Source organism: Alosa alosa, chromosome 15, assembly GCF_017589495.1.
Source record: "Alosa alosa isolate M-15738 ecotype Scorff River chromosome 15, AALO_Geno_1.1, whole genome shotgun sequence".
NCBI lineage: Eukaryota > Metazoa > Chordata > Actinopteri > Clupeiformes > Clupeidae > Alosa > Alosa alosa.
This window is the reverse complement of record NC_063203.1, coordinates 19,891,810-20,035,988: the sequence shown is the minus strand read 5'-3', so window position 1 is coordinate 20,035,988 and position 144,179 is coordinate 19,891,810. Positions and strand designations below refer to the sequence as shown.

Sequence of the window (144,179 nt, the reverse complement as noted above, 5' to 3'; positions counted from 1 at the left end):
CATTTGCAGTCTCAGAGCACAGGAAGGCCTTCACTCGCAGGGGAGTTCTGTCAACAGTGAATAGCGTCTTTGATCCTTTAGGCATGGTCGCACCTGTGACCATTGAAGGCAAAAGTCTGTTGAGGGAACTCAGTGTTGACACATGTGACTGGGATGCACCTCTTCCAGAACAAAAGCTGAAGCAATGGGAAGCGTGGCGAGAGTCACTGCACGACTTAAGCAAGCTGCACATCCCACGTGCATACACAGCAACGTCACTTTCCAATGCAGAACACACAGAGTTATGTGTATTCTCTGATGCATCCACAAAGGCCATTGGAGCTGTGGCATATCTCAGAACCATTCAAGCTGAGGGACAAGTCGAAGTAGGATTCATCTTAGGGAAGGCTAAGCTGGCCCCACAGTCCGAACCTACCATCCCTCGGTTGGAATTGTGTGCCGCAGTATTAGCCGTGGAGGTTGCTGAACTCATCCAAGATGAACTGGACACGAAGCTTGATGCAATCAAATTCTTTTGTGATAGCAAGGTCGTGCTCGGGTACATTCACAATCAGACCAAACGCTTCTATGTTTATGTCCATAATCGAGTCCGACGAATTCGTCAGTCCACAAGACCCGACCAATGGTTCTACGTCAACACAGAGGACAACCCGGCTGACCACGCATCCAGGTCAGTTCCTGCGTCTCAGCTGACAAAGACAACATGGTTCACTGGACCAGCTTTTTTTGCACAAACAAAGACTACCTGAGGAAGACACAAGTCAGCCATTTGGACTTGTAAACCCAGAATCAGATTCGGACATACGACCTGAAGTGAGTAGTTTCCTAACTCAGACTCAAACCCAAGGCCTTAGCGCTGGACGTTTCAAGCGGTTCTCTTCCATGCGGCTCCCCACAAGGGCTATTATTGCTACTAATTCACATAGCCAGAACCTACAGACACAGCACGTCCAGTGACTGTAAAGGATGGCATCACTGCAGCCTTCCACGTACTCCGGATGAGTTGGATCAGGCAAGACACATCATCATCAGAGCCGCTCAAGAAGATGTCTTCACAAAAGAGCTCACAGCTCTGGAGCTCGGACAGGCTGTAACCAAAGACTGTTTCATTCAGAAGCTCAGACCTATTCTTGAGGGTGACCTCATTCGTGTGGGTGGAAGATTGAAACACGCTGACTTTGAGCACTCGGGAAAAAGAACCCCATCATCTTGCCCAAGAACAGTCATGTTTCTCTGCTACTGGTTCGACAGTATCATGAAGATGTCAAACATCAAGGCCGTCACTTCACAGAAGGGGCCCTGAGAGCAGCGGGCTTCTGGGTCATAGGCGGAAAAAGGTTAATTGCCTCAGTCCTGCACAAATGTGTAGTGTGCCGAAAGTTACGCCGAAGAACAGAGGTACAACTCATGGCCGACTTACCACAAGAACGCCTGCACACATGCCCACCCTTCACCTATGTAGGAGTGGATGTGTTTGGACCATGGCAAGTCATCTCCAGGCGCACACGGGGTGGACAGGCCCAAAGCAAGAGATGGGCGATGCTCTTTTGCTGCATGAGTTCCCGAGCCGTGCATATCGAGATCATCGTCTCCATGGACACGTCCAGTTGCATTAATGCATTGAGGCGTTTCTTTGCCATAATGAGGACCTCGCGAAGCAGATAAGATCGGACTCTTGGAACAAACTTTATAGCCGCAGCAAAGGAACTAGGAATGAACCAACAACAACCTGACAGCACAGTTAAGAACTTCTTTGAGTCAGCAAGGGTGTTCATGGGTGTTCAATCCTCCTCATCGTCCCATATGGGAGGATCATGGGAGCGTATGATAGGCCTGTCAAGGCGGATCTTGGACGCTATCCTACTTCAAGAGAACATTCAACTTACCCATGACGTCCTGTGCACACTCATGATGGAAGTGTCTGCAATAATCAATGCCAGACCTCTCGTTCCAGTGTCCACTGACCCAGAGTCACCCTTCATATTATCTCCGCAATGATACTTACCCAGAAGGTTGGGGTTACCCCACCGCACGGAGACTTCACAGACAAGGATCTTCTTAGCAGGCAGTGGAGACAAGTCCAAGCCCTGCGCTGACAGATTCTGGCGTGCCGCTGGCGTCAGGAGTTCCTCCCACTCTCTGCAAACCCGCGAGGAAATGGAGAGATTCCCACGGGACCTGAAAGAAGGGGACATTGTGCTCCTGAAAGACAATCAAGCTGCATAGCAACGCGTGTGGCCTATGGCGGTGATCAAAGCTGTCTTCCCAGGAGAGACAGCAAAGTAAGGAAGGTGGAGCTCAGGACATCGGATCAAGGTTCTCCGAAGGTGTTCCTGAGACCAGTGTCAGAAGTAGTTCTTCTTCTGCCAAAAGACTGAAGTTAAGGGACAGAAACATTTAAAAGTTCATAGTGACCTTTAAGGTCAGGCGGGAGTGTTCTGCCCTTCAGGCATTTCATTTGAAGTTAATGCTTTTAATTTTGTACAAATTCAGTTCATCCAGACTTTTATTTTTGATGTTTGTATTTTTGGGCTGTACAGGAAGTAGGCAGGAAAATAGTTTAGATCCGTTAGAATTTTGTGTGAAAAAAAGCTAGAAACGGCAGGTTGATTAAAAGTGCAGACTGTCATTACCCCAGAGAAACTTCTTCTTACGTGTTCATTCCCCAGCAGAGGCATCACTTGTATGCATCACATCTTTGTTGTAACTAAGTTAGCTCATTAGTATGTTAATTTCATGATGTAAAAAATGGAGTTATAAGGCTAAAAACGAAGTGGAAATGTTAAAAACTATGGATGCTAGTTTCAACATGTGGATGCCTTCAGGATAATGTTAGCTCTAGGAAATGTTAATAGTTAACTTTACATGTGATTTCTATACTTAAGGTATTGTTCATGGAAACTAGGTGACTTGACTAATTGCAATACTTTGCTGTTTGTTTTCTAGTTTCACTCTCTTTCGTTATTTGATCTTTTGATCTTATCAATGTGGATTCAGTACAATGTGAAGAGTGAAAATAAATCTGCAAACAAGAATTTAAGGCATTCTTCATGTTCATGAATAGAAGAGAGTTTAGCTCACTGTCTAGTTGGAGTTAGCACACCTCACCGAGGACAGTACAGGAGTTGTTGGGAATTCTGGGAGTTGTTGGCTTTCATCCACATGAGCCAAAAATACATTTATGGCTTTTTCTCAGTCAAGAAGCCACTGACTTCAATGATGACTTCACATTTCTACTACATAAATGACCCAAATTAAATACACATTCATCTTTCCAGCGGTGAAATGCTCCTTTAAAGGGACACCAGGCAAGCCTGATGCTTTTTCCCTACGAAACTCCTCCTAGTGTCTGCGTGTCGATACGTGTGCGAGCCCTCGCTCGGTCTGAAGCTCTTTTCCTTTTCTTTGCATCTTCCGTCAAGGGTTTTCGCTGCTTCTTCGCCGGCTTTGCCATTATACACAAGTTTGCAACAATCGCTAGTGTTTCGTTAGCCTGCCTCTGTGCTGTGGATGCAGGATGTAAACTGATCCTGCTTCTCGTGATGTCTGAGACTTTGTGAGACTGAAGGTCGGCGGGTACGATACACTGAACTTGCAAGCGGGATATTCTTCCTACAGACAGTAGGGGCGGGCGAGAGAGTCTTCATTCGCCCTGTAATGAGTCATTTAACCATATACCGACTTACGAAGATGATTAATTAACACGAAAACGAAAAATTATTTATTCTACATTTATAACAAGATACTACAACACAACAACAACAACATGTTACATAGCGCTTTTTCTCAACACTCAAAGCACTTCACAGGGAAGGGGGGACCTCACTACCACCAATGTGTAGCACCCACCTGGGTGATGCACGGCAGCCATTATGCGCCAGAACGCTCACCATACACCAGCTTGAGGTGGAGGCGTGAGGGAATGAGCCAATTACAGTGGGGGATGATTAGGGGGCCAAATTGAATGAGCCAGGTTGCCAGGTATACTAATAAAGTTGTTTATCTTATTCTGGGAGTAGATGTGCCAGTCATACATGGATATTGTGTGAAGCAACAGGGTCATTCCACGTCAATTCAACCAGGGCCCACGCACTTAGGTCTCAAAAAATTCTGAAAAAATTACCAGGTGTACCTATGTTACCCAGGAGACACACTGGAAAATGTATTTTATGTAAGATCAATACTTTCCAAGATACAGCCAGTTTTACGGGGGAGGGGGGTGTCGATTTTTTACCCTGTAATTGGGTAAATAGCATAGGCCTGTATACCATTAGAAATGTTTTTAACATCATTAACACTGGCCAGTTGCACAGGCAAGTATTGGCTGCTGAATTTTGACTGCCTAATGGCAGCCATTTTGTTGACTGAGCCAAATTGAACTTTTGGAGATGTGAGCAAATATATTCACATTTTTAGCTTATTAAAATGACAGTTGCAGCATCCCCTTTTGATAAAATATCACAAAATTTGGGATAACGCCAGAAGAACATCCTGAAGAACATCACAAGTGAAGTGCTAGATTTGTGCGCTGAACATTACTGATTAGGTCAGGAGTCGAGAACCTATGTTTGCGGGCCAGATATGGCCCTTTTGTTAATTGCATGTGGCTCAAGGGGAAATTTGTCACAGGGTAGTATTTTACAAAGAATTCAGTCCAACAATTATAATAATGGAAGTGTTGGCCAAACATTAAAAGTAGACACATCAAATGAACTATTTTATGGCACTTCTTGATATTTGTGGCTCTCCCGGTTAAAAAGGTTCCCGACCCCTGGAAGCCACTCCACAAATTAATCATGATAAATTATCAACAAGCTTGCAGTGTGGCAGAGTGAGGTAGAGAAAGCATGACATTTCAAATCATAAGATTAATTTCACAATTTTGTCTGTGACCTAACCACCACCACCACTAAAATAGTCTAAATTAGACAGATTTTGCAACCATGGCTGGTGTACTTGTACAAATATGTCAGTCAGTGTTAAACATCTCTACCCAAAAGCAACTATTTTCAGCCACATCATCCCAGTGCACATTACACATTACTACAATTACTTACAATTAGTTCCTAAAGACAAGCTGTCTAATTGTTTCCACTGGATCTACCTAGTGAAGCCAGTTGTGCAAAGAGACGAAAAAATACACAGAAGAAAGCAAGCGATTTGCAGGCAGGCAGTGATAACTGATGAGCATGCGCCTGCGAAGTACCGCTGTGCTCCTCATCTGCCACGACAGTTCACCAGAAGCATGCACATGCTATAAGAAATGTGTATTGAAGTCAGATATACCTCAGCAGACCCAGTGTAACAACATCTATTTCAGCATGTAGGTGGTTGAGATTTCCTAACGCAATATATGACTAATGCAAGCAAAATGTCATCACAGCCGGCCCCCTCGAAAAGCATGCGGTATGTGTTTGGTTCTACTGTCGATATCAGATTTAGGGCCCAGTTATATTTGCTGCTAACGACACATACGCGTACGCATCATGGCTACCATGCGTATTCTGCGTTTGTTTAGTGCACTGGTCGCGCACGTCGACGCGAGGTAACGTGACGCGTGCGCTAGATGCAAAGACATGCAGTATCATGAGTTTTGGCCTCGTTTCATGCAGCAAGTACTGTATGTTGACAGGACCGTGCAGGTCGCATACATGTACGCTTGGTCTAACAGCAAGTAGGCTATTTGTCACCACTGCTAGAGTTGTCATGATGGATACCTGTCTGTCACATTGGCCTTGGCTTCTTAAAATAATATAATAATCAACTAGTAACTGATTAGGACAAACGTGTAGCCTATATTAAAATATTGACGTCTGCAGCTCATCTTGGGCAATGCACAAAGTCCCTTGGCTAGCCTATATGACATGAGCCTTTTACATCAGAATAAGATAAACTGTGTAGTGGTGTTCTGGAAAGAAAATAATATTTTACAATATAGTCTAATAATAGTAATAGTAAACAAAACTGTCACGTCCATAACGCCAAACACAATGCCACGCCATGGTATGGTATGATGATGTGAATGATGATTACTTGAAATTTGAGCATTCAGTCTTTGTAGAACTTACATGAAAAACTTTTCACATAATCATTCACATCCAGTGTTGTGTGTAACGTGACACGAGTTAAGCTTTTATTAAGTTGGCAAACGTTTGAACTAGCCAACTAGCTCCGCTGGTGGGAAACGCATGGGACTCATAGCGCTGCCGCTGTCCTATTGCGTGCAGAGGGAATTTGAAAGACAACTGATTATCCCGCCCCTCGGACTGAGCACTGCGAACGGTGAGTGCCCAGACCCTACATTTTAATGTGGGTCTGGCCTTGTCAGGCTCCTTGGCTACACACCTGCCTTTAAAACTCATGCAGTGTACTTTCACTCAATTATGTCAATGTTAGTGTTTGGTCTGGACGGTTACATCTATGTTGTCCTCACCTCTGTGTCAAACAAATTCATTTGAAATTAAATGCATGCATCATTATCAATCATAAAACATATGTTAGAACTTGCCATTGTCTTAAAATGGTGACTGTTTACATGCAAAGTAGGTCAACACAGAAACAAATGAAATATTCCAAAACAGGTTTCAATTTCAGAATTGTATATTGGTGTCCTATAAATAATTAGGAACAATAAGCCCATTTTATGAAGAATAAAGAACAGGACAGATATGTCTGTTATTCGCAGCTCAAGATGCTGGTGTCATGTGCAGAAATAGGCTTATTTTTTAATAAGGCATAAATGTTATGCATTAACTGTACTGGGGACATGTTTATGTGTAACACGGGAAGTGCTTTATTAACCAAGTAACACACTGGACATGCTGGCCTCCGCATGAGTTCGTTCATAGTAATAACACATGGTGTCAGAAGTTAAGAAGAGTTTGTGTAATCTTCAAAGACAAAGATTTTAACACCGGAGCCTTGCTTCAGAATAGAGGAAGATAAATCAGTAACAGGACTTACCTTCACGAACGTGAACGTCATTCAGGCTGGCGTGTTCATAACTAGCCATACCAAGGCTGGCTAGCATCAGAGCCCGTCTACGGAGAGCCTTGCCACTCCGTATTAAGTCCCATTGTACCGAATTGTGGATGCAGTTCCACCAGAGTTCCACTGGGGGCGATCGCCATGAGTGCAGAATGAATGGGAGTCAATGGAGCTAGACGGCTAAATTTGTCTCTTTCACCTGATTGTCGTTGACAAATCTCAGATTTGATTGTAGTTTGTATAACTTCAACATGGGTTATAGGTCAAAAGTTGAATGAACGAGTACTTATGTCCTTTTGATTTCTTACAGGTTGGGTCGTTGTTGCACATAACACGCTAGCATTGTGCTAATGAATGACGTTATTGACACATTTGAAAGGCTTTTTTTAGAACAATTAAGTGACTTTAAAAAATATAATACTCAACCAAGTGTATTTTCTCTGCCTCCCTCTCAAATTACTTGAAAAAAAAAATATATCCCGAGAAAAGTGGATTTTAAGGGGGGGGTACAGCTCCATAGACCTCCATGCATTCTGCACTCGTGGCGAGCGCCCTCATGTGGAACCACAAAAGGAACTGCAACCAGTTTAGAAACCGGAAGTTTTCCGAGAGTGGCAGTTCTCCCCTTATTAGACATTCTCTGCTAGCATCCTGTGAACATCGGCAGAGCCCGTTTACGGAGAGCCGGATCACTCCCTATTAACTCCATTATACCTGCAATCTGTTGCAGTTCCGCTAGGGGCGATCACGAATAAGTGCAAAAACAATGGGGGTCTATGGAGCTAGACGGCTAAATTTGTCTCTTTCACCTGGTTGTTATTGAAAAATCGAAGATTTGATTGTGGTTTCTGCAAGCTCACTATGGATTATAGGTCAAAAGTTGAATGAACGAGTACTTACGTCCTTTCGATTTCTTCAGGTTGGGTCGTTGTTGCCCACAACACACTAGCTGAAGTGTTACACACTAATGAATGATGTCATTGACACATTTGAAAGGCTTTTTAGAACAAATAAGTGACTCAAAAAATATAATACTCAGCGGTGTGTATTTTCTCTGTCCCCTCTCGCGTGCAACATTCAAATTTCTGGGCAAAAAATTATATCCCGAGAAAAGTGGATTTGAGGGGTACAGCTCCATAGACCTCCATTAATTCTGCACTTATTCGTGAGTGCCCTCATGTGGAACCAGAAATGGAACTGCAACCAGTTCAGAAACCGGAAGTTTCCCGAGAGTGGCGGTTCTCCCCTTATTAGACATTCTCTGACATCGGTTAGGAAGGAGAAAGATTGGACTCATTTCTCGAAGCTGCGCAGAGTGTGAGTAGAGGAGAGAGATCAAATAATCCATCAAGCACCAGTAAAAGGAATGGACATTCCATAAACATCTAGTAGTAGCGATCTAGCTCCAGTCCAGGGCATGCTAAATAGACGTGAAAGAGACACGGAAAGTGAAAGTTTATCGGAGGATTCGCTCACGCTAGAGCATACATGGGCAACATACGGCCCGCGGGCCACATCCGGCCCGTGGGCTTTCCCTGACCGGCCCGCGTAAGGTCCGTGAAAGAACAATAGTCAAGAGCCTAGCATAGAGATAATGCACGCTAATCAATATCGTTGCTTTTATTTTGAAAGCGACTGCTATTTGTAGGCCCATACATTTGTGCGTGGATGCATACGAAGTAAACACCCTCACTGATGTGCTGGTGAATAGAATTTATGCTTCTGTGTCGACACAATGCAGTTGCCTTTAAGTCAGCGTAAACCTTTCAAAGTTTTGTGTCTCTTATGTCTGCGTCGCTCACCACCGCAAAGGCTGTCAGAACGAACTCCTGCTGTTTGTTGGCGATACGAAGTGTTAATTTCAAAAGTTTACTGGCAGATAGATAGTTTACATTCGGATAACCCCGTCATTGTAACCAAAATATGTCTGAGTTTATTTGCAAAGCTTATGTTAGAGAACTAGTATGATGCTACTACCCAGGTTGCTTGAAGCAGCCGGCTCAACACATAGGGCGAGTTGACCAATCACAGTTTTGTGCATAAAGTTAAAGCAAAAACATAGCCTACATTTATAAAATAGTTTTCTTTGTGCATGTTGATTAGGCCTAACTAATGACAGCCTACTATTGTCTGCTCCACATTTTCATAGTCTAATTCTGCATAGAGTTAATTTATTGATGGTAATGATTTAATGATGAAATATTGCTGAGAGTTGATGAAATGGTGGCTCAGGCCTATGGTTGTACTGACTCCTTCACATTTTCATGGCCTAGCCTTATTATATAGATATTGTGGTACTTTTTCAGTCTTTGAAAACTGAAAAAAAAAATGTCAATGTCAAAAAATAATTTTCGAGAATGAGGATTAAATACTGGACATAGATTAAATAGCCTATTGCTGTTTTTCCTTTGTCTCCCTCACATTTTCATCTGTTCTAACGAGTAAACAAAACCATATGATTTACTTAATGTTATACAAGAACAGAATAGAATTGGACAGAATTAAGTTCAGACTTGAGTTCGGTATTTTGGGTCCGGCCCAGGGGAGCAGGGAGAAAGTGTCGAATCCTTTATAACATCAGTACACACTCTAGCTGAGAACTGCCAGTTTGGCGCACTCAGAGAAGAACTAATAAGAGACAAGATAGTTGTAGGGATCCTGGACAGAAAGTTATCTGAACGCTTGCAGCTAGACCCAAATTTAGATCTGGCCAAAGCAATCGCATGCGCACGTCAAAATGAGACTGTGAAGAAACAGCAGTCTGTGCTGCATGCCGAAAACACAGAACACAATGTGGACAGTATCAGGTACAAAGGAAAGGGGCCGAGACCTCAAGGAAGCAAGGGAAATTTTTCCAAAAGAGAGAAGCCACCTCTGTACAAGCGGGACAGCCCCTGTGAGAGAGAGTGCAAGTGGTGTGGCGGAACACAGCACCACCAATGGAAGGACTGTCCAGCAAAGGACGCAAGCTGCAGGAAATGTGAAAAAAAGGGCCACTACGCTGCGGTTTGCCGGTCCGCGAGAGCAGTCCACACCGTCACACAGCAGAGATGGCAGGAAGAAAACGAGGAGGAGTATGAGTTCCTCGGGTCAGTGACAGTCAGCACGCGCTCATTGACAGAGTGGACAGAAACACTGTCCTTTAACGGAGAACCTGTCACATTCAAACTGGACACTGGCGTGGCAATGACCGCCATTCCAACAGAGGTATTCAAGATGGAGCGCGACGGACCTCTCACAAAACCCAGCAAAGTCCTCTATGGTCCGGGAAACAACATTCTGGAGGTCCAGGGCTTCTTTAAGAGCAAGCTGTCAGCAAAAGGTCACAGTGCAACACAGGAGGTGTTTGTGATGACAGGACTTTCAAAACCTTTACTTGGCTTACCTGCTATCAAAGCCCTGAACCTGATACAAAGAATCGAGGAAGTGAGAGACGCCCAAGAGGACTTTAAGGCTGCATACCCGACAGTCTTCAGCGGATTGGGACGTCTCAAGGAGAACTACACAATTAAGCTGGAGAGGAACGGCACTCCATATGCCCTCTCTACGCCTCGACGAGTTCCAATCCCTTTACGAGGTGAGGTCCGCAAAGGAGCTTGACCGCATGGAAGCGATGGGAGTCATCTCAAAAGTCACACAGCCTACAGACTGGTGTGCGGGAATGGTCGTTGTTCCGAAAGCAAACGGGAAAATACGGATCTGTGTTGATCTCACCCACCTCAACAAATGGGTGAAACGAGAGCGACACATTCTACTGTCCGTCGATTTGACTCTGGCACAACTGTCTGGAGCAAAGGTCTTTTCAAAGCTTGACGCACGATCCGGGTTCTGGCAGATACCTCTGGCCAGGGAGTCAGCGCTATTGACAGCCTTCATAACTCCCTACGGCAGGTACTGTTTTAACAGGCTTCCTTTCGGAATCTCGTCGGCTCCCGAGCATTTACAGCGCCGGATGTCTCAGATATTGAAGTCACATGACGGCGTGCTCTGCCATGCTGACGACATCCTGGTTTTTGGAAGAAACAAAGAAGAACACAACACACGCTTACATCAGGTACTACAAAAACTCAGGAGGAAGGGCTGACACTCAACGAGAAGTGCGAGTTTGGCCGGGGCAGCATGATCTTCGTCGGCCACACGGTCACAGCTACAGGCATCGAGCCGGACCCTGGAAAAGTAAAAGCCATTATGGAAATGCCTGAGCCCCAGAACGTAGCTGATGTGCGCAGGCTGCTCGGGATGGCTAACTACTTGACGAAATTCATTCCCCAACTCGCAACAATCACCACACCACTAAAAGAACTTCCCAGCGACAGAAATGACAGCGACAGGCATTGGGGAACAAGTCAAGTCAAGGCATTCAAAAATTTGAAGCTGGCTTTGAGCTCTCCACAAGTCTTGGCACAGTACTCGCCAACAGCAGAGACGAGAGTTGAAGCCGATGCATCTGCTTACGGCATCGGAGCCGTTCTCACACAGAAACAAGCAGACGAGAAATGGAGACCCATTACATACATCTCCAGGAGCTTAACTGAAACCGAAAAACGTTATGCTCAAATAGAAAAGGAGGCCTTAGCCACCACATGGGCTTGTGAGCGCCTCTACTCTTACCTCCTTGGGTTACAGTTCACACTCATAACTGACCACAAACCCTTACTACCGCTGCTTGGTTCCAGAGGCCTTGATGACCTTCCACCGCGGATACTACGGTTCCGCCTGAGGCTGCTAAGATTCACCTACTCCTGCACGTCCCTGGGAAGTCTCTTATTACGGCCGACACACTTTCCTGAGCACCCATTAATGACACACCTACAGCCACAGAACGTCAGCTTGAGAAGGATGTTTAGGTCTTTGTGGACACCGTGTGCGCTGCGCTACCGGCATCAGAGCCATGTCTACAGCAGATCAGCGAAGCCCAGCGTGCAGACAAAGCTTGTAGACGCGTGGCCCGGTACTGTCTTCAGGGCTGGCCAGAGAAAAGTGAGCTGGATCCGGAGGCTAAACCCCTCTGGTCAGAGAGAGGAAACCTTCACCTGGTCGGCAACCTGCTGCTGAAAGACCACAGGTTAGTGATGCCTCCAGCCCTTCAGCAAGAAACCCTGCAGCAGCTCCACCAAGGTCACCAGGGCATCACTAAATGCCACGCACGCGCCCAGCAGGCAGTGTGGTGGCCAGGATTGTCAAGCCAAATCAAACACCTGATCAAGAACTGTAAGTCTTGTCAAATCCACCAGGCCCCCCACAGTGAGCCTATGCGGTCTACCCCCACTTCAGATCGTCCATGGCAGAGAGTGAGAACAGATCTGTTCACCTGGAACACCTACCTGTTAATTGTGGACTACTTTTCTCGATACATCGAGGTAGCTAGTCTCACAGTCACATCCTCAGCTGCTGTCATTGCCGGACTGAAAGACGTCTTCTCTAGGCATGGCATCCCCGACATCTTGGTATCCGACAATGGGCCCCAATACTCTTCAGAGGTCTTCAAAGAGTTTACCACCGCCTACCAGTTCCAGCACATTAAAAGCAGTCCCCGCTATCCTCAAGCTAATGGGGAAGCTGAACGCGCAGTAGGCACAGTGAAAAGCCTCTGGAAGAAAGGGACTGATCAAACCGAAGCACTTCTTGCTTACCGAGCAACACCCTTGGAACATGGGTACTCTCCAGCCCAGCTGTTGATGGGGAGGCACCTCCGAAGAACTGTTCCACAACCAGAGACATCACTCACACCACGATGGTCTAACCTTGAAGAGTTTAAGAAGGCAGACAGGCAGGGACGTCTTAAGCAGGAGACACATTTTTAACCGCCTTCACCTGGCACGCCCACTGCCAGAGCTGACACAAGGACAGAAAGTCTGGATCACAACGGAACAGATTCCTGGTGCTGTTGTCAGGCAAGATCGTGCCTAGATCGTTCCTTGTTCAGACAGACCGGGATCTGTTCAGGCGAAACCGCATTCACCTGCGTGCAGTGGGGCATCCCCCAGAGACACCTGTGCCATGCCCGTGCCCACAACAGACAGACACCCAACATGTCACTGCCACCCGCTCAGGGAGAGTGTCAAGATCTCCAGATAGACTGGACATAGAAGAGGGGTGGATAGGTTTTGAAGGACTGTAGAATGTTCATCTACTCTGCTGCATTAGATTAGAGCAGCTCATGTTCTGAAAAAAAAGGAAAGTATGTTGTTGACAAAATGTTTATTCCAGTAATGTGGTAGGATTATTTCAGTTTATTAACTTAGTTGTTAAAGACTTTCAGTAAGTCTCAGCAGAAGAATTGATTTACTTTTATTTAGGATGTACTTGCTTTCTAAAAGGAAGAGGTGTACTGGGGACATGTGTGTAACACGGGAAGTGCTTTATTCAAGAAGTAACACACTGGATATGCTGGCCTCCGCATGAGTTTGTTCATAGTAATAACACATTAACAATGGACACTGGACAGTTAATGGACAGATATTGAAAGCCTCTGTATAGTAAGCTCAGCTGAAGTAAGGCTCTGTGAAGTGCATGATGTTTGAGCAGTCACAGACCCTTTGGTTTTCAATCCAAGAACATATCCTGAGGAATCTGGTTCCATGGTAACAGACAGTGGATCGACATGAGACTAAAATTCATGAAAACTCCACTTCAATCCATTGTCTGTTTTTCTAGTGGATGCCTTTGGTTAATAAAACAAAACTGAGCCAGTGAGTCACTTTCCCACAATGCATTTCTTAGATAGCTTTGGATGAGGTAATACAGGCAGACGTTCAACGACAGAAATGTGGTGATGGCCCTCAAAGCCATTCCTGTCTGTTTTATAGGTAATGTTGATTCATCGTGATCTTCCAGCCGGACACAATGAAAAGCATGGTAGTGATGTAAAGTGAAGTGCATCGCCAAACTGCCAAAGTGTGTTACAGCACAAATACCAATAGACAGTGAGTGCAGTCTTGCTGACATGGTGCTGTTGACTCATTGCGAATAGCAGCCATCATTCAAACACGATTTGTATTGGGTGTCATGCTCTCTTTGCACTGACTAAACTTTTGATTCCAACTGAAACCTAGTCTTGGCAAAAGCCGATCTCTCGACCTCAGTCATCGACAGTTTGCGGTTGGCAACATATTTTAACACTTACGTGTGTTGGTGTGTCTGTGTGTAGCCTGCAAGTGTGGATATGGGCCTGCAAGTTTGTGTGAATGTATATCTGCATGTGTGTCTTTGTGAGTATTTGGGTATTTTCTTGGGATTTAATTGTGTGTGAGTGAGTGTGAGACGTAGAGACGAATGAAACAGACATTGTGAACACCCTTGCCTTCCTGTCCAAGTGTCTCAGTTTTTCGGCCTTGGGGCAAACACACTGTAGGCATTTCACTATAGAGCAGCCTTTGCTCATCTTGGCTGGCTGGCTGTTGCTGCCAGCAACCACCGCTGATTACAGAATCAAATAGGATATGATCCTAACTTGGGAATTATCCTTGTTTATGCATGAGAACACTCTATGGAGCCATATAATTTCAGCGAAGTGACGTGTCCAATGGCAGAGAGCAAGCACAGATACATGCCTGCAACTGATTAGGAATATGTTGAGACACTCCACTGAGACTTCACTTGTGTTTGTGTAGTTGTCGTGTACTTAACGTGGCTGATTTAAAGAGGTTCAGTGAGCAAGTAAGAAGTACAACTGTGATATTTAACCTCATGACAATGCGCCATATTAGAGGTACTTTGGAACAATGTTGTTTACGCAAGACTATGACTTATTTCCTTCAAATATGTAACAGGGAACGGTGTGTTCCATTGTAAAATGGCTACTCCCTACTCCTCCACTGAACATCCCCACAAGGGAGGTTCACCTGACCTAAGTGCCTTTTTGGGCACACTGGCGTTTTTGTCATGCATGATTCTTAAGTGTGATACATCGTTTGCATCCTTCGCAGTGAAAGAGTATCCACTCCCCACATGTTAAAATTTCCTCATTGTGAACTTCAGTCCAAATATGAGGTACAAACCTCCACACTAGGTCTACTCATTTGTGTGTCTGTCACCTGATTTTTTCCCCTCACCTAATTGAATTCAGACCATTCAGTTGTGTTCCAAATGCGGAGCAAACATTGCCATATTTTAGAGCCAGTTCTTTGTAGCACTCGCCCGGGGAACAATGTGCAAGCCATCTCCAATTGTTTGAAACACAGTGACCTAATAGCACTAGGAGAGAGGAAACCCTGGAACCAGCCTCGCATCTGGAACAGATATCATGATGTATGTCAGTCAGGTACAAAGACAGAGTGAACAATGAAATCAAACAAAAACTCGCAGCTCTGAATCAACTTTGGAAGGATAGAGGCACAGTATTCCCTTAATTAGAAAATACTACTTCATCCAGTTATAGCTGAAATATATCCTTAGAAATTCACTTAGGATTGTAGTCACCAGTTCTGGAATTCATTTTCAAATAGCCCTAGCACTCAGAACGCTTGGCAAAGGGAGATGATTTAAACCCCTTTGCACACCGAAAAATGATGGATTGTCCATAATTCCTTCCTTGTGAAATATGGAGTCGTTTCTTTAAACACATACATAAACAACATTACTAAACATTCTGACCCAAGGAAAATGAATACGTCGTTAGATAGGTGTCTGCTGTAGTATCCGTAAGTCTTGAATCAAAGGATCTTTATCATAGCTCTGGTCATTGGATAAACACACATGTTCCAACTGCCCCAAGCTGGGTGATACAAGATGTCAGACTGTTTATAAAAATGGACTGAAGTTTTGTGATCATTTGGCAGATGGTGAGAATGTAACTCTCTCTTTGACTCTCACCATTTGTGGTGGTCTAGTGTACATGACATTCAATTCAATATATGTTAAAAAATGAAAGGAAGAAACATACTGGATAGTGCTCAATACAAATAAACACACAGACAAATTGCACAATGAAATTTTGATGTAAACAAATGTCCCCATTTATGTCTTTATCTTGTAATAAATGTTATAAATTCACTGGCTTCTAGTGATGTACAGTATGAAACAATTTTTGCAACAGATTTGATCTTATGAATAGCATATCCGTTTCTAATTAGGCTTTAAAAAAATAACATAGGGCTGAAAAATGTGACAACTGCCTATTTTCTCAGGACCTTTTACCATATAAAGTATCCATCAATGTTTAATAGACGGTTATGCTGCTCTTGGACAAAGTTCTTTTCTGCCATTAGTCATATTTGTTTTTTTGGAGGATATTAAGTATTTATCAATTGAATTAATGAGGACTTAAGAAAAACAAGCACATATTTACTTAATACAGCAGTCTTACACCTGGGTCAGAAATGAGCCGGCACCCATTATGCAATAAAACTGCATATTTAATCCCTGACCATTGATTTGGTACTGACTTGCTTAAGTAGTCTGTGCATATTTGCCTAAGTATGTCTTGCATATATATCTTGCATATTTATCTTGCATCTTGCATATCTTGACATATGCAGTAATGTATGGTTGCATATTTGCCTAAGTATGTCTTGCTCTTTAATTTTTAAATTTCTGTGAGTGAGATTTATATGTAGGCTATGTGAAATACATGTGTGTTTGTTGTGTTATGGTTGTATAAGCTACTTATGCCTAAAAATTTCTTCCGGGATGAATAAAGTATTTATCTATCTATCTATCTATCTATCTATCTATCTATCTATCTATCTATCTGTCTATTTGTCTGTCTTCGCCATTATGTATTGAAAACAAACAGCATTAAACTGGGGAATTAAACCATTCAAAACAAAAATTGAACATGAACTCTACCATAATCATTATCCCAACATAAGCTCTGCAGGTATTGTGATGTTACTCATCTCTTTTCAATCTATAAAGTAAAGTAAAATGGCTGGTGTATAGCAAAGATTTTCATCCAAAGCGACACACACGCACAACTGCGGGTGGGGAATCAAACTCAGGCCGACCGATCGTCAGGCAGCAACGCTACCGCTCCTGTAACACTTAATGAGTTTACTCTAAACATATTTAGAGGTGGGAGGAATTATAGCATATGGGAGGAATTCTCTGTACCTGTCACACGTCAAATTGTGTCTCATAAATCTAACATGTGACATGAAATGTGTGACACATATGTAGCGTCACTGAGTTTTTTATTTATGCGTCGGTTCGGCCCTTGCAGCTCAGTGAAACATCTTCCACCACATGGCTTTACTCATCAGCCAAACAGACCAAACAATGCTCCATCATCCGACAGCTTCGCGCCAGGGCCAACATTTCTCTGTAGCGGCAGAAAACATTTTTGAAACAATACATCCTCCTCAGCCAGCCTCCCTATTACATTCTTGGAAATATCAGTGACGTGTATCTAGTCTGAAATTAAAACGTGCATCCAATGCACTGAGGGATGAAATCATGACAGGTAACTGCTTTCATTCATAACTCTCACCTCGCATACCTGTCAGTGGGAACGGCCATTGAACTGCAGTCTTGCAGACAAACCAGTGATCAGTTCAGGCGAACCTGCCAAGGGCTAGGTCAGTTCGAGCATGGAAATAATTTACAGCTGTGTATCTGCATTAAGTAGACCAAAGTACATGGGCCCAACCTTGTATAATTGAGATGCTGTGCCTGGCATGCTCCATGCCATGAATTACATCAGTCCTTCTTTGTTTTAAATCAGTTGTCAGTATTAGGCCCATGTTTAGAACATCAAAGTGATCCACTGTCCTAACTAAGAGAGCTCGGACATGAGGCAATGAGATACCATGCGAGACAGGCACGACGAGACCTTATACTAATGAAGTCTATCATGTTATCATCTCCTCTCAGTAAATTAAATTTAATTGTGTGTGGGTGTGCGTGCGTGTTTGTGCATGTGTGTGTGTGTGTGTGTGTGTGTGTGCACACGTGTATGTGTGTGCGTGCTTGTTTGTGTATCTATGTGTGTGTGTGTGCACGTGTTTGTTTTGTGTGTGTGTGTGTGTGTGTGTGTGTGTGTGTGTGTGTGTGTGCATAACAGAAAAGTTTCCATGGGTCCATGCATTACACCATCCTCAGGTCCTTTAGTGGTTCCTGTGGTGCGAGAGTCCAACGATCTCTCAGTTGTCGCAAATAAACTCTAATTTACTGGAAGTTGGACCTCATAAGGTGTATTAACAACATCTCCAAGCAGAGGTGCAGGCACTACAGCACTAATTGGCTGCCATACTCCGGGTGATTTAGCACAACCCTGCTCGCCATTAACTGGAACCCCCAAATGTAATGGTAATGTCTGACCGGATAGTAAAACTGAGTGAGAACATTGATAGCCACAGTACTCCAAGGCCCCATGTTGTGAGTTGGTTAGAGAGGACAAACTGCCTTGTCACATGCAGACAGATATATAGCTAAGAAAAATTGGGCATTTGCTTCTCATTTTCAGTTTGGAAAATCCACGTTTATGATGCTCCTTGCTCAACGATTTTTTCGCAACTGTACTGTAACTCATATCTCAAAATGCAGGGGAAAGTTGACTGATAACACTCCCTCCTACAGAGACTGATTTCAACGCATTTGACATGATTGCTCCTACCTATACCATTGCATCAATTTACCATTTATATCGAGCCACTAGAACAACTTAAGGTAAAGAAATTAGGTTACAATAAAGAACTTACATGTCATACACACTTCAGAATTTTTATATTCATATTGTTGCTAAGGGAGAGACTGCCACCCACCCAAATATTTTGATGATGATCGATTTACAACACAAGCATACTGGAGGGATACCTACTATTTTATAGTTTAGGAAATAGCCTTTTAAATTGTATTCTCATGAAGTCTGTCTTAGAAAGCACTAAAATTATTGGATGTGGTGCATTTAGAAATTCCATCAATGAATAATCTCCGTATGTACACTCACTTTTTCCATTGTCTGTTTCTGTTTTCAATACCGGTGATTCTTTTTTTTCTGACACATCAGCTAAAACTTCACTGTTTGATTGTACTCTGATATAAACCATATTTCCCTCATATGTAGGTATGTGCTTTTGGTGCATATACAACAGGCTGTTTTTTTCCAGTGCAGAGCACCCCTTTTTGGCCTTTCTATGCCAGAAGAGCTAAAGATCTATCTCCTGTTTGCCAGCAGCTGTTTGACTAATAAAAAAACAGAGACATAAAAATCAGTGTCGTCCTCTAGCAGATGACAACAAATTGCTCCCCAAAGAGGTGGATGGCAATGGACTCCTTATAACTCTGGAGCCTGTGGTAAAAGATGAGGGAGAATAACATCTACATTCAGAATTCCTCATTTCTGGTTTAGATTGAGAGACGCCACATGTGCTCAGCGAGGCATAAGTTAAAAGTGAGATGTCTGACCGCAAGTTTGACTGGCGGTTTATATCATGCGTGGCATCTGTCACGATCAGCCTATATCTCCACCCAAGTGCTTGTGAATGCCCCATTAATTCTGTAATAACCTTTAGATAAGTTTCAGAATGAATCGGTGTGAAAGCTGAAACTGCCAGAGCATGTGTTTAGCAACCCAAAGGCCTCTGGGTCATTGCCCAAGGAGCCTATGCCTTATAAAAAATACTGTGATTGCATGACAGTATACTTTAAAATGCAATGTGTAAGATAGCATTAAACAGTATGTCATGCTCACATAGATGTTTCATTGCACCCTCTATATCTAACCCAGCTATAGTACTATTTTACCTGCAATTCACACCCTGTAACCTACCTTTGAGTTGCTGTTTGATGGCTTGGAGTAGCCATATACTTTCAACTATAAGTGCACAGTTGATCGCGCTAGTCAACCCCTCTGATTTATAAAATATGAACAAAAAAAAAATCCTTGAAGCCGTGCATATAGGTTTATTTGGAGGCATGGTGGTATGTGGAGCGTGGTGTATCTGTAAAGTTCATCAACTGCACTGCTTCTTGGACAAGTACTGTAACTGGGCCAGGATTTCCCCTTTACTACTATCTAGGGACTTGGATCTGTGTCAAGAAGTCATTACTTCAGCGTAGGATGCATAAAGATGATAAATATCATAAAACCAGATTGAGGAGCACATGGCTGCCATGGTGTCCATTCTCTTCTGATCTCTCACGATAAGGTCAAAATACTTGATGTAGGCCTACTCTGAGAGCAAATTAGCAATTAATACATAATGTTCAGCAGTTCATGCGTATCACACACTCAGACAAACACACACACTTATACACACACACTCACACGCAACCTTCCTGGAAGTTCTAGATTACAATAAGTGAAGGTATTCTCTGTTATGACTCAAATATTTACTGAGATATCCTGTTCCATTCAAACACACAGAACCTGTACTGTACATTTTTATGAGCTTGAGGAAATGTCAGCCAGGGAACATGCAACGTAGCTGTAGCTCGAGTCAGGTAAAGTCTTGGCAGTGCCAGAACCCCGGAGAGTGACAGTCTGGGTTCAGGAAGAGGTTGTTATGCTGAGAGAGCGTTCACACAGTCAAAAGAATCAAAAGTTCTCCTCAGATATAAAGTTCTAAGCCTCCAAGACACTAACCTAATGACATGACTTACTGCTGAAAACACCAACTGACAACAACTGCCTGTACAGTAAATCAGAGAGAAGAACTCAAGGGACTAGTGCACCGACGGAAACCCACAGAGTTAGGTGCCTGCTGTGTTGGCAGGGGGAGAGCCTGTTGCTTTCAACACAGTGCAGTTCCAGAAGGCCAGTAGTCCACACACTTACATCGAGCAGACAGTGATGCTGCTCATTGCTTTTGTTTTGTTCTTTCCTTCTTTTGTGTTGTTTTATCAAAGGATGGGATCATATTCCAAACAATCAGCCATGACAGTTCATGGTGTGTAACATGGGTAACTAAAAAAAACTAAGCTTGTATGTGGTTAGCAAATTATTTTGGGCTTCTTAGCTGTTGTTACAATTAATCAATTTGAGTTTTCTGGGAAAAAGCAAGGATGCCTGTTTATGCTCAGGTGTATATGTCAGTCTAAACAGTGGCCATAATATTTATCTTTGGTAGAACAAATTCACTATTGTTTTTGTCTGAGTGTAGAAGCACAGAACCACACGCAAATGCGGTAAAGGAATAGCCCAGTGAGATGCCAGCGTTTCCCAAAATCCTAGTTGCTAACTAAGTTAGTAACTTTGTTGGTTGCAATGCAATTTCCCATAGCCAACCAACTAAGTTGCTAACAGGTTAGCAACTGTGGTTTTAGGAAACGCACCCCGGCACGTTATCTGTTCAGAGCAGTGGCCACAGGGGAAGGTGAGGGTGGTGATGATTGGTCTCCTCTATGACCAGCATACTGTTTTTAAACCAATTACCCTCTTTCGGATGGGCAACCAGAGGGGTTGTTTCAGAAAAGCAAGGACAACATTAGCGCACAGTCTTGTTAAGTCTTTGGGTTCATTTGTAAACACTTAGCGAATTGTTTTCGTTCCTCTGTGCAGACATCCTTCTTGGGATGATTACAAGCGATCGGGGTGAATCACCCCGCTAAAACTCCGAAAGCTGCAATATCGGCAACAGCTCTCTCTGGTCATGAGGAAATTTATCAACTTACAAACAAACTGGGCTCCCAACACCGTGGCATGACAACCTTGAAATGCTGAAAAACAAGGAAAACATGGAAAAATGGAAATTCAATTTGCTGCTTCCCCATTACGTCTGATGTGTGTTTTAGTCTTGAGCGTGTGCCACATGGCTTGTTTTTATGTTTTCATTTAGCACGATGGAGGGGAAACAGATGTTCTGTGACACGTGAGAGAGAGAGCAAGAGAGAGCACCGCCATTTCTTCAATTGATGTAGATATTGAGATCAAACAATGGTTGTGGCTTTGGTGTGTCTGCGTCTGGTTGCCTGGCTCTCCAGTCGTCTGGGGAGAGAAACAGCAATAGTGTAACAGAGCCAATGATAAGTACACCAGACCAGTTGCCAAAAACATGATCTTGAAACAAGCCTTACAGAGTGTGAATGAATGTGAGGGCAAATAAACCAATGATGATCAGCTGTTGTGAAATGTTCAAAAACAGACGGTAAATGGTGTCATAGTGATGTCCAGGGACATTAAGAAGGTAGTAACTGCATGCAGACAGATCCACATTCAGGACAGTCCGACTCACCCAGACCCATGAAAAACCTATTACTTTCATCTGCAACCAATTCAGATTGTGTAAAACATTCCCCTTATTACATCTCACATCCCTTTGGTCTTTAACTGATAATTCAGACTAGGAAGCCACAGCACTTAAGCCTGAAGCAAACTTTTTATGCCAAATACTTTGTCTATCACTAGAAATACCACCTACATTTTTGCAGAGATGAGATGCAGTCTGACACAGTGAAAGACGATCCCAAAATAGTAATGCAACCATGACATTTCCTCTTATCTTAGATGGTGTTTCCTTTAGAGCTGATAACTGTCTGGATGAGGAGTTGTCAGCCAAAGAAAGCAGTGTGTGTAGGCCAGATCAAGACGGACAAGCATGAGGCCAGCGGGGAGGTATGTTGTCTGTGGAGGATCTGCGCAAATGTCTTCAGGAAATAACCGACACTTTTAAAAAACAGCCTCATGTTCAGCGTCTCTAATAAATGACCATCTTGTTTTTTACCTCTTGGACTTTGGAGGAATCACCAAAGCAGCTGTTTTCACAGCTGTTCTTGAGGTAAAGTCTGGAGCACTCTGTGAGCTGTAAATATGAAAAATGAAAATAATTTCATACAAGTTTCTTTGCTAATGAACAACACCAACATTTAAGTGCTGTTTAGGTTGCCTTATGTTCCCACCCATAACTAAAACTTTGCCTTTACAGTGTGGGTTTGTACAGTATTTGTACATTAGAACTACATTAGACACTTCAAACCCAGTATTAAAATGACCTAATTTAGTTTCACGAAATTTAGGTTAAATTTGATTAATTCCATATCTCTGCATAATTACAGCAATTTGCCTTGTCATGTCACATCACTAACTACAAACACCCATGAGTGTGAAGTGTGAACTCTGTCTTTAATGTTTGTTTTAACAGATGCGACAGATGAAAGGCCTTTTAAGAAGCCTGTCACTGTTTTAAGAAGCCTGTTCTCAAATGTGCTTTGAAAATCCATCATATTACAAAAATGTTTGCATGTCTGTTCCACACATTTTCCACACTTCTTCTGAAATACGAAATGGGTAATGACACAGGTGCCTTGTTAAATGAGGACAGCAGCAAATGTTCATTTGCTTACGCTATTAAATAGGTGTGTTTTCCATCCATTAAAATGGAATAATATAGATATAATCCTACCATGATTATTTGTACTTCTAATGAGGCACTGTCATGTTACTCTGCTTCTTAATAATGCCAGTGTTGTTTGAGCTAATGATCAGACTTCAGCAGGCCTATCACCTTTGGTGATGCAGACTAATGAATTACAAGTGAAATATATCCATTTTATATTTCCACTGTAATTATGGTATTAGAGTTCATGTACGTATCATAAACTGTAACTGTGTTGAAGTGGATCATGGTTAAACATGAAGAGGGTGCCAATAAGAAAAACAGTGTCTTTATCCAAGCCCTTTTTTCATTTTGAGAGAATGCTGCTGGCACGCAAGGACTCCAGACGATTGGAATTTTTACCATTTTGGTTTTCTGTGTGAGCGTGTGTGTGTATGTGTGTGCGCGCGTGCGTGTGTGTGTGTGTGTGTGTGTGTGAGCGTAAGCGCGCGTGTGTGTGTGTGAGAGAGAGAGTGCCAGATAGAATCTGATGAGATTGTACATGACTCTCCATAGCGTTCCCAGGCGTGCCTGCCCAACCCACATGAGCACAGTGTTGAAATTAATTTCATGCAACCACAGACACATTTCACAGGATTATCTTTAAAAGCTCTGAGTGATGCAGCCAGCAGTGGTTCCAAACTGTAGGCTCTGGCCTGGGACCTCAAATTCCAGTCGAGGGTCGGATAAGGACAAGCATCTCGAGGAACAGTCATCTATCTATAGGGCTTAAGGTGTTAGGGAAATGACTTTGTTATGGTTTAAAAAAACATCCACATACCTATCAGCAGGGCACCTATAAAATGAACATTAAGAACACCTGCACCCTCTGTTTTCCCTTGATAACATGTGCAACATGAACACACCTATGAGGTCAGTGGCTCCCAACCCCATGCTTAACAGAACAGGAATGCCTGGGGTAGAAAATGTTGAGCTGGGCATCACTTGTCATTCACCATTTTCAACATCTGCTTGCCTTACTATAAGTGTGGCAAACTAGCGGTGGAGAGTTCAATTGGGTTTGAGTCTTACGCAGCCCAATAGGAATCCAAGCCAAATAAGTCACTAAGTCCGGTTTTTATCCAGCTGTCAGTTAGGAGTTCTGGGACGGGATAGCCATTCATTTGAGCCAGTTAGCTAAAGACCCAAATAGCCTCTAGAAAGACAGACATATTTTACCTCAATGGAATCTCCGAAGACCCCCCTTTGAAGCATGTCATGATGGTGCATAAAAAAGGGATTACATTAAATCCCTCCACAGTCCAATGCCACATTCCAGAGGTAAAGAGCATGTGTCTCAAGTCAAACATACAACATGTCAATTTTTTTTGGTTGTTCATCTCTTCTTCCCTCTTTGGTTCCTTGCACATGATGAACCAATCTCACTTTGTCCATCTCCTGCATCCGCACCCTATTCATTGGCAATCAGTGTAGGCGCACCAGAGGAGAGTAAGCTGCTGCTAAACACAATCTGACAGCGAGTGATGAGGAGAAGAAACACACAAGATGAAAAGGCCTCTCTGACACCAGCTAACGATCACATTGGCTATACGTCAGCAGCAAAGCATTGTCGCAGACAATGGCTGAAGCTGCGGTATATGTTTCGTTGCGGAAAGCCACTTCTGTCATGTCATCCAGTGATACCTTAACCTGACTCTCGCCAGATGAATTTCGTTCCGCCTAGCTCCACTCAGGCGGAACGAAATTCATCTGGCGAGAGTGAGGTTAGTGATACCTTAGGCTACTGCAAAAGTATTTCCATTAATATGCACAATTTTACAAACATTGCTTATCCACAATTACAGTTTGTGTGTCAAACAAAAGACACATAATTCCGTCAGGCTGTTACATGGGTGTGCTACAGCTGCACACGGACCAGCGCTGGCTCATATTGGATCCCAGATCTCCTGAGGTTTGGGAGTATTTAAGCCAAAGTGTTGTGGTTTGCCGGTTGAACTCACTGACAGAGTGACAGAAATTCATTTAATTATTCATTAAAACATTCTTTCATCAAGTTGGTTTACACAAGCAGACCCAGATTCTTCTCTTTTATTCACAGCCAAGCTTACAGTTTTAATTGTGGCTAGACAACAGACAAACAGAACTAAGGTAATAAAAGAAATGTGCTATGTCAGGGACTCTATATACTGTATTTGCTATGGTGGATACACCATATAAACAGCAAAATCGCAGATTGCTCCAATCAGTTGAATGAATGACAGTTGAGGTTTGCTTTATACACTGTATATATCAAAGACTAGCTATGACACAATCATGAAATACATTGAGCTAGATCTAACCTGGATGTGTATTCTCTTTTGGGAAAGAATCATTAAGAACCAAAGCTTTGTAAATTGATTCAGTGATTAGTGATTAAGGTTAAATGGGTCTATTAGACAAAATAAATGTTTAGACAAAATATACTGCTCAAAAAAATTAAGGGAACACTTACAGTTTTCCACAATTGTTAAAACACATTTTTTGAAACCTTCCACCCTTTTCTCCATTCTCAAACTACATTCACAGAATGTCTGACAGTTCTTGCAAAATAAAACATTCGCCTCAAAAGTTTTACTTGTGCGCAGAACCAAACAGTGTCAGAGTACCGATCCAGTGTATGATTAAAGTGTTCCCTTAATTTTTTTGAGCAGTATAGATTTGACCTATTAGGTATTTTTGTGGGCTGTATCTTGACCTAAATGTGCTGATGCCCATTGGGTGCTGGGTGCATTCAAATATTAATATAAATTTTGATGGTGTGTAGCGAAGGGAGAGAGCAGTGACCCCACCCGGTCATGAACCCGGGTCTCCGAGGCACTAATCCTGCAGCTTGACCACAATGCCAAAGAGCCAGGCCCGTTGGTATGGCAGTCAGAGCGCATACTCAACTGTAGTGATGGTACTCCGTCATGGTGATTTACTAGCAATAATTTGTCGACCTTTGTAATAACTGCAATACATTTATAATTGTAATGTAATGCTATAGTATAATAATCTGGTCTATTAATGTTGTCACGACAGTATAGTTTAGCACCTTTATATAAAGTCAGTCTTTAAAAGCCAGTTTGGCTCCTTGTAATCTAACTTTCTATTCCAGCAGCGATATACCTTTGTGAAGCAATATCTTTAATTGCAGAAACTTTGGAGTATGTTTCAGATTCATAGCATTATCTGACATCAGCTCACATAGTTTGGGTCATATAACATCCTGAGCCTGGCCTGTAACTTTCTGTGATATAATCTAAATCTGTAAATAAAACTGCCATTGCACTTGATGAAGCTGATCTGGCAGAAAGAAGAAAAAAAAAATGTCAAAAAAATCATCCTACAGGTCTTCAAACACAGCCACATGGGGGCAGTGAAACCCTGTAACAAATAGTGTGGCATTTCAGTGAAGTCAACTTGCCAACTATGAACTGGACAGAACCGGATCATCAAGTTCATTTAAGGATGCCATAGCATGAGAGGTTTGGAGCTTTATGGGTGCAGTTTGATTTGATTTCATATTGTTTTGGTGCAATTTCATCTTTGAGGGAGTGTTTTTCTTTAAGTGTTTTGAATTCTTGCAATGGTCCTCATTGCGGCATGGTGCGCAAAGCCTGTCTAATACACAACTCACAGGCTGTGGGTTTGTGATCTTTTTTCTTCCTCTTTTCTCCTGGGGATGATAAAGATGTTTAATGTCAGTTAAACCTCAGAGCGTATAACGGGCTGGGTGGAGCCTGTGCGATTCATGCAACATGGATGATTCTGTCCGTCTGGATTCCAACTCGTTTGTGTCTGTGTGTGATGAGCACACCACACAGCTTACCCAGGGAGCTCGTTCCACTTTCAAAAGGGGGTAAATTGTTCCCAGGCTGAGGCCTGCATGTTTCTGAAGTCTCAATAGGCCCACATGCCCAGCTGCAAGCTGTGTTCGGCCTATGCCAGGGCCATGATTGAGGTCTCGGACGCCCCTTGCCAAGAATCACAACTGCTGGAATGCCTGGATGCAGGCTCCCCCCTTTTCACTTAATTCCTCACTGAGTGACCATAAAAGGCCGAGAGACGTGTTCAAAAGACCCATGACATATGGGAAAGGTCCAGGACCATTTCCAGTCATTTAGAGGTAACAGGAACATCAGCTGCCTGGACATGCATTCCTGATAAATGTCACATTTATGTTAAACAGTCACTTTTAACAAGAGTGTGGAGTCAGCAAAACAGATCACCATAACTCTTTTTGCCAACACTGAATTACATGCCATTGATTTCAGTAAAGAACTATAACACAGAGAACTATTATATTTTAAAATAAATTACATTTAAATAATTACAGGCAGAGGAAAAGTTTCAGGATCATGTTGGTGTTGGTGAAGTGAAAAATTCCCTCTGTGTTCAAAGTTGGTTGAACAGGTATTTATTTCATCAGGATGTGGCAAACAAGTGTGTGTGTGCCACCATGAGGAGTAACTATGTAACTGCATGTACTTTCATTTGCATTGGCAACACACTTAATTTACCCTACTGGTAATGTAAAATATTTGGTTAATAACATCTCATATATAGCCTATTGGAAATACTTGTAATTCCAACTAAAAACATTAAAAAAAAAGCCAAAAATGTAGGTTATCAGAGGAAAGATTGTTCAAAAGAAACGCATGAGCATTCACCAAGAATGCAGCCTGTCCATTTTACAGTAACCCCTTAAACACACTCTTCACTCCAAAAACGGGTATTTGCTACGTGAATGTTGAAAAATAAAATTTATTGCATGATGTGCTAAAGATGTCATCATGAAATATCAACTTGCACCGTTTGATGGAACAGATTTTTGAGTTTGTGACCGAAAAGCTGCTTTGTACTGCCATCTTGCGGCAGGAATTTTTGGCAATAAGTAGCCTAGATCTACCCTAGAAAATCAAGAGTTCACCCTGGCAATGAGTAATGATGCACGTTACTTTTGCCATAGATATTAGGAAGCTATACCGGATTGGACTTCAGAACGTACGCAGAGTGCGAACTACCCCACCATAATTGGGGGGTACTGCTCCTTCACTTCTATGAGCATCATGGTCCACTACCATATCAATCCCCATCGTGATCGCCAAGTGCAACATGTGTTGTGCAACACACATACAAGGTCTAAACATGCGACAAACTGATAATCAGTAGACTACAGAATATCTCATTTTTATATCCAAAAGAGAACTGTTTTGATCAACTCTCAAAAGTTAGAAGTTAAGTCCACTGAAATACCATTCTAATTACTAGTAAAAGTAATACCTTTACAAGAAGCCTATTGCCTATTTCATGAAATATTGATTTGGTTTGTTTTTAGATTTCATGAGACCTGGAGGTAAGACCCAACCTTCTCATATACTGTATTCAGAAACCAATTTTCCATTATAGTCTATGGTAGTCAGTGTCAAATCAACATAATTGCTTAGAGATATGAGAAACCTGAGCAATCTTTAATGTGATTAAGGAGCATACTATGAAAAACCATACTACCACAGAAGAACTACAGAGCGGTAGGCCTGGGTATCAAGCTGGGTATCATCAACACTACAGTATCCTACTGTACAAATGAGTCACATTTACACATACACTTTTCCTTTTCCTCATAGTGTCTCTGCGAATAAAATAAATCCTAGTTTCATTAAGATAGTATCAGGGTTCTCAGATGAAACTACATTTATTGAACTAAAAATATGAAATAATAGAATATAAAAACAATACTAACCAATTAAAAACAAATTCAAATACTAGCATGTGGTATTCAGCCTAGGCTACTTGGCTCTTTTTATGTTTCCACAGGTTTCACTGATAGGCTTAGCTACATCAGACCCTCTTGTGCATAATATACTGCTCAAAAAAATGAAGGGAACACTTACAGTTTTCCACAATTGTTAAAACACATTTTTTGAAACCTTCCACCCTTTTCTCCATTCTCAAACTACATTCACAGAATGTCTGACAGTTCTTGCATAATAAAACACTCGCCTCTAAAGTTTTACTTGTGCTCAGAACCAAACAGTGTCAGAGAACCGATCCAGTGAATGAAGTGTTCCCTTAATTTTTTTGAGCAGTATATAAAAACAACACAGGATCTGTACCAAACTAATTTCAAAAGGGCACAATAATGTATTCAAGATAAAATTAGAATGGACACCTAGGCTATGGACTGGAGTTCATCTCCTTGGAAATGACAATCGATTTTACCTCACCACAATGTAAAATAATAATAATAAATGATTTAAATAGAGAATTATCTTGCTATCTAACCAAGGTCCACTTTACTAGCCTCAGTGGGTAAGTAGCAGGTAATTAAATGTATGAAGACGTGACATGAGCTATGAAAGAACAAAAAACGTTAATACATGAAGGTTGTAAAATACCACATTTTCAAGAAGCTAGACGTCTGCTAGCAACTTACATTTACCCATGCACATCAGCAGCAAAACGAATTTAGGCTACTGGAGGAATCTACCTAGCGTTTTGTCATTCAACGTTGACACTTGCTTGAGAAGTTGAAGTCGTTCTCTATCTCCGTTGCTTCTAGCGCCACGGTGGTTAAAAATGGTACAGTCCATAATAGGGGTGTCTGAAATCGCTTTACCTTACATTTTTTCTAGTGAAAATAGGAGTTGACTTGTATTGTAGCCTACTGTAATGATATTTTTTCACAAAATCAGAAAAATTATCTGACCCCCCCAAAACTGATATTTCTGTCTCTTTGGGGGGTACTGGGTCTTCATTGGGAGGTATAGTAGCCTACCCCCCAGTACCCCCTGTAATTCGAACTATGAACGTACGTAAATAGCAACGACATCTTGGTGGGGACAACAATCACTGGAGGCCAATGGAGGAGCATGTGACTCTGACTGGAAATCAGACAGGTTTCTCTGATTGCCAGTGTTACATGGCAACTGGCTCCCATGTTAACTGGCTGCGTTGATGACGTTTCATGACGAGTCTTTGACAGATGTGGCCGCTTGCAGATTTGTCTCTTTCTGATATACTAGAGACGCACACAAATATGCATGACATGTTTAAAAGTCAAAATTGTATGTAGTACTACATGCACTGGACCATGAATATGCCACCCAAAAAAACCTAAATAGCATAAATACACTCCGTGCGGGTATCGATCCACCGAATAAATTGACCTGTTTGCTTGGTAATCAGGCGCCTATCCACTTGCTTAATTTAACCAGCTGGACGGCACTTGCAGAAATTTACTTCAGTTGTATGATTAAAAGAAGTCAGCTAACGTTATTATAATTGTAACAAGTTAACATAGCTGTTCATGTTATCTGGCTACCATGTTATCATGCTACCGTTGCCCAAGCCATTTAGTAGGCCTTCAAAGTATCATGGTTAAGTTTTACAAACGTTTCACTGAGGTTAGGCTGTGGTCGCCCCTACCTGAAGTGTCTGTAGAGGCACATGAACATGAACGTCAGCAAATAAATCAAATAAAAATGTGTTGCCTAATTGTGTATCCTTTTGTCCAGCCTATTCTTTTAAGAAGTCAGTTCATGAAACACAGGCATTGAAACGCACACAGCAATGGGCAGGAGAAGTCTATAACGTGTCCATATTTTACACAAAATTTGAGCACAGGGAGAGTCAAAACTCTTTAAGCTTATTATGACCGCCCGGCCTTGGCCATTGGCGGGCGGTCATATAGGTTTCTTGTGGCCGGTCATATGGGTTTAGTCAGATTTTTAATTTTTTTTTCCTTTTTCGCATGTCCAAATTTCCGTCAAGGATTCCCGGGACACTGTAAGACCGGGGTACACGAAACTTGGTGGGCATGTAACCCCATATGGATAGCATGGAACCTCCTGTTTTCGTTTTGATCTGTAGCCCCCGCTGGACTGGACCCCCGAAAGGAGGGTAGGGCAGACACAGTTTTCTGTGAATATCTCGAGAACCGTAGGGTTTAGGAGGGTTTTTAGGAGGATTTTTTTTGTATGTTGATCTCAAAGGGCCATGTCAACCCATTCCATAACCACTCATTTCATGTACAGTATAGCGCCACCTAGTTAAACACAAAAAAGTAAAAATGAGGTGTTGTAATCGCAGGTATCTATGACCTAACATAGTCAAAACTGCACGAAATTGGAAGTGTAGGATCATTATGACACCCTCTGAATGCACGCCAAGTTTCGTGGAATTCCATTCATGGGGGGGCCACACAATAAATTAATTTATGTTACTATACACCAACTGGCCTGTAGGTGGCCGGAGACAGTTTTCTGTAAATATCTTGAGAACCGTAGGGCCTAGGAGGTCCACCTTTTTTTTGTATGTTGGTCTTAAGGGGGCATGTCAACCTATCCCATTACCACTTATTTCATGTATAGCGCCACCTAGTTAAAAATTAAAAAGCAAAACATTAGGTGTTTTCATCACAATATCTCTGGCTGACATGGTCAAAACTGCACGAAATTGAAAGTGTAGGATCATTATGACATCCTCCGAATGCATGCCAAGTTTCGTGGACTTTCGTTCATGGGGGGCCTTACAATAAAATAATGTATGTGTACATTTGGTGACCGTACACCAACCAAGGATTCCCGGGACACTGAAAGACCGGGGTACAAGAAACTTGGTGGGCATGTAACCCCACATGGATAGCATGGAACCATCGCTTTTCGTTTTGATCTGTAGCCCCCCTGCTGGACTGGACCACCCGAAAGGAGGGTAGGGCAGACACATTTTTCTGTGAATATCTTAAGAACCGTAGGGCCTAGGATGACCAATTTTTTGCGTATGTTTGCCTCCAGGGGTCATGTAAACCCATTCCATATGCACACATGTGCATAAACAGATACACACGCACACACATACATTCACAGTAATCCTACAATACGTATGACACATACTCACACAGTAGACATAAATACGCATGCATGCACATGCACACACACACAGGCACATAAACAGGCAAACACAAACATGCACGCACACCCACCCACCCACACACCCACACACACATAAACATAAACATGTACACACACACATGCACACAATTCAAGAATTTCTCAGAATTATGAACAGGCAAGATGGGGGTGGGGTTGTATAAAATGTATATTACATGTGAAATCTATGAACTAATCATGTTTTGGTACTTGTTGTCTAGCAGATACCAGTGAGAATTGAGTGTGCATAATGCAATTCAGTGAGACAGTTAGAATCATATATGCCTTTCAGCGTGACTTATTTTTGTGATAAACATGTGCTGGACTGGGCGGCGGTCATATTTTGTACCACTCTGCGGTACATCTAGTTAACATTAATGTTGCTGACACGTAAACATGGGTTTGATGGTGTTTTTGATACTTTACTTCCTAATTCTTAAGTTGGTGCTTCTCCTGTGGCGCAACAGGTTCATGTTCATCAGTTGCCATGTAACACCCGGCAAGTGTTGCCCATAGACAATAAAGTTGTTGCCCAATATGGCGGCTGCGTTCATGAAACCACCTAATAGAACTCGACGGCCAATGCGGTATCTAGCTTTCTAGCGGTATCTATAACTTTTGCCACAAGTATCACGGGGAGCCAATCACATTAGCTTATTTGATATAGGCGGGCCAGAGGCGAGCTAAACAGATGACAGTCGTAGTGTTATCCAATTGCGTCGAAGTCCGGAATCAGTCAGTAAACATTGGTCGTATTGTGTTATCCAATTGCGTGCCTGGTGTGAGATTTTCAAATGCACGCTTGGTGCTGCCTTCGAGTTGGGCCATTTATTCGTGGCCAGATTAGGGTCTGGAATCTCCAGGCTAGCCTAGATCTTCATCAGCATACAAAAAGTAAAGCCATATCCTAATCACACAGACCAGATTCGAAAATAAACGTAAATTAATTAACTTAGCAGACATTTGCTCAGTTTAGAATTTAACTTTTATGTACACTAAATCAATAAATCCTAAAACATGGGATATAGGCCTACTGTAGCCTATGCCTCATAGTATGAACATTGCAGAATGTCTTTGCAAACATGCATAACGTGAGTTCACTGTGTGTGCACGGAAAACTCCTGCAATATTTTTTTTATATAATAAGTTAAGTGCTGGGAATCACATGTTAGGCTACATCAGAGATCTTGGGACTTTAATTTAAGTCATTTAAACGCCCCCGCCCCCCTAAGAGAAACTACGGCAAAATATACGGAACCTTGCTTGTACTGGGTTAAATTTGAAACACCAATGTGAACTATGCTAATATGCATTCATTATGTTAGCAGGCTTTATGTCAATGTGAGAATGTTAAAGGATAGGCTGGGCCTATGTCAGGCTACTTTCGCAACATGAGTCGGGTGCAGACAAGCCAACAGCCAGGGCAACGAAATCCTTCCTGTAGTCTATGTGGTTTACAAAACCACATGTGCTCTTTCGTTACTCACCAATATGGTAGGCGTTCCTCTCAGTGATCCGTCCTTTGCGCACCAGACAGTTCAAACAGTGTGCAATCGAAGGAGGGTCGGAAAGACGCCAAAGCATATGATTTTGTTGTATTATGCTGCGGCTTTCTCTTATTGAATGACAATGCGGAAAGGTTTTGTTTGTTTAGATACTTTGTTGGTTTTATTGTTTCAGTGTTCACAAATAAGTGCGTTTAATTTGGACATGGTCAATCCTTTAGAGTACTCTGGCCCAGTTGACAGCTACTTTGGCTATTCCGTGGATTTCTTCTCACCGGATAACCAGTAAGTTAGGTTATCTCTGTGTTTTTGAAGGTAGGCCTATCGTGGCTTTCTATTTACATGTTTACAGATTTTACAGTGTTCTCAGAGCATTCATAGCTAAGCTTATGTAGGCTATTTTAACCCAACATAGGTCACACATGCTACATCATTATCACTGTTAAGTATACCTACTTATTCTGCAGGTTGAACCTCCTTATTGGAGCCCCCAAATCTAACTCGTCTTCATCAGCTACAGTGGTGGAGCGTGGAGCCGTGTACAGCTGCCCTTGGCAAGATGTAAGAAAGTGCCAACAGATTGTATTTGACAACACAGGTGAGTGCTGTAACGGTGTAGTGGTGACCCAGATTTTTTCCCCCGTGAAATATGGAACGTTGCCATGACGCGTGGTTAATTTCTGTGAAACACTTTCCTGTGCCAATGTGTAAATGTGAGAGTTTGTCTCTCCGTTTGTGTGTGTGGTGTATTCAAAATGAATAAACGGATCAACACACAATAACATTGGTTGTGTTGAGGAACGGTACTGTTAAGGCGTGCAACCCATTAGACACTTTCGTGTTACAACTTGACCTGGAATGTAGGGCAATGACCAAAAAAAGACAACGCGGAAGGAGAGTACTCATCTTTTCTGTGAAAATGAGGCAACGTTACAGGCCCTTCTCTTGAAGACTTTCAAAAGTGTCCCTAAATGCAGAAGTTCACAAGAAATGCATGGCTCAGTGACTAGGCTATCACATTTCCTATCACATTTCATCACCTGAAAATTATTATAATTAGAGCTGCTTTCTGCTAGTGAAGGACCTGTCCAATGTAATGCACATATTTATCCCATGTCGAAGTGAGCCAAAGGTCAAGCATTTAGTTTGTCAAGGCTCTTATAATGCCGTAAATTCACAGCAGTTCTCTAGAGGTGGCAGTGTGTTCCTGAAGAGTCCTTTACTCTAAACACTGTCCTTTATTTCATCACTATTGGCCAATATTGTGTGTCTGAGTTGTTTGAAACGTCTATCCAAAACTTCTCAGTCCCATTATGCTTTCTAATGCATTGTCATCCTGTGTCAAACAGGGTGTTTGCTAAAGATGAGTTATGGCGAGCCAGTCTTAGCATGTGTCGGAGCAGAATTATGAGGCAATTATGAGGCAATTCAAGTGCAGATGAATCTGCTTTAATCACCGAGGACCAGTCAGCTACAGTTCATGTCTTATCATGCCTTGCTGTGACATCACAGTGCAGATTCGATCACAATAATATTTCTGATCCTGTAAACTTTAGGTAAAGGTGCAGGTGATGACCTGTTCTATATCACAGAATAATGTTTTGCTTTGTTTCATAAAGAAGGGAGTTATTGTGTCATTGGATTCTGTAACTTGTGAGGACACATTTTGTGACAGTATGACAGGGAACTAGTGCATGCCCGTCCTGTCCAAGTACATTTCAAAGATGGATAGATGGATATATCCATCCTCAGAATGTCCATCTCTGCACATGTACTTGGACTAAATGCCCCTGGTATTTTCACAAAGCTCTGAAAACATTCTGGATGGCAGTAATAAATTTACCCTTCCCCTGCAGGTGATCGCAGCACTGCTTCGGGGAAAGAGTTCAAGTCCCATCAGTGGTTCGGTGCCACTGTACGTTCGGATGGAGAACACATACTGGTGAGCATTCCGGAGCTCTAAACAACAAGAGAGCACCCTTTATTAGCCTTTATTCAGGTGCAGCAGCCAATGCGTGGTCATTTTAATTCTCCCTGTGTCTTCCTAGGCCTGTGCACCTCTCTATCAGTGGTCCACCCCCAAGTTCTCGGACCGCGAACCTGTAGGAACCTGTTATCTCAAGAAAGGGTTAAAGATTGTGGAATACTCGCCTTGTCGGACCAGTATGTATATCATTGACTTTCTCACAAAGATTAATAAAGGAATAAATGGGAAAATAATCATTCATTTGGTGACATGCAATTTTCTGCTAAAGCCACTTTTCACCTATTCTAGGTCCTGACATTTTGTAATTGTAACAAGAATACTTACTGTTTGTGACTCTACAAAATGGCCTCCACAACGTCACTCAGCATATAACATTTAGTAACATTAGTACCAATGGACAGTGTGCAAGAGCACTCTCGATGTTCTATCACACAGTAAGTTACAGTGTTGATAGTCATTGTGTTGACCATCTGATAGATATATTCAGACACAACTTTTCAAATAGCTTTTGCCAGTCTTGAAAATGTGTTGCAGCAACAAATGAGGAAAGAAAGCAATAATACTTCTGAATGTCCATTTACAACAAAATAGAAAGCATTGAATGGTCAGTGTTCATAGTCGTTAGGTCAGATGAATCACATAAACTGAGACAGAAAAACTAAGGAAATGGTTAAGTTCTACTTCTGTATTTGACCGTTGGAGTCTGAATATGGCATTGTGCTAGAGGACTTTTAAATTGAATTAGAGGGTCAGTTGAAACTGATTAGGCTGAATTATTTAAACCAGCTAGGAGTAATGGACCTTGGATCTAGCAAAACTGTTCTAAAAGTACCAGTGTCTGCCTTTCATACTGCAGTTTTAACACTTTTACATCCATATGCTCATGAATATGTTTGCATTGTTTGCATGTTCTTGCAGATTCTCTTTCTCCTGTTGGTCAAGGATTCTGTCAGGCTGGCTTCAGTGCAGACTTTGTGAAAGTATGCTTTGACCCTACTGCTCACACTGGCTTATCATATTTCAGAGTACAGTATATTAAAAACAACATCCATTCCGGGTTAGTGCAGAAGCACACATTTAATATGACCACAGAGATAACTTCTTATTTAGTCCATTAGATCGTAAACTGAGAACAAGACAACTTAAACTGAGCTTAAACTGAACTAAAAGAAGTATTCTGTGTTCTGTGGACAACAGTTGCAGGATAACACTGTGTAATCCATGACAACTGAATTTGCATAGTTGTATTAAAGCTATGCAATTGTACTGAATATAGTCTTTCTCAAGCAGTTGTGGTTTTGCAGTTAGTGAATGTCTTTAATTGTCTTGCAGAATGATAAGAGCAGATTGGTGATTGGAGGACCAGGTAGCTTCTACTGGCAAGGTACGTTTCCAGATGTGTTTAGAAGGCTATTAAAGCTAGTTGTGTGTGATGTGTAATTAATAAGTTCAAAGCTACTACTTACCATTACGTTTAACTATTGAGCGCCCTAATTTAAATTTGGTGGGCAAAGTCTAAAGTCTAACTAATGGCGTTTTACAAACGGAAGTTCGGGAGGAGCGTGACGAAATTTGCCACGCCTCCTTCTTCAATCAGTCAGGTTATTTATTCGCAGTCTACCTGCCGAAGTTGCAGCTTCGGTGTTAATAATGAGGAAAACTCTATTTTCCAATTTAATAACATGAGCAAAATCCTAATTTGTGGGTCATTTAAATAAGGGCCCAGAGTCAATTTTCACAAGACTGTTTAAACATCTCTGTATACCTGTAATTTCCAGACTATTGACTGAGATTTATACATTGCAAAATCTCTACAGCTATGAGGTTAATACGGTACATGGTTTTGTGTTTTTTCATTTGCATAAAACATTGTCCTGTGGTTTATAGACAATGTGGCCAATACACAGGAAATTACTGTATTCATGTGGTATTATCTTAGTATAATCGGATAATAATTGACATTTCAGAGAATGTAAATACTGTTTAAAATTACAACCATTTCTGTTTACAGGGCAGCTGATCTCTGATGACATTGCAGAAGTCCTTAGCAGGGTCACCAACCAGTTTATCACACCATATGGGAATCAGCTCTCCACAGCATCGTCTAATCCAAACTATGATGACAGTTATCTTGGTAAGAGCACACTCTATGGTGCAATGATGCGATAAAAATTACTTTTTTATAGTCTGTCTCTGTGGTCATTTACAGCAGCACTAAAGAACATTTGCTCTTGGGGTCCCCCTGCAGTTGAAAAGCACAATAACAGACAAGCTAAATATCTGTCTTTTGCTACAAAGTATGAACACAACTCTATACAATATAGAGGGAATGCACCGACAGCAGTCTGTAGAAGGAGATCTCCAAATTCCTGCAGTATAGCAGCTCTTTTCCAATTTGATTTCGAGGGGGTATGTGCATTGATACCAGAAACATCTCTTCACTTTCTCTTTTGAATGGAAACGCTTCTAATACGCTTGTGCGTGTTGCATAAAAAATTGGCATCAGTTCTATTTCTAGCATGCACGCGTTTTCGGTGCGGCTCGACAAACGGGCATGCCACGCAGGCAGTCTGCAAGAGCCCTTAGGGCTGTTTCACATCGGGTGCGTGAGCGCGAACGTTGCGTGCCTCTGGTGAGGCGGCTGGGTGGCATTTTCTATGTCTTTGCTTACCAAAAACGTGTCTGACGCGGCGCTGTGGCGGCCTCTTTGCCACTGTTTTGAAAACTGTTTTGAAAACTGTTTGGAGACACTTCCAACACGCCTGCGTGTCGCGTGAAAAATAGGCGTCGGTCCTATTTCTAGCATGCATGCGTTTTTGGCTCGGTTCGAACAGCGCCTGAGACGTGCGTCTCGCGCAGGCAGTGTGCAAGCCACGCCACGCAGCTGACACGCTTAAGCCACGCGACCCAGTCTAAATCAGCCCTTAGGGCCTAATTACACTGCAGGCATGGCGACTGCATGTCAGCTGCATTACCGGTCTGTTTTCATTTCAGTGTCCATGTTAACAGGTTAGAGCATGCACACTGCCTGTGTGACACCCACGTCTCAGGTGCGGCTCGAGCTGCGCTGAAACAGAATGCATGCTAGAAATAGGACTGGCGGCTATTTTTCGAGCGACATGAGAGCGTATTGGAAGTGTTTCCATTCAAAAGAGAAAGTGAAGAGATGCTTTAATAAGCAGACTGGCACAGCAGCAGCGCCATCAGAGATGCTTCTGGTATGAATGCACATAAAACGTGACACAGCAGTCACGGAACAGACGAAATACACACGCCACACCGGCGGTGTGATTAAGCCTTTACAAGCAATAAGTCCTGCTCAGAGTGAGGCAGAAGTGTCGTTGGCCCTATTAAGAGTTCATGTGCCATGAAAATGATTTTGGAAACGTTATTTTAAGGTAAAAAACTCTTTAGGGGGCCTTTAAAATGTCTTGCAGAACCTTCTTGAGAGAGTAAACTTGTGGTCTTTTTCAGGATATTCTCTTGCAGTTGGTGATTTCGATAATGATGGACACGATGGTATGAAATAATGTCATACCCACACTTTCACACTCACACATGAGTTTATTTGACCACACAGAGTAGCCTGTCACTTTCAAAGATGTCTTCTCCATTTTCTTTTTAGACTACCTCACGGGGGTTCCCAGAGGAGAAAAAGTTGTTGGCTATGTAAGTAATATATTGCATATGGATTTTGTTAACTGAAAACCTTACTGTAATTATTTGCCGGAAGTTGAAACTGAAACTCTTTGAAAATCTGAAAGCTTTTTTTACCATTATAGGTCACCATATTTAACGGGAAAACTATGGAGTCCGAGGCAAACTTCACTGGAACACAGGTAAGGGGTTTTTACATGTCACATGTAACATACTGTACTAAATGTCACAGGTATGAAGTCAGTGTGAACTGGAAATGTTTGTCTTGGTAGATGGCAGCCTATTTTGGCCATGCTGTGGCAGCGGCTGATGTTAATAATGATGGGTGAGTAGTACTAACATTAGTAAGTAATAACATTAGCCATATTAGCAGCGTTATTTTAGTGTACTTGTTCCATGATGAACTTGCCTTACTTTTATGATGGTAGCTGTTTATTTGCTTAAATGTTTTTCTGTTTACTTATTCTTCTCTTGTGTGACCATTCCTCTTCACGCTGTCTTCCTCTCAATCTTCCCCACTTTTCAGACACTTGGACGTCTTTGCAGGTGCTCCTCTCTTTATGAGCCGCGGCTCTGATGGTAAATTCAGAGAGCTTGGACAGGTGTCTGTATATCTGGGCCTCGCCGGGTTTTCTTTCCGGGATCCAGTCCTCCTAACTGGCACTCAAGTGTATGGCCGCTTTGGCAGCGCCATTGCCTCACTTGGTGATCTTGATCAGGATGGCTACAATGGTGGGTCACGTCTACAGTATGTGTGCTGCACATCTGTTGTAGAGACAGACAAAGAAACTGAATGTTACATTTGCCTAGCTGTGTTCATTTACACTATTAAAAAAAATAGTAAAAGAGTCATGAGACATCCTCTTCTCTACGTCTCAGACATAGCCATCTCTGTGCCATACGGCGGTACTGAAGGGAAGGGGTTGGTGTATGTGTATAACGGACGAGACAGTGGCATCGGTCGAGTGGCCTCTCAAGTTCTGCACGGCCAATGGGCTTCCACATCCTCCTTGTCGCCAAGTTTCGGCTACTCACTGAAAGGAGCAACTGACATTGACAAAAATGGCTACCCAGGTGCTGTCACCTTCCATTTACTAGTGTACTTAAAAAGAATCGATCTGATTTAATGTATGCCATCTTTGTGTCACTCTAGTATCAGCAGATGGTAATTCTAAGCAGATGTTCTAATTAGGGCTTGTTTTGTATTGCAAATTGAGTAGTTACAGTAGTTGTTGCGGCTTTGTTTCCTAGTGTTGATGACCATAATAAGGCCATTTCTCCACCCTCGCCTTCATAATCAACTGCATGGATCTCTCTATAATGAACATGCTGTATATAAAAATGTATGATATGAATATATTCCTTGGAAACTGAAAGTGATTTAACTTTCTATTATCTGCTCTCATAGATTTGATAGTAGGAGCCTTTGGAGCTGATAAAGCCATTTTATACAGGTAGAAGAGACATTTTTCTTTCTTTGTCAAACATTGATGAAACATACTTGTTATTTTTAATACATGTCTGAAACAAGATGTCAAATGTACTCTGTGCCTTTGTCTACTCAGAGCTCGCCCTGTCGTTATCACAAACATAACTTTGGACATCATTCCTCAAACCCTAAACTTAGAGGACAAGAAATGCAAAATTCCTGGTACAACTACATCTACCACCTGGTATGATTACACCCACAACTATAGAGAGATGGGATGTGTATATGATTGGGTGTCCCACATCTCCCGATGACAACATTAGGTTGCATTAAGTGTACTGTGATGCTAAAAATCCCATTCTGTGTAAAATTGTGCTTTCCAAGTCTCTAACTTGTGTAACCAGTGTGCAACCGACCAACTGTGTAATACTAAAGAAGCCAGAGGAATATAATTACTTTAGTGGATTTGGATGGATACAGATATTTATCCTGTCATTATTTGAGCTTTACCCCTCCTGTTGTGTTCTGGTCAAATTTGACAGATTATTTGCATGTTTTTCCCCTCAAAAATGCATGTTTTTTATTGTTATTATTTTTTTAGTTTCAAGGTCAAGTACTGTCTTCAGGCTAATGGCAAGGGTATAAAGCTGCCTTCTTCATTCAGTAGGTCACCCTCATATACACATTAACACACATTTGTGTTTTTAAAATGTTCCATATCTACAGTAAAAATTCTGCAATATTAATTCTGTAAATATGTTAATCATGTATAGCCTGATGTCTGAAGGAGGAAGGGATGTGTAATAACTTCAATAATCTTGTCACCAATTATTTTTATTGACATTTAAAGGTTGAGGTTATATATTTGCAGAAGTTTAATAAGAAATCTTGAAATTATTAAAACAAACCAGAAGCATAGTATTATGATGTGTTTACCATGTATCTTTCGTGTCTCTAGAGGTGCAGGTTGATCTGCAGCTTGATCGGCTCAAACACAGCGGGGGAAAGAGAGCCATGTTTGTCCTCAACAAAGCCTCGCAACGAATAGTCAACATTACTGTGCCCAACACCAACCAGCCTACCTGTCAGGAACTGGATGCCTTTGTCATTGTGAGTGACTAAACTCTTCTTTCATCAATGAAGAATTATATCAAACCGGAAACTCAAGCAACACACTCAGACTGACTAATCTTCTCAGGATGATTTCATAACCTCAACCAATCCCAAACGGTCTATGTTTCAGGATGATTCAGAGTTCCGGGATAAAATCACGCCCATCTCAGTCTTCCTGGATTACCAGCTGGATTACGGCACGGCGGCAGACTTGACAGGTCTTCAGCCTGTTCTTAACCAGCTCAGCCCAGGGAATGCATCCAGACAGGTGTGAACCTCTGTACATGTCCTGACACCTCACTGACCATCATGCATGAGTGTGAAGCTATGTGGTGACCAGCTATGTGGTGATTCACGAACATGCCACTGTTAGGATTAGGTTTGTGATGAGTGTCGTTTTGTGCTTGCCAGGCTCATTTTCTACTGGACTGTGGACCTGATAACATTTGTAAACCAGACCTACAGCTCATTGTGAAAAGGTAAATGTCTAAAGAGTAAAAAGAGAAAACCACACCGATTGGTTATGGTTGGAGACATGTTGTTTTTTTTAATAGCAAAGGCAACTGTGATTATACGGAGAATCGAGTTGCACAACACATCTTACCACTTACCACATCTCAACACATCTTGCCACATCTCTCTCTCTCTCCCTCTTTCTTTCTCTCTCTCACTGTCTTTCTCTCTCTCTTTTCCTGTCCCTCTTTGTCTCCCTCCTCTGTGCTTATTCCTTTGTCCCTTAGTGACCAGGAGCAGATGTATATAGGTGATGAGAGCCCTCTTACTCTTGATGTCACAGCACAGAACAATGGGGAGGGAGCGTATGAAACAGAGCTTTATGTCTACATGCCCCCGCATGCAGACTTTATTGGCGCAGACAAAAAGGAGGTACGAGCAGACTGTTAATTAACTTTGAATTGTGTATAGTTTATATCAATGCAGTCTGCAACTGACAACTACAACATCTACGGTTTCAGGCAGTTTCAGGCTGGTACTGAATTAGGTAATACAGTTGTCCTGGCCAACACAGGATGTTTCGTATGAATGTTCCTGTGTAGACAAGCAGCTGCTAAGGCTGTTTAAGTTAACAGTAGCAATGTAGCAGAACTTTCATTCACAAACATCAAAGCATACTAGCTAACATTAAAATGATGAAATTGTAGTGGTATATGCTAATGGATTGCATATATTCATCTATTGAATCAGTAATTCTGAAATTTGTGTGACAAAAGTTTATGCAATTAAATACCGAAAAATATTGGATTCAAAATGGATGAATTCCATAACTTTAATCTAAAGAATTGGTTTAAGTGACAAATATCACTGATTTATCTGTGAAAACATGTACAACGTTCAGGGGGGAAACATATTTTTAAGTTTCCAACTCAATTTGCACCAACTTGGTAGAATGGCCCATGAAACAACAACAGTCAGCTCTATACTGTAGAAATAGAAAGGATATGGTTTGATGAATGTTTGGCTGTACACTAACATAGCTCCATTAGTACTGTATTTGCACTGTTACAATAACCATGACATTCAGAACACTGGAAAACCCTTGGTTCTGGCTTGCCTTTATCGGGTTAGGGCCAGCCTCGTCTGTCGTGTGCCTACAGACGTGAGAACCAGACCAGGGAGGTAGTGTGTGACCTCGGCAACCCCATGAAAGCAGGAACTTCTGTGAGTAGAGGTTTTACTACATTTGGGTAAACTCATTCAACAGGAATCCCCTGAGCTCTGTGTACATTTCACATGTACCGGTAACAATGATATTGTCTTTTTGCGGCAGCTGTCAACTAGCCTGAGATTTAGTGTCCACCAGCTTTCTGATGAGGACACTGAAGTAAAGTTTGACCTGCAGATCCACAGGTACTCTGTCACAGATAACAAATCAAATATGAACAACACTTATCCAACACTTATCCAAGTATCCATGAGTTATTCTGGCATTGCATTTCTGCTCACTGCATCTGATTTTACGGTATTGACTTTGTTGCCTCAGCTCCAATAAGTTCAATGGCAGCAGTGCCTTGGTTTCCAGTATCACCAAGCTGGCTGTGTTGGCTAGGATGGAGATGCACAGGTAATGCAAGTACCAACACCAGTTTAAAACACTTTGTCTTTGTGTGAACCTTTTACATACTATAATACATTTGTATTGTATTGTTGTATTTAGTGCATCGGCACCCAATCAAATCCTTCTTCCCATTGCAAACTGGGAGCCTAAAGACCCACCAGTAACAGAAGATGACATTGGTCCAGGGGTACAACTCATATATGAGGTTTGTACAGTACGATTCTAAACACAACACAGACAGACAACATGGAAAAATGACACGTAAACAGCAAGATATTGCATAGCGGTTACAAACAACTGATCAATTTGCAGTGCAAGAACACACTTCGTTTTACTTATGTTGTTTATGAGGGCAGCCATGGCCTACTGGTTAGCGCTTCGGACTTGTAACCGGAGGGTTGCCGGTTCGAACCCCGACCAGTAGGCCATGGCTGAAGTGCCCTTGAGCAAGGCACCTAACCCCTCACTGCTCCCCGAGCGCCGCTGTTGTTGCAGGCAGCTCACTGCGCCGGAATTAGTGTGTGCTTCACCTCACTGTGTGTTCACTGTGTGCAGTGTGTTTCACTAATTCACGGATTGGGATAAATGCAGAGACCAAATTTCCCTCACAGGATCAAAAGAGTATATACTTATATATATACTATATATTGTGAATTCTAAATATCCTCACTGGCTTCTTGTTTCCCCCCTGTTCCAGCTGCGGAACAATGGCCCAAGTGTGATCAGTAAGGCTACGATGGATGTCCTTTGGCCCTCTACATTTAACAATGACAGCTTGCTCTACATCACAACGTACGAACACGAAGGGCCCATACAGTGCCGCACAGACACCCCAGTCAACTCTCTGAACCTCACAGTGAGTGCATGCATGTGGTAATGTAGAATTCGCCTTATTCACCCGGGGGCCAGAACGAGGCTTAAGGGTACACTTGCCATTACACCTAAGTCCAGCAGATGGTGGTGGTAATGCACTCCATTTGCAAACTGCCAAAAAAAGCTCACTGAAGAAGAAGAACAGGCCAGTGGACCCTTTAGCCTCGTTCTGGCCCCCGGGTGAATAAGGCGAATACAGACACAGACTCTGAAATCTGTTAACTCTTAATTGTCTTCTGTACGTTGTTGTCTTGGTGTTAATGTCATCTGCATCTTGTAGAGTCCTGTTGTGCAGACTAACTACACAGACCTAGAGAGTGGAGACAGCAGGGTAGAGACACGGACGCGGACTCGCCGTGATGTCGGAGACAAATCAGATCTGACCAAAGCAGAAGCCGACCGGGTGACTTTGGTGAGCACATGCAATCATTACCAAATTCTTTTTAGTCTTACAATGTGTGTGCATTCACTGAAATGCGCGCGCGCGCGCGCACACACACACACACACACACACACACACACACACACACACACACACACCTACTATGTACATAGCAGAGATTGATGTTGCAATTACCCTCTAAAGTTTACATGCACAGGATGCCATTTGCCAGGCTTAATTGCATGTATTTGTAATGTACTTTATTTTTGTACAGTTCTGTCAAGGTTGTGGAAAGACTTGGAGTATGTCATGATTAAAAAATAAACAATATATGCATTCTTATTTTAGGATTGTAACAGAGCAACGTGTTCACTAATAAAATGTGAAGTGGGTCGTCTGGAGAGAGGGAAGAGTGTCATTGTGTTCATTAAATCACGACTCGCTGTGACCACCTTCCTCAAGGTACATACACTTCCCGATTGAAGAACAGATCTAAGAACAACCTAGAGTCTATTTTTGGATGATAATGAGTGTAAACTTTCGTTGGGAACCAAAAAGACATTAATCAGAGCAATTTTGAGTAAGACTAGAATATGCATGATAGCCCTAGGGGCCAGTTTGCTACGTCAAAGTAAATCACTACTTTAAGCCACTGTCAAGGCTCAAAATATCATTACAGAGAGGACAACAGATAAATGGAAGACATTTTAACCTTGTAAGTGTACAGAAAAAGCATAAAAGGGACGGCCACGGTATTGCCTAAATTCTTCTTCTGGCTGCTGCTCCAAAAATAGACCCTGCAGGGTTCCCATGGGTCATGGAATTTCTGGAATATCATGGAATTTTGGAAAGTCTATTCCAGACATGGAAAGTCAGGGAATCTTATCATTTTGGAGGCAAAGTCATGGAATATCAGGGAATTTTGTCGTAGCACTTTAAAATTGACTTGCCAAAATACATTAATACAAATATATCTCCAATCAGAATTAATCTGGTTATTAGCTTTATTAATTGCTTGAGTAGTTGTGGTTAGCCCAACTTTGTTCATTCAATACCCATTTTCCTTAGCCTGACTAGCCAGACCCACATCAAGAATTACTTTTGCTGCCGCTAGGATGCATCTAGATTTCTAGGCTACATTTTTTCATCTCCCACTCTAAAAAGAAGTAAAAGATTCTTGAAAGCTATGCGACTGTTCTGAAATATTTGGTCGGTATATGTACCCATCATTATAAAGTAGGTCATGGAAATTCAGTTTTTTTGTCAGGGAAAGTCAGGGAAAAGTCATGGAATTTTACACTTAGAGTTCACTTAGAGTGGGAACCCTGACCCTAGATGGTTCGTACACTATATGATTAATGTTTTAGAATCAAGGGTAAGAATCACTTTTGAGACACTGATACTTCAAAATTGTTTGTCATATCTCAAAAAATATTTAACACTGTTGACAGATGTTGATGTTTACTAAAGAATCTGTGGTCTGTGTTCTCTCAGACAGAAAATCAAAATCGGTCGTACACTATTATTTCTTCTGCCTCCTTCAATGTCACAGAGATGCCATATAAAAATCTGGTGGCTAAGCTACCACACAACTCAACCACTGTAAGTATTGATGCTACTGCAAAACACAAAGGAAAGACACACACACACACACACACATACAAACACACACACACACACAATACACACACACACACAATACACAATACACACAGGGCTCGATAAGAAAGAAGTGATACCTGTTTCAGATGTAATGTGCGCCTGAAAACATGACATCATATTTTACGAACAGATCGCCCATGGATGAAAGCGCAGAAAGGCAAACCATGCTTTCCTTACTCGTGCATATGTATTTGCGGGAAGGACTAGGGAAAAGTGGGAGTATTGCGTAAAAACATACACATTCTAATGTCTGTCTGAGCAGATAAGCACTCTTGTGGATTCAGCGACAACTGGTACGCAACTGCCTGTACCCACATGGATAATCGCAGTGGCTGTCCTGGCAGGACTTCTCCTCCTGGTTCTTCTCATCTTAATCATGTACAAGGTGAGTCTCACCAGAGAATAAAAAAGCGAGGGATTTGAAGGCAGCAGTTCACAACAGATTTGTTCAAGAGGGAGTTTGTCCATCATTTTGCAAGGTTATTTTCCCACTGGATCCTGAGAGACATACTATTCCTCTGAACATCTGTTTTAATGATAGCAATCAGAATCAGTAAAGGCAACTAGCTTATGTATTCTAAAATACAGCCCTCCACGGCCGTCTTAACCAAGTAGCCCATATATGGCGCATAAGAAGCTTGAAGCCTGGCTAATCCTGCTAATCACTCTCTCCTGTGTGTTGACGCTACGCAGCTCTCCTCTGTTTGTCTGACCTCTCCGTCATTCTTTCAGTGTGGATTCTTCAAACGAAGTCGCCCCCCGCAGGAGGACAATGAGAAAGAGCAACTCCAACCAGAGGCAGAGGCCAGTCCCGAGGCCTGAGTAGTGTGTGTGGCATAGCAGCAGAGTGTTTGTGTTTTTGTCTTGAAGTAACACCTGGTGACCAGTAGGGTGACTTACGAGCACAGCTTATACTACTGTTACTGTAACATCTGGTACTTCAAATTTAAAGTTGCTGTTGAAATGTAAATATAAGCGTCATTTGTTTTTAAAACTCCTACGACTGAGGAGTTACCATTTCAGCCTCTGATACTGAAGAAAATCAACTTGATACTCTGTAAAATCTTTTCCAAATGAATGGTTATGTGTTTTTATGCATTTCTCACCATCATTACATCAGGTTTAAAAATGTAAGTTCATAATAGATTGTATTTTTTTGATAAAGAAATGTCCTTTTGTTTCACATTTGAAGCACATTGGAAGCCAAAGTTGGAACATTATTGTATTGCAAGTACAAGCTTAAGCACTAGTTTTAAGCAGCTTAAGCACTAGTTTTAATGGAGTTTCACAGAGTTTACCATGCCATTATCATGGAATCATACAGCACATACACGTAGGGCTTAAAGCAGTGGTTCTCACACTTTTTCTGTCATTTCTCACTTTGGAGGTGAGGAATTTTCAAGCCTCACTTCGGTCCGCTGGATCAGATGCTATTTCAATTCATATGTTGGCCTGTTTATGACTCCTATGTTTGTGTGTGTGGCTATTTTGTTTTGAATCTATAATCTTCCTTGTCAAAAAAGAAAGGCATTATTAATCTCTATTTAATAAATAATTCCCCATCTATTTCCCACTAGTGGGGCCCGCCCCACACTTTGAGAACCACTGGCTTAAAGCAGGGAACATTTCTGTGCCTGACGTAATCATAACCATCAAAGCCGTAATATATACATTTTCAAATCCTAAATGGTCTGGCCTATGCATGAATTCAGACACAGTGCCTGAGAATGTAAAGACCTACATACATACAGCACCTTGTAACTTTATTTTTTCACTATAGGGCATGTCATTCTTTCCACTGTAGATTTGCATTATTTCTGCTTTCCAGATGTGTTATTTGTTTTTTGTTGTGTGTGAACCCATTTTTTCATGGGGAGCATTTTCAGATGTGCACCTTACTATTTAGGCCTATCCAAACAGTTCAGATGAAGCTTCTTAACATTCCCATGTTTTGCTTTCCAAAACAATACAGCTATTTACACGTCATAGATTGAGGCTGTCATATATGTCTGGAATCAGCAAGTGCATACTACTGAAACTGAAACACTGTAACACAAACTGTGCAATATTATTTATGCATTTATAACCACTGTAGAAAATAGAAACTTAGATCAACATCTTTTTTTTATTTTTTATTTGAGTTGGGGTTGGGGTTACCATTGTCAAGGCCCTGCATGCCTACTGTAGGGCATCAATGTTTTACTGGGGGATTTAGACATGAAACCTTTACTAAATGTGTTTTTACATTAACACAACCCTGAGTAGATTACCCTACCTCATCAGTCACATAATTTAGATAGTTACTGCACACTTCTTTCTTCAGGGTCATTCTTCTTTCTATTTTTCCCCCTCATGACCAATGTTTTTTTTTTTTTACTTAATGCTGAGCTGTGTTGGCATTTAGCACATGTGTGTTGTTAGGCCTACATGCTATTTTGCAGATATGTTCATGTTGTAGCCTAGCATGAAATATTTTTTTCAATAAACTGAACTGGGATGACAAAGTTGACATAGACTGTGTTACTGCTTTGTTGGTGGACTAAAACTTAATACTTTTAAGGGTAATGAATATTGGACCTAGTAGGCAACAATGTGATAGTTGAGTGGAGTTCAAGTTTTAAGTCACTTCCGAGCAAAGATTCTAGAGCCGCTCCACTCATGATTTAGTGTTTGGTGTCGTTACTATGGAAACATGTCGCGTTTTGTTGTGGAGAACGAAAGGCAACAGGTGAGTCTGATCAAACATTGTAACATGCGAACTAGACTGTTTCCTTCTGTGTCTGCTTTAATCTCTGACGATGTTTTTTTACTTAGGAACTGTTTGTCTGCTCAAACTTCTTTAGACAAGTTTGATGTTTTGAAATTCCACAGCAGATCCGTAGGCTAACGTTACAGAGTGTCATGTTCTCAAATCATTGCAGCAGTAGGATAATTAGCCTAGATGCAACCTGAGTTTTGATCAGACAACTTGGTGACCTGTGAAAGGGACTGAGCGGACCGTGCATTTTCTGTTACATTAGTTAACATTGTATAGTCAACAACGATATCATGTTGTAAATAAATGTAATTATGTACAATATATATCCATGTAGGCTAGGCTACTTTTTCTATGTTCAAGTCTGTGGTATAGCCTAATGTAATGTGTTATGTTTTGTAATATAATTGCACACAATTATCTGCCCATTCCCCACAGGGATGAAAAGTAGGCTACAAATGCAGTCCGTCTTAAAGAACAGCCTGTTATTTTCCCTGAGAAATCTTTCCCCTGGAATTTCAACCTGATAAAAATGAAACGCCCTGAGCACTGAAAATGCCCTCTCCAAAAAGAGACAGGGATGACAGAACAACGCTTCCAGGATGCACTGCAGAGGCTATCAACAGTAATAAAATGGACAAGACACAAGTTACCATGTCTGTTCCAGACGCCCCCTCCAAACTCCCAAAGCTGACGACAGAGTATCGGACAGGCCTTGTCCCCTTACCAGGCTCTTGGTCCAACTTGCCCCTAATTGGTACTCTAGACAAACCAGACCTGGCACCTCATTCACCACCCGTGTCCATGGTGGAGCTTCCACGGATGGTTTCCACAGTGGGCTCTGAGTTGGCCTCTGGTGAGTCACTATGGATGGAGGGCCCTTTGGTGATGCCGTCAGTGTTAGGAGCAGACATTCCTATTAAGGTTGAGCGGTCATCTTGTGAGAATTCAGCAGTAGACAGGTGAGTGAGATACGGACGTGAGACTTCTTCTAGATCTGTATATTGAGGTCTGTCTCTGCTTCAAGTAATATTACTGTGTAGGCCTACAACCTGTTCAAAGGTCTGAATTTGATTACAATATGTTTTAATTAATAGCAATAAGACCAAAATAGCCATCAGATCAGACCATACGACATGTTAAAACAGACCATGCTACTCTTTACAGTTTCGCAAATGAAGGAGCTGACAAGCCTAAGTGCACTGATCAAGGCAATAAGACGATAGCAGTAAAAGAGAGCAAGTCCAAAGCTAAACCACTCACTGGTGTTGAAGCTGTAGAAATCCTGGCAAAAAAGCGGCACCTCGGAGAGTTGCAGTTCTATCACTTCCACAAGGTGGAGAGTGTGCATTTTAGGTAGGTCAAGACTTTTACATGCTTTTTTATCCGAAACACTTTTCCCCTGTTACCATTAAGTTAAAATGGTGTGATTTGTTGTGTTATTCCTAAATTAGTATTTGAAATACACCATCGATGCCCTACTACTCAGTGCATAAATACTCTATAACTATGCATATGTTTTTGTGTTTGTTTTGCAGGCCATATGATTTGCAGATGGTTCCCAGTAATAAGGCTGGAACAGATTACTACATCTTTTCACCGTACACTGTGATGCATGTGCAGGATGGCTGCAACACAACAGTCCTATCTCTGGCCGAGTGGTACAGAGAGGCTGTGCTCTGGCGGAGTCTCAGAGACATTCCATTTTTCCGAGACTATTTACTACGCAAGGCTTTTACCTGGTAACCCATGTCTCGTTGAAACATCATCTCTGAGTCAATGGTAGAATTGTGAGCACAGGCTAGTTTATTGGCATGGCATGCTATTCTTTCTGAATTGTAATAATTTCTATTTTTCTTAATTTGTAAATTAACCCAGTGCATAGACTGTAGGTTATATTAAGACCAATGGACTGTGCCACCTGAGGTGATTAAAAAAGGTTTTGGTAACATGGTTTAAAGTTTAAGTGCTTGTTTACATGTATAACTTACGGTAGTTCTCTCCCTGTCGGAGCAGGTGGCAGAGGAATGTGCGACGAGTGACATTCCAACGCAGGGCCAACCTGCTGCAGGAGCAGCTCCCCATAGCTGTGCCGCACTTCAGGGATGCTCTCCTCCAAATGTCAAGGTGGATTTATCTGTGAAGTAAAATGCCATTTATTTGACAAAATGCAATTCTTGACATGTCCAAAGAGCAGCACTGCAATTTGGTTAACAAATACATTAAATTTGGTATGTTCTTTGGACAAAATTGTCCATTCAGCCTTTTAAAATTAATGAGTAGTTTTCTCTCTTGTCTCCTTGTTCTTATATTGAAGATTAATTGAAGAGTTGAAAGAGGTTCACTGGCTGCCGCAGGATGTCTCCAAGATGTACACACTTGTTGACTTCCAGATGACTCTCAATGAAAAGAACCAAGAGTCTCAAGTGTTTCTGGAGAAATTCCTTTTGTATCGCTCAATGATATTGAGCATGGTATGTCTTTTCACAGTTCGCATGCATAGAGAGTATAAATGCAACATTTCAGAAGTACAAAAAGTGTACTATGAATAAAAAAGTGTACTATGACATAAAAAAGACTATGTTTAGAAGACTATATTTTTCTATTTTCTGCAGTTGACATGCAGTGAGTTCAATCAACCTTGACTGGTCCCAGTCATTGGTGTAATTTCCAAAGAGGCTAGCTTTCACTTAATGGCTAAAGCCATTTTCTCAATGTTTCTCTTCATATAATTAGCTTTCCAACATAATTAAATTTGTTTTGAAACAGTTTAACTCATTGTCCTCAAAATTAGACCGGCTATTCAATTTTCTATGCTGGGAAACCCCTTTATAACCCCTTGAGTATGCTGATTTGATGCCGTTGGGGCACTGAATGTTTGGTCAACCCCCATCAGTGTTCATTTGTGTGGTATTTCTTGTACTGCATTGATACCATTGTTTCCCTTTGCACCAAGGAAAACAATTCTACATTGTGTGTTGAATAGAATATTGCAAAATATATATAAAAAAAAAAGCATTGCTATGGTGTAATTTCTTACTATATTCTCTATCTTCTCCCTGCCATTCAGGTACATGAAGACAGTTATGCGGCCCACCAGGAGCTGCAGCTCCATATTAAGCAGTGCCAGACCAGCCAGCGCAGCCAACCTCTGCACCAGCTGCTGGAGCACCAGAGTGGCCTTCAGAGGGACCTTGCCCATGCTGAGGCCATCTTGCAGCGGCTCGGTAACATGGCCTCTCTGGTGGACTGCATGATTGTGCAAAGTTTGGTTACCATAATTCATCGTGAAGTCACGTCTTTCCTCCATGTAGTTTTGAAGGTGATACATTTTTACACTTTTCTGCTGTTAGTAGTCTTTTGGCTTGTGTGACCCCTGATGCAGGATTTTGTCAGATGACTGTGAATCTAAGCTAATGATTTGGTTGATATCATACACAGTAATTGAGAATTTCTGTGCAAACACTGTTGCACAAATTGTTCATATTTGATGAGCAGTGTTTTCTACTGTATTTTGGGTCATCCATAAAGAATATTCTCAACTGAGAAACACTAGTGGTTAAAAGTGAACATAAACTGTGCAACCTGTTAATCGACTCAGTCTTATACTATCTTCAGATTTCATCTTCAAGATTGTTTGATCACTTGATGGAACTGCAAAGCAAATTCAAATTCGCTCACAGATTTGTCTAGGTTCACTCAGGCTAGCTACCTGTGATTTTGGTGATAAAAATTGGTTGTTGAGAAATAAAATTCTTTGTTTTATTTTCCAGAGAGAGAGACCCGAGCAGGTCAGTCTGTTTCAAGGAGAGCTCATCTTTGGGGCAGAGGACAAGTTGACAATGTTCCCACCACTTCACCTGTTTAAGGATGTTTTACATGGCGCAGTGTCATCAGTTGCAGACTTGATTATGCAGGTGAAATCCAATGTTATCACTGAGCTACAGTTTAATCTCAGAACACATTTATGTTTGTGAACTCGCTGGTCTTTTTTCTGATTGACTGTTGCTTTATGTTAGACATTTGATTCCTGTAGCCGTCTGGCTGACGGAGTATCGACCAGCAGTTCCTTGACTACTGTGAAGGCTGGCTTTACTCCAGACATCAGTCTGAATCACAGTGCAGGGGAGACCATGACCTCAGGTTAGATTCTGTGATACAACACTTTGCTAATGTTCATGGTTAATCATTATATTGATTTAAGGTCAGTCGATTTGTTCTACAGTACTTTTTACTTTAAGGTTATATTTTATAGTGGTTTTCATAGGTTTGTTATAAACATACTGTACCTATGTATTTATGATTAACATTCAAAAGATCTCTGTCCATTTACTGTGGCAATTACGTCTTCAGGTTTACAAAATTGTTTCTTGTCATATCCTCAGTTCTGGAGCCTAAGGGCGGTGTGCTAACAGGTGTGAGCAACACAGACTCCAAGCGTGACACATGTGTACTGGGCAGCAGTCTAGTGCTGCCCCACCAGCCTCCCCTGATGCTGCATGGTCAGAGGTTGCGGGGGCATTACTTCCCCCTCTCCCAAAAACAGCTGGAGTGGTACCTGGGACTCAGTGCCACAGTGGAGGAGGTAGTGAGAGAACAGGCCAAGATCATGCAGGTAGTACTACAGCATAAGAAAATGGTTATGGTTATGTTTTGTTAACAGACACTTTTTGTACAATAACAATAAACATTATAATAAAAAATGTGTAATAGTGTAATAGTGTAGCCTATATAAAAATCTCATTCCATTAGTAATGTTTAGTATATATTACCATTATATAATAATAATAATAGTAATAATAATAATAATAATAATAATAATAATAAATATGTTAGATTGAGAACTGAACCAACTGCATTAAAACCAACACTACTCATGGGTATGACATCCTGTCTGTGTCACTGGCATTATTGTCCCCCTCTCCCAGGATGCTCAGGCAGAAGTACATAAGCTTGGTAAGAGTTTCTCCTGGTTGGTGGACATTCATTTGTTCACTAGCCATTGGAGTGCAACCTCCCTGAATGCCATGAGGGGTTGGACCTTTGTGCAATATGAGGAGTGCATTCAGAAGATTCGCCTTTGGGCAGATCAATTGCGCACCCTGCCACCTTTTTTCACAACATCTAATAAGCTTTTCACTGTGAACTGCATCCAAATCCAGAACAAAATAGGTGAGTGTGATTTTTATTTTATATAGCTTAGGGCTTTAGCCGACACTTTTGTTCAATGCTTGCTATATGTAAATAATAGATAAACAAATGTCCATATTGGTTGCAAAGACAAATGCAGCTGACACAAGGACCAGAGTTATGTTGTCAAAGTGTTGGAGATGATATCTGAGGATGGAAAAAGCTGCTTGAATAGGTCTCTCATGCAAATGGCATGATTACACATGCGTTGTCTTATTGAGAAGTTATGTTTTTGTAGGACCATTATTGAACTCTATTGAAGAGGATTTCCTCTCCCTGATAACAGAGGAGATTCAGCTGCGCTCTGAGAATCTGATCTCGGAGCTCAAGAGTGTTGTGGATGGCCTGCAAGCTCAGCCTGCTGACTTCAATGACTTTACTCATTTTGCCAGCATGGTACAGCTTTTATTGTATAGACTTTTTACTTGTATAAAATCGGTCTGTGCCACTCATACAAACATTACAATCAAATGAAAGCTAATGCAAATAGAGGATGCATAATATGGAGTTCAAGTGGTGTTTTTCTTCTTGCTGTGTGTTATTATGCAGGTGGAACGCTGTAAGAAGATGTCAGAAGAGGGACAGCCACAGCTAGAGTACATCCATTCCCTCCAGGAGACCCTCAGCAGAAACTTCAGACGCATCACTCCTGAGGAGGTGGCACTGGAGGAACAGGTGGGAAGGCTGTGTTGAGGCTGCTGTACACCAGATACGACATAAAATAACAAAAATGTTCACAAACCTGTAAGATACATGGCAGACACAAAGAACAGCATGTACTGTGTGTAAGGTCATGCATCACTTTTACACTCCTAGACAATCACAGCTGGTGAGCTAGGCTGCTATGCTTAGTTATGCTGGAAGAACGTTAATAAGTACACGTGCAGCACTTGTGTCTTTCTCAGTGCCTACATACATAGATGCGAAAGCTAGTGAGATAGCATGATTTAGCAATGCCTTCTAGTAGTCAGTTGCTGCCTAAACTCAATTTAGCAATTAAATTGTCTCATTATAGGTGTAATTATAGTGGATGGAATCCACTATCTTGAAATCTCCTGGCTTCTTCTTATTAGAGTGCATGAAAAATGCACTCTAATGTTATTCGATTTCTTCTTATTACAGTGCATGAAAATGCACTGTTCTGTTATCCGAAGTCTTCTTCCAGCTGCTAAACTAGGCCTCATCAAAAAGCCAGTTAAGCTGATTGCACCTATATCAACTGCTTTCTGCTCAACTAGGCCAACTCTCTCTGTGTATCTCCATTCTACAAAAAAGGATAAGGATATAAGGCACATTCCATCCAACTTTCTATCCATTCATCCTCTTTAAACCATTCACTCATCCACCCATTAAACTATCCCATCAACATCCATTAAACAATCTGCCTATCAACATCTATTCAACTTTCTGTCTATCAACATCCATCTACATTTAACTTTTAAACTATATAGGCCTACTCTGTCTCAGGCTTTAAGCATAGTAGCATACTGTACAATCTGGCTCTCTTAAGACTACAGATCCTGTCATTTCAACTGTCAGTTGTAATCAACTATGACTCCTGCCAACTGTTTCCAAATAAAAGTTTGTTTTGCATTGTATGTTAATATACAGTATATTTATATTTTCATGCACTGGTAATTTCCTCGAAATTACATTTTCTAGTTATTATTCCGCTGACACTTTTTGTGCGTTTAATGCGGCTTCAACCGTTTAACATAGACACTTAGTTCAAACTGCGTTGCGTAGGTCTTACTTAGGTGACTTCAGCTATGTATTTTTCAACTTTGTAACTTTTATACTTTTTAAACTATTAATTAAAAACTACTAAAATTTCCCCACAGACTTAACATTGGATTATGACATCACAATAGAGCAACTAGAGAATGTAATTCCAGGGAATTACGAGTGCATGAAAATGAAGCTAGGACAGACATAGCATAGCTTAATAAAAAGTTGATAGTTTAGACGTAGACAGTTTAAAAGTTGAATGTAGATAGTTTAACAGTTGTTAATAGACAGATAGTTTAATAGACAGATAGTTTAATGAATGTTGAAAGTTTAAAAGTTATATGTAGATAGTTTAAAAATTGTTGACAGACTGATAGTTTAATGTGTGTTGATAGACAAATAGTTTAAAGGCTCTATATAGGTAGATAGTTGACGATAACTGACAGTTGGAATGGCTCTAATGTTTGACCAAGTTACTTAGTTAACTTAGCTCATGTTTTCTAGCAGTTTTGGAAAAAATGCTAACAGTGCTAACATGCTAGCTATGGTAACCATGTGACTTAGCTAACTTAGATAATTATTTTAGCAGTTATGAGGTAGATGACGTTTTAAAAGGTTAAATTATTTGCTAGATAGATGAGGTTTAATATAGTTGGAATGACTGAACAGTTAAATAGGTGGATAGTTTAAAAGGTTAAATTATTTACTAGGTAGATGAGGTTTAATATAGTTGGAATGACTGAACTAGGTAGATGAGGTTTAATATAGTTGGAATGACTGAACAGTTAAATAGGTGGATGGTTTAAAAGGTTAAATTATTTGCTAGGTAGATGATGTTTAATATAGTTGGAATGACTGAACTAGGTAGATGAGGTTTAATATAGTTGGAATGACTGAACAGTTAAATAGGTGGATGGTTTAAAAGGTTTAATTATTTGCTAGGTAGATGATGTTTAATATAGTTGGAATGACTGAACAGTTAAATAGGTGGATGGTTTAAAAGGTTAAATTATTTACTAGGTAGATGAGGTTTAATGTAGTTGGAATGACTGAACTAGGTAGACGAGGTTTAATATATTTGGAATGACTGAACAGTTAAATAGGTGGATGGTTTAAAAGGTTAAATTATTTGCTAGGTAGATGATAACTAGGTAGATGAGGTTTAATATAGTTGGAATGACTGAACAGTTAAATAGGTGGATAGTTTAATTGGTTAAATTATTTGCTAGGTAGATGAGTTTTAATATAGTTGGAATGACTGAACTAGGTAGACAAGGTTTAATATAGTTGGAATGACTGAACAGTTAAATAGGTGGATGGTTTAAAAGGTTAAATTATTTACTAGGTAGATGAGGTTTAATGTAGTTGGAATGACTGAACTAGGTAGACGAGGTTTAATATATTTGGAATGACTGAACAGTTAAATAGGTGGATGGTTTAAAAGGTTAAATTATTTGCTAGGTAGATGATGTTTAATATAGTTGGAATGACTGAACTAGGTAGATGATGTTTAATATAGTTGGAATGACTGAACTTGGTAGATGATGTTTAATATTGTTGGAATGACTGAACAGTTAAATAGGTGGATGGTTTAAAAGGTTAAATTATTTGCTAGGTAGATGATAACTAGGTAGATGAGGTTTAATATAGTTGGAATGACTGAACAGTTAAATAGGTGGATAGTTTAATTGGTTAAATTATTTGCTAGGTAGATGAGTTTTAATATAGTTGGAATGACTGAACTAGGTAGACAAGGTTTAATATAGTTGGAATGACTGAACAGTTAAATAGGTGGATGGTTTAAAAGGTTAAATTATTTGCTAGGTAGATGAGTTTTAATATAGTTGGAATGACTGAACTAGGTAGACAAGGTTTAATATAGTTGGAATGACTGAACAGTTAAATAGGTGGATGGTTTAAAAGGTTAAATTATTTGCTAGGTAGATGATGTTTAATATAGTTGGAATGACTGAACTAGGTAGACGAGGTTTAATATAGTTGGAATGACTGAACAGTTAAATAGGTGGATGGTTTAAAAGGTTAAATTATTTGCTAGGTAGATTATGTTTAATATAGTTGGAATGACTGAACTAGGTAGATGAGGTTTAATATAGTTGGAATGACAACAGTTAAATAGGTGGATAGTTTAAAAGGTTAAACTATTTGCTAGATAGATGAGGTTTAATATATGAATATGACTGAACAGTTTCTCAGGCTTATAGCATAGAATGAGACTGTATGCTTAAAGCCTGAGAAACTGACAGTTGATGCAGGTGGCCTGGCCACCTGGCACAATATTCTAATTGCTATGATGTCATAAAGCCTGAGAAACTCTCAGTTGATCCAGGTGGCCTGGCCAGAGCCATATATGGTGATCCAGGTGGCCTGAACACCTGGCAAAGGATTCTAATTGCTATTGTGATGTCATAATCTAATGTTAAGTCAATGGGGAAATTTTAGTAGTTTTTAATTAATAGTTTAAAAAGTATTAAAGTTACAAAGTTGAAAAATACATAGCTGATGTCACATAAGTAAGACCTACGCAACGCAGTTTGAATGAAGTTTCTACGTTAAACAGTTGAAGCTGTATTAAACGCACAAAAAGCGTTAGAAGAAGAATAAGAAGAAGAATTCGGATAACAGTAGAGTGCATTTTCATGCACTCTAATTAGAATCCTATGCCAAGTGTTCCGGCCACCTCCAGCAACTGTCTGTCTCAGGCTTTAAGCATGCAATCTGGCTCTCTTAAGACTACAGATCCTGTTCAACTGTTTCCTCTGTCCACAACTTTTTCAAAATAAAAGTCCCCACTACAATAATTCCCTATTAAATAATTTAACCAACTATTTAACTGTTCAACCATTCCAACTGTCAGTGGTCATCAACTATGACTCCCGCCATCTGTTTACTCTGCCCACAACTGTTTCAAAATAAAAGTCCTCACTACAATTATTCCCTATTAAATAATTTAACCATTTAAACTACTCAACTATTTAACTGTTTAGCTATTCCAACCGTCATCAACTATGTCTCCCGCCAACTGTTTCCTCTGCCTACAACTGTTTCAAAATAAAAGTCCTCACTACAATAATTCCCTATTAAATAATTTAACAATTTAAACTATCTAACAATTTAACTGTTCAGCCATTTTAACTGCCAGTTGTCATCAACTACAACTCCCGCCAACTGTTTCCTCTGTCCTCAACTTCAACTTTCAAAATAAGTCCTCAATACAATAATTCGCTATAAAATAATTTAACTATTTAAACTACTCAACTATTTAACTGTTCATCCATTCCAACTGTCAGTTGTCATCAACTATGACTCCCCACCAAACTTTTTTCTCTATCTGACCTCCATCTTTTTACTTGGATTATATTTTTAAAAATATTCAACAATATTTCATTTAGCAGCCATTTTTGCGTTTTCATGCACTCGTAATTCCCTGGAATTACATTCTCTAGTTATTATTATAACCTTTTCTTTTTACCTTTTCAAGAATGAATGCGACTCTAACCGCTTGACGTACAGACATGTTGAAATAACCGTTGTGTAGGTCTGGAGTTGGACAAGAGAGTTATTTTTCAGATTTTCTTAAAAGTTTATACTTTTTGAGAAATAGGGGATTAAACATGTTTAAAAGCTAATTTTACCCCCATAGACTTGAATGGCTGTGATGTCATAATGGCCTAAAGCCAGCTGCGCTTGTTAAGCTCCCAGAGTTAGTGATGGGCAAATTAAGCTTTGGTGAACCACTGAACCACAGCAGTGTGAACCTAGCGACACTAGCTGAAAAGCAAAAAGATGGCCGCCACACATACATTTTTCAACATAAAAGTCCTTAGCAAACCAATATTTTTGGTTACATATACTGGTTTGGGTAAGGACTTTTATGTTGAAAAATCTACATGTGGCAACCATATTGGAGTTTTTCATTAGTGTTGCTAGCTTCACACTGCTGTGGTTTAGTGGTTCACCAAAGCTTAATTTGCCCATCACTACCCAGAGTAGTTCCCGGGCTAATCAGAACACAGGTGTCACCAGTGAATCAAACTGTCTCAGCTTCTAATGCATACAATCTGGTGCTCCCTAAAACTACACATCCTGTTTAAGTGCTTCCCGTGTGTCAAAATAAAAGTCACAGCCATACCTCATGCTTTGCGCATTATATCTCCAGAACGGCTTGACGCATATGCTTCAAATTTGGTACCAGTGTTTGTATGGACTCAAGGATGAAGTGAGTTGATGTGGAGATCAGAGGTCAAATGTCAAGGTCAAAAACACCTTGAGTGTTATATCTCAAGAACGCCTTGACACACAAGGTCTTTTGGTACAAGGATTTGTATGAACTCAAAGATTAAGTGATTCAGTGTTTTTTTTTCAGGAATCTCCCCACCAAAATTAAGCCAGCAGCTTTCCATCCACTATTGTAATTCCTCTGGCATTACATTTCTAGTTTGTTTAAATATGCAGAGTAAAATGTTTGTATGAATACAGTCTCCCTCTCTCTCTCTCGTTGCAGATTAATACCATCCCTACCCATTCATAAAGTCTCTGGCTTTGAAATTGTTGTGATAAGATAATAATACGCAATTTGGGTTTGTGTGCCCTATGTGCAGATGCTCGATTTGTGGGACCAGTTTGTATTCCACCTCAAACAGGCAGAGGAGACAGTCAGCCAGTGCCTTCCCTCAATGGCAAAAACCCTTAATAAGAGCTTCCAGTCCCTTAAGCAGGAACTAGAGGACATGGTGGCAGGTGTAACCATGGCTGACTACCTGGATCCCAACCAGAATGCTGCCCAGGTGGTCTCTAAACTCAAGGTTATGTGCAGACAGCTAAATGTTAGCTCTGCACGTTTGAGGGAGCTAAGCCGAACTAGTAGAACCCTGGGAAGTAAGTTACTATTATAATTTTTGAATGTTTAGATACTGAAAGTCCATGTTATGTTTTACTCATCAGCTCACACTCATCACACACTTTTTACACAATTAACCTTTTAGAGGAGCCACTGGATTTGACCTTTGTGGATGAAGCCTTGCGGAAGATTGAGACCCGAAAGGAACTTTGGGAGCTCATGACAGTCTGCAAATCACAAATCCAAGAATGGATGCAACTACTCTTCAGTAAGGTGAATATGAAGTACAACACTTTAGTTGTCACACTAAGTATACATTAGTGACAATTCCACATGGTTTATATTGGACTGTGTGTTTGGCAGTTTGTGGTGGGAAAAGCTCAGGAGAAGGTAGAGGAATGGCAGCAACACGCGTCAGTTTTATCAAGAGTCATCCCATCTGATGATGCTGTGCTGCAAGGGGCTCTGCGTATCATGGAGGACTTTAGTCAACAGCTACCCATGTTGGCTGAACTTAGCAGTCCGACACTGAAGCACAAGCACTGGAAAAACATTTTTAAAGGTTGGTTGAAATGCTGCATGTTGAATCAAGGTATAGTAAACAATCGGGCATTTTAATAATTGTTATAAGTATAAGTATATATACTCTTTTGATCCCGTGAGGGAAATTTGGTCTCTGCATTTATCCCAATCCGTGAATTAGTGAAACACACTGCACACAGTGAACACACAGTGAGGTGAAGCACACACTAATTAATTATATGTGTATCCACCACTGAAGCTATGGGACTGCTATATGCCCCTCAATGGAATCTTACCGTGGCAGATCTCATGTCAAAAAAGCTACTGGAGCATCAAAAGGCAATCAAAAAGGTCAGTACAGACTATAAATGTCTTAGTGTTAATTATATAGCATCTTTTGTTGGCCATGGTGTAGCTTAATACCCATAGACATGTACTGTAGACATTTTCAAGTATGTAATCTTGAATATCAAGTATGTAGTCACCTGTTTACTAATAAATCAATCATGCAAAGGCAGTCATTGATGTAACATCTCTACACAATGTACTTATGTTTTAAAGCTATCAAGCTAATTTAATCAAGCTCATTACCAGGACAGTGATTTAAGCTTTTGGTCACTGTAGATCTGCAGAGATGCTAAAGCAGAGGCAGATATGGAGCAAGTTTTCCGGAAGATTCAGCGGAACTGGGAAGGGGCTCACTTCCAGCTTGCAAAGTTCATAATCACCGTGTGGGATGAAGACAAATCACAGATGGGGAATACCCGAAAGAAGAAGTCCGTTATCACACAGCAGTCTTGTGACAGTGGCACATTTACCATAATTGGTTGGTTAAACATTTTTATTTAAAAATACTCAGTACTCTTAGCAGCTACTAGAGTTGTACAAAAAGACTATAGCGTTATAATAATGATGTTAACAGTTTTCTTTATCCTTGCTTTATAATTGACACTCTGATGTTTGATTGTCTAAATCATTCAGGACTGGACACACTCCTTTCTGAATCAGAGGACAGTGTAATGACCCTGTCAAACATGCTGGTCTCCCCTCATGTGGCGGATTTCAGATACGACATTGAAAATTGGGTGCATCTATTACAAGAGCTTGGTAATATTCTTATAGAGCTATGATCCCATTAAATTGGTTGTTCCCTGCCATGTATATATTTATTCATGTAAGGCTTATATTTCTCTTATGTTTTCTTGGTGTACGACCTTTGCAGAGGAGCTGCTTCACTATTGTGAAATGTACCAAGAAAAGTGGGTCTTTCTAAGTAAAATGTTTTGTGAGACATCAGTAAAAAATCAAAGCTCTGAACTGGTAAGTAGAGATACTATTATTGAATTATTGTCCTTCGATTTTTTTCCATTTTGACCCCTACAGGTCCCTTAATCTCTCAAACTTTTTGACTTGTCACTTGTCACAAAAAATTGAATCTCAGCTATAGGTTTTAATCATACACACATAGTTTTGAAATATCTGGATGTGGGTGGCACATTTAGCGTTGTATGACTATCAAGACGAATCAAGATCAAGTATGTATATCATTATCATGTGGTTAGTCTCACAGAAATTATGGGCTTTATCACACATTCATTTATTTCCTCTTGCAGTTGGAGAAATTCCAACCGGTGGACAAGATATTCCGAAAGATGATTCAGATAATACTGAATGACCCACAAGTACTGAACATTGTGCATGATAATAAGGATGTACAATCAGCTCACTCCTTCCAGGGAAACAGTTTGCGTGAGCTCATCACTGATGGACTGTTGACTATGGATAAGATTTCCAGTGAACTGACCTATCACCTGGATGCTCCACGGAGGGCATTTCCCAGGCTATGCTTTCTCAGCGATGGTGAGGTGATCAAACTGCTATCACTGCATCCAACACCCATGACTCTGCTGCCAGTGGTGCGCAAGTGTTTCCCAGGAGTACGCTGGCTTGAAGTCGACAGCAAGACAGACATACCCACCGGACAAAATGCTGTTAATCCTAGCAGTGGGATAGATCTGTCAGGGAGCCAGATTTGGGTAAATGGTGTGTATGGTACTCTTAGAGAATATGTGCCATTTCCCAGTCCTTTGGAACCAAATCTTAACCCCTTTGCTTGGTTTGTTCTGCTGGAACAACAACTGAAACAAGCTATGGTTCAGCAGATGATGAAATGTGCCATTGCTCATCAGATGTCTGTATTAACAGAACAAGATGGAGAATGCCATAGAAAAATGAGTGAGACTCTACTTTACCCATCTTCACTTAGAATCTCAGCAGACTTTGCAAGAAATGAGGGACAAACTGAAATGAACAACTCTAGTATCATGGCCACTCTAACTGACTTGCTGTCTCAGTTCCCTCTACAATGCCTTTTGGTGTCAGAGGAAGCCAGGTGGTGCAGTGATGTCCAGAAAACCTTTCAGAACACAAGCAGGGTCAAATGGGAGCGCATCAAAAGCAGGTCCACACTCAAACTTCAGATCCTCTGCCGGGCTATCCAGGATGGGATTATGGACTCCTGTGAAAGAACACACAAGTACCGTCACAAAATGGCATCTTTACGAGCTCTGATTTTACTTAACATGAAACACTTCAGACAGTTGTCCCAGCTGATGCAAGTGAAAGGTGAATTTGAATCGTCTTTTGTGTGGCACAGGCTAATGAAATATCACCTTGATTTACATGCTAATCAAAATGACAGAGAGCCACCGTTAGGCACCCAAGAGAGTCACTGCAATGCTACAAAGTCATGCTATGTTGAGATTTTGGGAAACAAACTCACCTATGGTTATGAATATGTAGGACCTGAGAACTGGATGATAGTAAGCAGTCCTAGCACGGAACGAGCTGTCTTGGGAATCCTACTTGCCCTCACCAACTATAGGTGTGGGTTAGTCAGTGGGCCTTGCATGTCTGGAAAGAGAAAGACTGTGGTTAACTTAGGACAAGCTTTAGGACAGCATGTGGTGACATTAAAATGTCACACCAATACACATCCATCTGTTGTTGGCCAGATGTTGTTGGGAGCTCTGAAAACTGGATCATGGCTTGTGCTGGAATCAGTTGACTCTTTGACTCAGGGAGCTCTGTCGACATTGGGACAGCAATTATCAGACATACATCAGTCCTTTTTGTCATTGCTTGGCAACACCCAGTCAAACAAAGACACAGGACACTGGTCAAATTACAGGTTTGAGGAAACTGTTGGAGACATTTTCAACAAACCTGATATGATGGAGGGCCGGATGGTTTTCACAGGGAAATCCATTTTAGCAAAGCTCAGTTATGGCTGTGTTGCCATCTCATCAAACAGCTACTCAGTTAAGATGCCAGAGAATTTAAGATTTGCGACTCGGCCTATCTCATTAACTGTACCTGACTATACCATCATTATGGAGGTATTGCTCACCTCCCAAGGATTCACAGATGCCCCTGCAATTAGCCAAAGGTTAATGTCTCTCTTTAGCATGGCAAAAGACTCCGTCTGTCTACCTGACATAATCAGTGGTAGCCAAACATCCTGGCTTGCTCTTATCAATAGTATCATAGCTACCTCCAGTTCCCACTTACACAAGTCTAAAGTAGAAGAATTCCGTAGAGACAGCATGGTCACAGAGGATGTCCAACGAGTTGTCAAGCCATCGGAAGAACTTAGCATTGTAAAAGGTCAGACCTCCAGATTCAACAAGACTGCGGCAATTTTGAATTCTTTGGCTGAAGAACAGGCGGTTGTCAAGGGAATTCTTTCAGTAGTAATACCTGCCATTTCAGACCACCAGAAATCCTGTCAATTTCGCAGAATTTTTGAGGAGCTCTTTCCAACCTTTCGGTCCTTACCAGTCCTTCATCACTTCAATGAAGAAAGGGACCAGTTCAATCTCAAAAATGCTCTGGCTGAAGAGCTTCAAAAAACAGGTCTTCATGCTGACAGTGGGGTGATTTCCAGTGCCCTGACCCTATTTCAGTCCCTGAAGTTCTCTCAAGCCGTTCTAATGGTTGGTCCAGCTGGTAGTGGTAAGACTACATGTTATCAAGCTTTAGCAGGTGCACTCCGCAAACTTGCTTCCAGGATAGTGGAAGTTGATGAGGAAAATTTCAATGAAGGACAAACCTCAAACTCAGAACTTCAGGTCCCGGCCTCCACTAGTTGGTATTGGGTTTACACTGTGGTCTTGTTCCCCAATGCAATGTCACATGAGGAAATCTTTGGTGGCTGCTCAGAAAAACAATGCACATGGCGGGATGGGGCTTTCACAAAAGTGCTTAGAGAGTCAGAGCGACATGACCTGTCAGCCAACCCTTTCTACAAGGTGGGAAAAAGAAGAGTCCTGGTACGAAAAATGAAATGGTTAGTTCTAGATGGTGACCCATTGGCAACACCTGGTTGGTTGGACAAATTAAGCACACTTGGAACATCACAACCCTTTCTTTCTTTATCATCTGGAGAGAAAGTGTGGCCTTCAAGAGAAGATATGAGGGTATTGGCTGAAGTAACTGACATTAGTGGTGCTTCACCATCTGCAGTGACACAATGCTGTTTAGTGTATTTCTCCGGGAAAGACTTGTGGAAGTCTGTTTGGAAGGCTGAGATGGATGTCCTCTACAGGGAGCACACACTAGAGCACAAGACCCTCAAAATGTGGAAGAGCATGGCAGCAGACTTGTTTGCTAGGACACTGACATTCATCAAGCTAAACGCCCTTACTTCGGTGTTGCTGGGTGATGAAAATTCAGTGAGAAAATCTAGTCATGGTGTCATAGATGGACTGCAGGAAGTTATGTCTTTCATCAGAATCCTCCATGCTCAGTTAGAACACTGGCGGAAAGGACATGGTATGAAAGCTTCACCAAAAGAAATTGAAAAACAAGGTAAATGTTTGTTCTTTCTTGGTTTGTTTAGGCTAAGCCCTTTCAGAATTCCAATTGATAGAAAATAACAGTAATATAGAAGTAGTCTTATATTTGTTTAATTTGTAGAGGGCTCTCAACCTTTTTTCAGATTCACTGAATGCTTCCACTTCCACTGAGATCTATGTCAGAAATATGTTTGTGGTGGCCTACATCTGGGGCTTTGGTGGGCATCTACACCCAAGGTGAGTGGAGTGCAGATATAAAATGCAGAACATCACAGCTTATGGTGTTTGACATCAGGTTAATCATTTTTATATCTCTGTCATTTCAGACACTGGCCACAGTTTAGCCATTTTGCTCGTCAGTCACTGTATGAGAGTCGATACAAAGTGGAGTTTCCCAAAGAGGGCTCGGTCTTTGATCACTGTTTCACTCTCAGTGAAGGTAACCAAAGAGAAACTAGTAACACTCTAAGCTGCTCTATTGGCAAAAGTCTGCAACTCCATGCAAATATACCCCAGGTTAGTGCAATATTTAAAATTTATGTAAATGAAATTATATGCACCGGTATAGGTCATTTTCCAGAAAAGGTGCTGATATTTGGGGAAATACTATGGTTTATTGTTGTCTTTTGCTGAAAATATATAGATATATAAGATGCTGAAGTTTAAGTCACTGAAATTGGCTGGCATTACCAGTAACCAGTACCAGAACCAGTACCTGTTTCCAAAAATGGTGGGACACTGTTAAAAATAAAAAAAACAAAATGTGATAATCTAGAAATTTAGTTGTGTAAAGGACAGACAACATGTCAATGTTGCTGTGGAACGTGGAAACTGACCATTATATGAAAATGGTCCAGTGAAAACCTGTGTAGGCAATTAATGGAGCAATGTAAGAACAATGCTCTTCAACCTGAAGTTGTTAATAATTTGGGGATTCCATCATCTGTAGTACATACAGTACTATCATTTAAATGTTCAGACAATCCAGAAAAATCTTTGCAAACACAAAGCAGACGAAGGTATCACCTGAAGCCCAACTCGTGCTTATACATACCTGTTCTATTGAAACACCCTTCCATGCCACTCAAGAGGAAGCCAAGCTCCTTGTGGAGTGGACTTTTAAGCGTTCGGCTGAGGTTTTGTACACTAGAGTGATGGTCTTGACCAACCAGTTGGAGAGCCTTTGTTTCGATAACACACAGCCGACTGACTGCCTGGAGGCGTGGAGCACGCTCATTGGGCAGAGTTTGTGTAACCACATCTCTTCCTGCTGAACGTCAGGACAAAAAGCAGGTAGCTCGCTGATGCTAATCATAATGGCTGAGGTCAGCACTTTGAGTTGGTTGAAGTGATTTGGATGAGGAACAATATTAATAATCTGCAGGGAAGTGCATGCAAGCTGGGCTCCCTCATAGGGACATCAGGTCAATCACTCACTTGACCGATGTGCAGATGGCTGCCAGGTAAACTTTGAGGGTGGAGGAGGAACGTCCCAGCTCAAATAGATGTTGTAGGAATGTAAGCACTGGTTCGATGGGACACGGCTGTGGGTCACAATCATTGTTAGTGCAATGTAACTCTTCTCGACTTGGTTAAATTTAATTCCCACCATTTAAATGAGAAAACCATGTTAACAAATGACTTACGATGGACCTTACACCTACTGTAGGGAGAGGGAAGTCTAAAATTTAAGTCATTACTTAGTGTTACAAATTTAAAAAATGGTGTTATAAATTTTAGTAGCTCGTAAACTCCAGCGTAGTGGCAGTTTACATTAGAACTAAGCTAAAATGGAACTTAGGCCTACCTATGTTCAACTGGTGCAACCGGCTGCGGCTCTCAGCAGTCTTGCATATTCAGGGGCCAGGTGCCCAGGCCCCAGCTCTAGGGCTCCGGGTGCCATACCGCTCCCTGCCCTTGTGTCAGAAGCTGCCAAAGCTGGTCGTGCAGCTTCGGCCTGAGATTGGCCTGCCACCCATGCCTGGTTTGGCCACTGGGGGGCAGTAAGGATAACCGCGTAGCCAGCGCGCACTCCAATAGGGTGCGTACAGGAGGGTTTGCGGCCATGTGTGCGCACATTCAGCCAAATGTTTGTCGCAAACCTGCGGGTGAAGGTGCCACCCTGATTAATGTGGGCGGCCCATAGAGAGCAGATCTACTCCAGTGTTCTGCGCACCAGGCATGTAGTGATCACAGATTCTGAATGGCCCATGTATTTTTATTTTGTAAATATTTGTTGTCATTTTTTGTGTTGTTTTCATGGTGATAAATGCTGCTATTTTTGAATCAGCCTATAATTTGTGTATTTACTTGGAGCATTTAAAATATTCTGATTCCTTGTAGTATGAGAGGCATGCCTATCTGCTGGAACTACTGGTGGATGCCAATCAGCCAGCAATTCTGGTTGGGGAGACGGGGTCAGGGAAGACCACACTCTGCCAGTCTGTTCTCAATAAAGGCAGACAGCTCATTCGAGTGCCTGCAACCCCTCTTCTTCACATCCCTGACCTGAGGAAAGCTCTAGAAAGCATGAGATTCCAACATTCCAGAGCGAAGAGAATGGGGAAGAGCATGAATCAGTCTGGAATGTTACTGTTTATTGATGACCTCCATGATGCCCCCCTTGGTAAGTGTATGACTCATTATGTTTACATTACGCCGCTCATGCTCGCACACTGTCCCGTCCAGCATCTTTTGTGTTTGTTAACTTTTAAATGCATTTGTCATGTCTTGATGTCGCGGGAATTCTGGCGACTTTGTTGCTCCGTTCGGCCATCTTTTGTCTTTTTGTTATGTGTCTTGTATTTAGAGACACTTTGGGTTGCACACTGTGCATGTTAAATGCACTATAAAAATAAAACTGACTTAACTTGACTTGACTTTAAACAATCTGATTGTCAGCATTTATTAAAGGTTTCACTTCAACACTCTCTCTAGATGCGTCAGGAAAGGAATCGATGGCACTGGAAATGCTGAGACAATGCATTACAAGGAGAGGATTTATGACCAATGATGGTTATCATTTCAAGTTGTTCAGGTCTGGAGCAGTATGTTATTTGGGCACCTGTAGTATACCAGGAAAAGGAAGAAACAGCGGTAACAGAATATCCCAACGCCTAACCAGACAATTTTCTATTCTCCCACTACCAAGTTTGGAAGTTGATATTCTGTTTTCATTTCACTCATCACACTTGCAGAGGTGGCTTAATAGCTTCGCCTGTAAGCCACCAGATATGGCAAGATGCATTATATCAGCAACGCTCAATTTGTACCAGGCAATGTGCAAGAATTTCTGTCCACAAACAAACAGATCCCTGATTTTCTTTTCAGTACATGACCTTCAAAAGGTATTTCAGGGGATGTTTCTCTGGAGTCTACGTGCAACTACACAACAGGTTACCCAGAAAATGTGTTCTCTCCCAGCTGTTTTACCACCCTCCGCACTGCCTTTATTTCCTCCGGCAGTTTTGGGTCCAACGGCCAATGTGCTCAATATTGCTCGCCTCTGGATGCATGAGTGCTTACGAACCTTCAGGGATCGCTTAGGCTCTGAAGAGGACATCCAAACATTCATCAAGCTTTTAGCAGAAGTGTCGGAAGGACACTTTGGTAAAAGATTAGCTGTTGAGCCTCTGACAGACAAACAGGACACATCTAGATCTGCATGTCCATCACCACATGCAGGGTCTGTTAGGGCTAACTCAACAGACTTAAAGCAGAAACAGACAGTAGATGGGAACACACTAATAAAGGCCTTGAATAAATCTCAGTTGTCCGAAAAAGTACACTGCAAGGAGAAATCACTCTTCAGTAGCTCAGACTCAAGTAGTGGAAGTGACGAGGACATATGTGGTGAAACGCCTATGAAAAGTAATACAAAGATAACCCCCAAAAGAAGAAGATACGTGGAAAGAGGCAATAAGACAGATGATTTAGAAGGTGTTCAGCTGAACACTAAATTTGGAGCGGTGGTGACAATATTGAAAAGCCCGATGTTGAAGAAGCTTCATAAAAAAAGTCAACAGGCCAAAGAGCAGGTCTATTACAGTCCTTGGGCAACGGCTGTTGATTCTGTTCCTCCTCTCCAGTTCCTTAAAGACATGGGAGCCACCATACCTAGCGCAGTGTTCTGCCCAGAACTCTCAGAGCCCCTCAACTCCGTTTCACAGCAGAATAACTTCAAACGCAACTCAGTGTACCAGGAAAGAGACTTGGACCTATTAGCGCAACAGCTAGCGCTCACTGTAAAGGGCAGAGAACAGGAGGAGGAGACAGAGGGCAATGACCAGTGGAAATGCACTGCCAGTTATGCAGTATACAAAGCAAGGGTGCGGCAGCTCAGTCACATCCTGCGTGTCTTGCTAATACCTGGTGGACATGGGGCTCTCTTTTGCACTGCCAAGGGCACAGGACGCAAAACCACGGTGCGTCTAGCAGCCCTTCTGTCTGGGTACAAGCTGATGGAGGTCCATGAGAGGAATGAGGACAAGTTTAGGGAAATGCTCAGGGATGCAGGAAGCCTCACTGGCATGCTGGGTATTAAGATTATATTGCTTGTCCATGAGAATATTAATCAGGCCATCAGGGATGAGCTTCTCATGGTAATGGCAAGTGGAACTGTGCCAGACCTTTACTCAGAAGAAGATCAGAAAGAATTGATTCAGAGGATCATTACCTCCGGGAACAGTTCACGAAATCGGCTAAGTGATGATCAGGCACTTGATAAGTAAGGGTCAATAACAATCTGATAATAAACTGTTAACTAGAAGAATGGTATATTTATGAATATCAACAATTATTAAGAATAAAATAACATAATCCTTTTTGTTTTATAGATACTTCAGAAATATTCAAAGGAACCTTCATGTATTCTTGCTCCTGCCCTTAATTAAAGATGGTGCTGACAGATTTGTCAAGTGCGCAGTACTTTCAGCACATATTAAAAAAGCGCTGCGTCTTTGCCACTGTGTAGAAATCTACTCACCTTGGACAGGTCAGGATTTGGTTGAGATTGCCCGTCACCAATTTAAAGACCACCCCCTAAATGCTGACATTGAAGGTAAATGTGTTGCCATTGAAGATGCATACGCCCAAATCACCAGTTTTCCCTGATGACTGATTCTGTTGTACTTTTTTGTTGTTTCAAATCACGTTTTACCTGGTATGTGTTGCTAATCCCAGTGTCTTCCCTGTTCTCAGTCGATAGAGACACTTTAACAGCGAGCATATCTTGGGCTACGGCCTGTATTCATCAATCAGCTGTGAGATACGCTGACAACTATCTTCCAGGCCAACAACCATTTACCTCTCAGAAATATGTGGAACTGATAGCAAACTACCTCCAACTCTGTAGCCATATGCGTAGCCATGGTCAAAGCCATGCCAATAGGTGAGACTGGGGGTAAGGGGAATGACCAACACAGAAATTAAAATAAAGAAGTGGAGTTGACTTGATAAACACCAATGCCTCCACTCTTTTGTCAGGATGGTTATGATTCTTTCACGTGTGAGCGATATTGCAGACATAGCTCAACAAAGCAGACAGCAAGTCATCACTCTGAAGGATAAATTGAAAACTATGCACAAGGTAGTTATTAGAATTTACAAAAATGTTTGTACAGTGTATAAATGGTGTATAATGGACATGGAACAATGGACCCAATATAAATCATTTGAATCTTTTTAAGGACCATGCTCTGTTGCTACGAGCTAAGGAAACAGAACGCACAGTGTGTGCCCGGACACATTGGCACTATATCATGGAGAAAAACAGCCTTGCACAGCTAGAGGAGCAGGCTTACGAAGCCAACAAGCAGGTCGAAGATGCTTTAAAGCAGGTTAGTTACTGATGATAAAACAGGGGAGGTTCTGCACATTGTAGCTCCAGAAAATATTTATCTCTTCAAAAAGCAATTTTTCAATCCCCCTGGATCTTTTTCAATCCCGTAGGATCGAAACATTGTCTTTTGCGGAGATAATAAAATAAATATGTTGTGGAGCTATACTGTGCAGACCTTCTCTAAATCATGAACTGATGACTTTATGCCTTTTGCCGACTTTGCCCATGCTTTCTTGTATAGGTAACCCAACTGTACAAGAAATCTGTGAATGCTCTGAAATGTTTAAGTCAAGTTGACCTGGAAGAGGTCAGGCGATACCGTTGCCCACCTGAAGGAGTGGTGTTGGTCATGGATGCAATATGCATGCTCTTTGACTGCCCCAGGAATTGGGAAAGTAGCAAAAAGCTCCTGGGGCAACCTAATTTCTTTCAGGTATGAGACCAGCATAAAGTGATGCATTTTTAATTAACCAACAAAAACATTCACTCATTAGTTTAGATGAAATAAGAAACATTAATGCAACATTATGGATGAACTATTTTATACATGTCTGAATTTAAATATTAAAATATTTACAATATTATTTTTTTTTTTTTCGGTTATTCACCCACCCTTTATTTAAATTGTCCTTGTATTATGTCTGCTGCATCTAGGAATTGGAATTTTATGACCGCAGTAGCATTAATGACAAACTTTACAAGAAGCTCTCCAGTATCGTGCACATGACAGAGTTCCAGCCAGGTGTGGTGCGCTTCAAGAGCCACGCCTGCGAGTCCCTCTGCAACTGGGTGCGGGCGCTGTACGAGCACGCCAGCGTGCTGCGCACCATAGCTCCGCAGCAGGCCCAGAAGAAAATTATGGATGCCAGCGTGGAGGAGAGCCGCAAGCACATGCAGGAGGTCTGCATGCAGGAGGAGTTGTCAAGAGAGCGCTACCAGGAAGTAAAGGGCAGGATTGAGGTCAATCGCCAGGGCATGGAGGACGTGTCGATGCAGGTGCGGTTGAAGGACGTGCAGGAGCGGGAGGCGACCAACACCCTGAAGCAGATTGAGTACCACATAGCTAAATGGAAAGCTAGAAAAAAGGTACCAAGATTCAGCACATACAGTACGATAGTGCAATTTTAATAACTTTGCTAACTTCAAATACATTACTGGCTATAATTGGTTTAGCTGAAAATCTTCCAAGCTTGGTTAATTCTCACAGGAGGGTTTTCAGGTTTAGCCTTTGTAGACTCATATCGCTAGACATTTTGCAAAAGGTATTGTTGAACATATTGTGTATAAAGTCCAGGTTTTTGTGTTAGAGACTAATGCCAAATTGTCCTATGGATAAAAACAATGTCTCAGTCCACTCTAAATGCTACTTTGAATATTGAATACATTTGTTCTGCATTTTGCTGCCCATAGGAAATAGAGATGAACATTCAAACAATTCCTGGTGATGCCCTTATCTTGGTGGCTGTTATCACTTACTTTGGTCCATTTGGATCCGATGTCCAAATGGAGCTCCTTGATAAGTGGCGTGAGCTGTGTCTTCATGGTCAGACCAAGTCCAACCTTAGAGATCCTAGAGCATCGTTAGTAACTGACTCTTTGGTGAGCTCTTTGGATATCCCCCCAGCCTTCGCCATTCCCATGGACAAGCATCTGCAGAGGGCTTTAGCAAGGACCATAGGAGATGAGCAGTGCGTGGATCCGTGTGTATCTCCAGGCTCTGTCATAAAGTTGCTTTTATGGTTCTATAGAAGTGCTTGGGTCTCACGTTGGCCTTTACTGGCCGACATACAGCAACATGAAGAATTCCGTTCACAGTGCATGGGTGAGCATGTAGTACCTGGAATTGTGCATTACACAAATACATTGATACTTTCTTGAGACGTACATTGTTGTTTCTTTTCCAGGAATTAAAGGTAAAGTTAATGTGGAGAATGAGTACGGGCTGGTTGTCAGTGCTGATGACCCAGATCTTCTGGACAAACTGAGTCATGGAGCAGAGAAAGGTTTGGATACTATGTAATGAAAAACTGACAAGAGACAGATGTTCGACAATGAGTTTTCTTTTAGTACTGTCCATGTGGGTCTGTTATGCAGATGTGGTTTGTATTAGGTGCTGAACTAGAGCTATAACCAAATTTGCAAACAATTAATACTGAATAGTTAATCAAAATTGTTGTGTTGGGACAGAAATTAATATGTTGATTGGTGTGATTTTACGATGAACTCACAATCAAAATCTGCCAGCCAACAATCTAGCATACTCCTGGAAGACACATAAAGATGTTGGCCAATTATGTAATTATGTCATTAATTTTTATATCAGAATAAAAATACAGGCACAAAGTCAGCCTCTTTTTTCCTTCAGTGTTTTCAGGGCATGCTTGAACATCATGAGAGAGACAAGCCAAGACATTTTTTCAATAAAAAAACCTTGCAGATGTTACATCTCAGACAATGCTATAAAATAATTGAAAAGTGTGTGGCATGACTCCTTTACGTAAAAAACGTCTTAACTTGCCTCACTATCCCCTATATTGTTTGTTTGTGACTACAGGACTAAAGGTCATGGTGACTCACCTTGAGCGTCTTATGCCCAGCCCAGAATTTCTGAAGTTCCTGGTTCATCCATCTGGTAGCCGAACTCCTGGTTTCATATGTCCTGTTCGGTCCTCCCATCCCGATTTCTGCTTGTTCTTCAGCACCCCACTATCAATGAGGGCTGTGCTAAGGGGTCAGACATATTTCTACATAGTTCTCATACTTCTCTAGATGCCTGGTTAACCTCCTGTACCTTTTATGACTTACCAGTGGATCAAATGCAAAATGAGAGCAACACTGACACCAGTTTTATTGTTATATTTATTTAGCTCTAAGCTTAGCTTTTGTTTGTGTCCTTGTCTAATGATTGTAGAGATTCATCCTGCGATATTGAAGGAGGTTCAGGTCATTGATCTGTCTCTGAGCTCTGCTGAGCTGAAAGAGCTCATGATGAGTGAGATTCTACAGTCGGAAAATCCAGACCTGTGGACACAGCACTTCCAGATCAGAAGTAACAAACAGTCACTGGAAAACAAGTTACACCACGAGGAGGTCAGGGAGAAACAAGTGCTTTTGAAGAATTGTAATGTAATGGAAGACAGGAAAAGGGGTGTTGTTCAGGAAAAGATATGGAAATGAAACTTCCTTTTGGGTTGATGTAAAAATTGTTTCATAAAAGTGTATGTATGTATGTATGTATGTAGATAGATAGATAGATACTTTATTGATCCCCAGGGGAAATTCAAGATATCTATGTATGTATTTATTTATTTATTTAACCAAATGTGAGTAAAATATGAAGTGTACTTTGATGAGCAAGGCATTCAAGCATTAGCTGTAAACTGTCTTAAGTAGTAAGTCAATTCTAGGCAAATGTTTACAAGAAAGTATGTATATCACAGAGTGAACTGTTGGTCTGGAGAGAATAGTGTGTGCCTGTTTGTCACCTCCCAATGCAGATGTCGCTCATGGAGTACGTCCTCCAGTCCTATACCCCTCTTCAGCAGGACCTTGCCTTCCTCCCGCGTGTCGCAGCCTGTCACAAGGCCAGTCAGAAGCGGCAGGGCGACATTGAACAGTGCTGCCAAGAGCTTGAGTGCCACAGGCCGCTGCTGTTTCACTACCGCTTCATCACGGACCTGGCCGTGGCCTTCTACCAGGCCCTGCAGCAGGTGGCCGTCCTGTCCCCCCTCTACCTGTTCACCCTGCACAACTTCCTGACCGCCTTACGCCACGCTCTTCTGTCCAAGGGGCAGCCGAACGTGTCGTGCAACAGCGAGGGCTCTGCGATGGCCAAGGTGACCAAGCGGATCGTGCTGCAGCTGATGGCCCACTATCGGCCCTGCGTGTTCCAGAGCCACTTCACCTTGCTCCGGCTGCTGGTGTCTGTGGCCTTGTTTGGGCACAGCGAAGACTACACCAAAAAGGAGCTAGAGGCCTTCCTCTATGGCCTGAGCGGCCCCCTGCAGGTTTCACTAGATAGTGCGCCATGCCTCGAACTCCCAAGTTGGATCCCTTCCAGCGTCCACGCAGAGCTCATGCAGCTTGAGAAAATCCCACCCTTCCGCGGGCTCATCAAGTCGTTGGCAGCCAATGCCGACCAGTGGCAAGAGTACCTGAGTTTCCCCTCCTCCACTGTGATTGGTCCCATCCCCTGCCAATCACATGCCCATCTGTCCACCATGCAGCGGGCCCTCCTTTGGAGGACGCTCTTCCCCAGCTGGCTGGCGGCCGTTGCCGAAGACCTCGCCGCCTGCCAGCTGGGTCAACCGGTTCACTCGGCCCCACAGGTGGGCTCGACTCGGGCCCCGCACACAGGCTGCCCGGAGGCTCTCGCCCGCTACCTGAACAAGAACGATGGACCGGTGATCATACAGCTGCCTCACCCAAGCCAGGGGGTGTCAGCAAGCGCCCACCCGATCCACTGGCTCACCCAGATCGGCCAGATCCCCGGTGACACGAGAGTGGTGAGTTAAATTATTCTACTAAATGATGTTTCCACATGAGTGTGTAAAAAAATTGTTTGTTATTGTGACTGATGCCACAGAATTCACACCATTATGTGTCGCAAACAGTAGAATACTATCCAATTACAAAGAAAATGTCATGTCAAATTAGGTTAAAATAGTGACTACAACCTTGCACTAAAGCACTGTTTTTGAATGTGGTCAAAGGTCAAGATGATCTCTTTGGGGACAAATAGTGAGAAAGACTTGATCCTCAGAGAGCTTGAACAAGGTGCTGAGAGAGGCCATTGGGTGGTCCTGAACAACTGCCATCTTGTGAAAGAATGGGATGAGGAGGTAGTCCGCAAACTCACTCATATATTATCCCTAGCAGCTAAAGGTGAGTATCACGTGGAGACTTGCTTACATTTTATGAGGGATATGCAGTTGCAACATGAGCTTAGAGAAGATATATGAATTCGGAGCTAAATACATTTTAACCATTTTTGCCATATTCTCTCACATGTAATGATGGCCACTGCATGTTTGAATATGGTTCACTACAATGAACATAAGTAAAGCCCCTCTGCAGCACCAAGACGGATGTGCCTACAGTGAATTGTATACATTGTATACCTTTTTCACTCCAGGACCCAAAGTGGAGGTAGACGAGACATCCCCTTTTCCTAAGGATCATGTCCATCCTCTGTTCAAGGTTTGGTTCATAACTCAGGGGGAAAACCCACGTTCGGTGCCAGGTACTCATCTTTTTGTATTATTATTTTCACTTTGTAAATGACTATTTATTAGTTGACTTTTTTATTTTAACCAAATGTAAATGTAACCTCTCGTTGCAGCTGTTGTGAGAGTATGTGCCCTTCGTCTGGTGTGCGACTCTCCCTGGGACCTGAAGGAGCAGCTGTGCTCGTCCCTGTACTGCGTTGCGTCTCACCTCGCCTCCAGCCCACCCCCCCACAACTCCAGCTCCAGCTCCATGGAGGCCATTCTCCGCTGTGCCACTCTGCACTCTGTGCTGCTTCAACGACAAGCCTTCCAGTACTTGGGTCAGGGCAGCCTCTACAACTGGTGAGACATTTGCCCACCTCTCACAGCAAATTAAACTGAATGAATACTCAACTCTGTGTACATCAAATGTTGTTCTTCCATGCATGACATGTAGGTATAGTAACAAATAAATTCTGATTAGAAACGTAAAATCTGTAGCTGAAGTAGTTGGCTAGTACATGCAGGCTTTTAGTGGGTGCTTTTGTGTGGAATTTGTTGTTTTACAGGACACAGGAAGACCTTGTGACTCTGATAGAAGCTCATATCCAGTTAAGCAAACACTGCAATGACACAACTGAGGCATTGGAGTATATTGCAGGTAAAGGCTCTCTTGGCCATGTTGAGAATTAAGGTAGATCTCTAGCCATCATTGTTGAAGGATTTTCTGATATGAAAATGTCATTTAACTTAAAGATGAGGGAAAAAATGTACTGTTGCACTGATGTTGTTTTGTCCCAGCGTATCTGGTGTATGGTGGTCATGTGTCTGACTCTGCTGATCTGGAGGCTGTGGTGGGGGTGACCAGGGCCTGCCTACGGTCTCCCTCAGCCTCGTGGGGCAGCGGTCCACACACTCTGGCACACATCATCAGCACTTCTGGCCACTTAGGTAAGCACATGTGTGTGTAGATCTCCTCCAGCTGTCAGGAGTGCAGCACTAATGGTCCTTTGGCCTTCTAATATATCTGGAAGTGAATTAGTCTGTAGAGGTTTCAGAAGTCACAGTCCAAATTGCTATATTTTGCTGCAATTGTGTGACTTTCTATTTCAAGTAATACACAACAATGCACAAGAAGTCTGTCAGTCGTCACTCATTACCAAGTTTTGATTTGTGAGTTTCTTTTAATATTATCCATATCCACAGTCCCAAACTCAATCCCTTTTCTCTGCAATCCTGTATTGCGTTTTCAGGCTTCCAGGGTCTTGACCACCATGTTCAAAACCTCCGCGACACCAACAACCCTCTCCTGCTGGGCTTCAGCTCTGGGCTGGCCGTGGAACAGGTCAAACTGCACAGCCACTGTCTGTGCACCCTGCTGCACCTGTCACAGAGCCTGCTCAGTGGCCCCCGAGCTCTGACCAGCACGTGGAGGCATCACACCTTACCTGACTACAAGGAGACCCGGGCAAAGCTGTTGGCCATTCAGACCTCTCTGCAGCACACGATAGATGGTAAAGGGGTGGGAAGTGGACCCATGCGTGACTTCCTGCTCATGGAAAGGGACAGGTTGGTAGAGCACGTGGCTTCCCTACTAGCCAGCCTCACCTCACCAAGCCGCAAGACGCCATCCTCTTGGACCGAGTGTACAGTCCAGGCTTTCGGTAAACTGGAGAAGAGAGCCAGTCTGCTGCAAGACTACCTGGGGGAGGACTTGTCCAGCTCGACGTTCTTCGCCTGTTGCCTGTCTGTGTTCCAGAATCCACAAGGCTTCCTTGCTGCTCTCATCAGACAGACTGCTCAAGACAAGCAGAGGGACGTCAGCCAAGTGTACCTCCAATATCAGGTACCATACTTCATACTTTCCCTAAAAAAAAAACATGTACCAATAAATAATTCAGATATTTCTTTTTACAACTAGGATTATCCCAGAATTTTGCAGGTAACATCTGTTGTACAATTGGTTAACATCCTTCTTCTCCATGTACGTCTCCCACTCCAGGTGCAAAACATTTCCGCGTCTCCTTCATCCCTTCCCCTCAACCATGTCTACTTGGGAGGGCTGGAGCTGCATGGTGCCGTGTGGGTTTCCAAGTATGGGGCTATACAGGACACCCTCTCCCACAAGCCATGCCCCTTACCACTGGTACTGGTCTGGGGGCTCGACAGAGCCGACGAGCGGACTCGAGAGAGCCTCTCCCCTTGCAGTCCCCAGAGTAGTACCTCGGCCTTCCCCGTGTACAGCTGTCCCCTCTACCTGGACCCACAGCTCACGGACGGAAAATGGGGCCTCTCGGAGAAAAACATCATAACACATATTCCTCTGGTGTCTAAGATTGACCCAGTGCTTTGTGCTCAGAGGCGAGTGAGGTTGATCTGCACCCTGTAAAACAAGCTCGAAATCATAGTTTGACCATTATGTGTTGATTTGTTATAGATTTTGTATAGAAGAAACTGAAAATTCAGTATCTGATTTTTGTATGGCCACTCACTGAAATCCATCTCACAAAATAAAGTTTATTAAGTAAGTACGTAATTAAAAACAGTTTTGCAACAGTAATTTCCTATGTAGTACTTTTATCACTGTATAGAATTGAAAATCAGTAAGTAGGCAACATATTTTTTTACCTTATCAGATGAGAGATAAGCAGCAATAACTCATGCTTCCGGTTTCCTTTAAACGTGGTAGTATCTTACACAAGTTTCCTGTGAAATGTGGAAGTATGACAGGCTTTCACATGCAGCATCCCATTAGATCTATTTATATGTAGCTTATGTAAGCTGCATTGTGTTGAACCTGCGCGATTCAGCCCCGCAAACAGCAGCACCACGGATCGGGAGGCGAGCGCGCTAACAATTGAGCCAATAGCCCAGGCTACTGGCTCGCATGCCAGCAGCACTCTTGTGGCGTCGGGGAGTGAGGTTTACCAACGTTCCACAAGCACAGCTAAGCTAGCTGGCATCCGTTACACTTACACTACATAACCAATAAAATCGTGATTTGTCAGTTGGTGAATATTGAAATAGACTGATTGTAATTGTATTACAATGAAATAACTGTGCAACTAGACCAAATGTCATTAGTAGAATAAATGTCTGAAAACATTGTTTTGTTTTGTTATATTGCAAAAATGTGTCACCATAGAGGTTTTAACTATTCTTTGACTAATGTATGCTTTTATGGTTAAGAAAAGTTCTGCCTTCACATCTATATGGTACATAGTAGCAAAGTCAAGGTCAAGGATGTCAAAGGAGGCACACAGGAGAAAACATAGCGTCATTGTGTTGATGGTGAGGATATAAGAGCTCTTAAAGTTCATTAACTGAGCCACTCAGTTAATGAACTCTCTACTCTTTTTACTCAATCCAATTAGCATTTAAGTGAAAAGGGGATTGTCCTAATATACATCTATTCTTAGGTCATCACAGGAATGTAGAGAATTGTTTTTACTTTGTGTTTACAAGGTTAGGTCGGTCATACATAGTATGTGGTTGACATCTGCCGCCTGTTTCTTTATATGCCACCTGTCTCTCAGGCAGTGTGAGGGGACTGCTCATCAGAGGCCAGTCTGGGTACTGCTCCTATGCCAGATCAGTGGCTACCGGTCTTTTTAGGAGTGGCGAAGAAGTTGAAAACTGGGTAATTGTTAGGGCTTGCTGCAAATTCTACACCCAAAACTACACATTCCTCTGAACATTTCTGAGAGATAAACTGTAGATGGGGGACAAACTAACTGTAGTAGACATGAGATAAATGAACCCAGCAAACTTAACAGGATGCCATAATCTGATTTAATGGTAATGATTTGAGGAAGGAGCCGCCCAACGCCCCATCATGATAGACAAACTAGAAAAGACCTGAGGGTGCTGTGAAGAAAGACACTATCATATCATGAAATGAATCATGAAGTTGTCACTTTCATACCAGATAAACTCAAGGTAAACTAAATCCATAGAACATTAGAACATATAAGTACTATAGTAGCCTATGTATGATTATTCTCCAAATATTACTTTTGTAATATTACAGATAATGAAATTGATAGATCATTATATATTTTACATGTTTTAAATATAACACAAAAGCACCAGAAACATCAACACATTAATGTAAATAAAAAAAAACATTACGTTCTTATACATAAGAAAAAAAACTCAATGCAGTGACATTTCTATACTCAAAATTATATGAGGATTGAGATACTTAAGTCCAGGTTAACTGTTGAATCCCTTGATTTGATTTTGCCAGGAAATAATTCTGGTGCTGTCCATAGTCTTGCCTCTTCCTCATTGTGTATTGAATTGCAGACTACACAGGTGTATTACAACCTTAGCAATTCACTTTCAACTATAACACCACATGTACAAAAATAAGAACTGCTGCTGGTCAACATATCTACAGCAGATTTCTTTATCCTTCTTATGTTTCTTCTCCTGGTCCTGAGTGGCTTTCCCCAAGTTTCTTATCGTTTTTTGTACACACATGGTCTCAGTGTCAGTCCTGCCTTCTTGGTATTCTCAGGAGGATTAGCAACTTTAATAAACTCAAATAGGTAGAAATAGTTGTTGTTTGTGTCCTGTGGGGGAGGGGGTTTGAGGGGAAAAAAAGATCAATTATGCAATGGTAATATGATTAAAAAAAAACAACTTAATGCAACTCAAACAGTGTACTTTTGATGGTAGCCTCACCTTTGATGTTAACTTAAATCCAAGACTTGATAATGCACCTACGAAGCCACGCACATTCTCAAACCGACTTGCCACCTCAGCAATCTTGAGCACTCCACTGAAAATTGGAAAATAAATAAATAAAATGGAATACAATGCTGGTTGGCTGATAAAAGATGCTATTCAAAACAAGTTAGGGCCATATTCTCCGATTTGCGATTAAGTCTTTTTTACACGCTTCCAGTTACGCACTTTTGAGTTATGATCATTCTCCCATCCACACTTCTGTCACACCCACAATACTCAAGTTCAGAATCAATGTAGGCTTATGAAAGAGGGAACCATGGAAGCATGCTCAAGGCGCTTATGACTAGGGATGTACATATTAACTGCTTTCACACATAAGTTCTGCTCATATCAAATTTGGAACTCCAAACTTATGCGATTCTAACACTAGTCGCCACCAAGTATTTTTAACGGACATTAGGCATATGAGCTCAGATCTGAACGAAGTGACAAAAATAAGGTTAGGGTCTGTATTTAAGTTTATATTACCCCTCACTCAACCACACAGAGATTCTGTTTATACACTATATTGCCAGAAGTTTGGGTCATCACCTCGCAGTCAAGGCAGGTGACCCAATACTTTTGGCATTATAGTGTATGTGAACAAGAACCGCGCACATGATGTCCGCATGCGAATCATGTTTCAATCACCTGAAGGGTCGGACATCTGTTTGACAAAGATTTGAATATAGTACAGAGGTCATGTCTGAAAGCAGTTATAGTGACATGCTTAACAGATATCAATGTTTGAAGTGACAATTTGGCCGATAACCGCTACAATTAATAATAATCATTATATATATTTAAAAAATCAAAATGTTCAAGTCTTTCCGGCCTTCATAGCACTATCTCTGAATGTGTCAGTCTGCACATAACATATTCAGCTGGTCCAGAAAATATGCAACATAACAGATAAACATCAGCCACTGCCATCAGTATTCAGTAAAGGTCATATTATTTGCCTCTACTTGACTTTACAAAGTTTCTTACCTCATAACCAAGACTCTGTTGGCCTCGGCGAGAAAGTCACTTAGGTTAGTCCCCATAAGTGAGAGACAGAACACCGCAATATGTACAGTACTATCCCCAAGAGGAACCTACACACATTAGCAGAAACATATATAAGATCATATCTAAATAGGCATATTTCAAAATGTTTTTTATTTTAGATCTAAAAATGATTCATATAAATAAACTTTTATCAAAAGTGTAAATTGATGGCAGAATCAATGTGGCAGTATTTGAAAGATAACTAAACAGACTTAAAAAAAAAAAAAAAAACTGAGCAAAATTTAAGTGTATAAACAAAGGAATAACTTTTGGTATGTTACTGTATGCAGATTATCTTAAGTCACTTACATTGGCCATGTCACACACTGTCACCAAGTCACAAGTGGGTGCCAGATCAAAGCTATGCACTTTGTTTTTCACACTACGTGCAATTTTGCAGTCACCACAGCCAAAGTCAGCAACTACCAAAGATGCTGGCCTACAAATAATTAACAAACAATGTCATACATGTTTAACCCAATTTGAGCCACCCCATAGGCAAGGAATATTACAATCAATTATTACAATCATTCTACAACATTACGTCATTCCTAGCTACACTTTTTCAGATGAAAGAATAAAGCTAAGAATGATAATGGCCTATTAAAAATGACACCTGTCCAAAATGTGGCACACTGTTTTCACCATTACTTTACTGTTGTAAATCACTTACTTTTGATGAATGAAGGAAATTATTGCATCCACAGGATTTTCAGGCCAGTGCTGGACTTGCGTGGTAAAGCCAAGGTGGTAGACCTCAAAAGCCTTTGGATCCTGTTTGAACATGCGCTTGGCCTCACTGCTTGAGGTGGTGTACAGAACCTCGTTGATGTAGCGGAATCTGGCTGCTTCCAGGCGCTTTTCCATTTTGGACCGCAAAGCAGCAGAGCGATCCAGGGGCTGCACTTCACCATTCACCACGTCCTCCTCTTCAGTCTCTTTCTCTGTCGACTCCTCTCCGTCCTCTGCAGACTTTGCTTTGGCCTCCGAGCGATGACTATCCAGCATATGCCTCAGTTTATCTGCTCGCATTTGTTTCTCCTTCTGTTTCCTCTTGTCAGAGGGCTTCAGAGGCTCCGCTTTCTCTGGTGACTTGATAAGATTTTCATTTGAATCATCGTTTGTAATGTTGCTGGTGTCAGTCAAGTTATCCACGGGTACTAATACCTCATCTGTATTAGAGGGAGGAATAGAGCTACTCATTTTCTTTGCTGCTAGTTTTTTTCTTTTTATCTCTGCTTTCCTGGACATCTTAGACTTTGCCTTATTTGTATCACAAGGCTCTATTTGTTCCGGCTTGTTAGAAGTGTCTTTTTTCTCAGATCCTTTCACCGGTCCTGTGCGGTCCTGTCCTGTCTCTGATGTGGACACCTGAAGTGGATGGGTCTTCTCCTGGTACTTGTTTTTACATTTTCTTTTGTTTTTCATTCTGTTCTTCCACTGCTTGCGACTTAGAGGCTTCTCAATACTGCTACTGGCCCCTTTATCCGTCTGGGCATCTTCCATCTGTTCCATTGTTGGTACTGATTTGGTACTGATTTTGTTGGAGACTGTTACAGAGAGACAATAACCATAATATATGGTCAAGGGGTCTTTTCTAAACACCTTGCACAAATAAGCAACACAATCATACTCTTTAAAAAGAGACACTTACCTTTAACTTGAGGGCTTAACTTCCGCTTTTTGGCAACTTTGGGAACGTCATCCTCAACATGATTTGCCCCATCTCCTTCTTCTGTCTGACTTTTTGCCAGCCTACCTCTTTTACGCTTCTTAATTCTTTTTTTCTTTTTCTTAGGATGTGATGTTGGAGCCTCCTTTTCTGCTTCACTGTCACTATCTTTAGGAGCAGGACAACTGCTCCAGTCAGGTGCTGATCCCAGAGTTTGGAGAGTTCTCAACAAACTCTTCTTCTTCCCAGCCTTTGCCGTTAACTTTACCTGTAAAACAAACGGGCAGGTTGCATTAAGAGCCCATGTTAAGCAGTATCTATGAGTTGGGCAACAACTTTCATTAACCTCACCTTTTCTTTGATTGAATCAGTCTCTGTAATGCCACACTGAGTCAAAGGCTCTGCCGAAGCAGTATCATTCCATTCCTCTTCAGCAAACATATTTAGTTATGGACACGTAGTAGTAAAGTAACGTTAGTGAATACAGCATTAAAACATTACTGATAGCTCAGTAGCGTTGGCTAACTAAACTTCCATTGCTTGCGACATACGAATTCGTTTTTGTTCGCATACGAATTTGAATTATTTAATGGATATTGATGACCTCCCCACTGTGCGCTAAAATATTTTTCAAATTACGCACACACAATAGTAATAAATCCACGTTGTTTGTGAAACCATGTGTAGATAGGCAGGCTAGAGGCTTCATAAGTGTAGACGCATAGTTATGACGTATATCAAACAGCTAAGGACCATGGGATTGTATATATACATAGCTCAGCCTGTAAAACGTTCATTTTAGATCATTCTGAGAGAACTGTGTTTGGGAATGATTCATTCCTTTGCTCGTAATTGTGCAAACATGATAGAAAAAACTGGGTTCACACGGTTTTAATTGCCATTGAAAGAATCGAGAAAGCTGGAAAGAATCAGCTCAGCCAGTCGCTATGACTGTTGTTTTCCACTAGAGTGCGCAATGATTGAAAATTCTTAGCCAAAGAGCTGCTTTTAAGATTTGATGAGGGTGTGGACTGTTGGGACGTAAGCAGTCTTTGCTTCAATCTGTCAAGGCAACTAACATATATTGTTGAATTCTTATGAAATATAACTGAAAACGACAGGTAAGTTACAGTTATTTAATGTTATATCGATGAAATAGATTAATGACAGACAGCGTTCACTATACACTTGTGGAAAAGCTGACTTGGTTAGCATATTAGACTAGCTAGCTACGTGCCCGGTTCAAGGGAATGAAAGAAGGTTGCTATATCAGTTGCCAAATAACCTCAGTGTAGATGGCTAGCTTGCTTGCTAATGTAAACCAATGCCTCCTACCTAACCCTTGCTCAAAGTTGAATTAACAAAGAAATATTCTCTATCTACGAAGATAGTTTTACAAGTCAACATTCATGTTCGCTTAGGATAACTCGAACTCATTAGTTCTGATGGCGCTAACGTTAGCTAGGTCGCAAACTAGCTGATAAGCTAATGTAACGTTAGCTGCCTAACTGCAGTAAATATTCAGTTTCTCCACTCAAAGTACCGTCCAAGCTTTTTTGCTAACGGTAAAAACTACAACCGATTATTTTTGAACTAGTTATTACTTGTGAATGAACAAGTAGATAGGGTGTAACAATGGCGTACGTTTTATTAACCTGACTTATCTATAACTTACGTATCAGCTATTTTGAGTTGTGTTAAAGTTACTGTAGCAGTTACTGTATTGCTACTCAACTTAGATTTAGTTGCAGCTCTTGAATGACCCGTGAAACGTAACGTATGCAACTTTATTTTAGGGCGACCATCTAATATAATGTTGTATTTAAGTTGGCTGCACATGCCTTATTTCGAGTAAAGGCCGAAATTACTATTTAACGTTAAGTGTTTTTCCCAGGATACTTCTAATTGGTAGTGATTAGGTTTTCTGTGTTGAAATGATACAGATAGTGTTTACTATAACGTTAGAGCAGTCCTTATACAACGCAACCCTGGCACGACACAGAGAGCGCCGTAGCAGGAAAAATCTGAGTGAAATTTAACCTCAAAACACATTGAACAGCAGTATATAAGATTACGACCATAAACTCCATGAAGAGATGGGTGGTCCCATCCAAACCTGTGTAAAGTTTCTTGTGGGTGTAACTTCACAGGTAGTTATGAGGTGTGTCATATAAGTTCGCCAAAATAGTATATCCTCTACCAGTTTGCCAAGAACATTGATGGGTTAAAAAATGTTTTGTCTTGGGCCCAAATTTGTCTGATCTAGCTGAAGCCGTTCTTATAGTTGTTAGCTGTCCAAGCATGAATAGATATCACTGACTTGTGCTATTATCAAGGATGCCACATTATCAAGGATGCCATCAGCCAGTTTTTAGCATTTCACTAGTGTCACAGATTAGGCCAATCATTTAGAATGCATGGTTCATTTTACTTTAAAATGAAGCAATGAAATGATTTAAGAATAAATTTAGAACATAACAAAATCTGAAAAGTGAAAAGTGCGTATGTTTATCAAAGTAAAAGTCAGTATTGATTTAGTAAATGATCATAAATCTATATGATAATCTCTATATTGATGTTCCTGTTGGTACATATTTTGTCATTGTTTTTTTTTTTCTTTTCAGGAGTAAGGAGCACTCCTGCCTCTGTCCCCTGGTCACTGTAGGGGTGTGCTCTGAGCCTGGGGACGAATGCTTTCCAGGCCTCCGTTGAATCTCCGCGGTTACCTCTGTACTGTATCCCTGTCCACCCACTGCTATCCAGTCATATCTGGAGGAAAAGTTAGCTGGAAGAGTCAAAGTTAGCCTTGAGAGTTAACTGAAGAGGCAGTTATGGATGACATCTTCACCCAGTGTAGGGAAGGCAATGCAGTTGCTGTTCGCCTTTGGCTGGACAATACAGAAAATGATCTCAACCAAGGGTAAGACATGCTGATTTTCTCCACAGATATCCAGAGCATACCAAAGCATGTTTACAATTCTGTCCAAGGAATGGAACATACCACTGTCATTTACCCGCAGGTGGCTGTTTAGCTGAACTCACCTCAAAGAGTCCTATGTTGACTGTTCTTGGAATGCAGTTCAAGCTGAGCTACTGTGTGTTTAAGTAACTTTGGATATTTCACATAATTACTTTAAAGGATGCATAGAAAATAGGGTTTTGTCCTCTTAGCAATGTTGTCTCTTCAGCACTCCCACGCAGTTCAGCATGTGAACTATGCCCTGAACCCTTAATTTTACTTAGTTGTGTTTGTTTCAATGTATCCTTACGTGACTCAACAAATGTCTCAGCTACAGATGGATTTCCCATGCCTCCAAGCAGGAAACGCTGTTTATTTTTTCCCCATCTGTTTTGTTTTTTTAACCCTGTCAGAGCTATATTTAATTTTGATGTGTAAAATGAGAAACATGTGAAAAACATTCCAGAGGCAATTGGTATTACATGCTTTTTTTTTTTATGTACGTAAGGCGAGTAGGTTATTCAAAACTAATTTAGCATGCTCGGAGCATAGGTTTCTGTCTTGTCTTTTCCTTTTTTGAGAATAAATATAAATCACACTGACATGCAGGCTTAGCCATTAGCAGATTGCCTGTTGATACTGGCCACTGACGTTTCAATTGCAACTGAACATACATCTACTCCCCTCTCTGCTGTTGTGCAAGTTGCTGCGTTGTGTCAGCATATAAGGTGCTCTGTCCCCCTCTCTCCATTTATCTGTGAATTTACCAATTTACTGGCACACAGGCTCAAAACATTGGCCAGCTCTGTGGAATTCACAATGTCCTTACATGGAATACCACGGAAGCCTCAGGGGAGCAGTCCTCACAGCCCACCAAATGAGCAGGAGAAAGGGGGAGGAGAAAAGCACGTTTGTTCTACACTGTGTGTGTGTGTGTGTGTATACTGTGTACATCTGGGAGATGTGGGGGGAGCCTTTGAATTTATGGGAGGCAATGCACAAGGGGCTGTATTAGAGCTCATTAGCTCCCTGCACCACGTTTGGCCCATTGCTGTGGAGTCTGATAGGTGGCGTTTGATAGTGGCCTCCGTTTCCTGCCTCTCATTTCCTCATGTTTGCACGGATAATTCTTTGCCCTTCCTACACATGACGAGGCATTCCACACAAGTATTTGAAGGGTTAAGTAAACAACAAGGTTTTTTCTCCCTTGAAACACCCCCTGAATTCTAACTTTGCAGTTTCACAAATGCCTCCAGGACTTTGTCATTACTGCATGTCAGGCAGTTGTAGAAAGACAGGGGGAATAGGAAGAAGGTTGGGGGAGGTGTTTTTTGAGTGCCTTTTTTGGATTGGAGGCTGGGCTGTATACAGAAAGATTTCTTGTTTATATTTAACCCCCAGCAAGCACCTAGCATGTCCGCTAGTCAGGCTAACGGCGGCCGCACCCTTCACACAGTGAACACACATGTAGTGTGTTCAAAGTATTGGTGGAGTCATGACAAGTCTCAGTTCCAACACTGATACAGAATGTGAAGAGAAAAAGATGGGAGAGCGCTGCATTGGGTCACTAGTGAATAAAAATGTTTCAGGTGCTCCTCAAGTGAAATTGGCAGATAGGATTGAAGCGGATGAAGGTAGATCCCGAGGCACTCTGCTGGTTAAGAAGTCCTTTATTGAGCAGACACTCAGTGTCTGCTCAATAAAGGACTTCTTAACCAGCAGAGTGCCTCGGGATCTACCTTCATCCGTTTAACTGATACAGAATGTGTCGGAATGATGTGTCTCCTACTGAGTAAGCTGAGTAAACTTCTCTATTAGGGCAGTTGAAATGTCTGACTTGTGATGTGGTCAGCTGTTGATGTGGCTCTTTAACTGTAAAAGTATGACCTTATAATGATTGTGGTGGTAAATATGACGCAAAGCACAGCGTCCAGGCATGTGTGGAAGGGTGAGTAACTGTGTGGGGGTGTGTGGTGACTGGCCGGCCCCTAATGAGCTCACTGGGCTGGGCCTCCCCGTGGTGGAGACACACAGGGTGCAGACAGGGAACTCTTCCGCCTGCCACTCTGAGCTACGCTGGCAGGTGGCACTGCCTGAAATAACAGCAGTATTACGGGGCAGCAACAGAGGAGAATTCCTCCATTTCCTGGGCACTGGGACATCCCTGTCCTGCCAGGGTGAAGAGATATCACCCAGTTCAGAACTCACTGTTCTGGGAAAGACTGGCAGTCTTCAAAACTGGTTGTGTTATGTAGGGTTTATAACAGATTAGGGGTGTCACGATTCTCCAAATCCTGGATTTGATTTCATTTTCAATTTTAAAGTCACAATTCCATTTCATTTTCAATCTATTTTAATATTACTATTAATGCATTCCTTATGTTGTTTACTTTTTTTTGGCCTTTTCCTATTCTGTTTCGGGGGCTTTTATTTTGAAACCATTCCAACTGCAAGGTTGTAAACAAAACATGCTCTAAGCGATGTTACGCAGTTTCTAAGCTAAAACATTTTTTGCCATATACAGCAAACATCACCTCGACATCCGCTAGCTGCGTGTGCCCTGAATACACTGTAAAAAAACGCAGTCTCTGTGAACAGCCCAGGCTCCAAAACGGCAACAAAAACAACTTGGTCCAGCCTGGACCATAACAACATAACAAACTGTTCCAGCCAATCACCGACAAGATTTTAGGAGTTTAGTAGAATTTCAATTGCACGGGAGGTAGGGGGAGGGAGTAGCGAACTAGCTCTTTGTTTTGTTTCAACATCAACAGAAGTGACGTTACCCAACATCGCTTAGAACGCCTTTGTACATAGATATGAACATAGTGAAATGAAACAACACAGAATGATAATTTAAATGTTTCAGCACAGTCTGAAGTGACCCAAGGTTAGTGTGCATGGAATATGCACTTATCAATATGCATTTTATGCCTTGAAGTAATTTTGGACTGTAACTAGATCATCTTTTCACTTGCTAAGTTGAGTAAGTTAGTGTTAATTGACGTGAATGAACAACAAAATACTTTGACACCGGTGATTTCAGAGTAGCAAGAGGGGCTTCGATTTCGGTCGGTTGATGTTTTTTTTTTTTTTTTTTTAACTGGCTGCAGCCTAAAGTTAGAGGAGTGTTGACGCCACAGTTTAGTGTGTACGTTTTTGCGTCTTGGCATACATGCTGGATGTGACATTGGGGGTGTGGCTACATCGTTGATTTTACCTTTGAGTTCGAAGTTTGAGATTGAGATCGATTGAGAATTTCGATTGATTTCGACTTGAAATCAAAATTGTGACACCCCTATAACAGATGGATATCCCATGGCTTTTTTGAACTTCCTTGTAACTTTATTTGTTTTATTAACTTAAAACATTACTGAGACGTGAACTTAAAGCTTATTTTCTGAAAAATAATTCCAGAGGATATCCACACGCTTCCATTGTCCAGTGAATGCACAGTGCTACAGTGTTACAGTTACTAACTCTACTGGCAGTAGCAGTTTTCCATAATCAGCTTCTATTGTGGAGAGTGGGTCTTCCTTCAGTCTGTTGCCCTGGTAGAAAGTAGGATCTCTCTGGTGCAACTCAATGATCCTCTCTGCGGCATCAGTTTGCCACCAGATCATTCGGCTCCCCCTCTTCATGGCCACATTCATCCACCACTTGACTCATGTTAACAAGTGCATAATGAATAGTGTCTGAATGGAGAAGTTGGGCTGCTATTTAGGCCTGTTGCCAACACGCAAAACAAAAAAAAGGGCCTCCTGGAATTTTGATGTCACAGGAATGGGAGGAACTGGAAACTGGAGGGAGAATTCCTGCTGCTTGCTGAGGGCACTTGGAAGTATGCGTCCGGCACGTCTCCCCTGGCGTTTTTGCCGAGCGTCTCTGTCTCCACCAGGGAGGAGAGGCCAAGCTGTGGAGCACGAAGGAGAGGGGGGGGGGCAGAGTGAGAGAGGGAGGATGAAGTCTCAGTGAAAGTCAGCAGGCTGAGCAGATGATGCATAGCAGCTGAGGGCCCAGTGCGTAGCCTACTCTGTGCATGGATGATGAAGGAAGTCTTCTGGAGCCTTATATGGCCTGACAGTGTAAACCAGGCCTGCTGATGTTTTTTCCTCCCTTTTCCTGACTGAGGGAGACTGCCAGACACTCTCTCTCGCGCTCTCTCTTTCTCTCTCTTTCTCTCTCTATTATTTCCACTTCTCTTGGATCTGCACTCCTTGCCTTTGTCTTTGGTCAGCTGGTTAGCTTTTTTCAAGGGTGTCATGTGTGGCCATTGTTTGGAGGATGCGGCTGGTTGTAGTAGAGGTCATCTGTAGACTAATCGGTGTCTTTGTGCCAGATGAAACCTCAGAATAAAATCAGAATAGATTTATTTTAGTGTCTGAAATGTCCTATTTTACTGCTGCCATCTCAAGTGTGATCCAGGAGTCTTCCCAAAGTGTATTTAAACATTATTGCTAAATGATCATTACATTACAGTTACATGCTTGCTTTTGTAATGTTAATACCAAGTGTGTTTTAAGTGCATTTGTCTACCATCTCAGTCAGTAGGTGTGTAATTTTCGCTGGCTTGCTTTGGTGTGAACAGAAGATTGACTGCTTTCTACAAGTCAAAACAGTGTTTCAGTGCTCAATGAATGTCATACATGCTATCCCAGAGTGGTTGCTAATTGACAACCTTTGCTAGTAAAGCTCAATTTAAAGGTACAGGCTATCGTTGTCGCGGAGGCTCATGTGCATGCTCTGTCTCCTTCTGTGCCTTCTATTCAGGGATGACCACGGCTTCAGCCCCCTCCACTGGGCGTGCCGCGAGGGCCGCTCCAACGTGGTCGACATGCTCATCATGCGCGGAGCCCGCATCAATGTCATGAACCGCGGAGATGACACACCCCTGCATCTGGCCTCCAGCCACGGCCACCGGGACATTGTAGGCAAGGTGAGGTGCCATCCACTACCTGACCGTCATGTGACCAGTGTTTCCTATAGATTACAACTACAACTGATGGAGGAAAAGAAAAGACAGAGATGAAAGGCCCAAATGATGATGAAGATGCTGGATCATATGATTAGACAGTCTCTTTGTTGTGGTGTTGTGATGTATGACATCAAACTTAAAGGTCCAGTATGTAGGAAATAATGGAAAATAAACTGTAACCATTCCAAAAATGATCACCATATGTTGTCAGAGAGTAAGGAAACACGATGAATTGAAGTAATGGCTTATTTGACAACATTACTCTAACCCGTAAAACCCATGAAAAAATGAGTTACGGGGCGGAATCTCGTTTATGTTTTGAACGATTAATTCAAGAATAGCGTATTAATAATGGGCTAGCACGTCCTCCTATTTGGGTTGCCAAATTAGCAAAGGGCAACTGTCAACAGCTGTCAGTTGTAGTCATGAACGCCTACGAGAGGCAGGAAAATTTCCAAAATTAAAACAAGAAACAAATTAGGCCTAAGTGGACATCGGAGGAGCTTCCTGAGATGGTGACGTCTTCGTCAAACGAAGAATATCAAGTCTGACGCAGAGCTGGCCATATTTCTCCACAACAGGTAGCCTAGGCTAAACTTCATCTGCATCGCTAGCTTCAGCTAAATATGTTACGTTGGTGAGAGAGGTACTTTTTGTTTTCACTGTTTCCGTAATGTGTAGCTGGGTCATAGTTGGAGAAACGTTAAAGCAGCTGCAGGTCAACTAACATTATTAGCTAAGTCTTCATTACATCTGGCAACCCAAAAGAGGCTCGCGTCTGGTAGTATTGAGAACGTTCACCAGTTCACCAGTGTTTTGATTTTGGCCTACAGAACGTTCGGTAACAATCCTACAAATCGCACCTTTAAGTTGTGGCGGCCCACCACAATATCAACATTGACCACCACTCAATGATTTTCCGTGTTGTACTATTTCAATTGGATGGAATTCTTTCATTGTAGAGCTATGTTTGGGACGTTACCTCAACCAAGAGCAACCTAGCGGCGAGTGCAGTGCATACTGTGTACAATGTGATGGGCCCTTGACAGTCATGGGACCACCAAATTCGAAACAGTCAATACCCCCTGTGATCGATGTGACATGTGTTGCCTATTGTTTGCTAGGCCCGTAATCCCCCACCCTAATTCTGAAATAATCCTGGAAAGATCTTTTATCAAAGAAATGGAGTAAATCAAAGTAAATAGAATTTGTGAAATGCACTCTGCAAACAACAGGATGCATGAATTGAACAAAATACATCGATTAATGAAAGGTCTGTCTGTCTGTCTGTCTGTCTGTCTGTCTGTCTGTCTGTCTGTCTGTCTGTCTGTGTGTGTGTGAGAGAGTGTGTGAGTGTGTTTGAGTGTGAATGTGTTATTTGCATATCGAAAGATAACATTAATGAACGTTATCACGTCTGACCTCAACAATATAGAGGCTGCTTCTAGATGCGGTTTGCTTGCATAAAATTATTCACAATATACAACACACCTACCCACATGGCTATGCAATGCCTATTCAACGACAATGAATCATTCCACAAAATTGACCGATCGCAAGCCCCGCCCATCAAACGCAGATGAGCCAATGGCAGTTCAGTAGCTCCGCGCAGGCAGACACACTCAGACAGCTTCAATTTACGGCTCCATAGAAATGCATTGGAAGCAGCTGATTTTTTGTTTTATGGGATTTTATGGTGATGTGAGTTGAAAAGGACGGCCAAATGACATGTATGGGATTAAGGCAACACCGATACACAGAATAATGGCTTTCGATCTTGATTATGCTTTCTGTAATTATGTTAAATTAGCGAAGGGTCAATTGTGTGTCTTTTCTATTATCAAGTTCTTAAATTAGGCTAAACAGCCTTAACACAAAACTGCTGTTACTGTAAGGCCTATGTCGATTTTGATCTGTAAAAAAATGTCCAATGCTTACATGACGCTTAGGCTACTGCATGTTTATTACAATATTATTAGGGCTGTCAATCGATTAAAAAAATTAATCTAATTAATTACATACTCTGTGATTTAATTAATCTAAATTAATCGCATATATAATTTTTGCTGTGAAAGTATTTTAAATATTTAAATTCAAATGAATCATTGAATAATCAGCATTAGTGACATTAAAGTTCAAAGACTCTTTTATTATTATTTTCACTGTTCAAATAATTGCGATAATAATCTATGATATGACCTAATATGCTGAGGAAATAAATTCAAAAGTGCTTCGGGAAGAAGTTTTTTTTTTTTTTCACATACAAGGCATTTCAGGCCACAGTTATAACCTAGGGGACACAATGAAAATAAATTAACACTCCCCTCAATGTCTACACTTATTTCTTTGCATTGATGTGCGACTATATGGTTGATGAACTCCAGTGATATGCAAATTCCTTGCTGCAGACATTGCAGAGGACTTTATTTTCAACACTTTATTTTTTATCAACACCATCAGGCCGTTTTTTAAAAGTAAATGTTCCAATCAAGGCAGCACATTTTCTTCTCTCTCCTTCATTTTACTGTCTAATTTTTACTGACTAGAACGGCTCGGGGTCAAAGGTCATACGGAATCGATTAATCTGCACTAATTTTCAGTTATTCTAAATCAGTTATTTTTTTCTCAAATTAATTAATCGAAATTAATCAGTTATTTTGACAGCCCTAAATATTATATTATTATATACCGGGGTGTTGGTGGCTAAGCAAGTAGAGGAGCTGTTCACCTGGAGGGATAGATAGATAGATAGATAGATACATACACTCACTCACTCAGTGAGTGAGTGAGTGAGGGGTTAGGTGACTTGCTCAAGGGCACTTCAGCCGTGCCTACTGGTCGGGGTTCGAACCGGCAACCCTCCGGTTACAGGTCCGAAGTGCTAATCAGTAGGCCACGGCTGCCCGTAACATACAGACAACACATTCACTAACAGCAGAAAAAGTAATTAAAAGTATATAATATAAAAACACAAGCAATAAGGACAGTAGAAGATGAAGAATATACTAAAATACAAATTATACTAACTAACACTTAATCTAAATCAATTCTAAAAACAGTAGCCACATAGTGGTGATTAATCAATCAAGAGGCGCTTGCAATGACTGAGGCAGGGACTGAGCCTGTGATTCTCTGTGCATAGTAAGGTAAGGTAAGGTGCTCTGTGTGAGTGAGTGTCACGGTAATAGTGCAATGATGATGGTGGTCATGGTTATAGTGCAAATGAGTAAGTCCAACAGTGCAAGAATAAGTCTATATATCTATATATATATATAACTATTTTAAGAAAAGGTATAAGTGTGGCCACAGTTCGGCTGTGGCATGGAGGGAGGGGTTATGCATATCTGCTAATATAGCACGCAAACAGTGAGGCAGAAAGACAGTGGTAAAAAGTGGCTAGTGGATAGGCAGTATCCAAACATGGAGGGGGTGAAGAGGCAGACAGACTATGCAGAGAAGTCTATCTCTCCTCTTCCCTTAAGTGAAGCATTGAACAGTTCATGGCCCTGGGGACAAATGACTTCCTCAGTCTGTCTGTTGTGCAAGGCAGTGAGCGGAGTCTCCAGCTGATCAGGCTCTTCTGCTTAACAATAGTTCTGTGGAGTGGGTGACACTCATTGTCCAAGATGTTGTTCAGGGTCCTTTTGTCAGATATTGAAGTGATGCACTCCAGTTCAGCTCCCACTCCAGAGCCAGCTTTCCTTACCAGCCTGTCAATTCGCCCCGCATCCTTCTTCTTTGTGCTTCCTCCCCAGCATACCACTGCATAGAAGAGGACGCTGGCAACAACAGACTGGTAGAACATCCTGAGGAGCTTGCTGCACACATTGAAGGACCGCAGCCTCCTCAGGAAGTACAGCCTGCTCTGCCCTTTCTTGTAGAGTGCATCAGTAGGCCCTTTCACACTGGCGAAATCGCCACAATTTTATGTACCAGAATCGCGGAACGACTGTCCCTTTCACATAGACCGAGGCGGAACGGCGGGACAAAGTGTCTCGCCAAATTTACTACCAAGCCCCTAGACATTTTGCGAGTTTTTTTCGTTCCGGCACCAGTGTGAATGGGTCAAGGCGGAAAGGGGAATCTGGGCGGGCATTTCGATGCTATGTCCAGCCCACCACAGGAGATTGCAAAAAAATCTAACTGATCAAAAGCAGCAATAGCAGAGACAGCACATTATGTCAATCTATAAATTCACAAAGTCTCCAGTCATTCAATGCCTGCTAGAGTTGACTGTAGCTTGGAATGCAATCAGTTGCCGTAATAGGCTATCCTAAAATCCAGCGAAAAAACAAAGCATGAACTCATGAGCGTCTGTCTGCCCTATATGTAGATCCTCTGATTGTAATGCTTACAGATATCTAGGCGATATTTGTAACATTTGTTTTGTATTTGGCCTGTTATAAAATCATGTAGACCTATTGAACAATTTAAACACATTAGGAACCGCAAAGTTGGAGACATGCATAAAGACATTGCTGCAAATTTAAAACCGGATTACTCTGGAATGGCTAACTAGGGGCATGCTTTACACCTTTGTGTTCGGTAAGGTCTGCTGTTTATTCTGATATTATGGTTTGTCATGTGTTGAGGTAAAGTTTGCGAAGTATTCCACCAAGATAAATGGGTAGGGAGACGGGCGCAAAAATATGATTAAATTAAAGTTACTTTTCTAACTAACCACTAACATCGTTTAAAAGCTGAGAAAAAGCTCTTTCGTGTGATGCATGTGATGTCTGTGATAATAGGCTACTTCGCAAGTAGCTCAGCAAAATTGGGTGGGACAGAATACCTACATGTATACAGAGCAGCAGCTCTGGCCATATCGTCTCTGGCTCACATGATGTACTGCTTTAAATGCATTATCGCTTCACTACCCAACACGCGAACAAGAAAGAAAAGAAAAAAGAAACCAATGTGCTTATGTCGCGATTTCCGATAGGCCCAGGCCTAGAGAAAAGACAGCTATGGTAACCTAACAATTAGGATTTGCTTTGCCTACACTGCTGTTTGGTTGTCCCAAACTTTGAGACGATCCATACTCGCATTAACTGATTCTTATCAACCCGAACTGCGATGTTCCAAACAGAGTGACAGGATGCAATGCCTAATAATCTCACTGCCTTCGGCATAACTGCTAACAGTTCGCCTAGGCCTACTGTTAAACACCTGAAAAATAAGCTTCTGTTTTCTTTTCATGACGAGCACTAGGCCTATACGCTTAAATGATTTATGACTGAATGGAACGTTGCGTTTTTAAGCGCCAGAACTGCTTATCACGTCGTGTGAGAAAGTTTACATCAATCATCATCTTCTAATGTATCCTTATGTTGAGATGTCCATTCTCTTTGCCCTAGGCTATCATTTTATTGTTGTAATATTGAATGATTTCATGAATAAATTGTACGCACAGTGCGTACAGGATTACGGCTGGCTGCGCCACTGACCACAGTAGCCTGTGAACCTCTGATTTTCAAAGGGAAATCACGGCGAACGCAAGGGCAACTCTTCTCTTCAATTTCCCTTCCAAATTACTTTTAATTGTCTGAAGACATCTATCGCAAGAATCTAACATTCTAACAGCAACAGCAAAGCAAATGCAAGCTAACCAAAGTGCAGTCGGTTCTCCCGCCATGGTTTTGAAATCACACACCTGCTGTATCTGAAGCCCCACGCCGCGACGATAATAAGGCCCTCGACGATCACTCTACACGCCACCTGTTGCACGTCACAATTTAATTTACTATAGCTGATCCTGCCTTCTGGCTCCCCAAAATGCCGCATCATGTGAACAGATCAGCAGGCCGGCAAATTTTCACCTCGCTTTCAGACACAAAAAGACGTCTCCTCTTGCCGCAAATTTAGTGGGATCTCTGTGTGAAAAGGCCTAGTGTTGGCTGACCAGTCCAGTTTATTGTCCAGGTGGAGACCCAGATACTTGTAGGTGCTTACCACCACCACCATCTCCTTGGTCTTTGAAGTGTTAAGTTGAAGATGATTGAGTTTGCACCATTGCACAAAGTCCTCCACCAGGCTCCTGTACTCCTCCTCCTGCCTGTTCCTGATACACCCCACAATTGCAGTATCGTCAAAAAACTTCTGCATGTGGCATGACTCTGTGTTGTAGCAGAAGTTAGATGTGTACAGGGTGAACAGGACTGGAGAGAGCACAGTTCCCTGTGGCGCTCCGGTGCTGCTGATCAGTGTCAGAGAGACAGTTCTTCAGTCTGACGTCTGCTTGCCCGAGCCCGACATGAACACCAAACTGCTCCCGACCCAATGTGTACCTTGCATGGCAGCCACCGCCATCGGTGTATGAGTGTGTCTGTGAATGGGTGAATGTGAGACATGAAATTGTGAGTTGAGTGCCCGGAGGAGTAGAAAAGTAGTCCATTTTCCATATAGGAAATTACTGAATGCTTAGCTGGAATGATGTTTTTGCCATTTTCCATATAGGAATTACTGAATGCTTAGCTGGATTTATGTTTTTTCCTACGATCATCATGTTTTTAAAGAAGTCCATCTTGCGGGCATGTAATTGGGCTATGGGTTCGCCACAGAAATAACATGTTTTGAACGGGCACTGAACTAGTAGAATAGTATATTAAATTTACATACAAAACACAAACTACATACTCTACCTTTCACACAGTTTTTATTAGATGTTTTTTTTGCTGTTGCTTGCAAAAAGGGAGACCAACTGCCTGGTTAAAGGACATGGCATTGATGGCACAAATGTTCAAATAAATGTAGCAGGCGAAAGCAGCCCATTTCCAGGACAGTGGAGACCTTGTGTTTAAACTGGATGTCACAGTAGCATCTGGACAGATTGGTTACAGAGGCTTCTCAGTTCTCAGGAAATATGTGTGACTTCATGTATTAGACAGTCATGATTTGCACCAAGGAAAAGTACAGAACTGGTCCCAATGATGGATATAAAAAAGAAAAAAAACAGACTGATTTGTTTATTGTTATTAGGGCATTGTATGATGGTAAACTATTCACTTTTCACTCAGTTAATCAATTTTTGTTGTGTCTGCAAAATTCCTACTGCGATACTCTTTGCAGTTTTGTGAGGGCTGAATTTCACACTTTTTTTTTGTCTGGCTTTTGTTTTGCCCTTTTTAAAGATGAACAATCATCCAGGCCTTCCAGTCCCCCAAGGAAACCAAGCTAAAACCCAGACATGTGTGACTCTGACACGCATATCCTTATAGTATACGAGTGCCTGGCCGTGGCGAATCACTGGATTTGGGCTGCTGCTGTGGGCCATTGTGGCTGCTGTGTTTAATATTAGACATGTTATAATAGTTTTGGAATGCTGCAGGAGAGCTTCAGAGGCCTGGTGGAGGTGTACAGTGTGTGCTTTCTGCAGATGGCTCAGAGTCAGACCTAACCTGCTACTGCTCTTATTATGTAATATTAAGAAGTAAGTGTGTGTGTGTGTGTGTGTGTGTGTGGAGATTGTTATGCACAGCTGCTGGGGAAGGCCACAGCGTGTAAAAGCTGGTAGAGAAAGAATGAGTGTATTTATTATACATTGAAATCAATGGCATAAATATTTATCTGGATGGTATACATGGTCAAAAGTGTGCGAAGGGGGTGTACATATAAAACAAAACGCATGAAATGCAGCAAAAGTCACCTCGACCTCTTATAGTACTATACATAGAAAAATAAGTAGTTAAAGCGGTTGCAAACGCAGTTCCAAACACGTAGATGATGGTATCACCTTCCGTTGGTAAGCATGTTGATTCACGCGCGTCTCCTCCTTAATCCTGTATCATGTGTAAACCGCGCTGTTGTGCTCTTGTCCCCCAGCTGATCCAATGCAAGGCGGACACCAACGCGGCCAACGAGCACGGCAACACGCCGCTGCACTACGCCTGCTTCTGGGGCCAGGACCTCGTGGCTGAGGTGAGTGCTCCCCCTGGTGGTCAGTCCCCGCTTCTCAGGGCTCCTGACTGATGCAACACATGTGGTCCTGACTGTCCTGCAGTACACACACACACATACTCACACACACACACACACACACACACACACACACACACAAACACACACAATCCTGCCTCTCAGGGATAACGACATTTCCTTTTTTGGTGCTTCTCTCCCCTCAGGACCTGGTAACTAATGGCGCCCAGGTGAGCATCTGCAACAAGTATGGAGAAACCCCACTGGATAAGGCTAAACCACACCTGCGTGACCTTCTCAAAGGTATTAATCAAGCCGCATAGACAGACTGATAGGAGAAGAAGGAATACAGCTGTCTATCCTTGTTGATGATCATGAATCTAAAAAGCACCTTGTGTTAGTAGATTAGAAGTTAAGCAGCTTGTAGCTCAGTTCCTTCATTGCATTGCAGATGCACTACATCATTAGTGTTATTGGTGCCCAAATCTGTCCATGTGGTGGCTGTGTTTTTTTTCTGTTGTTTTCTAAGTGATTTTCCTCCTTTTGTTGCAGAGCGAGCAGAGAAGCTTGGGCAGAACTTGACCAAAGTGCCTTTCAAAGACACTTTCTGGAAAGGCACCACTCGAACACGGCCCCGTGAGTCATGCTTAGTCGTTACGCTCCACTTGGGCTGGCAGATCAATCTCTCTGACTGCCAGCCCCTCTGTGCACGCTCGCACTGCACACACTCGCTCTATAAATCTCTCTGAACACAAACAGCTGTTAGGCTACATGAAAAATTGTCAGTGGTAAATCACAGGAACGTTTGAGTTCATTAAACACATTTTCAAAAAAGAAATGCTTGGCTTAGGATATATGCATGACCATGTGTGTGGATGTGTTTTGCATTTTTAGGTAACGGCACACTGAACAAACATGCAGGCATCGACTTCAAACAGCTGTCCCTCCTATTGAAAATCAATGACAACCACTCTGGAGAGGTATGAAGCCTTCATTCATTAGTCATACTGTAACAATTAAATATATAATATAAAATAAATACATTTAGTTAATACAGAATTCGCTACATATGTTTTGTATATCACTTTTCAACTTCCTGATTTAATTTATGGCCTAATGTATGAATGATGTACTCCAATGACTTGGCTCGATGATGTTTTAAGCCCGTCTTCCAGGCAGCGCTGCCTCCATCGACCTTACCTTAACCCGTGCCTAACCCTAGCGCCTTCCAGGCAGCGCTGCCTTGAAAACAATGTTGGGGGCTTAAAACCCCAAGAAACAATGAGCTCGACGAGCTGTCTATCTACCAGGTTATGGGACATGATTCTGTTTCACTGGATTGTTGCCTGTGCTCGTGTGTAATGTTTTTCTAATGACTTTGTTTTTCTGGGTAGCTGTGGCAGGGGCGCTGGCAGGGCACTGAGGTTGTGGTGAAGCTTTTGAAGGTCCGTGATTGGACCACCAGAAAGAGCAGAGATTTCAACGAGGAATATCCCAAGTTAAGGTATGTGACTATTTGTGTCTCCACAGGGCACCGCATCTCTTTTGTCTCTGCTCTTTGTCTCATCTGGAAAACATTATGTCCTTTACGTTTCATTTATCCGTCCAAATGTCTGTGTATTTCCGACAATACGTCCGGGAAATGGAAAAGGTGCCATGTGGCAGTAGAACCAGGACACTGAACAGAACCCAGGGATTGTCTTTTTGTGACATAGCAATTATACATATTACTTTTGCTAAATATTTATCATGTACATATACTGTATGCCGACATGCCTGCTAAAATATTTATATTATGCGGCGTTGCAGGGGTAATTAAATACTACTGCCACTGAAAGTGCTACTCTCATCTGACATGCATTAACCTTCCCTGTTAATAAACATGCTGTTACATCAAATATCTTTCGAGTTTGCAGTGGAAGTCTTTTTAAAAGCTTGAAACTTCTTGGAGATTTACCTTGTTTATGAACAATGTCCCATGTCAGATGTGGCTGAGCTGTTTCTAAGGGGACATCCAGTGAGGGGATATACATATATACAAGTTGCTTTGGGTTTGTCAAATGTGGTATTAGTTTTGAGTAATGGTAAGTTGAGTTAGGAAGTGACAGCCAGATATACAGTATCTTTTTCACATCTGCACTTGGAAAACCGTAGGAATAAAGGCAAGTGATAATGATGTGTACCTTCATTTTTGCTTATGTATCATCATTCAGTTGTTTATTCAGGGAAATTAACTTTCCTTCAGTAACGCCCTGAGCAGGCACACTGGCGTCATTTCAGATAAAGGTGGACATAACAAGCATCACCCTAACAATAAAATGACAACAGGATTAAGCTGTTGGACAGATGTAGTTTAAACTTTAACTTGAAACTTACACAAACTGATCTTTATGATTCCGAACACTGCTTGTACACAATTTATTGTTTTGTATTTTAGTTATGCAGGTCTATGTTAAATTCAGTTATTATTGCCATGGAAATAAGCGTACATCATGATACTACCTGAAGTATCAGATGATGTACTTCTGCTGCCCTCGTCTATGTAGATGTGCCTTTTGATTTCCATCCTAGTGATGCCCTTGTGTCTGTCTTGTCCTGTCCTCCCCCATCCTCCTTGTCCCTGCACCCATCCCAGGATATTTTCCCACCCGAATGTCCTTCCTGTTCTTGGGGCATGTCAGTCACCCCCTGCCCCCCACACTGTCATCATCACACATTGGATGCCGTATGGTTCTCTCTATAACGTACTTCATGAGGGCACAAGTGAGTACTGTGTCAGTCACCTCTGTGCTGTGTCTGCTTGTGTATGCACAGGGATTAGTGTAGAGGCCCGCCCATATGCAGTGTTTGTCTGAAATGCATGCTTTTCCTTTTTTCTTTTGTGGAATAATGTTGAATTGGCAATGTACATAGACACCTATTTTGTTGAATTGAATTGTATTATGATCAGGGCTTCAAACCAGATTTTCTTTTTTTCTTTTCTGATTTGATCGTTCCAAACAAACCTTAATGTTTCCTTTTTGAGGTTCCACCTTAACATTAACATACCAGAATTGGTAGAAACCAAAATATATTGTTTCTAGAACTAATTAAAAACGTTCCAAGTAAAATTGTGTGATATAACAATGGGTAGGCCTGACCCTTGGACTTTAAAGCAATGGTTCAGAGTGAATTTCACCCTACTGTCATTTGCACGATGACAGTAGGGTGCAAGCCAAACACACCCCCAGAAGCTTTTTACCCTTGGTCAAACATTGGTCGAGTTTGCGCTATCAGTTGTATTTATCAACCCAATGGCTTAGCGTTATATTGTATCTCGTAAATTACCCCAGTAATAATGCCCGGAATATTACCAAACTTCTACAGTAGTACAAAAAGGGTCTATACTCATAAAACGAGTTTGTAAGTAGCCTACACCAGGAGTTTATTTAACACTAACACTTAACATTAACACTTGCTTGATTGCTTCTACTCTCTGCCGCTACCGTTTCCGGTACGTCGACGTCACTTCCGTGATTTGGGAAAAATTTGTAAAAAAGCCTGTAAATATTTGTTTTGTTTTTTTTCCGTGAACTGGTTCAAAGTCCTGATCATGAGGCATAGTTTTTAACAGGGAAAGTGTTGATTGATTTAAAAGTTCTGTTGGATTTTTGTGCACTTGCATAGGAACATAATCTGTCATAGGTCACAGCAGGATGCATTGATTATGCAATCCAGCACAACAACGCAGAATGATTGAACTGGGTCTTTTTTCCCCCTGAAAACAGACTTCGTGGTGGACCAGACTCAGGCGGTGAAGTTTGCCTTGGACATTGCCTGCGGAATGGCTTTCCTACACACACTTGAGCCAATGATTCCCCGCCACTATCTAAACAGCAAGAGTGTCATGGTGAGCCTACTGTAAATATTTACCACCAAATCTGTGCACCACATCAAATAGAAAATCTTCTTCCTCCACCGTTCTGTCTGACCTTCATCTTTACTTGAATGCCAATGGAGTGTTTTCTTCTCTCAGATGTATGTTCCAGTGGTGCTACAAACAGACCCCAGGCTTCTTGATATAAAATAAAATGTGCACATTCTTTCTTTACTGACTGACTTCCTTCCTTTTATTAGCTTTAGTTTTTTGTGCTTGACTGCTTTTTTTGCCGTCACTCACAGATTGATGAGGACATGACTGCTAGGATCAGTATGGCGGATGTGAAGTTTTCGTTCCAGTGCCCAGGGAGGATGTACTCTCCAGCTTGGATGGCTCCTGAGGGTATGTCACTCTATCTTGGCATTTCGGTCCGATCACTTAGCAGATCAACACAAGCCACTGCTCTATTCTTTTATTATGCTTTTTTGGACGTTTACTACAGTCAATAGCATGAATATACTGATGCACGGTCTGAGATGGTGCTCCACACTAAGATTTGTAACCAAATCCAGACTCTAACAATTCCTTGATAGATATGCATTTCTCATAACAGAGTTGATTCAGAGTGCTACTGAAGACACTTTTCCTACCACATTAACTACATTTACCATAATGCCAATTACTGAAGACCTAAATACATTTCTTTGAGTGAAGACTGAAGACTGAAAATCGGCACTCATGTTCAGTAATCCATGGCGATTCTTTTTCTGGATGGGAATCTATAAGTCACATTGTGTATAAACCGCAGGACAGTGTTTTATGCAAGTTAAAAAACAAAACCAAAACATATTGATACCATAAGTGAAAGATCAAAGTCACCACACACTGATCACTATTAACATTATTATTATTATTTTATTTTTTTTGGAACGAACAGTGCGTTTTGCTAAGGGCTTCATGAGGTCATGAGGTTCATATTAATAACGTATGAACTGCCCCTTTGTATTAATCTCATAGCTAAAGACATTTTGCTAATAGTTAGGAAATTACGTTACAGAGGCCAGCTGTAGAGCTCTCTCTCTCTCTCTCTCTCCCCTTGCAGCCCTGCAGAAGAAACCCGAGGAGATTAACAGACGCTCTGCAGATATGTGGAGCTTCGCCATACTGCTCTGGGAGCTGGTGACTAGAGAAGTCCCTTTTGCTGACCTCTCAAACATGGAGATTGGCATGAAGGTTGGACATTAAAAGTTGACAAATTCTTATTAGATTTTCTGTATTTACTCCTGCCAGCAAAAGCCCCAGAATGAAGTGAAAGAGATTTCTGCCTTCTTCAAGTAACAATATAGGATTTAGACAGGAGATGCAATGCTAAATGATAAAATGTATGTAAGGTTTCAGTGTCATTCATAGCTATAAATATATTTTTATTTATTTACTTTTTTATATATATATATATATATTCCTCTATTTATAAATAATGTCAACGCTTTACATGAGGGAAATACTTTTTAATATTTTAATGATTATTTATAATGATTTTATTTATATTTTGCCTGTTTCAAGTATTTGAAATGGTGAAGTCGTGGTTTTCTTTGTTTGCGTCAGGTGGCCCTGGAAGGACTGCGCCCCACCATCCCTCCCGGCATCTCGCCCCACATCTGCAAGCTCATGAAAATCTGCATGAACGAGGACCCGGCCAAGAGACCCAAGTTTGACATGATTGTTCCCATCCTGGAGAAAATGCAGGACAAGTGAAGCATCTCCACTAGTCGCTCACTCACCCCCCCTCCTCACCCCACCCCCACTGTATGCATACCCGATATCTCACTCCTGTAAGCACCGGTGGTGCGCTGTGTTACCAGTGTTGCCTTAAACTCTTTCCTCTCACTACTTTACGCTATGCTGTACACCACTTTAACTCGATTCTCTGTTGAAAAAAAAGAAAAATAGAAAGAAAAGAAAGAGCATCAAAGATGATACATTTACTATTAATTTGATTTTATTACATCTTTTTTCCCTAATTTTTCTAAGATATGTTTTCTCATTAGTATTATTGTTAATATGATTTTACGTAAGCTACTGTCTGTTCACATCCCGCCCTGAAATGTATTGCATTGACTATTATTATGTCACATGGCTCAGTGGAATTTACTAAATTAATGATTTACCTGCGTGGAGCCAAAAGATCCTACCAGTGCCTCTCTTCAAAATGGTTTCTTCTTCCTCTCTGTTATAAAAAAAGAGAAGTCAAATACAGTCTTCTGCCATTTGTCTGGACGGACGCTGTGAACACTTCTGCTTTCTAACAGAAAGAGGACTACTCTGCTTCTCCAAACCGCTATGTATATTCCCTCTATATGCAGGTGTATTGTGTGTGTGTGCGTGCGTGTGTGTATATCAGATTGTGCAACTGCTGTAAGCTGCTTAATCAGTCCAATCATTTCACTGTGCCCAAAAGGGAAGCAGATTGTGCGAACCTGCAAATTCACATGTGTAGGCCTTAATTGTATTTCAACACCAGATAGGTGGAAGATTTGAAGCCAAGGCAGGTCTCTTGTGAAGCTGGAGCGTTGTGCCTAAATGCCTTGGCTTCTCACACTCTGCTCTCCATTGCATTTGACATCCTGTGTAGCAGTCCGGTACATTTCACACAAGTGCTCCTTTGTGCAGATTTATTTTTGCTATGAATTTTTTTTTTTTTTTTTTGTTACATATCTCGAAATACTGAATCATGCGCCAGAAATACTCCAGCTCTTACATTAACTCCCCAAAGGAAAGGTCACATTAGATTTTTTTCACGCAGTGCTTGTTTTTACTTTACTTTGGGACTTTGCTGCTTTACCTCTTCTCAGTCATTGCCATGTTAACTTTGCATTGCATTATATATTTCTTTATTTTTAAAATTGTATTTCATCGTCCATCCACTTGCTTGCTTGTTCTGAAAGAGGGGCATAAGCCAAAACCAAGCATGTCTTTAAATATATGTAATTTATATATGTGCATTAAAGAATTATACTTGTTTAAGAAATAACTTTGTCTTTGACAGTTCATGCACATACCTTGAATGTGTGAACCGTTTCAAAAGGAGACATTTTAATGTTATTTTATGAATTGTTATGGACCTATTAGCCTTAAAATATTAGCCTATTTTTTTGTTGTAAACTTGGAATTTTAAATGGCGTTATTTATCGAAATACCTTTAATTGTCTACTGGTATGAAGGCTTGCAGACTGACGAGCATACTTAGGCCTACCTGAGCTACGCAGGTGTCTTTCGAAGAACACGACAATATCGAAGCTCTATAATATAAAAGGATTATATTATTGCACTTTGTCATAAATGTGAACTATTTATGGAAAAAAAGATTTGATCTGCGCTTTAGGCTGCATACGCGTTATTTAATTATTTATACATTTTGGAGAGGAGATTACTGCCAGCGTGATGGTCCTGTGTGACATTGCAGTGACGTAGCCTGCTGTATTCTTGTCCTCCTACTCCATCATAACAGTCGCCGTTAATCCAGATTAAAGACCACTAATACTACTTTAAACGGCGTTAAATATAAAATGAAAATATCATAAAAGAAGACTTTAAACACCAAGGGTAAGTACATGTTTCAATTAACTAAGCTTATGGTGGCGTAATCTTTACTATGGTATTGTACCACCTAGGCTCAGCCTCCATCCAAAGATGATGCAGGCTGATGGCGGACGGTGGGTCCAACCAGCTAGCACTGTGATTTAATTTAGTAGCCTACATGCTAACGTTAACGTTGATGTGAATGTAAAACCATGTCAATGGCTAGATGATAATCTTTGTAATTATAGATACGTTGAATCTTATTCTGTCATTCTCTAACCTTATGGTGACGAATTTAGCGCAAAAGGCTTTGGATTGCTTTGCGATGCAATTGCGATGTCTTGCTAGTTAGCCACGATAGCCGACGAGAGCTAATGTCAATACATTAATTTGCCATCGCATTTGATACCAATAAGGTGGCTAGCAGCAGTTGGGCAGTTCATGACAGGCCTGTGTCCAGTGGCTTTATGTAGCTCCTATTATCTAGTCGATAACAGTTAGATGTGTGGATTGTTTCACGGTCTAGTTAGCCCGTTTTGTTGGCTAGTTAGATAGCATACATTTAGCAGGATATGCGCAGTATAGGAGCTATAACATTTTTATTAGCTCGCAAGATACACTGGTAGTTTTAAACATTACTTGATGTGCAGAACATTAGCAGCAGATCTCCGTTATAACCAGGTAATATTGCATGGTCATACAGTTGTTACAGCTATTCATGTGGTCCTGCTAAGCTGACATATTATAATGAGCTGATAAAATGATGAAACAATTTACTTTAATTATAAGAAACCTTTAATATAACGTTAGTTATCTTGTTGGAACAAATTAAAATGGAAAAACCTGAAAAAGGCGATCTGTCTTTTCTAACTATAAAGAAATAGCCTTCTCTGATCTTCCACAGGGGTAGACGAACATGGGTGGCAATGATGAAGACATGTCAAACCATCTGGTCAGTAAACAACGCACAGATGAAGAGTTGAACGAAAAGAATCAGCGGAATAGCCAGGAGCACAGCGGCAACAGCGCAAAATGGGTGAAGGAGGGCCAAAACCAGCAGCGCAAAGTGGCGGAGAAACAGCAGGACCCCAACCACAATGATAATGTCAACTGGAACGAGGACAGCTCCCCAAATCAAAATAATCAAGATGACGTGCAGGGCAACGAGGAACAGATTAACACATCATCAAAAATACTGCACTCCCTCCGCCTGAACCTTGATGTGGAGTCCAAGAACATCCTAAATGAACCTCTCATTATTGAAGCACTGGATGGAGAAAAGGGCAAAGAGAAAGACAAGAATGACAAGGAAGATGAAGGTGAGGAGTTGGACAGAGACGAAGAGAAGGACGTCTCAGCACCAAGCTCGGGAGAGAAAAATATGTCCCCAGCTGAGGCTGGGTCTGTGGAGGAAGGAGAGGACCTTGGCAAAGACGCCTGCCAGTTGTTCTCCGACATGAACGCAACACCTAGCGAGGAAGATTCCAGCTGGACAACGGTGTCACAGGACAATAGCGCAGACAAGTCTCCCAATGGCAATGGCGGTAAGACCCAATCCTCTAACATTTGTCCATCTGTTCCTGTCCATCTGATGTGTTCTGATTCTGGCTCACTGAAGTGAGTGTCCGGTGATTCTGTGATTGTTTTCACCACTGTTGTCTTCAATCTTCTCTCACATACAGACTCAATCTGGGACTCCAATGCTTTCGAGACGGACAGTGACCTGCCTCCAGGGTGGATGCGCATCCGAGACACCTCAGGAACCTACTACTGGCACATACCCACAGGCACTACTCAGTGGGACCCCCCCTTACCCTCTGACAAGGTGGAGGAGTCCACAATGTCTTCCAGCATGTCTCTAGAGACGACCCCGTGTGAGGAGCCAGAGGTGAGTTGGACAGGCCGCAGAAACCTAGCTCGCCCCTTTCTAGTCTCTCAAAGTCTGGTGGTCAGGCCGAAGGCTTGTAAATGACTTCATTATGATAAACAGATGTGCAGAATTGAATTAGTAGAGCAATAATGTGAAAGATGTTAGCAAGTTGTTGTGTTTGCGATGTCTCTAACCTTTTTGACTTTCTAGATCACTTGGGGCACTTCAACTCGTCCAAATATATTTGATGAGGAAGAGCCTTGGAAGGTAATCAAGCTTTGCATATTTTTTTTTTTTTTAACAAACTACACACGTAAATGATAAAAAAAATGGCTGTTCCTTTCTTATGGTTCTTTTGTTTGAAGCCATGGGAAAGATTCCCATGACTGTAGGGCACTGGCTACATTTAAACATGTAATTGCTACCTTGTTGTCAGCAGACCCACATTACCACAGGTCATTACTGTTGCAAAAGTATATGATGATGTTATGGAAACTGGTCAGCAGAGAGAAAATGGCAGCGCCACTCAGGAAACAACTTTTATTACCCTGGCTCTGCATTGGTGCATAATATGAGAGGACATGTTACTCAGTCAATGCAGCACAAATGAGTGGAGCAGTACTTGCTCTCTGTATGAAAAGTAGAGTGATAAAGTTATAACAGAGTTATTCTTTTGACAAACAATGTGACAAATGATGTGTTGGAAGTAGAAAGGAAATGGAAACAAAAAGAATTCACCGTTTTCCCACAACTGCCATAAACTGTTATCAGAAAATTGTTGCAATTTCTTGTAGCGAAACCTCTATAGCTGAATTGAACTTGTTTGTCATAACTCCTGTCCACAGGATGAGGAGGCCACATCAGATGAGAGTCTGAAGGAGTTTGAGGGAGCTACTCTTCGCTATGCATCTATCAACCTGAAGTAAGTGGCCCGCGCGGAACTGTACAAAACGCGCTATAAAATTCCCTGCATTTCCAGGTGCCAGAAAAGATTAATTCAGCCACCAGCTGCTTGTCTCACTCCATCTTTGCTGTCTTGTTCCCTCTTAGCTGCTCCCAGTCTGAGGAGGGTGAGACATCTGCCGCACTCTGCACTAACCTGGAGGCTAAGGTACAAACCAAACACGTGCTCTGCTCTGTTTTGAAGAGACACCTCTCCCAATCCTACTCTTCCTCCAGCTCCACGCACACCAACCCCCTCACACAACCCTGACCAACCCCATCTCCCCTCACTTGCCCATTTAGCCTAGGATCGCCAGCCCATTAAACGTCACAGAAAGGAAACTCCATGCATAAAATGTAATGGCTCGCTGAAAAGACTTGTCTTTCCTGAGAGAGTTGCCCTATTGCTGTGAGGGCCCCTGTTTATGACACTGTGTCTGCCCCCCCTCCTGACAGTGTTTTGCCGTGCGCTCCCTGGGCTGGGTGGAGATGTCCGAAGAGGAAATGGCACTGGGAAGGAGCAGCGTGGCCGTCAACAACTGCATTCGTCAGCTCTCCTACCACAAGCATAACCTCCACGACACGGCAGGCATCTGGGGAGAGGTGAGGGAGGGAGAGAGAGAGAGAGAGAGAGAGAGAGGGAGGGAGGGAGCCAGACAGGAAGTGCCTGTGGGGTACTTCCTGTTTGGGGACGAGGTTTGAGCTTGTGGCATTGATCTTCGCCCAACTGGCTCTTGTGTCTTTTTTTCTCCTCTTTGTGGTATTTGCGCAACTGAATGAGAGCAATTTGGTGGTTTCATCAAGAGCAAGTCTCTGCTTGTGAGCGTTGCTGGCCAAGTGTAATAAATTGCATGTGTAATAAAAAGCAGTCTTAGAAAGATCACCAGAGGGGCATAAAATGAATAGGAATATTGTTCCCTAATGGCACTGATCCGATCCACTACATTTCTTAGCAGAGATCCAGTTTGAATTGGACCGCGATTCTGTTCCACTATAAATTGCGGTTCTTCCTCAACTCATTCATGCTGTGCCTAGCAAAACTCCTGATCAGTGCGTCCAAATGGGAAAAAAAATGCATGATGGGGAGCTGATGATGATTAGATGATTACTGTGTGTGTGTGTGTGTGTGTGTGTGTGTTTGTGTGTGTGTTCAGGGCAAGGACATGCTGATGGTGCTGGAGAATGAGCAGATGAACCTGATCGACCCGCTGAGCCAGACTCTGCTGCACACCCAGCCCATCGTGAGCATCCGCGTGTGGGGCGTGGGACGAGACAACGGCAGGTCAGTGTGACCCCGGCCTCATCAAGGGGATGTGCTTTTACTGCGCGGAAGAGTACGCTGCAGGGTTTTAGTTTTAACACTTTTAGCTGAGATGTTTATATTATATTTATGTTATTATATAGTAATGCTAATTATGTTCTTAGATATATTGTTATGGTTATGTTGGAATATAAGATTGTATTATATATTTTCACTATTTAAAAAAAAAAAAAGTCATAGCTGTACATTAGTTATGCCAATAATAGTACAGAGCATTTATTTGAGGCGTTAATTGTGTAACGGGGAAAAGACAACAGAAGGAGGAGTGAGGAGGTGAGGAGGAGGAAAGACCGCATGTGCCACGGGGCACATTTTCCTCTGCCACAGCCGCCTGAAGGAATGTTTTTTTCTCTCTCTCTTTCTCTCACTCTCTCTCTTTCTCCTCGGTGTGCGAGCAAGTGCGCTATTCTCTGCCCTTTAAAAGCAATATGTAGCGAGCAGCATGAGTCAGAATGAGTCATAGCACAGGCCTTGCATTCCACACAAGCCCTTCCTGGCAGCGGGACAAGAGTGGCATTCAGGGTGGGAATGCACTGCCCTCTGGTGGAATGTAAATGTCATAGCAACTAGGAGATGGGTGGCATTTTGGTTGTGATTTCTGTTGCCTGAAGGGAGTGAAATTAAAGGATAAATTTGTGGTCGCAGAGTATGACTAAAACTGACTTTTATAAAGAGAAAATTGTTTGGTGAAGATGCAATTATACAATTTAACTGTTTTTTTATTTCCTTTTTTACTTGCTGCATTATGGTACAGAGAAAGGTAAAGTGGCCATATTTGTTTACGCAATGCTCATAGTATTTTATTCCATTGCAGCTTGTTGTGTATTTGTGTATTACACCCCACCAAGATCTGTTTGTCGTGTGTTGTAATATTTCAAGAAGCCAACTGATAAATGTAGCATGCATGCTTGTTTAAGGCCAAAATAAGTTACAACATCTTCAGTGAAAGTTAATGTTATGTTTCATTTGTGTATATGTATTTGTAACTGTCATGTTGACTAAAATGTTTATGTTTTGTAGACTATGCGTTTCATACAATCTTATCCTTAACATGTTTATGTTTTTGCCATCAGGGATTTTGCATACGTAGCCCGAGACAACCTGACCCAAGTCCTGAAGTGTCATGTGTTCCGCTGTGACACCCCTGCCAAGCACATTGCCACCAGTCTGCATGACCTGTGCTCCAAGGTGAGCCCTTAGCCCTGGCCACTGTAGATGGTTGTAGTGTAGAGGCGTACGCACATCTATAGGAATTCTACAGGTGCTGGAGACTAGGAACAACAAGTAAGAAGAAAAAAAAATCTGCACTATCCGCACTAAGCTCCCAGTTTAACGGTAGTTACACAACGCTTCGACCACTCAGGTCTTCGTCAGGTGTGTCCATTAAACTGGGAGCTTTAGAGGCAGTGTGCGGGGATCTTTTCTTCCTTCTCACTGTAGATGGTTCACATATGGGTTGGTTCCTCAAGCCCAGGCTTGAATAGCGGAATAGCCTGTCTCTCACACAGACTGGAACTGTCTTGCATTTTTCTGGCATCCCTAGACGTACTCAGGCCTGATGACTTTAACAGATTTGTGGAACCCAGATTTTAATATGTAGTCTACACCCATATTTTTGCCTGAAATAAAAATTGTGTAGGCGCCTTATGAAAAGTGTTCCATTGCCTTCATGCTTTCATCCCCTGCCTGTAAAGCCACAGTCTCTCGGGTTGTTTTTGCTGCAGATCATGGCAGAGAGAAGAAGTTCCAAGCACGGGCTGAGCCGCCTCAACTCTGACTCCTCCAGTCTGGGAGCCATATCAGTGCAAGGTACCATACCACTGAAGAGCTCCGCTCTTGTCTTTCAGGAGGTGGTTTTCTCCATCATCGTTTAAATGTGTCCCAATCCCAAACACACATAAACACACACGCACACACTATTTATGATGCTCTTGACAAATTCAAAATCATTCACCCAGCATGATCATGTCTCCATAATATTTCGCTTATTTTTGGACCTTTTTAAATGTGTGCTTGTAGATTTATTCATGTATGTATTTATTTCTTTGGCCAATTCAACCTCCTACCCCCTTCCCCAGAATTCCCTGTGCCAAAAAATGAGCTGTTCCAGCGTTTCCATGTCAACTACCTTGGCAATGTGCCCGTGGCTAGGCCAGTAGGTAAGGAACGCTTGGGTAAGGAGTCTTTTCATACGCACATCCCACACTGCCCGCTGACGGACTCACTGGCCTTTGACCGATGAGGATTGCATTGCTGTTTTTTTTAGTGCAGAGATGTTGCTCAAGAGTGTCTTTCCTGTTTCCCCAGGCATGGACACCATCAACGACGCCCTGCAAGCCACAATGGACAGCAAAGAGAAGCACGAGTGGACAGCGGTGTCTGTCGACGTCGCTCCCGCTACACTGACCATCTTAAAACGAGAGGTGAGACTATAGCACTCTCTTCATTTTACTTCTCCTAACTTATCGTGAAGGGAACATAAATGCTATGATTATGTACACTGGCGTTCAAAAAGTGGGGTCACTTAGAAATTTACATTCCACTCCATTATAGACAGAATACCAGCTGAGATGAGTTGCACTGTTTTTTTTTTGTTTTTGTTTTTTTATCAGGAAGGGTAGCAGTTTTCAGATTACATTATGTGCTTACATAATTGCAAAAAGGTTCTCCAATGTTTTCTCAGTTGGCCTTTTAAAATTATATCAGATTAGTAAACAGAATGTGCCATTGGAACATTGGATGAATGGTTGCTAATAATGTTCAGTGTAGATATTGCATTAAAGATCAGCCATTTCTTTCTACAACAGTCATTTACAACATTAATGATGAAAACAAGTGAATCCAAACGTTTGAGCGGTAGTGTAGATTATGTACGCTTCTCCCCATTTCCATTGAGTTTCCATTTAAAAATGTGTTGCGTAACTCTTAGAACTAGAAGGGAGTGAAGTATCAGTGGAGATTGATGATGATGTAAAACGTTTTAGAAAGGAAACAGTAAACAGATGTTGTGACACAGGTCATTTAAGATTTCAGGCCAAATGCCACAGTCTATAATTGTTGTCCTCACATCACCTCGTCTCGCTCTCCTCCCTCCTTCCTCTCCCCCCCTCCGTCTCTCCATCTCTCTCTCATCCTTCCTCTCCCCACCTCCCTCTCTCCATCTCTCTCTTCTCCTTCCTCTCCCCACCTCCCTCTCTCCATCTCTCTCTCCTCCTTCCTCTCCCCACCTCCCTCTCTCCATCTCTCTCTCCTCCCCCTCTCCCCCACCTCCCTCTCTCCATCTCTCTCTCCTCCCCCCTCTCCCCACCTCCCTCTCTCCATCTCTCTCTCTCTCTCGCCCTCCAGACCGAGGAGGTCCTGTGTGAGTGCCGCGTGCGTTTCCTCTCCTTCATGGGCGTGGGGAAGGACGTCCACACCTTCGCCTTCATTATGGCGGAGGGCCCTAGCGACTTTGTGTGCCATATGTTCTGGTGCCAGCCCAACGCCGCCAGCTTGAGCGAAGCCGTCCAGGCCGCTTGCATGGTGAGTGCCCGCAAGGCTGCAGTGCCCAGACATCGAGAGACTAGAACTGCACATACCACCAGAATGTAGAGTGGATTGGAAATGTGAACTTAACGGAGAAGCACTCAAATGCTCTCAAAGGCTACTTTCTTCTTAAAATGGTGTTTCTATGCTAACCACATCTTATGGCTTGATACCAGGTAATGAGATGAAACCCTACCTGCCTATATCTTAAGTTATCATTAAAGTACAGTCCTTGTAACTCAGCAGCTGCTAAAGTGCACAGGACATAGGTTGATGTCTCATGCACAATAACCTGGCAAAATGAGTATATTTGCTATGTCACTGAGCAAGTAGTGATATTTTTAGTATGTGTAAAGTACCAGGATTGTGTAGTAACTAGTGTTTGGTTTTTGTGTTTGTGTGTCCAGCTGCGCTATCAGAAGTGTCTGGATGCACGCCCGCCCAGCCTGGGCTCCTGCCTGCCGACCCCCCCTGCAGACTCGGTGGCACGACGGGTTAGAAAGGGAGTGCAAAGCCTGCTGGGCAGCTTCAGGCACTACACCTCCAGCTCCCAGTCTCCCTGAGGCACACACACACACATACACACACACACACACACACACACACACACACACACACACACACACACACACATACACACACACACACACACACACACACACACACACACACACACACAGAAATACACATACACAAATGTACTCCAAGACACACAAATAGTTGAAGGAAGACACAACCTAATAATCGAAAATTCACCTATTATCTTGACCACTTGTGATAGTAGGCAGTAGGTCAAGCAGTTTCCTCTAGTTCCTGCCCTCTTCCTATCAGCATGGGGAGAAGTGGATAGTGGCCGCACTTTCAGTTTGACTGTTCCTTTCATACAAAACACACAAACACACACTCAAACAGATATACTTTTTAACACATAGTAGTAGAGTATAAATATACTCATACAAGACACAGTACTTGCACACACAATCACACATACACATCTTAGACACACACACACACACACACACAGAAAGTCATCTCAACTGTCAAAGCCTCTTTGTAATAATGCATGACTCGGTGGCGATAATAGTCTCTGGCACTTCAAAATTTGTTTAGTTCTTATTTTTTTAATCAGGTGCAGCAAATGAATCTATTTTGACTGTGGGATATTGACCGTGTAATAGTCTCTAGTTTTCAGGGTTGTTAATGAGTATCAAGAAATGTTTACAATTACGTTCAGTTGCACCAATGTCCATGGGGCATCTTGCCTTTTTTTTAGCGTTGTGTAATTTCTTTACTTTTTGTTGTTATTGGTTTCTCTTGCGTTTCAGCACTTATTTTTAATAATAACTTAGTAATAGAATATTAGTATATAATTATACTACACATATTTCCATTGGGAAGGTAGCCACGAATTAGTCAAGCAAAATGCCACCGTGATACACAGAAATGTTAATATACCTTTTACAGTTAAAAAAAAAAGTTGCTAATGATAAATGTGTAGAATATAGTGTGTCATGGTGTTAGACTTTTGAGGAGTCCCATTTGTCTCTGTACTTTGTATACACTTGTCTCACGTCGCAAGTCCTTATCAGAAACGCCATGTTTGTGAATTAGCGTAGCATAGAGCTTTATGTCAACTCGACGACGAAAGTAGAATGCACTTAGTTCACAGTTCCGAGGAATGTGTCCAAATCCTCCAAAGACAGTCTGTCAAAGTAATGTAAAGAAGACAACAAAAAAACACAAGCACCCACCGAACCAGATGCTCATGTAATGCGGTGCGTACTCGTATGTTTGCATGAAAGTGGATCCGAATCACTGCAGTACTTGTGTGCAATAATAGGCCGACTCCATGGGCCAACCCACGGAGAGCTTAAGGCTCGGGGTAGGGCCAGTTAATAAGCGGTGCCAGTCAGTTCTGGTCAGGGTCAGTTGGGGAAACTGGTGCTCCTTTAATCGGCCTTCACATACAACGCGACAACGGCACCACCACTGCGCTCTGAAACGCGTTAATTTTCAATGTCTTGCACAGTGCAGCACTGCGCTGCTCAGAGAGCTCTCACGCCCACCGCTGTCAAAGTTGAACAACGTTGAACTGCAAGCGCAGATGCTCGGTGGTGACTACTATTTTGCCCCAGTGGCCAGCGCAGCTCATACCGCTTTGTATGTGAAAGCCATATTACACAGAAGAGACTTCTGAAGTCTGTGTCATCCCCCGACCACCACTTCACCACCCCCACCCTGTGCAAAGTCATCCAGGGCAGTGGCGTTGGCTCAGCTGCAGCGAGAGTTTGCTTACAGCTGCATGTCAGGCACCTTATTAGTGCTGTCATGCATCCCCACACACCGCATGTTTAAATAGCTTTGAGTAATAAAGCATGTAAGTGCTGACGTGACGTGGCGACTTACACCACTGTCACTGCCAGCATTTACGCCTCAGTCCTCTGAGGGCCTGGAGTATGTACTAGTTGTGTGTGTGTGTGTGTGTGTGTGAGTGAATAAGTGAGAGAGAAAGTGTGTGTGTGGATGTGTGTGCGCGTATGCTTTTGTAGGGAATGCCATGCTAGTAGTGTCAGTCAGTGTCGATGTGAAATTAGATTAACGTTAGATCTCCTTGTCGTTTGATATCCTGATATCCACCGAATAGCAGAACGCATGTCATTGCCTTTTCCATTCCACCCCTGAGAGCGCCGTGCGGCGCTGCGCCTTGACTCCCTAGGCCCACTCTCCCTGTACAGTGCCCTTACACAGCACTTATCTAAAGGCAAAGCCGGCTTTTGTGTTTGTACTTTCTGTTACTCTTTCTACTCTTCTCAGGCCCCTGGCCTCACTGGAAAAAAATGTTTTGTATCATTTGCACACAACATAGTGTACACACCACTGCGTAGAAATTGCACACGACCTCTTGGTAGGTGACATGTCGTAGAATACTGTACACCAGAGAACACTTGTCAGAAATATTCATGTTTTTTGTCTATTGAATTGTGTTGAGAAAATAAGAGTAAAAAGTAGAATCTAACCTGTATAAGGCGCCAGTCTTTATCCTAGTAGAAATTGGCCTCCTGTCAAATGGAATTAGCAAAAGCTTGGATTTGCTGTCTTCAAACAAACAAGGGTGTTTAATCCGCCTTTGAAATGGACACTAATGTATTGTTTGGGTTTACGAGTAATTAGTCGGATGTTTGCTTTTGCTTATGCTAAATGCATATCCCTTGTCAACTCTGAGATAAAACTGCCCCTTTTCTCCACTGTAAATAATTGATACTAAATGCAAGTCAGAACATTGGACATCTCATGAATTAATTTTATTTATTTAAAAAATGTGTAAATGTGGTGTAAAACATGTATATAAAAGTCACTGCACAAAAAAATAAACGTGTATGTCTTGTGTCTAGTTTCAGATGCTTTAATGAATATGATTCATTTTCAGCAGTGGTGATTGGCATGGCTTTGGTTAGAGGAAATTGGTTTGGAATTAGAATATTGTTCTAAAGGCATTCCCTGGACTGGACTGAAAATCTAATATGTGTTGCCCATGGTTACCTGGCAGCTTTACATCATTCAAATCAGCTGTTCTCAATTAATGTATCTTTTTAGCTTTGGAAATCTCATTTGATTGCTCCAAATCAGCTCACCGCCACCTATCTCTGTGATTGCATGTTTCTGAAGACGTAGATGTTTTCCATCTGCCTGCGGTAAGGTCATAATAAACAAAGACTGACCCCGCTGATTACTGTTTCTGCAGGCCATGGTCAGCAGCCAGTCTGTCGAGTTAAATAGGGGAAAAGGGAACTAACTGTGTTTGTTTCCGTGGAGACGACTTGAACACAAATGCTGCCCATGGAGCCTCAGGCGCATCTGGGTGTGTGGTCATGAATCAGGCTCTCCACCCTACACACACTCGCATGCATCACAGACACACACACACTCGCAGGCATAACACACACTGACACAGACTGTCAGGATCTGAAAGCTTTGTTTCATACAGTACCCAAAGTAAAACACTAACAGAAAATTAGACTGGTTGAGTGTGTATGTGAACTATCACTGTATACAGGCGATACATTACGCAATCTTTTTGAAGTATTCTGGTACTCCTTAAGTTTTCCAGAAAGAGTATTTTGGTGCCTTGTTCTGGAATTTGTAGCTAGATTGGTTTTTAACAGTCGCTTTCCATAAAACCCATTTTCCATTGCTATTTACCATATCTATACTGTTGTCTTTAACTGTATTTATTCAAATTGTGCACTTGTGACACCCAGCCCTCAAAGGGTGTCAATCACTATTTGGAAGGGAGCTCTCAGAGAAAACCGTCACAATTATAATTATTCTTATAATTATGCATACGCTATTTGTGTAATGGAGATTTATTTGAAGTAATGAATGTGCAGCCTAGTGGAACATGGATCTCCTGCCTCTCATTTACTGCTGACGGAATGGAAGCGCTGCCATATCTGAGACCGGGGTTCTGACTATTAAAGGTCAGGACCAACACATGGGGGTGACTAATCAGATCCTGACCGACTCACAAATAAGACTAGTCCAAGTAAATGCAAGGTGTGGAAGGCAAATTGAATTACCAGAGTTGCTTTTTGTTGCTATTGAATTTTGATTTGTTACCATTTTAATTAAAAGCGAGAGAGGGAAAAAAAGAAATTACAGTTGTTTAGGGCCTGAGTGATTCAGAGGGAATAGAAATAACAAGTTGCATCTTCAGTCTCTTCTCAAGGGGGTAGTAGACGTAGACCTGTGGTTGCAGGTGTTTACCAGATGAGACCTTCTGTCTTTAGCCATCAGTCAGGTGAATCAATCATTGGCAGATAAGCATGTGGCAATACAAATAAAGAGGCAGCTTCACAAAGCGTCGAGAAATCAAAAGAGTTGATGAGAGAGAGCACGGTGGAAAAGAGAGGCTGGTTATCCATGTCATGTCTGGGAATAAACAAGCTTGTAGGCGTCTTCTCTCTCTCTCTCTCTCTCTCTTCCACTACTTTCAGATCTAATCTGCATATCTCTTTGGTGCATTTGAGGATGCAAAAAGAAATGCTGAATGGAGCAGTTGACAAGCAAGGAGCATATACAGACATATATCAATATGAAACATTGTTTTTTTTTTGTTGTTGTTGCTCTCCGAGTGTGCAGCTGGTCTCTCAGCCTTTTCATCACTCTCTTCTCTTCCCATCACGCTTTGTGTTTTGCATAAATATGGAGTTCACAAGAAATTCATTTTGAATAAAGAGATTGATTGATTCAATGTGATGGTGGTGATGTTAAGTGGGAATAGGTATGCAAATGCTGCTGTCTAGCCCTATTAGAGGCAGGTTGTTTGGCTTCTTTTTTTTTCTCCCTCGTCTGTGCTTTGAACAAAGGGTTCAAAGTGCCAGCCTCTTTGTCCCGGCTCGCCATGAAATCAGTGCGGTTGTAATGACATCCCATCAATGAGATGAATTAACAAGACAGTTCAGCAAGGGAAATGATACTCGATTGGTAGAATCCAACCAAATGTATTTGCCGTTTTTACAATCGTGTGTTGTGGCTGAAGTCACTCATCATTTGCATGATTATATGTATCATCAGTATGTCTTTGTATGTGGTCATTAAATAATGTGGAGGGAAATTTGCATCCTCCTAGTCCATTGGAAGCATGAAGACGCATATGACTTTTACCTTTCACCTTGATTATATGACACCTTCCAGTTCTCTGTACTCCCTAAGAAGCAATGACTTGTCACTTAAAACTCTCTCATTTCTCAGGCAAATACAGTCCCCTCTGATCCTGTTCTCTGAACCATCCTCTGTCTCCATTGTTCATGTTCACATTGGTAAAGTTCCATTATAATATAATTACTTAGTGGAATAGGAACTGCCAGGCTTACAAATTAAATACATTTTTCACAGCATTCGAAGCAATGTCTTAACAGTGAATATATGGCTATTATTCACAATTTGCTCCAGTTTAGGGTTCATTGTCTTTGGAACGATGGTCATGCTTGCAACATGTCCCCGTGGAGGGTCACCCATGTGTGTGATAGGGGGGGCTGCATGTGCCCATATCCCCCTGTGAAAAGACAGTAACATGTATGGGTGACTAATGCAAAACCAGCCAGGAGAAAAGCAGTAGTCAGAGAGGGTTAAAGCGGAGCTAGTAATCAAGGATCTTTGCAGTAGTCGTCACCTTCCCTTACTCTATCTGCCATGCCCCTGTAGACATTATGCCAGCAGTGGAAGAGACTGCAGTAGTTTCTCGCCCCGGCATTTCATTGTAAATTGCATTGTTACTTGCAAATTTGTCCAAGCAATCAACTCCATCTCTGCTGGGATGCTGGTACGACAGCAAAACATGATTATAACCCCGCGCAGCTCACTACTGTCTGCTGGGGAGTGTGATGAGAGTCGCATGACAATGAACCCACGGACGGTGTTCTTCTCTCTCTCTCCCCCCCTCCCTCCCTGCTCCTTCTATTCTTTATCCCTACCTCTCTCTCTTTATTGGATGAAGCTACTCCGTCTCCATGTTTTAACACCTGGAATTATGACTACAATCTGGACTGGGGGTTTGCATCAGCCTAAACTGAGATTCTTGTGTATTTTGATGTGGAAAGGGATTTGAGATTACCTTTGAATTTTTTTTTACCACTGGTGTTCCATTGGGTGGGTGGGTGGGGGGTGGGTGTTGAAATGTTTGGGGAATTTCAAGTAGGCACCTTGCCATACATATGTTGGCGTAGAAGATTTAAGCATCTGAGAAGAAAAAAATCTGCAGCTTTAAAATGGCTTTGGGAGGCCAGAGTGAGAAAGAGAAAGAGGGAGAGAGAGAGAGAGAGAGAGAGAGAGAACTCACAAATATATCGCTCCTGCTTATTGAAGTGTATGAATGCATGGGGAGAGAGGTTACTTAGCGTTGGGTGATGAAATTTTGCTCAGACCAAGTGCAGTAAATTAACTTGCAGCAATGCTTGGGGAGAATCTAGGACCAAGAAAAAAAAAGTTGGTTAGGCAAACTGCCAGAGTTACTATTTATCCATTTCTTTTCACAGAGTACCCTTTTGTGAAGGACGAGGCGAAAATGACCCGATGGAAGGGATGGTGGGGCGTCCGTGTGTGTCGTGGAGGTGGGCAGAGCAGAAGAGGGAATCTGTTGATTGTTATTCTGTGTTCTCAGTCTCCCAGTGGGATTGCCTGAGACAGAGATAAATACTGCCTGAACTGTGCTTTTTGGGCTACTGCAGCTACCATGGTTTTCCCCATTACCTGGCTGGCTCACCGGGGCTTGCAGTCAGTGGGCCTCCTACAAACAGACCCTTTTCTAAACTCCATTTTTTAGACCACCCCCCTAAAAAATACAATCTATGTGCACCCCCGGTCATCCACTGGCGATTTAAAATTTTACACTCCAAAGGCTGTGGATAAGTGTGTGTGTGTGTTTGTGTGGGTGTGTCTCTGTGTCTGTGTGTGTGTGTGTGTGTGTGTGTGTGTGTGTGTGTGTGTGTATGTGAATGCGATATTCAGTTGTGGTATTCGTGTGTGTGTGTATGTGTTTGTGTGTGTGTTTGCGTGTGTGTTTGCGTGTATGTGTGTGTGTGTGTGTGTGTGTGTCAGTGTGTTGAATGCTGGCCCCAAAAAGCAGCCTTTCATGTCTGACACCAGTCTTTTTGTCCGTCTGGGCTCAAATAAAACGCTACCAACAACATAAAGCAAACTGGCTATAACCTGTTTGACCATTCATGTCCACTCCTCTGCTATCGGCCCTCCTTTTCTCTCCCTTTCTCGTGGGGCTTGATGTGAAAGCCCAGTTGGGTTTCATTTTCTCCCGTGTCTCTCTATTGGCTCAGAGCCTTCGGCTGCCCTCGGCTGTAACCTCTGAAGATATTACAGTCTCAGCCTCGATTCAGGAGCCCGGCGACTGCATTACACTGTGTCTATCGATTCAAGGGCCCGGCGACTGCATTACACCACGCCTATCAACTCAGGGATCAGAATGGAGCATGGATGGATGCAACTGACTTCGACTTGACATGCCATATGTTTGGGTTCTTTCTTAGATATCAGAAATGTGATGGGCTGTCTCTTTACATCCTGTGTTTGCTCTTCCTCTCGAGCAAATAATCCCAGCTCTATAGAATTTTGCATGTAGGATGTTCTTTTATATATGCTTCTATTTTGTATGTAGTTGATAGTTATGGACAGGGGTAGGCCATTAATTTGTCTTACCAAGTTGTCAAGGTATTTCAGATCACTGGAGTTGAATACAGTATTTTGATTACATATGTTAGCTATTATTCATTATATAAGTAGGCTGTCAATCCATGCCAGCCAGTCAGCAAATTCAGCAGCTTTGCACATCACTGACATAGAAAGTCATCTACTCCTAAAAAACATGAAATAATAGTTACAATCCATACATTTTGTTCTTTAATTCATATAGTACACGATTTCCTTCTTCTGCATAAAGATTTTATCAGCTCAGTGTAAATTGTAATATGTGTTATGATAGTGTTATGTCAGTGTAGAGGAGCATTACTAGCAGGTATGCAATAGTTTCAGAATCTGGGATAAGAGCTATATGAACCTTCACTCTGACTAAATCAACCAGCACGGCACAGAGTTAAGGGTTAAATCAAAGTCTTAAATCAAGCAGCCAGGTGCAATCTATGAATGTTAAAAAACGAATTTGCATTTGACTGCAGGTCTGCTTTACCTGTTTCATGGTGTCTAATACATAATGCATAATGCGTACTCCCAATCTAAGAAGCGAGTTCAAAACCACAAACAAATTTAGGTGTTATAACAAAGCGGACGTCTGGAAATAGGATCATTTCTGACTTGTGTGGCTGTTGTTTTGCCTGACGCATTAGCTACCTCCAGCTCTCCCTCCATACTCATTCAAAGTCAAATTACTCCTCCAAGGCCTGCCGGTAATATGGGTTAATTGTTCTGGATGGCTGGATCACTTACAAGCAGTTCATCCAATTTCCATTTAAATTAAGCTATCGGAGCGTGACATGAGTAATGCAGGCTCTGTCACTGGAGTTTCGGAGGCCGTCTACCAGGGCGCCACCCAGACAAACGCTTGTTTACAGAGATGCCTGTGACATCTATTAGGTGTCCCCCAGATGATTTGCGAGAGCGCATTTTCCTCTCTAAATGACTATCACCTCATCAGGTCATAAAAACTGCTCATAAAAACAATACAACAAAACAAAGAAAAGAAGTGTCATTACCCGATTCTATACGGGTAGTGGTGTTGGCTCTGCATGAAATGAGGGTCCAGGACAGAAATGCTTAACCCTTGTCTGGCACGTCAGTGAAGCTCTACTCTCCAATTTGGTTTTGAATAGGTCTTATGGATGACTAAACCAGGCATCTGCAGAACCACAATGCTGTAGCAATATATGACAATATGCAATGTGATAGGCTACTTGTATTCATATGCCATTGAATATGAGGAGGCTTTATGGAAGCCTAGCTTCCTCACAATGCAGATTCATCAATGCCATTCTGCCAGTGGGCATCATGACCATTGACCAGTGATATAACAGTGTCATGTTGACTCAATCCATAATGGTCAAGACGACAATTCACATTCAAATGAAATGGTACAGCATTAATGTTAATAGCTTTGTCTTTCAGGCTCAAGTACAATGCTTCCACAATGACAATGTCAACACTGTCATCCTAGAGATATTTTCTAGTGCCATTTTTATTTGTGTTGTCTTCTAATTCTCTATTTGGCCTCTCATTCTTACTCCTAATTCTTATTTGCTTCTAATTCTTGGTTATTTATGTGGTAAAGGCTTGAGGCAGGGAACAGCGTGAGTAGTAGTCTATTGTTGCACTTCGCAAGCACAACATGCTCATTGTTTACGTGGAGTTTCCAAACAGCAGTCTCCTCTCCCACAGGCCCTGGCAGTATATGTTATTACGAGCGCTAGCGTAGCGAGAGGGGTAATCTGGATAAAGTGCCCTTCTCTGGGGTGCAGTTTAAGGGACCTGCCCTGTGCATGATGGGCCTCCACTCCCTCCATTGGGCAGCCCCACCCTCCCTGCCCTATACATCACAATGACAGGCCAGCGAGATACATCGGTGGCTCATATCACTCGCGTTGTTATGCGGCTGCGGGCCCGGTATAACTCACACCGTAAAAGTAGAGCACCGACTGTATTATCGATTAGCACTGTTTCTGGAGCAGCACCCCCCTGTACGTCACGTGGTCCGTCTGGAAGATGAAAGAGCGAGACGGTGGAGTGGAAATATGGGCACCAGGGTATTTTCCCCAGAATGCCTGTTGCGTGGTACTGTATTTAGAAAGTGAGCAGTACTGGGCTTTGGTGATAAATAATTGCATCAGGAATATTTAATTGCATCATAAAACATTTAACCATCACAATAGACATAATGCTAGTCTTGGTGTACAACAAAAACAGAGGTGGCACTCTGTCAGTTCTGCTTTGTTAAGGTGACACCACTTACAGGCTAAATAGCTACATGATGCCTGTCAATCAGTGATACCACAGCTGATCACCCCTCACTTAAAATCCAGACCCTTTTCTTTGAATGTTGATAGCATCTTCTTTTCATTACATTTAGTCTAAAAATCTTTTTTGTTTAGACTTTATCCCACTCGTATGTTTGTTGGATGGATTATTTGGTTGGATGGATGAGTAGATGGATGAACAGAAGAGAAGAGAACAGAAGATTTAATTCTCTCTCTGTTCTCCTTTCTCACTTCTCCTCTCTGTTAACAAAAAAATAATTAAATTCGATGCAATGATTGTATGCCGTTCTCCTCAAACTCCAGCTTCTCATCTGCCAGTTCCTAGAGTGAGCCTTCTTGGCTTCTCACATCCGTCATCTAGCCCAGACAGGACACGAGGATGGATGAGGGGTCTCCTCCACTGAGGATAAACTCTGACTCAAGTTTCATCTGTATGGAAAACCAACACCTGCTCTCGCTCTCGCAACACACTCTCTTGTTTGCTCTTCTCCGATCCACACGCATCATCTTCACATAACAAACATTCAAAATACTACTAAGCAAATGCAGTCCTCTTTTTCCAACAGAGAAATGTCTGACCTTTATGTCTTGGCCATGGTCCAGTGCTCCAGTAATTTTTATCTGTATGTCACTCACTGTCTTGTCTTTAACATTTCAGTATTCAGTGGTTCATTGGAATTACTGGTGTGTTTTAGCCTGGCTAGCGCCACCACTTCTCAATGAGACGTGGTCTGGGAACCAAACGTTCATTTTCTCGTATTTGAAAAAAATGCCCAGATCCGTTTATTGGGTGCCACGGATGTCTATCAAATGCGTCTGTGCATAGCTCATCATCGTCTTGCTTTCCCCCCTGTTCTGTGATTGGTTCCCTATCTCAGGCAAAAATTTGCTCCATGGTCTCCAGGCTGCCTTAGCAGCGTGAATCAAATCGCGCGCAAGGCAGCATGGGAACACCCAGGCTAGGTGTGTTTCAGGGTCTGCATAAATGCAACTGCCATTTGAATGGCGCTCAGGTTTACTGAAGACATGGTCTCCTTGAAGTGCCCTTGACTTTGTTACCCAGAGCCTGGGGCACATTGAAGCCTGGCTTTCACAGGGGTCTGCCCTCCTTCTGGGAAACCTCTGGAGTTCCGGAGACGGGGGGAAATGCACAGATATCCCTGTCCTTTTGCTCTCTGATCTTTTTTTACAGGTTTCTAAAACAAAGGGGGCTTGGTATTAATATTTATTGGGCCCTCCGATGGGGCAGGATCAATAGGTGCAGAGAGAGAGAGAGAGAGAGAGAGAGAGAGAGAGAGAGAGAGATACTGGTGAATAATCATGAGATATCTAAAATACCTTCTGCCTCTTCTCTGCTCTCTGAAATAAAGGTGATAAAAGGGTGAGGAGAGAAGAATGGAGAGGAGGAGGAGGAGGAGCAAGAGGAAGAAGAGGGTGGGAGCGAGCACGTGAGGAAAATATTTTTGGCTTTCTTTATATGGAAACCTGATTTATTTAGTATTTCTACAGGGAAACAATATATCATTTATATAATGAAATACATTGTGTAATGCTTAGAGGACCTTTAGTAAATGGCACATTTTATTTTACAAGTCTATTGTCATTATGGATGCTCATGTCAAGCTTAAGCTGGCTGCCTACTCTCATCACTCTCTCAGCATCACATAGCTGCCTCTCTGGCTGACACCAAGGTGGAGGAGACACTGGTATTTTCATCGGCGTGCCTGGCATTGGGCCTCATCTCTGATAAAGTCCAGACGACCCGAGACGGTCTCTCCCAGTGCGGGCACACTGCCCAATGCTCAGTAAGCGAATTGGATGGGCACAATGCCCACCACAGCCCCCTCCCCTTCCTTCACTGATGGACAGTCTGGCCCCACCGAATCGCCATTTAATGGTACAAGGAGAGAGACATTAATCAGGGCAGTTCGACTTTCCAGGCTTTCACCATGTGCAGAGAGAGAGAGAGAGAGAGAGAGAGAGAGAGAGAGAGAGATACTGGTGAATAATCATGAGATATCTAAAATACCTTCTGCCTCTTCTCTGCTCTCTGAAATAAAGGTGATAAAAGGGTGAGGAGAGAAGAATGGAGAGGAGGAGGAGGAGGAGCAAGAGGAAGAAGAGGGTGGGAGCGAGCACGTGAGGAAAATATTTTTGGCTTTCTTTATATGGAAACCTGATTTATTTAGTATTTCTACAGGGAAACAATATATCATTTATATAATGAAATACATTGTGTAATGCTTAGAGGACCTTTAGTAAATGGCACATTTTATTTTACAAGTCTATTGTCATTATGGATGCTCATGTCAAGCTTAAGCTGGCTGCCTACTCTCATCACTCTCTCAGCATCACATAGCTGCCTCTCTGGCTGACACCAAGGTGGAGGAGACACTGGTATTTTCATCGGCGTGCCTGGCATTGGGCCTCATCTCTGATAAAGTCCAGACGACCCGAGACGGTCTCTCCCAGTGCGGGCACACTGCCCAATGCTCAGTAAGCGAATTGGATGGGCACAATGCCCACCACAGCCCCCCCTCCCCCTTCCTTCACTGATGGACAGTCTGGCCCCCACCGACCGGCCATTTAATGGTACAAGGAGAGAGACATTAATCAGGGCAGTTCGACTTTCCAGGCTTTCACCATGTGCCGCAGAGAGAGAGAGAGGGAGAGGGGACGGCCGTGGAGTCCTTTGTGATGAATGCCCCGGCCTGCGTGCCTTTTAAAAGTACAGTTTGTCTGGGGTGAATGGAGGCCTACTGACAGTAGGTACAGGGAGAATTGCCTTTCCATTTGCCAGTGAGGGTGAGGAGATGAATGGGAAGGATTGCAGCCCTTTTTAGAAATTGGGCGTGTTTTCTTCAGAAGTCGCACAGCCATTCAACCTATATCCAATGCTTCAACTTAGTTCACTTTATTTTACCCTTTCTAATTTCAGCCTCTCTCTCCTCTCTCCTCTATCTCTCTCTCTCTCTCTCTCTCTCTCTCTCTCTCTGTGTCTCAGCAATGCTTACCCCCTTCTTCAGCTTTCTGTTCTTGTAAGATCTGTCGGGTTTGTGCGTGTCGGCAGGGATGACAGGCTAAGCTCGGCGAGGTCAGAGGGGTGGAGGGCGCTGTGCCGAGACTCCTGGACAGAAAGCTGAGACAGCAAGGCCTCATGCGCCGCACGAATACAGACACTGCACACAGCACGAGGGAGAGGCGACCTTCAGCCTCAAAGCAGAGGAACGATTTCCGTTGAAACATGGACCTCCTCGTACTTGCTGCAGGACTCTTCCCCGGTCTGTGGGATCAGGCACGTGCAGATTGGCGTGTGTTATTTTGGCTACAAGTGGATTAAATGTAGCCCCTCATGTCTCGTGGTGTGTGGGCCCATGATATTGTTGTCTATCGCAGAGCACCAAACAAATGAGCATTTTCACGATGTCTCTGGCTTATTGTTATTCATGAATTCAGCCATTTGCATGCCACAAATGTTCTGGTGTGAAGCCCAACGTTGCAATTTTGATTATTAATCACTATTATAACCAAATCATCCCATGGGCAAGTGCTTGCACGTGTGTTTAAGGGAATCTTTTGCTTGCACAGATTTGACTAAATTAGTTTTGGCGTCAATTATTTCGCCCCACAGCCATCTCTTTTCAGGGAGATTGGCAGCGCCATGTCTGTGGGGCTTTCCGACAGAAAACAAATAACAGGCACATCCTCCCCTGCACTGAGATTAAACCCAGCTCTCCAGGCTCTATTGTGAAGCCTGGTGTCAGTCCTCTCCATAAAGGCATGCTTGGCCCATTCATTTCTGGTGCCCCTCTCTTTTGCTGTTCTAAACAGAGCTATTGTCTGGTTTAAAATCCTCTGAAATTGATGAAGCTCCTCTCCCATAAAACCAAACCATATCTTCTCAGAGGAAAATTTGATTTCATGAGGGCAAAAGATGGTTATATTTTGATGTCCAACTCTATATTCACTTGAAATGGGATTCTGATTTGGTCGTCTGGCTCCATAAATACATCGATCTTGGCTGTAATACAACAAACATTTAAATAGAGAGACAACCATTATTCTGCATTGTGATACTATGCTCTGCCTGCTCTCAAATCTGGCCATATGAAGAGATAAAGTCATCATACAAAAGATATATTCACAGAAAAGATACAAGATGCAGTCATTGGACCTGGCGTATTGTGGGCGAGCTGGTCTGATCATAGATTGGAGGATGTTCAGATATGTTACATCAACACTAGGGTATTTGTTTTGGTGAGATCGGGTTCAATCATCACTCAGTTCCAATGAACTTATTGCACAGTTAGATGAGCAGCCTCTGTATGCCAGTGAGGTTTCAGTGGCCTAGACCATGCTGATCACAGGAGCTGAAATGAAATACTTTGGTTGTTTGGCAAGGATCTCGAGATGATGCAAGCCCAATATTCCTAACTCAGTGTCAGTGACAAAATGCAGGAAATACACTGTTTTTCAACTTTGGCCAAAGATGTTGTACCCAGGTCACCAAGATATTCCTTACTAGACAGAACCGGAGTAAAAGTTCCATCTTCCATCTTTCCCATCTGCTTGATCCAATAATTTATAGAAGTCCTTCATATACTTCAGGCTTTACAATATTAAGATACATTGATCTAAGTAATGGAATTTTAAACTGGCACCTATATTATTTATGAAAATTTTTTAAGGGAAATATATCACAGACTTTTATCTGTAAATGTAATGAATGCATATTTATTCAACCAAATTGGAAGCAAATGGACCATTTATTGAATCAGATTAGAATATTACCCTTCAGCTGTTATCAAGACATTCTTATTACAGTGCTGATTGTATTATTCTAGATCATTCTTGGTTGTAGAAATGGAAAGGGGTCTGCAGAGTACTTGAATTGATATAGATTATTGTGGAATGAATGCCATAAATAGGTTGACTGGAACAGTCAGGGTTCTACATAATTAATGTAAAATATAGGACACACAGAATAGATTCCATTCTAATGTGATCGTGTGTGGCGGTATTAGGCCTACTCTTAAATTATTACACAGCTCTATCCACTTCTTTCTATCTGCAGCTCTATCCATAGTTCTATCTTCCTCAATTCCATAATGACTTTCATCTTTTCAATATATACTGTATGGTTGTGGGTATAAACTTCTGATGATTGCAACACTGACAACACTGAGAATGTTGGGTCAATAGTTTTGCATAATATTACAGTCACAGATGGCCATTTTTCACATTTTGTTACTTTTACTGACTGAAATGATAAGCTTTTAAAGTACAGAATAATGAAAATGTGTCATTAGTCATAAAAAGGCTTTTGATGTAGAAATAATGTAAAAGAGTACACATTTTGACTCAATCATTAATCTACCAAAAAGAAATTTAGACTTTATAATTTAGAGTTTATAATATGGTGATACTCCAAGTCTTCTACATTCCTCCTCCTGGCCAGACAGCTGTCTTCACAGGGTCACAGATAAAATGGGTCATAATGATTTAAAAACACAGTTACACTGAAAACCACTGAAAGTTTTGACACCGACCCAAATAACATTTGTCTGATGAACACTCCATATATCAAGAAAAAACAAATGCTGTCATGACTTTTTGATTTGAAACAATTCATCATCATCGTGTGAATAATGTTCTTCTCTTTTGGACGATAGCAGAGCACGCATCAGGCATCACCTGTGTAACCACAGTAGCGTACCAGCGTTCTGGCAGCTCTTTGTTTTATGTGAGCAGACATGCCCTCCTCTGTGTGTGTGGGGAATGTAGGGGGTGGTGATGGTTGGTGGTGGAGGTGGTGGTGATGGTGGTGGTTGGTGGTGGGGGTAGCAGAAAATGGTGGGGAGCCTCTTCGGTGTTGGCGCCAGGCCTGGGCAGACACCAACATGGAGACCAGATGGCAATGAATCTGTAATCAAAATGGTCTGGTGCAGAACGTGGCACTGGAGGAATGTTATTCTGTCCCTGCGTCAAATGGCAGCCTCTCAGAGAGGGGGGCATCTCGGTTTATCTTGTCAAAAGCTTGGACAGTTTAACAGGTTTCCATGGAGACATCTGTTATCGTCTCACCGTTTGAACAGACATGAAGCACACCTATAGGAGCCGTGTGGGGGATGAAGTGCACAAATTGCATCCTAGCTTCATTTCCAGCAGAGTCTTCCTATATGACTAAACACCTATACTTTTTATAAGCCGTTTATATCAATACTTTTATACGTTTTTACATCTTCACATCTTGCTTGTCTTGCAATTGAGCCTTCTGACTATTAACAACAGTTACAGTACTCACCTATTTAAACAGCCTCATTATCTATTCCTCTTTGCACCAGGCTCAGGTAGACTAGCCCAGAGGGCCGCACCTGTAAAGGCCAGACCCATGCGCCCATTTGACAGCGCTGCACTCTGGAATCTGGGGGTGGCACCTCTCCTGTGACCCCATATGCTCCAATTCCCCGGGCGGCCCCATAATTGCCTAATTAAACCAAGATCCAGGAGAGACAAAGGGCCCAGCTCACCTCATTACAGGCACCGCTCCGTCAGCTCCCTGCGTTCAGGGTGAGCGGGCGGGGTGGGTGGGGTGGACAGGATGGGGGGACGGGTGCAAGGAGATGTCCCCCATCCTGGCAGGAAAGGTCGGACTGAGTGTGGCCAACAGAGAGTGGGTAAGGAAGGAACTCTCACTGGGCTAGGACTCAACATTCATTTATATTCGTTCAACGATATTTCTATATTCGCTCAACGATATTTCTAATGTTGAAATTGAGAATCTTTTTTCTCGTACTAATACTAAATACTTACTTTTTTTATAGAAATGTATGAGGGATTTTCTGTGGCCATGGATGGATTTACTCACATAAATGATATGGTCACACTCAGGAGATTTTCTTCTATTATTTTCTGAGTTTAAGAAATGAAGAAAAAAAGAAATGAATAACATGTCAAGAACGTCATATATGGATACTTTTTCAGAGAGACTCTGAGGTCTCATGAAGCAAACCACCGTGCCATTGTGTATTTCTCTGCTTTGTCAAGCTAACTGATGAAAACTGACCTCTCAAAGTCAAGTTATTTAATGTGGACACACACACACACACACATGGCACACCCCGATTGACCTCCTCTCTTATAGAAACACTAGGCGCCATGCTGCCACCCTCCCCCCTCCACTGACACTGGCTCTCTCACTTCCCCTCCATTTTTGAGCAGATTCGCTCTCTTTGTGTCTGTGACAGGGGGGGGGGGGAGCCTGATATGAGTTTCTCACTGAAATGTCACCACTGACATCACTGATATGACAACATGGCTGACATGTCTGCAGTGTTTGCCCATGAGTGGGCACTTTAAATGACCTCCTCCTCCTCCGAGGGCGCCGAGTTAATCTCAACGTTGGCGCTCTCTCTCGCCGTTATTGCCGTGCAGTGTGTGCTTTTGGGGGAGAATCATCCCTCTGCCTGCCCTCCGGGTCAATTAGGACTATACACCAGCAGATGGGATGAACAGGAAGACTTGAGTATTATATAGAAAACCAGGGGGGGATCAAAGTTGAACCCTTCAACCATTTACTTGTATCAACAGATTTTGTGCCTAGATAGAGACAGTAAGCATTTCTGTGGCTGTTGGTGCTGAAAGAAGGCTAGAAAAGCATTGGATTAATTTTTATCTTTTGCTTGAGGGTAGATGTTTGGAAGTGTTAAAACCGGTGGGGACTGAAGCTGATTTCGCTCTCTTTTTGAGAAAAACGCAAATTTAAGAAACATACCGGAAACTTTTCTTGAACACTCCTGGGAGGTAAAAAAACCAAACAAAACTGTGTATGTTTATTATCACGACTGACCTTTCCAACAAGCTGGCACGATACAGTGAGGCGTGGAATGAATTCTGAAGGATTGGATTGGAATTCATGGCATGCTGGGTTTTTTTGGAAATTGTTTTGCCTCTTTTTATTTAAATATTTCGGAAGCTGATGGATGGGTCTGGGCTCTACGGCATGGCCCCATCCATAATTCATCACAGACAGAACTGATCTGTTTAGGACTCTGGCTCTGTTTGACTGGCACGGTGATTACACAAATGTTTGGATTAGCTGTATCTAATGAAAGTGAATCTGCCGCTGAATCCATCTGAAAAGGGTTCTGGCGCGTTTTTTTGTGGATTCATTGCACTTAACAGGAAGTTGGCCTGGCGGGGATGTGAAATGAGATGAGGGCTACATTCACTCGCCATTGTGGGGTACAATTTGCCCAAACAGCTTTGATGCAAATGGGGGGGGTGGGGGTGGTGTGGGGTGGAGGGTTCGGATGCCAAATTGAAATGCAGGTTGGCAGACTCTGTAAAAATACAGCCATTTGCTCAGAAATGTTTTTCTGTTTCTGTTTTAAATTGATATCCCGGTTCCAGAATTTGACTGCTGTGTTTGTGTGATTTAGTGTGATTGCAAATTAATATATTAAGCAATGTTATTAGGCATAACACATGTCATTCTTTAACCACATTTTGTAATTGCATCTATAGGATTTAGGAATGGGCTCCGAAGTGACACATATGAGATTGAACCAGGGTGCCTTTCAAAGTCTTGCACACATTGGCCAGAATTCAATCGACATGTGAGGAAATTGTTTTCATCTAAGTATCATGTAAAGCTCTGGCACTGGCTCAGTGCACCCTGCTGGGCTAATAGGAAGTGTTTATAACCCATGTGCTTCTATTCATTCTCAAGGGCCAGACCGATGTGTTCAAACCAATAGAGGGAGCTCACCAGCCATACCTGATACAAACAACCAAACTCGCCGACAGGGTAGTGACATCTGAGAACGCTACCTCTCTCTCGTCATGATGGAGGCTACTGGGTATAATGTGGGACATCTTACTTGTTTCCATGGAAGTATTAGTGGCTGTCTTATGTTGTGGTAAGCCATTGTTGTGGCTTCGACTGGAGCTGAATCTCTTTTCGGGCACAGTTGGAGTCCCTCTGTGGATGTTTCTCTGCAACTCTGGGCGAGCGGCTTAGCTGATTATGTGCATCACTGAGGAAGAGAGAATTTGGAAGGAGAGAGAGGGAGGAGAGGAGAAAAAGTGAGAGACGACGAGGACACACAGAGGGAGGTAGGGAGAGAGACAGAGGAGGAGGAGAGAAAGAGGGATGTGCCGGACAGCTGTCCCAGCAGATGCCTGGACTTAGGGAGGCTAGAAGCTGTTGGCTCAGCTACTGGACAAGGCTGCACAGTCTCTCTCCACCACCCCCCACCCCCCCTCAACATCATCGCCCCCATACACACACACACACACACACACACACACACACACACACACACACACACACACACACACACTCACACACACACAGACACACACACCACCTCCCTCTACAAGCTTGAAGGACTTCCAGAGCGCTCAGGCAAGCTGGAGCTGTCAGCTGTGTGCGGGGGCCTCGGGTAATCGAGCCTCCCCGAGGAGGGGGGCCCCAGGAGGACAAAGAGATTTTCTATTAGCAGCCATCTCATAAGCATCACTCTGTTAGTTACCGCCACCGTCGCCACCGCCGATGGTCACGCTACACTGGTGCCCTTGGTTTCATTAAGCGCCTGGATCAGCCCAAGACTCAGCCTCACACAGATTGCTGTCGTGGCACCCCAAGGCAATCTGAACATAAACTGCACTCTGTAATTCTCTTACGGTTGGTTTAATGCATCTCTTTAATACATTTTTTGTGTGAAATGCCACTTAAATTTGAAAATGTTGGCTTTTAATGCCATGATTTTGTGACTGTAACACAGAAGTGAATGCATATGAGGTATATGTGTAAGTATTAAATACATATGTAAAATATTTGTATATTGGTATAATAGGGTAGTTTAGTAATTATTTCTCTGTAATTACTATTCAGTTCATGAGCCTCTAGCTTGTTTCTCCCACTTTTCTAGACATGTCCACAGAAATAAATTTGATCCACTACCTGAATACATTGGAATTGTTAGCTGTTAGTATGTTGGATATGACATTTGCCTAACATGAGTATATAGGCAAAAATGGTTATCTTTTCATTCTGAGGCATATGCAGACGCAATGACCTGATAGGCTGGAAAATATCACCTGAATAAATATTTAATGAAAGAGGATGAGCCACCAATTCATTAAACCACTAGAATGATATGTGTTCATTAGTGGACCTAGAGAAAGTGTGTAAAGTGTTCTTCTTCTGTTTACTGTGGAAGGCCATGGAGGGGCTGGCTATGAATATGCACGAGTCGGCCCACCATGGCCTGTACCACTGACACTACATGTAATCAAACACACACACACACACACACACACACACACACACACACACACACACACACACACACACACACAGCTGTCTGCTGCCCGCCTTTAATTAAAACAATTAAAGTCATTTTGATGACATGCTCGCATCTCAGGGAGATGGGTGGTGGGGAGCCAAGGTGGAGAGCTGTGATCCTGGTGTTGTGCAAAAACTGCTTGTTTTTTCCTTGACTCCACTGCTACCCCCCACAACCCAACCCCTTCCGCACTCTTTTTTTCTACACCGTAGGCTGCTAACCGTACGCCGCGGTGCTCCGATTCCCATTCCTCTAAGCCAGGAGTGAGAGGAAACACTAAACAGGCTGTAGGCTGCACTGGAGGAGAGAGAGAGAAAGTGTGTGTGTGTGTGTGTGTGTGTGTGTGTCAGTGTGTGTGTGTGTGTGTGTCAGTGTCAGGCTCAGACTCAGGTGTTTGTAATGCAGGAGTGTGTGTCTGTGTGTGTGTGTGTGTGTCTGCAGCAGGGCTGAGGGGAGAAGGGTGCATAGCTGCCGGGGAGGATGGGGGAGGGTTCAGAGCTACAAGGGGGATGTGGAGCCAGTGAGGTGGGGGTAGGAGACATAGAAAGGTGTGTGTGCTGTGTGTGTGTGTGTGTGTGTGTGTGTGTGTGTGTGTGTGTGTCTGTCTGTCTGTGTGTGTATGTGTTCTGGGGGGGGGGGGGCATGGCAATGGCCTCTGGCATTAGACATAAAGGGCCTCATGTTTATGTATACTGTCCAGTCTCTCTTGCCGAATGCAGACAGATAAGGGCAGCGTTGGCTCCGTAATGAAATGGCCACTAAAGGTTTGCGTGAGCCGGGCGCGGGCGTGAGCGCAGGGCCTAATTGCGCTTGGCTCTCACTCATGTGCTGCTCCATGAATGTCCTTCCTATTCATGTTTTGGCTCCCCCCTCACCATGTATCTCTCTCACCCCACCCCTCCCTCCCAATCAATTTCCCTATTGCTTCTGCTTCACAGAGAGGATATTGCAGAGAGGACCAGTATCTTGCAAATCACATGCATGAAAATACATTAGCTTGCACATAAAACAAATATTCAGTATCTCCAAGCGCATATAATACCACCAGACCAACTCCCCAAAGACACACACACTCACAAACTACAAATTCATACCCCGTGCCTATCTAAATTGCAAATACAATATCTAGCCATGCCATGCCCAAGACGGGATCCCATTACTAGCATGCTTCTTTTGTTTGTTTTTTTTCTCCATCTTCGGACAGAGTGGGTTTTGGGTAATGGGATTCATCCAGGTGAAGAGGTCACCATGAGGGGCTCTGAGAGCGCTCTCTCTCTCTCTCATGCTCTTTTTCCATCTCTCTCTCTCTCTCTCTCTCTCTCTAGCATGACTGTACCAAAGAATGGTGTGACAGATGTTTGCCGTGTCCAGAGGGGAAAACATATTCATTCTCATCCTCTGCCGGCCTCATTTAGGGAGAGATGGAGTGTAGCCAAAACACTCCTCGCTGGCTGTGAGGCACCAGCCTTGGAGAGATGGGATTTAGGCAGGAGGGGAGGAGGAGGAGAGAGGCTTGTTTGGGAGGAGAGAGATGCTGGGGGACCAGAGGTTTCCAATTTTCTCTGAGCCTCAGGGAACAAAGGTGTGGTAAACAAGTGTCTCATTAAGACCAAGACAAACAAAAAAAGTCATTGTTTGGGATGCAATATGCATGTGATTGAGTCATGAATGTTCATTATGCTGAATTCTCCTTAGCTCATAAAGTGTTCTGTGAAAAGGGTGATATTGATATGAGAGCTGTAAGGTATCATGGCTCTTGCTTAGCCTCATTTTACAATAAAAGTAATAAAAAAGAGTGCAAAAACAAGCTCTCGCAAATAAAGAAGAGTGAATGAATAATGATCAGAGTATGGCCATTTTGCTACATGGGTAATCAACACAGATCTGTGACGTCCACCACATCGATTTCCAGACTAGTCTGTTATTATAATTAACCCAGTGAAATGGAAATAGTAGAGACAAAACATAATTATGAAATGCAGTGTTAGTGTGTCTTGAATTAGAGCAGTTAAGCAAACCACATCAGGGATGAAATCATTTGCTTGCGACAGCAACAATTAGTTATGCGTGGAGAAAAATGTAACCTTGAAGCCGGGTCTGCCCACAGAATTAACACAAGCTAGAATGGCTCTCTTGTGGTTGTCTCATGCCATTAGGATGTTTGGATTACTCAAGCAAATGTAGACTTGATTGGAGTACTGCATTCAGTGCACTACATGCCAGGGTGTCCATGCTTGTGTGGGAGAGTCATGTGCAAGAAAAGGTTAGTCACATCTGTGAGTGATTTGTGCAAATAGAACCTTTCTAGTCTAAACATGGCATGACATCATAAAGCTAGCATACCACATCAACAAATGCTCTGAGCAGTCAGACATCATTTGCCATGATTTTGTGAGTGCCATGCTTGTTGTGGCACAGGTAGCAGGTTATCTTTAACTGGTGTTATTTTATGCTATACCACATGTTAAACCTTGCTGGTCTCTCCTCTCATCCACAAGGAGAAAGTAAGGACACTCAGCTGAGCTAAGGTTAGCGCTACTGGCATTTTCTCTCAGTGTGTTGTATTGACGGTTCTCAACAGAACTCTCCCCAGAGTTTCTGCTTTCTCTTAACTCGGCTTCACAGTCTAACACTGCCTCCTCCTGACTTCCCTGCTCACCACATCAGACTGCCAGGGATACTACCTCTGCAAAACTGTAGAACTGAACATCTCAACTTTAGTACTCTGGAGCCTTTTTGTGCTCCACGTTTGACTCTTGTTCTAAAAAAGGGTAGTAGACTTGACTGGCCATGAGTAATATGCTCCCTGAAGTGTCTGAGGACTTTGCTCATTTTGGTGTTTGTTTTTTTATATGTCTTCAACAGTTTGCTTGGTGTTTTGTATGAGTTATATTGGTGCTGGAAATAAAACTGTTTCAGTATCTGAACAAGTATCTGAAGCCTACTGTGAAATTCTAAAATGAAACTGTTAAATCTACTACAAAATGAGAGTTAGCCATGATTGGTCAGTAATCATTCAGTATTCAGTAATCATTCATAATGTCACTCTAACAAATTGTGACTGTGATTACATGATCCTTTGTAGCCTTGTGATTGAGAAAGTGGACGGTACTCAAGTATCTGAGCAATACAGCTAATGATGAATGTGTAGTGAGCCCATGCAGACCTCCTTAAACAACAGTCATTCATGCTCTCCCTGGACACTCACACAGGTAGAAAGAAAGACATTATATACATGAGGCACTTCAGTCCATTCGCCTGACTCTTTTTTTAAACAATAAATTGGCGCATGTGTGTATTAAGTGCGAGCATACACACTCTTATAGACCACTTACAGGAGCCCTGAGTGGAGGCTTTGATGTCTGCCAGCGTGGATCAAAGACGCCTGCCCACCGAGACTCCAACAGGTGCACTCCTCCTTTCATCCCCAGGGAGAGACCGATCTGGCCCACCCTGCCAGCCAGCAGAGAGGCCTACCATACTACCCTGCAATTCAACTGGACAATGGACGTCCTCCCCCTCCTCATCCTTGAGTCAGGTCCTTTGTGTTAGACATCATTCAGAAATGGCGTGTTTACTCAGTGGAGCTTGTTGTTGTTCAACAGCTCTGCCGATTGAAATGGTGTTCTCTGCAGGTGTTTGCCTGGTTTTCTTATTCTTTGGAAAGTTTTAATGAAGCATCGAAATAATGGATGTGGTGTCTGTTTGGTAGGCATGTAAAGTAGGTATCAATACAGTAATAAGCCTCCCAACCAAGAACCAATATATATTTGGTTAACACTTTATAATGAGGTGTGTTTTACATTTACAACCATTTACAAGGTATTACTAAATGGTTAGTTAGTTACCATTAGATAACAAGAGTAGATTACTTATAAAAGAGTTTATAAGACACTAAATATATTATATGCACTGTTTAATTCATGCATACTGGCTTTAGATTGGGGAGCTCCAAAACAACTTACAAACTGATATTAGTTCTCACTTTCTTATACACCATTTATTAGGATCTTTCTAAACAATATTTGTATCTCTCTGATGAAACGTTCTAATTTGATCAGAGATACTAATTATTTTGCACTCTTCCATTTACAATTTCACTTCCAATAAACAAACAGATGTAAACATATACATTTTAGAATGTTTTGCATATTTCATGATGTGCGGCTTAGAAATCTGTCTTAAAATCAATCCTGTTATGTTCTGGAAGCAGCGCAAATTTCTGTTGAAGGATCAAAGTCAATGGTTGCACACTTCTACATAATTCAGGTGATAATACAGATGTCCTTTCTCGTTTTCTCTCCGTCGGTCTCATGTCTTGACATTTGAAGATTCCAGAAGCCCGGTGAGACTACTGAGAGTCCCTCTGAGAGTACTGTGGCATCGATTGCAAATAGGATGCTGAAGATGACAATGATTACACGGACTCTCAAGCACACTGACTCAGCTTCATTTACATATCTGGTAATGGTATCTGTTTGTGTATGTTTCACACCCCATTTATTCTCCCCCCCCCCCCCACACACACACACACACACCACCGAGTTTCATCCTCTGAGACATCCCTGTGGCCAGGGAGGTGGATGCATTGAAGCTTTGATCTCAGTGCAAACACATGACGTCCAAATACATAATGAGAGCATTGATTTTCCAACCCTCCTCTCCCTCTGAATTGATTAGTTAACTAATTGTGTCCTTTCCCTCTCAGGGACATCCCACCTAGATTTGGTTCCTGTCAGCATTGCTGCGTTTACCGGCAAGCAGTACGAGTTGTTCTGCTCAAGGTACACACAACCCACACTACATAAGCAGTTTCAAAGCATTTTAGTCCACCTTAAACATTTCCCATAAGAATACTATTGGGGAGGAGTGAGTATCTTTTTAGCTTTATTTAGTGCTTCAGGAAAAACAAACCTGATCACTGTCTTTACTGCTGAAAGGGATACCCTAAAGCCTTCTACAGTACGTAGCAAACCCCTCTGTCTGTAAATACTTTATGTGTTTACACTGGTGGTCTAAGGCCTTCACTGGGGCGAGGAATCCTTGTCGTGTATCGTAAAAAGGTGTAAAAAGGTGTAAAAAGGTGAATTTTCAGTGTACAGCACAGCAACTACTGTATGAGCTTGATAAAATGAATTTACCTGGACATTCACTATCTAGTCCTTTATGTTATATTCATATTATACCTTTGACTTCATAGGCTACTTGGATGTGTTACAGTAGTACTTCATAAATAATCTTGACTTGTTATAAAACTAATACATTTTTGCTTTGGTCCTTGAGAAGTTTCTGTGAACAAAATATGATTAAAAAATCCTGGAGGAGCTAAATTGTTTTTTTGAAATGACATATATCAACACTGTCTGAAATATACATGCTGTCATGCAATTGAGAGAGAGTGATTCATTGCTTTCTCTTCCGCCACCTGTATCTTAATAACGTCACAGCCCTAAGAGAAACATTGTGAGCTATTGGATATTAGTGGCTGTGGAAAGACTTGTTGTGGAATTTTGATTAGTCTATCAGGCTCCTCAGCCACTGCGGAAGCCTTCTTCCAGTCAACATGGAGGCTATCTGACAGGATTCATTTCAGAGTAAAATGGAGCGTTATATTCCAGCATTTTGTCACTGTCACTTCTCTACCTGTAATACTTTCAGTACCTTCAAAGTCTCTACCAATGAAGGAGAAAAGATAGAAATGAGTAATGTAAGCTTTTGAGGGTAAAATTCAGAGCAGGGCTTGAAAACAAAATAATTTTTCAAACGTTCCGTTCCGAACGGTTCAGGTAGGCCTATGTTTAACGTTTTCGTTCTTGCATACGTTCCGCCACCAACATATCGGTCCTGAACCGGTTCGAACAAAAAAATATCGTTCGTTCTTAAAGTTCCGGCAGTGTTTGGCGGGCCTATCAAGTCTATTTTTGTGGACTTTACCTTAGAATAGACGTACTCATTATTTCTCCTTGATTTAGCCTATACCATAGCTATGCCCCAAAATAATATATCACAGGCGGCATCCAAAAACATTCAGATGGGCTATCCATCCCATAGCCTACAGACTTACTGTAGGCCTAACCTATGCCTATAAATAATTTCTTATCAAAAAAATATTTCTGGATACATGCTAAACTCCTTACCTGGTTGTAGCCTACGTTTTATCCATATGGAGATCTTCAAAGGCTTGCGCTATAATTCCAACCCTGTTTATAAACGAACCTGACGGTTGCTGACAAGGCCTATCTCAAATTTCCCGTTTAACTCTTCTACATAGAATAGGCTATAATTGCGCAAACATTTCAAATCCCGACTTTAAAACGACAAGGCGTGGACAGGCAAAATAGGCTATTACACATAGGCTACAAACAATTTCCAAATCAGTTTCAGTAGCCTACGCTACGAGCTGGCCTAAGATCCGAAGTGGCAGACGGATAGGTTAGCCTACATTACAACAGCAAGACAAAATATACACATTTGATTTTTTACACAATTTATTTTTTTTTGGACTGCAGAAATCAAATTATAAGGCTGTTATATAGAGAACGAAAATAAACGTTATTAACCGGTTTTGTGGATTTCAGAATAACGTTTCTGTTCCGGAACAGTTGAAGACCATTTTGTTTTCGTTTCCGTTTCCGCTCCTCGTAAAATTCCGTTTGTTTTCGGTTTTTGTTCCTTGAACCGGTTCGGAGCCCTGATGCAGAGTTTGAAATCCACCGGAACAAGAGATGAAGGCTAGCTGCTTAGTTGATCTATGTATGAAACATTTATAGCACAGCAATAGCATGTAGCATTCTATCTTAGTTTCATCAAAGTCTGGGTTTAAGATGGTCTCCCAGCCTGCCACGTTTCCTGTCTAAAGGCACATTGCAGAGTTGCTACAGCTCTGCCTGAAAAGGGCATATCTGTCATGATCCCAGTGTTTCTGTGGCTGGTAGGCTCTCTAGACATTTACTCACCTCTCCCCCTTCTCCTCCTCTTCTCTCCTCACCTCCCCTCCTCCTCCTTCTCCCGTTCCCCTTGTGCTATCTTCCATCAACGCTCTGACCTTTGAAGAGACTGTTATCTGCGACATCCAGTGTTTGTTTTGTCGGGCAGCAGGGGTAAAAGAGTGAGGGAGTCCATCATTGATTGTAAAGGAAAGGGGT

At 42.1% G+C, this 144,179-nt stretch overlaps 5 protein-coding genes across 9 annotated transcripts; 4 read left to right on the top strand and 1 right to left on the bottom strand.

Moving 5' to 3' along the window:
* Positions 1–33,694: 33,694 nt before the first annotated feature.
* On the top strand, positions 33,695–49,343 carry LOC125308880 (integrin alpha-V-like). The gene is made up of 30 exons (XM_048265523.1): positions 33,695–33,942; positions 34,125–34,255; positions 35,514–35,599; positions 35,706–35,820; positions 36,563–36,624; positions 36,977–37,028; positions 37,656–37,778; positions 39,119–39,163; positions 39,270–39,313; positions 39,427–39,483; positions 39,574–39,626; positions 39,828–40,033; positions 40,181–40,375; positions 40,710–40,755; positions 40,867–40,974; positions 41,332–41,393; positions 41,689–41,840; positions 41,974–42,111; positions 42,255–42,322; positions 42,584–42,728; positions 43,428–43,520; positions 43,630–43,709; positions 43,843–43,923; positions 44,017–44,122; positions 44,615–44,773; positions 45,071–45,202; positions 45,521–45,634; positions 46,667–46,774; positions 47,097–47,219; positions 47,567–49,343. Exons 1-30 carry the CDS (start codon positions 33,776–33,778, stop codon positions 47,654–47,656), a joined length of 3,141 nt encoding a protein of 1,046 aa, XP_048121480.1. The 5' UTR covers positions 33,695–33,775; the 3' UTR covers positions 47,657–49,343.
* Positions 49,344–49,541: 198 nt separating this feature from the next.
* LOC125308755 (dynein heavy chain domain-containing protein 1) lies at positions 49,542–80,900 on the top strand. Its single transcript, XM_048265331.1, has 43 exons — positions 49,542–49,562; positions 50,028–50,551; positions 50,757–50,945; positions 51,128–51,331; positions 51,606–51,716; positions 51,907–52,063; positions 52,660–52,911; positions 53,363–53,506; positions 53,609–53,732; positions 53,975–54,204; positions 54,518–54,761; positions 55,018–55,175; positions 55,329–55,454; positions 61,127–61,403; positions 61,511–61,638; positions 61,729–61,927; positions 62,147–62,238; positions 62,512–62,713; positions 62,869–62,994; positions 63,110–63,207; positions 63,501–66,756; positions 66,887–66,980; positions 67,070–67,259; positions 69,087–69,369; positions 69,681–71,469; positions 71,579–71,802; positions 71,943–72,132; positions 72,228–72,330; positions 72,431–72,580; positions 72,824–73,015; positions 73,237–73,668; positions 73,993–74,404; positions 74,487–74,585; positions 75,137–75,313; positions 75,494–75,672; positions 76,080–77,087; positions 77,295–77,466; positions 77,717–77,824; positions 77,924–78,152; positions 78,359–78,450; positions 78,591–78,740; positions 79,043–79,635; positions 79,792–80,900. The coding sequence occupies exons 2-43, from the start codon at positions 50,145–50,147 to the stop codon at positions 80,176–80,178; spliced, it is 13,977 nt and encodes a 4,658-aa protein (XP_048121288.1). The 5' UTR covers positions 49,542–49,562; positions 50,028–50,144; the 3' UTR covers positions 80,179–80,900.
* Positions 80,901–81,558: 658 nt separating this feature from the next.
* Positions 81,559–85,961, bottom strand: rrp8 (ribosomal RNA processing 8). Its single transcript, XM_048264606.1, has 7 exons — positions 85,597–85,961; positions 85,228–85,513; positions 84,247–85,123; positions 83,883–84,012; positions 83,514–83,620; positions 82,479–82,575; positions 81,559–82,366 (listed from the first exon to the last, which is right to left on the bottom strand). The coding sequence occupies exons 1-7, from the start codon at positions 85,684–85,686 to the stop codon at positions 82,253–82,255; spliced, it is 1,701 nt and encodes a 566-aa protein (XP_048120563.1). The 5' UTR covers positions 85,687–85,961; the 3' UTR covers positions 81,559–82,252.
* Positions 85,962–86,036: 75 nt separating this feature from the next.
* On the top strand, positions 86,037–107,980 carry ilk (integrin-linked kinase). The gene is made up of 13 exons (XM_048264607.1): positions 86,037–86,366; positions 87,870–88,165; positions 92,975–93,140; positions 101,001–101,096; positions 101,300–101,396; positions 101,646–101,729; positions 101,988–102,073; positions 102,488–102,597; positions 103,729–103,856; positions 104,861–104,982; positions 105,255–105,354; positions 106,055–106,185; positions 106,558–107,980. Exons 2-13 carry the CDS (start codon positions 88,077–88,079, stop codon positions 106,705–106,707), a joined length of 1,359 nt encoding a protein of 452 aa, XP_048120564.1. The 5' UTR covers positions 86,037–86,366; positions 87,870–88,076; the 3' UTR covers positions 106,708–107,980.
* Positions 107,981–108,400: 420 nt separating this feature from the next.
* On the top strand, positions 108,401–117,668 carry LOC125308330 (amyloid beta precursor protein binding family B member 1-like). Of its 5 annotated transcripts, none has more exons than XM_048264753.1 (15): positions 108,401–108,555; positions 109,436–110,075; positions 110,214–110,419; positions 110,612–110,668; positions 111,247–111,323; positions 111,452–111,512; positions 111,800–111,946; positions 112,498–112,625; positions 113,419–113,424; positions 113,738–113,852; positions 114,389–114,473; positions 114,743–114,823; positions 114,972–115,087; positions 116,010–116,186; positions 116,597–117,668. In XM_048264753.1, exons 2-15 carry the CDS (start codon positions 109,448–109,450, stop codon positions 116,750–116,752), a joined length of 2,040 nt encoding a protein of 679 aa, XP_048120710.1. In that variant the 5' UTR covers positions 108,401–108,555; positions 109,436–109,447; the 3' UTR covers positions 116,753–117,668. The 5 variants fall into 5 exon arrangements, with proteins under 5 accessions (XP_048120710.1, XP_048120707.1, XP_048120711.1 ...); XM_048264750.1 differs by having other exon boundaries at positions 114,743–114,838; XM_048264751.1 differs by lacking the exon at positions 108,401–108,555 and adding an exon at positions 108,682–109,212 and having other exon boundaries at positions 114,743–114,838.
* Positions 117,669–144,179: the final 26,511 nt, after the last annotated feature.

Bases quoted from the DNA above. Each gene is read 5' to 3' on its own strand.
- ilk (XM_048264607.1), top strand. From the start codon at position 88,077: ATGGATGACATCTTCACCCAGTGTAGGGAAGGCAATGCAGTTGCTGTT. The intron at 102,074-102,487 runs GTATGAAGCCTT...TTTTCTGGGTAG, and splicing joins ATGACAACCACTCTGGAGAG to CTGTGGCAGGGGCGCTGGCA. The intron at 102,598-103,728 runs GTATGTGACTAT...CACCCATCCCAG, and splicing joins GAGGAATATCCCAAGTTAAG to GATATTTTCCCACCCGAATG.
- rrp8 (XM_048264606.1), bottom strand. From the start codon at position 85,686: ATGTTTGCTGAAGAGGAATGGAATGATACTGCTTCGGCAGAGCCTTTG. The intron at 82,576-83,513 runs GTAAGAAACTTT...TCCAATTTTCAG, and splicing joins AACAGAGTCTTGGTTATGAG to TGGAGTGCTCAAGATTGCTG. The intron at 82,367-82,478 runs GTGAGGCTACCA...CCTCCCCCACAG, and splicing joins GATTTAAGTTAACATCAAAG to GACACAAACAACAACTATTT.
- LOC125308880 (XM_048265523.1), top strand. From the start codon at position 33,776: ATGACAATGCGGAAAGGTTTTGTTTGTTTAGATACTTTGTTGGTTTTA. The intron at 42,112-42,254 runs GTGTGAACCTCT...TGTGCTTGCCAG, and splicing joins CAGGGAATGCATCCAGACAG to GCTCATTTTCTACTGGACTG. The intron at 42,729-43,427 runs GTACGAGCAGAC...TTATCGGGTTAG, and splicing joins TTGGCGCAGACAAAAAGGAG to GGCCAGCCTCGTCTGTCGTG.
- LOC125308755 (XM_048265331.1), top strand. From the start codon at position 50,145: ATGCCCTCTCCAAAAAGAGACAGGGATGACAGAACAACGCTTCCAGGA. The intron at 53,733-53,974 runs GTTAGATTCTGT...TCATATCCTCAG, and splicing joins AGGGGAGACCATGACCTCAG to TTCTGGAGCCTAAGGGCGGT. The intron at 78,741-79,042 runs GTAAGCACATGT...TTGCGTTTTCAG, and splicing joins CAGCACTTCTGGCCACTTAG to GCTTCCAGGGTCTTGACCAC.
- LOC125308330 (XM_048264750.1), top strand. From the start codon at position 109,448: ATGGGTGGCAATGATGAAGACATGTCAAACCATCTGGTCAGTAAACAA. The intron at 110,076-110,213 runs GTAAGACCCAAT...TCTCACATACAG, and splicing joins GTCTCCCAATGGCAATGGCG to ACTCAATCTGGGACTCCAAT. The intron at 111,947-112,497 runs GTGAGGGAGGGA...GTGTGTGTTCAG, and splicing joins CGGCAGGCATCTGGGGAGAG to GGCAAGGACATGCTGATGGT.